At 42.0% G+C, this 114,090-nt stretch overlaps 6 protein-coding genes across 8 annotated transcripts; all 6 read right to left on the bottom strand.

Moving 5' to 3' along the window:
- Positions 1 to 2,536: 2,536 nt before the first annotated feature.
- calhm3 (calcium homeostasis modulator 3) lies at positions 2,537 to 8,038 on the bottom strand (the record flags this gene model as incomplete). The annotated part of the gene is made up of 4 exons (XM_079279949.1): positions 2,537 to 2,986; positions 4,710 to 4,837; positions 5,705 to 5,832; positions 7,752 to 8,038. The coding sequence occupies 4 exons, from the start codon at positions 8,036 to 8,038 to the stop codon at positions 2,537 to 2,539; spliced, it is 993 nt and encodes a 330-aa protein (XP_079136075.1).
- A 2,293-nt stretch (positions 8,039 to 10,331) lies between these two features.
- Positions 10,332 to 36,315, bottom strand: hells (helicase, lymphoid specific). 2 transcript variants are annotated; one of them, XM_079279898.1, is made up of 23 exons: positions 36,021 to 36,315; positions 35,609 to 35,706; positions 34,945 to 35,060; positions 33,500 to 33,622; positions 33,351 to 33,392; positions 33,227 to 33,254; positions 33,049 to 33,107; positions 32,915 to 32,956; positions 31,947 to 32,174; positions 24,818 to 25,000; positions 24,501 to 24,644; positions 24,081 to 24,277; positions 20,469 to 20,562; positions 19,579 to 19,740; positions 16,767 to 16,912; positions 16,327 to 16,471; positions 16,136 to 16,219; positions 15,026 to 15,145; positions 14,820 to 14,936; positions 14,568 to 14,727; positions 12,311 to 12,407; positions 12,110 to 12,186; positions 10,332 to 10,522 (listed from the first exon to the last, which is right to left on the bottom strand). In XM_079279898.1, exons 1-23 carry the CDS (start codon positions 36,026 to 36,028, stop codon positions 10,434 to 10,436), a joined length of 2,559 nt encoding a protein of 852 aa, XP_079136024.1. In that variant the 5' UTR covers positions 36,029 to 36,315; the 3' UTR covers positions 10,332 to 10,433. The 2 variants fall into 2 exon arrangements, with proteins under 2 accessions (XP_079136024.1, XP_079136025.1); XM_079279899.1 differs by having other exon boundaries at positions 36,182 to 36,251.
- A 5,690-nt stretch (positions 36,316 to 42,005) lies between these two features.
- LOC306785834 (ras-related protein ORAB-1-like) lies at positions 42,006 to 54,162 on the bottom strand. Its single transcript, XM_079280352.1, has 6 exons — positions 53,785 to 54,162; positions 45,894 to 45,966; positions 45,436 to 45,531; positions 45,085 to 45,180; positions 43,368 to 43,499; positions 42,006 to 42,374 (listed from the first exon to the last, which is right to left on the bottom strand). The coding sequence occupies exons 1-6, from the start codon at positions 53,796 to 53,798 to the stop codon at positions 42,174 to 42,176; spliced, it is 612 nt and encodes a 203-aa protein (XP_079136478.1). The 5' UTR covers positions 53,799 to 54,162; the 3' UTR covers positions 42,006 to 42,173.
- Positions 54,163 to 58,410: 4,248 nt separating this feature from the next.
- cep68 (centrosomal protein 68) lies at positions 58,411 to 75,732 on the bottom strand. 2 transcript variants are annotated; one of them, XM_079280040.1, is made up of 9 exons: positions 75,681 to 75,732; positions 65,737 to 65,805; positions 65,328 to 65,630; positions 63,337 to 64,287; positions 62,558 to 62,774; positions 61,701 to 61,888; positions 61,483 to 61,605; positions 59,808 to 59,904; positions 58,411 to 59,688 (listed from the first exon to the last, which is right to left on the bottom strand). In XM_079280040.1, exons 3-9 carry the CDS (start codon positions 65,595 to 65,597, stop codon positions 59,513 to 59,515), a joined length of 2,022 nt encoding a protein of 673 aa, XP_079136166.1. In that variant the 5' UTR covers positions 65,598 to 65,630; positions 65,737 to 65,805; positions 75,681 to 75,732; the 3' UTR covers positions 58,411 to 59,512. The 2 variants fall into 2 exon arrangements, with proteins under 2 accessions (XP_079136166.1, XP_079136167.1); XM_079280041.1 differs by having other exon boundaries at positions 61,701 to 61,885.
- A 768-nt stretch (positions 75,733 to 76,500) lies between these two features.
- Positions 76,501 to 82,449, bottom strand: sdhaf4 (succinate dehydrogenase complex assembly factor 4). Its single transcript, XM_079279854.1, has 3 exons — positions 82,299 to 82,449; positions 81,179 to 81,292; positions 76,501 to 77,301 (listed from the first exon to the last, which is right to left on the bottom strand). The coding sequence occupies exons 1-3, from the start codon at positions 82,375 to 82,377 to the stop codon at positions 77,192 to 77,194; spliced, it is 303 nt and encodes a 100-aa protein (XP_079135980.1). The 5' UTR covers positions 82,378 to 82,449; the 3' UTR covers positions 76,501 to 77,191.
- A 6,075-nt stretch (positions 82,450 to 88,524) lies between these two features.
- On the bottom strand, positions 88,525 to 93,354 carry tlx1 (T cell leukemia homeobox 1; the record flags this gene model as incomplete). The annotated part of the gene is made up of 3 exons (XM_079280844.1): positions 88,525 to 88,735; positions 90,786 to 91,023; positions 92,883 to 93,354. The coding sequence occupies 3 exons, from the start codon at positions 93,352 to 93,354 to the stop codon at positions 88,525 to 88,527; spliced, it is 921 nt and encodes a 306-aa protein (XP_079136970.1).
- Positions 93,355 to 114,090: the final 20,736 nt, after the last annotated feature.

The raw sequence follows: 114,090 nt of genomic DNA, 5'->3' as shown, positions 1-114,090 counted from the left end.
AAACTAAAGGCATTCCCGCGAGCCTCAGCTGTATTTTGTGTTTTGTACTAATTAGCAAATGATAGCATGCTAACACTCTAAACTAAGACGGTAAACATGATACCTGACATGCTAACTTTAGCATTTAGCTAAAACAACAATGTGGCCTAAGTACAGCCAATAGAGTGTCAATAAGAAGTGGGTGTGGTCACCATGATGCCATCCACTGGGTTCTGGACTGCCGTATTTGAAGCCTCAAGTTTGGTGTTTTAAAACCCCCTTTTTTATTGTGTTCGCACCAAAAGAAACAATTGTATTTCTTAGAATGCCGTTTTGAGGGACTCTTTTTGTAGATACTCTCCAAGCACAAAAGGAACCATAAGTAATGTTACTGTACAAAGATGTGTTGAACACACGAACCAGAACTGTCAACCGCCATTTAACAAAACCCTGTTAGATGTGAGAACAACAGACAGCTCTCACAAAAAAAGAAAGGAAACAGAGAAATTGACTGCAAGCTAACCCAATAGCACAAAGCACAGACACTTGAAATACTGAAAGAGAAAAAAAGTACTTTTGTGAGCGCTATTTTGCTTGCATTTGTATGATTGTGACTTGTAACTGAGTTGTTTATTCCTTCTTACCTATAAAGATAAGCGAGCTTAAGGAAAGCAAACTACAGCAACTTGGACAGCTTACGTCACTTAAACATTTCGATTGGCGTTGCAGAAAGAATCCCTTGAAGGTAGCTCTCAGGGGGAAACTCCAGAACGGTTTCGTCAAAAAAACGCCAATCCTATTACCTTTTGCAACCGGAGGAGTGGCCCCCTGATGGCCATTAGAAAGAATGCAAATTTAAGGAGGATGCTGCCGGCACAGCCTTACAGAGCCGCTAGCTTAGCTGTAGACTTTTAGTCTTGTTCCTCTGATTTGTCACTCATCGATGCTATGCTTCGACGTGCAACTCTTTCAGCTTTTTAGGAAATAAATGGATATGCTTGCTTTCAGAAGTAAATGAAGAGCTTTGACAATTAGAACATTGATAAGAAGCAGTAGGACGCCAACAACAACATCTAAATATAGCTTACATCATCCAACATTAGCCAACATAAACGACTGGTAATATCAGACAAAGTGAGGTTGCAGCAACAAAACCCCTGAGAGTGTTAAAATAAAGCAACAGTGTCTTTTGTTTCTCTGGATTTCAAATTGAATTTGTCAGACAAAGAATGTTATTTCTTCTTTCAAAATGTATAGTCTCACTTTAAAATGGTGAATATGTTAGCAAACAATTGCCTATTTATATATCCAGCCGTTACGGAGCATCATCATCATTCATTTAACGTCGTGTTTGTCTTTAGCTGATAAAGGTTCCATAGCGCTGAGGGGAACTGCAGAGTTGGTGGAAGTTAACAGTGGTTGTAACTACGTCAACAACACATACACAGATTTGATACATTGTTGATGTCGAAATATTTACAAGTGCTTCTTTAAAGCAATCTAAATACAATGAAGTCGTAAATAGTATCTTTGTGAGAGTCTGTAGACTGGAGTTATTTGGTTCCAAACGTCTATTTGCATGTTTCCATTAATCTGTGTGACTGAGCTGCAGGTCAACAACCTGTATGCAAAACCAGCGAGACGTCACACCCTAGTCAAATTACCCTCGCAGAATGGTGCCGACCCTAAGAGTTAATGTATTTTTTAGAAGTCAAAAACAAGATGCGGTGACTGAGTGAAAAAGAAGGAGCGAAGGCGATGAGAGAGGAAGAGCAGGTATTACCCACTGTGCCCAGGTTAGGATTAATATGTTGTCCCTGTGCTGTTCAACACACACACATCTTAATTTATGCAATCCTAACGATTCATTACCACAGAAATATATGTGATCTTTGGTTTATACAATTGAACCTATGGGCTCAATTAACAACTCAACACCTAACATAATTATCGTGTAATAATATAGTATTATTATTGTACAAACCACACATTTTTCTTACGTTTTGTCCTGTTTAAGATACATTTCTATGACTCAAATCCAAAATGTTTGGATCTAACATAAGGATGAAATAAAAAAGGTGTATACATTTTTACCAAATTATTTTGAATACACTGGCAGGAAAGACAAGTGAGGAGTCACAGAGAAAGAGACAGAGGCAGTTAACACAATGGGTGAGGGAGACGTGTAGCAGCTTTTACTTTAGTCACAATAATTAAGCATAGCCAACATTCATTTGCAGATGTTTTGTGATCATTTGACCCTCTTTTGTATTTACAGATTGTAGTGTGGATCACTCACTGCAACATTTAACTTGACAGATGATTTATGCTCCTGCGACCTGTGTTGGTTTTCAAGCTCCAAACCTCCTAAGATGCACGTATTTAGATCAGGGTAATAAAAAATAAAATAATGCCCCTGAATTCTGACCTCTGCATTTCTAAAACCCTGCATACGGCCATGCTACACAGAGGTAACCTACACCTAACATGACGCGATAGCTTCCTGGTAGTGAAGTCATGACATGATTCACCCTGCAGCGTTACAGCACATTGTGTCCTACACATCAGAGTATAAAGTCTTCCCGTTACGGTCCTCCCAGGTAACGCACGATTTGGGTCTGTGGGCTATCCTTGTGACGTCCAGCTCAGGTTTATTATAGTACCATTTGTTGAGAAGCTGGTCCACCTGTTCCTGCTTTGACACCCCGTGAAGTCTCTCCTCTTCCTCATCCTCCCACTCCACTTTGGGGTTGGTGACGAAGAGCGGGTGGGGAAGACGGAGCACAGCATCCTCCCTCATGTCCTCGAAGAACTGCACCACACACTTGCGGGCGAAGTCGCGGGCATGCAGGACGCAGGTCTCGTCGAAGAGTTTCTGCTCCACGTCGAGGTAGTTGCTCCAGTAGCGCGTCTGCAGGGAGGCGGCGTGGTCGTCGAAATAGGGCTTGACGAGGCGTCCAATTGCTCCCAGTACAATCAGGAAGAGGAGGATGGACCAGCCGACTGCCTAGACAGGGCGAGGAAAGTTAGCAAACACAAAGCCAACAAAAGCTGTCAGTCATGTGCTGAAGTGACTGTGACGAGTGCACAAAGAATCGTCTGTCAGTAGCACCAATTGTTCATAATATTCCCACACGGAGGTTACAAAAGTCTGATCAGGTGACGAGTGTGTCAACAATTCAGCATTGCAGCCTCAAATGCGAAATCAGCATTTCATGTGAAAGTCCGTTTTTCCAGGGATGAGGATAGGCACTGTGTATATCTTGCGATTGTGTGGGTTTTCTCATACTTTGTTTTATCCTATCTATTCTAATCTGTTATGTCAACTCTGTGTTCATCACGTTAAATGATTAGTTTCCCCATTTTTATAGTTTAACTTAAACTTGTGGAGCTAACATTTGCAGAGGACGTTAGCACAACATTAACTAACGTTAGCAAGATTTTCCATAAATTACAAAACATCTATTCCGGGGATGCCGTTAGTGACGCTGTGGGATCCGCGGTAGCTCCTACAGCTTGATGGAGCAGAAGCGGGCCTAGCGAAGGGTCAATTGCAGCATCGCGCCATCTCCAGGAATGTCAACTCTGTTCAATGCTTCAGTGTCATGAGGATCTATGGTAATTAATGATACTATTTTAGAGCTAAAAAACAAAAGATTAAATTCATTTACCAAAGCCTGATCGAATGTGATTCGTCAAAACTACACAGACAAACAAATAAAGAATGCATATGAATGAATCTTTATGGAGATTACTAAAAACCCAAATCACGAGTCTGTAATAGAACATGTGTCAATTTGATCATGAATGTAGTCACAGAGATATTATGGTTGTTTTTTGTGTCTTTCTAGCCAAACATCTAATGTGGTTGTGACGTAGCCGCTAGATCGCTCTCCCGCTGACAAGCTGGTTGAGTGGCTCGGATGCTTTTATGGGCGTGACCTCGATTCCACGGCTCCAGTTCCCCGATCACCTCTGTGCAGACTCTGAATCCAAGTGACATCAAAAGAGCAAGACGGCAGCTCATGCCCCGTGTCCGGGACGTTTTGGTTTCACCTTTGTACCCCTAACCCTTTTAGCTTCTGTAAAATATGCTTTTATCAGTTATATATCAGTTTTGGAGTGAGTCCTGCAGTGATAGAGTCTGTGAATGCATGAATAGACAGGTGACAGAGCTGCGGGGCCACACCCTGCCTCACATCACAGGCTTACAGTCGTTGTTCCTGGTTGGACTGTATTGTAGTCATGACTGGGCCTAAAACTTCAAAGTTGTGGTTGCACCAAAAAGTTTTGAATTTATTCTTGAAAGATAATCCCTAATGTAGTTGGAGAAAGTGGAGACACTTCAAATCTTGAAGATTCCGTGGGCCTCTTCTTTGAACTCTGATCTTCAGTTATTTCCATAGATTTTCTATTGGATTCAAGTCAGCTGATCGTCTGGGCCATTCTAGCAGCTTTAATCACCAAAAAATCACACCTGAGCAATGCATGCGACTAGTTTGGATTACTTGGGTTGTTACCAACATCTGGTGAAAAGTTCATGTCAATAGCACCTTGAGAAATATATTCACTGAGACAAATGGTGACGTGTTCAACACTTATTTTATCCGCTGTATAGGGCAAACTAACCCTTGACCCTGATCTTACGGAGCATACCGCCGATTGATGGTCTTCTTGACATGAAAAGTACAAAGATGTGTGTATGTAGAGACGAGGCTCTAACAGCTTACTTGAGAATAGCAGCGAACGTAACGAGAGACGGCTTTGCGGAAAGAGCTGTTCCTGAAGATAATGTCCTCCTTGCAGGGCACTTTGGCCATGACTTTGATCACATCCAGACCTGTATTGTTGGGCAAACCTGCAAAAACATACCACATAATACATCATACAAACCACTTGTGCAACAACGGTAACATTATAGATTGCATAGAGGTAATGTCCACACTACTCCGTTTCCATTTGAAAAGGCAGATGTTTTGCTACGGTTACACTGAGCGTCCACACTACGCCGGAGCTTTCGACCACCGTAAACGGATACGTTTGAAAACGCTCCCGAGGTTGGATAAGTTGGTTCTTAGCAGTCATGACGTATCCTTCCCTGATTCGTCACCCGGAAGCTGACGAACGACAACATTGAATACCGATCGACTACCAGGTTCATTTAACATGGAGAACTGATTACAGGCGATGCTGACCGTGTTGTCTTTACTAGCAGCTGTTGTGCTGTTAAAGTCTGCATTATTACGGAGGAAGCAGCTGTTAATGGAGCGATCAGTGACCAGCAGCGTTATCAGCCCTACTGAAGTTGCGGTTAGCAGTAAATGCTATTCAGTAGGACAGATAGTTAAGCCACCAGCACAGCTACGAGTGAGAACAGACAACAACACCGAGGAAACGAGTAAGACGGGTGTTGACCACATTTATGGTTGTTGATTTTAAAGTCAATTTGATATGTGTGAGTGAGAGAGAGAGAGAGAGGGAGAGAGAGAGAGAGAGAGAGAGAGAGAGAGAGAGAGAGAGAGAGATTTACATCGACACCCATGCGCATGCCCAGTGTACGTGAAGAGTCACGTGATATTCGTTTTCAGGCGTGTTAGCATGGATGGCGATCATTTCGAAAACGATGCTGAAACGCCGTGTGGACGGAGATCGTTTTTGTTTGAAAGCGTAGTATGGACGTAGAATGTGTTGTTCTTTGAAGCATATTGCATGTGTTTGCCGATACCTGAGAAGAGTGCAGGGTCTACACTAACACTGAAGGCACAGATGAAGATCTTTCCATCCAGCAAAGTGACCAGGATCCACACCATTGGTGCCAGCATGGCCCTCTGAAGCATGGCTGAGAACAGGTACCTGCAGAAGGACATCGGACACGTTTTCATCCTCACAATTTCCACAGCTTGACCCTCAAATATCACCTTTAGCATAGTGTCAGCAATATATGCAGGAAAAGTACAGTTCTTGTCATTTTGCAAAATTTGATATTGGGCAATCGACAGCACGTAATGAATACTGGATTCAAAGGATGAGCTAAATGTTCCAAGTTTTTAAGTTCAGGTCATTTATTGTCATATGCATAACAATTACCGATCTTAGATCGCAGGCTTCGTCCAACGATGCTCATTTAATATGTATCCAAAGAAAATTGGAGTGAATTAAAAAGGGAGAATCTCAGACATAAAATGGTGTTAAAGTTAAAGGGATATAATAAAGAGAAATATTGCTGTTATAAATAAGACCTCCATGGATACCGCTGTCATCAGTTATTACAGACTCTCTACTTACAGATTCTCCAATCTCCCCTTCATTGGGGATATCTTTAAAAACATCAGCGGGTTACAAATGGCCCTGATAATATATTCTAGTCAGGTCACGATCACTTCACTGAAACTGCTCTCATCAAAGTTCTAAAAGGAGCTTCTAATAAACATCGCTGCAGTCAAGACTTCAATCCTTGTTCTTCTGGAGCTCAGCAATAGATTTGGTATGTTGGATACTGTCGTAACTTCAGCCCCCTTAAGTACGAGACATCATATGGGGTCCCACCATTGAAATAGGAGTAGAACTGACATTGAACTGCTTTCCGTGACCATTTCAATCATGCAAACAGGAAATGGCGAGTTAGTTGGGTAGCTTTTATTTCTCCAGAGTGGCAGGGAGTGAGGCAGAGGAGCCATGAGATGCAGCACTGTCGCCGGCACCAGCTCGCCGTGGCATTAAAGCATGGCGCAATTAGCAAGCTAGTTCACCAGCCAGCTGTTTGCTAGTTAGCTAGATAGCTTGCTAATTACATCATGCTTCACTAATACACTGGTTACAGAAAATCAGCCAAACAAAGCTGACCGTCATCTGGAGATAACAATGTGCTGAACCATGACAACCATTGTTACGACTCCACTGCTAGTTTTACTTGTTACACCGAAAGCTCACCTCAGTGAATCCGTGACATGTGGTTGCTTTAGTTTATGTGGAAGTTAGCCCGCTACAGCGGTCGCAATGACACCGGTACACATAACAATGGCCGCCGCTCTGACCATCCTGCTACGTTGCTTTGAATGAGAATGTCCGTTCAACTCCTATTTCTACGGGTCCCACAGAGGTTCATTTGGCATGCTCCCTCCCTCATATTATTCAAAATAACAATATTCCCCATTATAATTATGCAGATGTTACTCAATTCTACATATATCTTTCTTCTGATGACTCCCACCCGTTGAGGAACTGATTCAGTGCATTGACCCAAATAACAATCCCAGAACCCATCGGCTATCGGTCTGATTACAGATCAGCCTGTTGGGGCAAGGGGCTCTATATGTGTGGTTCCGCTGTTGCCCGGGCCAAGACTCTCTCTTCAGTGCGCTGCTCATTTTTCGCAGTGCGATTAGCAACTTGAGAGGTGGTGTCTAAGGTTGGAGGTGAGAGATGACGTGTACAACCAGATTGTTTCACAAGCTGACAGTTTACAAGCTACTTTTAAATCAATTAAAAGCGCAGCCATCACCAGTGGGTTCCAATATTGCTTTTCGGTCAATGCATTCCACCTCTTTCGCTCTCCACTCGAACTGTTTACCTGCATTCAACCAAAAGTCTGCTCGAATGCAGTTGGTTGTTCAAGAAAGGTCTGGCTACAAACATCATCATTCTGGTATACAGGAAAACCATGATCTGGCTTGTTTGTATTTCTTTAAACGAATACCATTGGCCACACTTTTCCATGTGCTTGATATCGTAAATACTATTTTCGAAAATAAAGAAATACATTTTTGACTCACTTAACCACAGCAGGATTTTTGGATCTGTTCCCAACGGGTCTCAACCACTCGTCCATCATGATGCCTGTATGTCGGTTGACCAGGACCCCCAGGAAGAACAGTATGATGGGCGGGACGATCATCACTCCCAGAGAGTACAGTTTGTTGTACTGAGGAAGGCACGGGCAGTTAAAGTCGAAGCTGGTGTAGAGCTTGACACTGACTAAGGCCAGGATGATACAGATTACATTGGAGATGGACTCAGACTTCGACTGAAAGTAATGCAGGACTAACTTCATACGCTCCATATTTTAAATAGACTGTAGCCTGTAGCCAATGTTCAGGGTGGAAGTGAAAACCAGTGATGAAAACAGATAGTTGCAGTTGTAATTAACAATTCTAAGAAATATGCTTTTCAGAAGAAAATCTGTACATGAAGGTAAATTCTCTTTACCTCACAATAACAACTAGTCCTTTGTGAAGAAAGTCTTGAATCCACAATTTAAGCAGTTTCAGTAAACAACCTGAGCTTATGTGGGAATATGCCAGCTACGGAGTGAGTCCTGCAGTGATCCAGGTCGAGTCTGAGAATGCATGAATAGACGTGAGCAGGTGACAGAGCTTTGTGGCCACACCCTGCCTCACAGGCTTTACAGCAGTAGTTCCTTGTTGGGCTTTATTGTAGTCATGACTGGGCCTGAAACTGAACTTCAAAGCAAAAAAACTTCAAAGCAAAAAAACTACAGCAGTGGGGATTGATCTTCTGCACAGACTGTGCAGAAGATCAATCCCCACTGCTGTAGTTTTTTTTTTTTAATTACTAAAGGATAATCCCTTTTGCTCATTTCTTTTGGTTGTGATCCGTTGGGCCAAGATGAGCAGTTAGAGACAAGCAGATATATTGTAAACATGCAAACGCTTAATTTGGAGGACAAACAAAAAGTGAAATGATTCTAGTGCCACGTCTTTTATCTGTTAAATACTCTCTCATTTGTTCTCAACTGTCTTTTTAGATCAGACCACTCCTTCCTGCCCTTCACCTGTCCTCTCTAGCCCCCACTACCCCAATAACCTTACAGTCTATCTCCATTTTCCACCAGATTGTCTAATATGCTTGCTACTTAGCATTCTAGTCTTTATCTCTGTCCACCACTAAGGCCAGGATGACACAGATTACATTGGAGATGACTTATTGCCCCTTCTCTCTCCTTTTACCACATGACACATTTGTTTGTGTGATAGATGGATGGCTAGGTGGATGGATGGGTGGAAGAGTTGGTTGGTGGGTGGATGGAAAGTTCGATGGATGGAAGGATAGATGGATGGGTCGATGGATGGATGTATGGACGAATGACTGGATGGATCTCTGTGGTTTTAAGTGATTGTATTAAATGGTCCTAAATTGTAGTGTATTGTATAGCAGTCAAAGCGCAGACTGCATCAGTATAATAAAGAACCTGCATGTGTGACACCTGTGGATTTAATATGTACTGTATTGTGTCAAAATACGTGAATCTTCTGTAAACTAGTTGGCAACATATTTTGCTCAGACCAATAAAGCAGTTTGAATGAAAAATGCAATGAAAATGTCTTGTACCTTGTAAAGATCAGGGGCCGTATTCTTAAAGCATCCTAGTACAAAGAGTTGCTCAAAGTGACAAAATTCTAAGAAAATCCCAAGTTTTCAAAAAGGATAAGACAAGTTAATGGTATCGATTAAAAAAAAAGATTCCCAAAGCACTTTAACCCTTAAGAGAGCTGCTAAGGTGAACACAACTATTTTGAGGAGGGAGGACTTTATAAGAGTTTCTTAAGCAGAGGAGATGATGCAACGATAGAGGGGTAGGAGAGATATTTTCCAAACGCTGAATGAGTTTGTGGTTAAGCTCACGAGAGACACGCTCACATCTCGCACCCAACGCAATAACAGCAGAAATAGAGGAAATTTGGAAACTGCAAATGTTCGCTGGTTTATAGATTTACATGCCTACCAACGACGCTGCTCATACCGAGTGGCCAGCAATCAGCAAAACTAATGAAAAGCTCAGCTTTGCCCCAATAATAATGAAATAGATTAAGTTCTAAAATGACCAGATCAATTCAACAACGATCAGCATGTGAAATGGCTGCTGTGCAAGTAAGCTTGTGTTTTCACAAATTTTGTACGCTACTTTTAAAAGTCCGCCCATGGTTCGTGATTTATTCAACAGAGATGTTCAATATATAAAACCCCTCATAGCACATATTTTGGTTATGAATGGCCAGCAATAAGCTGTATTGGAGTAGATTGTGCTTGATTTGCTCATTAAGCATTCTCTAAATGTAAATTTCTCCCCCATGTTAAATTAGATTTAATTCATTGAAATGTAATACATTTCATAATAACTTTGTCGAGGATATTTGCATTTATGCTGGGACAACATTCCAAGGAAACCTTTGTTTAATTTGACCATGTGTATTTTGATTTCCTGATTTCAAAAAGTCCCATTTTTAGAACTGGGCTTGTAAGGAAAATAGAGCATTTCTACTCAATACTAGAAATCAGAACCCGACAGGACAGGTGTGTTTAGTGCCACAAAAAACACAACATAAGTCATGAAATCAGTTTATTTATATGAAAAAAAGACATAAAGGACATGCATGCTGAAGACTTGTACTATCGAGACAGTAAAAGAGAAAAAGTCTACAAACGAGTGAGTGTTCTCAGGTTAACGTGATCTCCGATGACTCTTTGGCATCGATCACTTTGAAGACTCCCGCCTTCTCTTGCTTCACGCTCTCCTTTGCTTTGTCTGAAAAATACAAGTGAAACTTTACATCAGCTCACTGGTTTAAAAACAGTGAAAAGCCCACCAACGAAATCATGATCGATTTTGTTGTAAGTAGTTATCAATGTAAATAGAGTGTACTGTGAGAGTCAACTTTCTTCACTTTACAGACACGTTTAAAGGTTCATTTCACCCTAATGAATGAAACTAGTGTTACATTTATCTAAAGTTAAGGCCTTTACACACCGGGGTGTGACAAATAAACAAAATGAATTTGCCTCTGGTAAGCAGTTACGCAGTGTATATGTCTCCGGCTATTATTGTGAAAGGTAAGAACAGAAGGAGTGGATTTGCTCTTGCGCTGCCTTCGTCGAGGTTGAAAAGGAGGAATAAAATTTGCCATCTTGGTTCCGACTATGGAGCAAAGATAAAGTTTTTATGGTCATAAAGTTTGACAAGTGATTGATGCCTTTATTTGTGGTGCGAAAGCTCCAAAAAATCTATTTCTCGTAAAAATATTCACTTTTTCTTCACGTTATATCTGCAAGTCTGTGTGAAAGAACTCTTGACAAAATCAACAGTTAATAATTAATGACTTGCGAAATAGTCTCAGGGAAAAAAAACCAATCAAGGTGTGTATAGAGTTTTAGTGGGACATTGCACTGAAAAAAGCAACACTGGGTGGCAGCAGTAAAGCGTAGTCAGGTTTCCTCCAGGGTTCCCACTCTTTTCTAGAGATCTTTTTCAGTGATGAATAGCTGGTATGACAGAAGGGGATTGCGCCATACACCAATATGTTCCACTCTGTAGGATTTAAGAGTCCACGGCTTTAACTCATCGATCAAATCATATCTTATGTGCTTAGAAATTATGAGACTGATCATAGAATATAAAAATAAACAGTTACCAGCCAATGGTGACTAACTTTTACACTTTATAGATTTTAATATATTTATTATTACTACGACTACTGCTACTACCAATACTACTACAGCTATTAGTAAGACTACTGATACTTCTTCTAATGGTACGAATACTTCTACTACTAATAATAGCTCTTTCAGGAGAGGGGTGATATGACTTTTATTATTTGTAATCTTTAAACTTTTTGAATTAAGCTTTTTGCTATTTGTTTTGGATGGGATAGCGATGGAGAAAATCTCCAAATCCTGTTAAACTTCTTCAACTTTCAAAGCCTTCTTCTTCTCATACTTTCAGCTACAGACACCATAGTTAGACATTTCAACGAGAATAGTTTTCAGCAGTGCAGTTTAAATGCTTTTGGGCTTCAACATTTTTCAGACAGGTAGTCTCCCATTTCTGTATTTTCAGCAATTTTTTTGCAATCAATTTCAGCTTTCAGCATTCAAACGCATTTTCAGCAGGAAATGCATTTTCTAGTTTACATTTGATTGCCTGGTTGCACACGCATCCCAGCTCATCAGCCGTTTTACTGGACTCTTTGCCAAAGGGGAGTTTTTGATGAGTCCGCACCCATTACAACGCATTTGTGTGATCGGCCCCTTACAGAGGTGCTTTTACTATAACACACAACGCATAACCGCTTGTTGATACAAATATACAGATCGTGGAATGTCTGCGACTCCTCACCCAGCAAATCACTGCGATCTAGCAAGAGCTGCAGGTCCTTGTCGCTGATCACTTTCCCCCTCGATGCTTTCACCTCCCTGAGTGGGACAAAGAGACAACCGTTACCCTCCACTTCGGTTGGGAAGTTTGCTCCCATTTAAAAAGAGAGTTTCGGTTCCTCTTTACATTCAAACTTGTTTAGAGCGGAGGAGGATTTCTTACTTCTGTGTGCCTCTGGCTTTGAGCAGCGACATCAGCTCATCCAGATCGATGCAGCTCTTGCTGTGGCTCAGTGCCGCCTTCCCGCCTTTGAACTGATCTGTGGAGGGAAGCGGCAAGACAGAAACTATCATTGCAACTCCATCAGTTAGACAATACTTAAGACCACCCAGTGCTTGCAGGTCAAAATGTGGTGCATGATAAATTACTAATCTACTGCTGTTTTCAGCTGCAACCAATATACAGTAACAATAATAACGTGATTAGTTTTCATTGAACCCTGTTGCTGTATGGCTTCATATTAACTTCCACTGTTACTGTAAAGCCGTTAGAATTTTGGCCTATCTTCTATTTGCAATTAATATGCATTCAATCCCGTTCAATTATTTAAATTAAAATGATAATCTACTCTGGCTAAGGTAGTTTATCAAGAGTAAAATAATAGCTGTGATTTAACTGCAAGCTTCCAATCTATACACACCTCCGCATTAGCAAACCGCTGAAATTAAGGTACAGGCACCTTAACACTCATTACTTCAGGGACCTTGGGAGCAACTGCACGTGGGACTGTTGAGACTGGAAGTACACTGGCTGTGGCCATTACAGTGTACAGCTTTTGCCGGTGCACTTCTGTCTGGCAGTGTGATGAGGGCATGCGAGCCCTTGTTGCTGTAGTTTCTCTCATTGGAGCAGAGGCTGCATTTAGCATACTCTGCCGTATCATTTTTTTTAAACACTGACAGCGGGAAGCTGTACTGCTCTCCCTTCACGTCTGTTTAGACCTCCACCTTTATCCAGGCCCAGCTCCACTCACATCTCAGCCCTGCGTCAAGCTGCGCTACACAAACAGCATCCTCTTCCTGAAGCTCTCTGACCATCTTATCAGTATCTGGGCCTCAGTCGACAGAGTTTCGCATGCAGTGGACGTGAGCCTTAACCCAGCAAGTCTGAACTGTAACGGTACATAACGTAACTTAAACTTTGACGCCAATACACAATCCACCAACGTTCGCTAACGTGATATCAAGCCGACTAGCTTTCCATTATAAACAGGTTGGGAAGCCGGTGTAGACATCTTAACGCTGATTGGCCAAGACTCAACACGCCACATCAAAGATGTTTTATTGCGAAGATCAAAAAATAACCTTTTCTCCTTGTCTCACTCCAATCTGAGAAACGCTAGCTGACCAGTTGACCACCCAGCTGCAGCTACCAGAGCCGTATACGGTGTCTCTACGTTACTCCTCCGCATTACAAATATGGTAACTTCTGTTTATTGATTATAAACGGCCATAATCCAAGATGGCAACAGTGAAATCGCCAAACTCGAGGCTTCAAAACGGCAGTCCACAAGCCAATGGGGGACTTCATGATGACTACGTCCACTTGAAACCCAGCTATAGCAATTGACTTTTGCTATTGGCTGTGATTGTCACGCTACACTGTAAGAAAGAAAATGAGCGAACGAAAGATGCGACATGGACGAAATGTTCTATCCCACTGCAGGTCCTTTCATATCGCGATAACGATACATATCACATTATAGCATGTTTTCTCATCATCCAAAATGTATTGTCTATGAAATAATCACACGGTGAGGCCAATTTTTGAATTCTGCTACTTTGAGTATTTTCTCGTTTTATTAAGTGCAAAATGAACGTTTCAAGTGAAATTATAGGGAACAACTAACTAAATATGAGCCTCACTTATATTTCATCTCAACATAGGGGACAACAAATGTTATATGAATCAAAATCATCTGATGAATGCATTTTACAGAGGATTATAGACCAGGTCTATAATAGCTTCACATCTTTGGTCTGAATCTACTGCATGTAAGGTGTATACACAGCCTTCATTCGTGTGCACAGCTTCTCCATCGGTTATTTCCTTTAACTGTCGTACCACAGACAGACTGTTCCTACATTAACGTCTAGAAACAAAACATTGCGTTCAAGCATTTCTGTGTACCGTAGTAGGTCTGTGTTCCTGGATGTTGTGCTCTCTCGAAGACAAACAGCTGTTCGCAGCCTAGCTATGTTCAGACGACCACGTGCAAGCAACGCAATGTGTTGTCCAAATTACACGAATTATACTGAAACACAGTTCGGCTTCTGTTTTTTCCGAGAAACAATACAAATTCAAATTTGTTGACATTGTTTGATGATAAATATCGTCATGTCGTCCGAGGTATGATGACACTTTTTCGCGTTCTAGAGGCTTTTTTTTTGGTAAGGCATTTTGAAGTGCAGTCACTCACTCTTGTGGATGACCATCTGCTCCAGCTTCCTCTTGGCCGAGGCCTTCTCCAGGATCTTCTGGTCGATGGTGTTGGCCGTGACCAGTCGGTACACCACCACCGGTTTGGTTTGCCCGATTCGGTGGCAGCGGTCCTGAGCCTGCAGGTCGGCCTGGGGGTTCTGAGAAAGACGGAGCGAAGCATCAGCACACACTGACTGACACCGTTTTCAGAAACAGGTTTACCACACTTGATTTGTTGATCTGCACCCACCCAGTCACTGTCGAAGATGATGACGGTGTCGGCGGCCGTCAGGTTGATCCCGAGTCCTCCGGCTCTGGTGCTCAGCAGGAAGAGGAACACCTGAGGATCTTTGGAAAACTTGGTCATCTGGGGGAAGGGAACGATAAACAACCTGATGATTATAGTAATTACAGAGACACTCCGACATCCACTGAGCTCGTTGTTCCAAAACTCACGTTTTCATCTCGGTCGGAGTAGGACATGGTGCCGTCCAGTCGGCTGTACTGGAAGCCCCGCAGATAGCAGTAATCCACCAGGATGTCCAGGATGGACGTCATCTGACTGAAGATCAGAATCTGGACCACAACGACGAGTCAATAACAAACAAGTCAGAAATTCTGAACAGATTTGTATGCTTTGCGTTCCAATTACAATGTGATAGTTGTTTCCCCGACATCTAGATACGTTTTAAATCAGTTTTGATCTTTTTTTATGTTGATTGACAGGTGTGACAATAACGTTCAAGTACATTTAAGCACGTTAGACAAGTACATTTCCTGTTGGACTTAAAAGGTCAACTCTATCTGCATACTTTTCCAGGTTTTTCCAATGCCCACTCAGCACATTAGCAGTGATGTGAAAGCCAGCACTAGCCGAGTCAACATTAGCTGTGCTAAGTTTGGAAATAGTTGAAAGGGTTAGTTAGGATCCTTTGAAGTGAGTTAGTATGTGTACTCCCGTGTTGTGCAAGGTTAAACTACTGTTTTTATGAATGGAGTCTTGTGGCTTTGAGGAGAGAGATTTAACGGCTTCAGTTCCCCGCCACTTAGCCACCGAATAAAGTCAGTGTCAGTAGAAGTGTACACTATATTTAAAATATTTTCCCCGCTCGGCATTGTCAACAGACAACAGGGGAACTGTTGCCATTATAATCTCCTCAAAGCAGACTCCAATGATCTCTAAAATTTATATTTGCTTCCTTTTTCCTTTTGTGCTGATCCGATCTGTGACTCGATCCGAAACATGAGTTGTATGATCCGTTGCACCGCTATAACACAGCAGGAAAAAACAAAACCGAAAGGCCGGTGCAACGACACGTCAAACTGCCTATTTCTTTGCATTTTTCTTGTGTTTAAAATAACCTTCATAATGGCGCTAATTTTGGTGAAAAAGAAAAGTGTATAACTGATTTATCTTACAGTAAATATAACCTAAACCTCCCAGACCCACCAGGGGTTGAATGTAAGTACTTGGGCCACAACTGAGCAAGACTATTCATCAACAGTTAGCTTGAAAGACTTCATTAATTCTCCACTTCGGCTGACATGTACTTGGGTCATGTTCACCTTGTGTCCCCGTTCCTTCAGTGCAGGCAGCAGTCTGTCCAGTATGAGAAACTTTCCGGAGCTCTGCACCAGCTGCTCGTCAATCTGCAGGACGTACGCACAAGTGTGTTTAGAGGGGAACTCGTCACAGAGGGGGAAGATCAAAACTAACATGCCAAAGTTAAAACGGAACCTGTAGCTCCATATGTTACCTTGAACTCCTGTGTGGCGGGGTCGAGGGGGTACTCCACGAGGTAGGGGTGGTTACATGTCTTCCTGAGCAGCATGAGAATATTCTGCAGCTTCAGGTTGATCTGGGCGTCCAGCGGGCTGTGGACATCCGGCACCGGAGACGAGCTGGAGGAGACGAGAGGAGTCACGTTATGCTACATTCATATGGAAATCAGGCAGACGGCAAAACGGATATCATGTTAGTGGCAAGAGCACGAAGGTGAGATTAGGCGAGGCCAGCAGAGAATACCCGGCGATATTTTCAAACAACATACAGTTTATATGGCTGAGAACAAAAACAGACTATTGAGATCAATGAAAATGAATCAAGAAGCACGTGATATTAAGAAGACAGAGAAATGAAACCCAAGTTGAGTAATCTATTCAGGATTTTTCATGTGGAGCTGGGATGCTCACTGACCTCTGCTGATCGTGCTCCTTTTGGACCCTCTCCAGATATTTCTCCAGGTCGTACGGCGTGTCCCCGTCTCGCTCTGTGTAGTCCACCACCTTTCGACAACCGCGCTTCGGCCGCCCACTTGACGTCAACACCACGGGAGCTTCTGACTGAATAAAACCAAGAGAACGGGCGTTTTCAGTCACTCTGCTTTTTACTGGACTGCACTGATGAAGGCTGAGCTCAGACGCCCGTCACTAACTGTTTAAGCTCTTTGTGTTGCAGCTTTCAACTATGACACAACTGGGGTTGCACGGTGTATCGATACTAAAAAGGTACCGCGGTACCTGTATGTTAAAAACGACACTGCATATTTTTAGTATCGATACTTTATTAAAATAGCAGGCGATCAGAGCGCACTGGCTGCTCCGCTCCCTGTCATGCTGCCTGCAGGCATGCAAGGGGGCGGGGCTACCCAGCGCGCTCACAGCAACAGGCAGCGCTCAGTCACAGCAAGTGATCACAGGGGAGACATGGCATGAGCTTTTACAGACTGTCCTCGGGTTGTTGGAAAACAAGATGCCAGAAGTATCATCTGGAAGTGCTTTGGCTGTATTGCAGACAGTGAAGGAAAGCCCACTGACCTACAGAGACCCGTCTGCAAAACGTGTTTCAGAGCCACACAGACCAAGTGAGGAAACACGTCTAACACGGCAAAGCACCTTTCAGACAGACACCCCCAACTTTTCAAAGAGTTCAAAGAACGCCTGGTAAGCAAATGTGATTATAAACAGGAACACCCACAAGCTCACCCATAGACAGCTAACACGAGGAGCCTTAGCCTAGTTTGACAACAAGCCTACATGATCATGAGGTCACAATGCACACAAACGTGCACTAAATGAAACACAATTGATGCAAAATGGCTCCATGCTGGTGGAGCCTGAGGGTGGATCTTGAGCTACCGTACTTTCCGGACTATAAGTCGCACCGGTATATAGGCCCCACCCTCTAATTTTGAGAAGAAAACTGAATATTTACTTATATAAGCCACATCGGACTATAAGCCCAAATGCTACCCGCGATTAGCATTAGCGATTAGCATTAGAGAACATAATATATCTTTGTATCCACCTTTGTACCGTATATCTTTTCATGCTTCATACAGACATACCTACCGGTTCATGATGTGGTGTGTTCAAGGACCCAAGTTAACTAGGAGGCGTCTCCACGCGCTCCGCACAGGTCCAAGCCGGGAAGTGGCTTACGGTACCGGTAATCCCTCTGATCCGAGCCGGAAAGTGGCTGGATCGACACAAGATAGCTATTGATCGCTATCGCCTTCGTCCTCCTGTGCACTAAAACCATTGAAGTCCTCTTCTTCAGTGTCGGCATTAAACAACCTCAGAATTGCTTCGTTCGTGCTTGCAGTCAGTCTTTCGTCTGCACCCTCAGTGTCACTTTGCTCCCGAGGCAAATCCGCCCTTGAGCTTGCGCTGTCCTCCTCATCTCGTAGTAGTCCAGCCTTTCGGAACCCGTTGGTGATGGTGGATTCTTTCACACTGCTCCACGCTGTTAGGATCCACTGGCAGACTTGAGAAAAAGTTGCTCTTCTCATGCAGCGTGTCTACGTTGCTCGTAGCTCTAAATAGCATTTACGGCTAACTGGCTTGGCCAGTTGCTGCTAGCACAACAGCTATTCAGAGCTATGAGCAACAACAGTTATTGCCTCATTGCTTTTCGTTTGGTAGCCTTGAGAGACCTTAGTCTGTAATGAAAGTATGTCTGCATGAAAAGATGTACGAAGATATATTATATATTCGCTAATGCTAATCGCGGTTAGCATTTCCCCATTGGCGTAATGTTAAAATTAGCTTAGAAGCTAGCGAGTCGGACATGTACTGTTAAAAGCATCTTGCCGTTCAACCTTTTTTGTTAACAGTCCTAGTGAGAGGTAGGTCAAAGGTACTTCATCCATATTGTAGCGACCCTGTCAGTAACAGCTGGTAGCAGAGGGGTTGCTGGTAGCAACTGTTCTGTGTCGGGAGCTAGTAAATGTTGTGTTAGACCGGAACCGGAAGTTGTGGTTGTTGTTGTGGCGGAGGAAAGCTACGGAAAAATCCGTATATAAATTGCACCGGACTATAAGCAGAGGCCTCAAAGCGTGGGGTAAAAAGTAGCATCTGAAAAGTATGGTAATTATTTTTATTTTTAGTTATGGAAAAATAATTATTCCATGAATTAAGATAAAATATGAAGTGAAAATATCAAACTCACTGTGCAAGTAAATGAAGCATTGTTTACCCACCCACTCCCACAGACAGTCAGACAGATGCCAGCAGAAATCATGGCACCATGTAGTTGTCATTAATATCTTGCTGTAGGCTAATACTAATATTAATGCCATTTGTTAAGTGTTCAAAACGCTGGGCAGGAACAAGCTGGTAAAAAAGGGAACCGTACAGATGTTTTATTTATTACTAGTATAGATAAATATAGCAGTAACGTATCGTATTTGTGGTATTGTATCGAATTCTGGTATTGTATCGTAAGTATCGGTATCGTGATACTTATGGCAGGTATCGTATCGAAGTCATAATTTTGGTATCGTGACAACCCCAGACACAACACACTGTTTTACATTAGACATAAAATAAACTTTATCTTTAGAAAGGAAGATTCTCCCAACGAAAGTTGCAAAGTGGAACTTTAACTTATCAGCATACCGTATATCTGCAATATCAGCAGAAATGCTGACCAAAAGGTTGAACAGAGTATTTAACACAGAACACATGGAGAATAAACCCACAGAGACAAATGCACAGTCCTCACAAACCTTTTCCTGGCCCAGCATCTTGGCGAGGGTGTTGTTGACCGCGGCGGTGTAAAAGGCCTCCTGTTTGGCTGTCAGAGGAGCGTACACAATGATCTCCTTCTTCGGAGGAATCTCCAGTGTCACGTCTGACTTCAGCCTCCTCAGCAGGAATGGAGTTAGGATCTGAAATGATGAGAAAACGTTTTTTTTAATTTTTTTAAAAAGGAACCAATTTTTTTTTTCTGTAACCACGGAAAAGCCAAACAGTTCTCACTAAAAAGGCAAGGCAAATCTTTTGCACATGGTGACCTTTGACCAAACTTTCGAAATCAGTTTAACATTCGAGTCCAGGTGGACTTTTGTGTGAAACTTAAAAGAAATTCCCTCCAGGCGTTCTTGATCGCAAAAGTGTAATAAACAGATCAAAGGGATCCTGAAATAACGACACAATGATGCAGATTTGAAAAAAGTTTTATTCCTCCATTTTTGATTCGGCAAAGTCAGGGCGTTGCCAAAGACAGGAGGAAATTTCAACGCTGATGGTCTTTTGCGACATGGCACTATTTAAATTTCTTGTATTTACGTCGCATGCCGATGAGTCGACTTTGTTACGACATTGTCCCATGCGAAAACAAAGTTTGCTTTGTGTGACCACATTTAAAAGGGGATCAATTCAAGTAAGATAGTCACCATTTGATCAAAAAAAAAGTCGATATACATGTTTATGATACAGTTTATAATGAGATATGTTACTTATATTCAGAATAAAGCATGTTTGTCTTCAGGACAGAAAAATGATCCATACCCACAAAGCGGTTCAACACCAATGCTATTATATTAAACACACGATAGCATGTCAAGGCAATTGCAATAGTCACCCATGACTGCACTGATGGTTCAGGAGGACTGACCTGATGCAGCATGCTCAGGATGTTCTGCTCGCGCTCAGTAGCCACCAAGGTCTCCGCTTCACCGATGGTGCTGATGTCGAACCACGATTCGAAGCTGCACGGGAGACAGGTCGACAAGGGGTTAAACCTAAGCGATGACTTAAAGCTGAACAGCCAGCGACAAATTAATCATAGATGTCACATCCAACCGAAACGATTTGAGCAGTGTTCAGTTACAATAGAAATCCCTGCAGACCCATCACATCCTGGACACAAGCGGTTCCAACTCCTCCCCTCTGGTAGGCGCTACAGGGCTCTGTACGCCAAAACCACCAGACACAGGAACAGCTTCTTTCCACTGGCCGTCACTCTCATGAACAATAAATAAGTCATACTGCACTACCTCTGTTTGTAGGTTTATAAGTATAAATATATATCCAAAAGAAAAAGTGTACACATACATACATACACTTTCTTTTGGATATATATTTATTTATTTATTTATTTATTAGGGGTGTAACAGTACGCGTATTGAACCGCTCGGTACGAGGCTCACGGTTCGGTACGCATGACGAACCGAATAAGTTTGAATAAAAAAAATATAAAGATTTTTTTTTTTTTTTTAAACCTTTATTTAACCAGGTAGTCCCATTGAGATTAAAAATCTCTTTTGCAAGATGTAAGTAACAATACTACATAACATTAAGGAGCAGTTTTTGTTTTTTATGCTTATGTGTTGCTAAGAAGACACCCCAGAAGATGAGTCACTCAGGTATAGTTCCATCATTGTTCAAAGTCAAAGAATAACTTTATGATGTTAGTTGTAATGAATAAATACATTTTAAAACAAACTACATTTCTCTGGCATTTAGTTTTCTACTGTACCGAAACTTACCGAACCGTGAATTTTGTGAACCGTTGCACCCCTAATTGATACCATAAACTCATGTTTACTGAGAATTAGGGTCACTTTCTTATGGATACCGTACAATCAGACTTGTTTTTATAACATATCACCGTCATATGGTAGGCTAGCATCGCTCCTTTTGCTTTGTATTATCTATTTGGGCTATTCAGTTTTACTGTACCAAGCGGAGGATGTCAGCTCCATACTTTGTCGATTTATAAAGAGATATCAAATTAGGGCTGAAACAACGAATCGATAAGATCGATAATAATCTATTATTAAAATAGTTTTCATTGTCAAATTTCATTGTGTCACGAGTTTATTACGCCACTCAATAAGTCGCGGAGATGTTTCACAAAAAAAAAAAGAAGAAAAAAACGGAACACTTTACTTCCTGAAAACTGCAGTTTAACAACTGTTACAGTGAACAGACCGCGCTCTTGCACCCGACATATACGTTACAGTATAATGACGGATGAGGGTGGTGGACAAAGCGTTACGGTATGTCGGCGTTATTTAAAGAGAGACACAAGACAACGGCAAAACATCGGCATGTCCACACATATGAAGAGCCACCATCCGGTCTGTCAGCGACGGGGACACTCCGGTGTAGAAAACAAAGGATTTCTAAATCTGGTTAAAGTGCTTGAGCCACGCTACGAAATCCACTCACGCACCACTTCAGTGTGAAGCTGTTCCACACCTCTATGAGAAGGAAAAGACTGCAGAGACTGCTTTCACCACGGCGGAGTGATTCTTAGTCCGGTGCTGTAGACACGCCCCCTCTGTGAGAGTCACACACACACACACCTGGGGCAGGTACTGTAGACACGCCCCCTCTGTGAGCGTCACACAGACACACACCTGGTTCAGGTGCTGTAGACACGCCCCCTCTGTGAGCGTCACACAGACACACACCTGGTTCAGGTGCTGTAGACACGCCCCCTCTGTGAGCGTCACACAGACACACACCTGGGGCAGGTGCTGTAGACACGCCCCCTCTGTGAGCATCACACACACACACACACACCTGGTTCAGGTGCTGACAGAAGTATCAGAGTGAAGCTAGACAGGCCCAATAATATTCCAGTCACCACAGAAAGGTCGACCCTCTCCCCAGACAATGGAGATATTCTCATCTTTTTGAAAATAATGTCACAGTAATGGTAAGCATTATTGTGTATTTGAATGACCTGACAGGAAGTAAACAGACCCAAGTTGTTGCTGAGCAGTTCAGTTCAGTGTAAACAGTGGAAGCTAGCTCACTGGCTGTTTCTTTCTTTCAGTATTGATGAAAGGACGAGGATATCAACATACCTCATGTTGCACTTAAACTTAACAGAATTCTTGAATGTATTATTTTTATTTATTCATTTCATTTTGTTTCAAATTGGACATCTTCAATATTTTTGTTTTCATGTAAGACTATAGCCCAAAGTTCTTTGATTTAAGTGTTCTTGAAGTTCTTTAATAAATGGAAAGCAAAGTTATATTTGTCTCCTCCCCTTTTCTTTGTTGATCCGAAAAATGATCCGAACCGTGACTCCTGAACCGTGATCCGAACCGAACCGTGAGGTTTGTGATCCGTGACACCCCTAGTTACACCCCTAATATCAATCGCTAGTGTTATGTCTTCTTTAATACAACATGATGTTCTTTTAGTAAATGATGGTCCATTTACAGTAAAACAGACTATAACATGGAGTTTGCTTTAGGGTGGGCTTACTGTGATTGAGGGCGCTGCTCTGGAGCCAAATCCAGGCCAATAGTTTTGATTATTTGAAGGAAAGAAAAAAGCAATGTATTCAAAATAAAAATAAGTGAATGAAAAGATTTTTGGAGTTGAATATAATTTTGATTCAGTTCTGGAATTGTTTTGAATAAAATATTTATTTTCATTTTCATATATATTTTTCTATTTGAGGTCTTATATTTTTCTGTTCAAAATCTTATTTTTTTACAGTTTCAATTTTTTTCCCCACTTTCACACCGTATTTTTTCACTTTCAGACTTTTGGCCCTGATCTGGCGTGGCATCAACTGAGAGGGGCGTGGAAATCGTGAGTGACAGCAAACCAAAGAGCGTTGAAGACCTTCCACAACCACATTGCCTTCAGGCAACGTAGGCGCCGCGAGAATTATGATTCAACACTTTCTATACACCATCTTCACTTGAATGCAGTGGGAAGGGTTAACCCAAGATGGGAACGGTAAAAACGCCAAACTCCATTCTTCAAAATGGCAGTCCACAAACCAGTGGGTGAAGTCACGATGACTATGTCCACTTCTTATATACAGTCTATGAGTGCTACGCTATGTGGACACAGGCCGTTAAACCTCAGTGACATCATTTTGGAAATGAATACAAAGTTTTTGCACACATACATCCAAACAATCATCTCTTCCTGACCCTCCATATCGCTCTGTCAGCTACTAAGATACACAAACGGTGAAGTGTGGTTTTATGGTTTACGGTGTGTGGCTAGCTAGTCGCCAAAAAGTCTCATTTAATTGAGCGATCATTTTTAGTAAACACCCCCAAGATCAGGATGAGTCATCAAACATTTGAAACTGTGTTAAAGAAGAGTAAACACTCGGATACTGAATTTGTTCTACATTAGCAGAAAACGAGATAAATAAACAATTGACACAGAACTGGGAAAATAATTTTGAGTTTCACTGGTACCAGCACTGTAATCGGCAACAGAAAACGGCGTGGCTGCGTACCTCTTGAGGTCATCGAAGACCTCTGGCAGGAGGAAGTTGAGGAGGGACCAGAGCTCGGCCAGGTTGTTCTGCAGCGGCGTGCCGGTCAGCAGCAGCTTGTTGTCGGTTGGCAGCATCTTCAGTTCACGCACCAGCCGGCAGTTGAGATTTTTAATCCTGTGGCCCTCGTCCACTATCAGGTACTTCCACTGGAAGCGCTGGAGCGGAGCACAGACATGGCCAAACTTCTTACACAACACTCATGACAACAGTGAAATAAATCAATTATTTATAATATCTATGAAATCTATTTTCTGGATTGATAGTTTTGTCTCTAAAATGTCTGAAAACGGTGAAGGGTGCCTGCTAGAATGTCTCTAAAACCGGCATGTTTCACTGAGCCGGTATAACTGTTTGGTAAAGGATGAACAGGGATCCTACCTGTAGGAACTTTCTGTCTATCATGGCGATCTCGAAGGAGGTGAGGATCACAGGGCACATGCTGAGGGCCCCCTGAGGTCTGCGGATCTGCTTCAGCAGCTTGGCCCTCTCAACCTGGGTGCCGTGGTAGAGCAGCACCGACACCTGGGACAAACACACGACACTGTTCAGGGCGCTGAATTACAACAGACGAGGTGCGGGTCTATTTTACTCAACAATACACCTGCAAATCTACAACTTTTATGCGTTTAAAGAACCAGTCAGACGAAGAAAGTAATTTACACTTCCACGAGACGAAGACGAGAGTCACGTCCTACCTCTGGCGTGAAGCGCTTGAATTCGCTGATCCAGTTGGACAGAGTGGAGAGAGGGGCCACCACCAGGAAGGGGCCCATCACTTTCTTCTCTATCATCATAGCGATGTGAGCGATGCACTGGATGGTCTTCCCCAGTCCCATCTCGTCGGCCAGGATGCCATTGATGCCGTTCTCCCACAGCATCTGAGAGCAAAAAAGGGCTAAATGGTCAGCAGCGCACAGTAATTATCACACTTAAAAAACTAGAAAAAGGCAAAAATAAATATTTCCTCTCTTTTTCCACTCTGGTGGAGAAAGATACAGCAAAACGCCGTTAAACAGTCAAGTATCTGTAGCTTTAATTCAATAGGCAACTCGCGCTCTTGCTACGTCACATTACTTTATGCTCAGAGCACCAAAAGGTTCCGTAGGATTCCTGTCGTCTCTCTTATATTAAAGTTACTACAAGGAGCTTTCACGTTGTGTTGATTCTGACGGTCCCTGTGGATGAAAGTGGTAGTGTTTTTCCGAGCACCAGATTCCCTTTAGAAAACCTCTCATTTTATGGCAGCAGGCATCTGACAGTCTGCTCCGTGTGGTCCTGGTTCTCCCGGGCCTCCCTTCCCTGCAGAGGGCCCAGCAATACAGCCTGGGTCTCAAGCAGCGTGGCGTTGGCGCCCAGCGGAGTAGTGATCAAAGCTCTGCTCATGGCCTGAAGAGGAGACGCTGAGCTCTCCTCCTCCTGCAGGTCGAAGGCGGCAGCGAAGCCAGAGCTGGGTCTGTCCCACAATGAGCTGGTCTCTGCTGGTGGCCGCTGAAGGTTTCTGGTGAAACTGCTTGATTTCATCTGATTTCGCTTAGAATCCCGGTGGCACCGATGACAAGTAGTGCTGGGCAGTATGACCAAAAATGTGTATCACGGTATTTTTTAAGATTCTGGCGGTTTCACGGTATTATTTTTGTTCCTTGACTGGGTTTTTAAATAGGTTTATAGTGGCTTACTCTACTGTCAGGAGTACATAGAATATAAAAACATTTTAATGTCATGTGTAAAGGCTTTGCTTACTATAGGGCAGTGATTCTTAACCAGTGGGCCACCTAGAGCAGGGATTCCCAAAGTGGGGTGCGCGAGCTGCCTCTAGGGGGTGCGCGAGAGGAAAAGTGTAATGGCGGTCTGATGGTGTAATAATATTAAAGAGCGCGAGAGCGAGAGCGAGAGCGAGAGAGAGAGAGAGAGGGGAATCGGAGGCGAGGGGAACGGAGAGGTGCGTTGGGAGAGACCGGGAGAAGAAATCGAGCCAGAGTCAGAGGAAGATGAGACGGCGCAGACTGGGAAAAAAAGAGGAAATATGATGAAAAGTATGTGTGTCTGGGCTTCACTTGGATTGGCAACGCAGATTCCCCAAAGCCACAGTGCGTGGTGTGCAGTGAGGTTCTGGCTAACAGTCTGAAGCTCTTATTTACGTCGCCACCTGAACACCAAGCATGCAAGTCAAAAGCCCCTTACATTGTTTATATCGAAATTGGAGGAGTTACAAAACAGCCAAAAACAACTGGAGTCTCATTGATGTGTTGGTCTATAAATGACGCACTACGGGCTTCATATCTGGTTACAGAATAGCGAGAAAGGGGCTACCGCACACAATCACTGAAGACGTGAGCTTGCCAGCTGCCAGAGAGATGGTGGAATGTATGATTGGGGAGAAAGAAGCAAAAAAGTTGGACATGATCCCGGTGTCCAACAACACTGTGTCGCGCCGCATCGATGCTTTGTCCGAAGACATCCTGGCTACATTAGTCGCTCATTAATTGTAAATTAAATGTGATAATCTGCCTCTGAGCCTGTGCGTGTGTGCTCGCATCCGTATTGCTCTTTAAAAGTGACGCCTTGTGTCACTGAAAGTTATTGAAACTTTGTTGCAGTGTTTCAGGGCGTTTTCACACCTTCAGTTCGTTTGCTTTGTTCCGATTCAGGGATTAATATGATACAATGTTGCAGTTGCTCCTTTGTTCGGTTTGTGTTCACACTGCAACATTTAACAGCGGACTAAATATTGTAAACAAATGCCGCGCGCGAGCAAACTGTTCTCTCATTGGTCCGATTCTTATGTGGCTATGAAGGCTTAAAAGGCTCTGTTGCTTCTTTTTTTAAATTTTTTTTATTAAGGGGGGGGTGCGCGAACCCGGTCGGGATGTAGAAGGGGGTGCGCGGCCTAAAAAGTTTGGGAACCGCTGACCTAGAGGGCCGCAAAAAACTTTCAGTTTTGCACCTGTGGGCCGCGAGACCGCATGGTTATCAATTGAAGACACCAGAGATATCACTGTTATCCATGAGACGCTCAGTTACGATATAGCTTCCCACCACCTGGTGGCGGTAATACGGGAATTTTTCAAGAGAAAGGAAAATGGGCTACAAATGCAGAAACGGTCTGTCGTGTCACTGACTGGTAACTCAAAATGTGCTTTGAAAGCCAGCTACCTCGTAGCCAGACGTGTGGCACAAAGTAAGAAAGCGTTCACGTAGCGGAGGAGCTGGTTCTGCCTGCCGCTGTGGATATGTGCCGTGAGATGATTGGAGAGGCTGCTGCAAAGAAGCTGCTGACTATCCCACTCTCAAACGACACTGAGTCACCGTATCGCGGACATGGCCTCAGACATACAGCTTCAGCTTCTGGAAAGAATAAAAAGTAGCCCATTTTACTCTTTGCAACTAGACGAGTCCACTGATGTCACGAATGCCGCACTGCTGCTGCTTTTTGTTCGCTATCGCTGGGACAGTAGTTTGCACGAAGACATACTGTTTTGTGGAGAGCTACCAACACGAGCTACGGCTCAGGAATGTTTCGGCTGCATGGATCACTACTTGACTGAGAACGGCCTGGACTGGCAGAACTGTGTTGGGGTGTGCAGTGATGGTGCAGCGTCAATGACCGGCAGGCGTAACGGCGTCATCAAGCAGATACTTGATCGTGCACCAGAAGCTAAATGGACCCACTGCTTTCTCCACCGTGAAAGCCTTGCAGCTAAAAATATGTCCCCAGAGTTCCATGAGGTGATGGATGAGAGTGAAAACCATCAACTTCATTAAAAGTAGAGCTGTGAACTCCAGATGTTTTGCCAAGCTTTGTGAGGACATGGAAGCAGATCATGTCCAGCTGCTCTATCACAGTGAGGTGAGATGGCTCTCAAGAGGACTGGTCCTCAGTCGTTTGTTTGAGCTGAGGAATGAGGTCTTCTCTTTTCTCAGTGAGAAAAAATCTCCTCTGGCACATTACCATGCTGACACAAAGTTCACAGCTAAACTTGCCTACCTCTGTGACATATTTTCACTGCTGAACCAGCTGAACATCTCACTTCAAGGGAGAAATACCAACATATTTGTTGTTGCTTTCCAAAAAAAACTTGCTTTGTGGACAAAGAGGGCCCAGGAAAAGAGGATGGACATGTTTCCACTTTTGTCTGACATTTTGGAAAACTCTCCTCAGGTGCAGATCAGTGACTCAGTCTCTCACAACTGGCAGAGAAATTCGATGACTACTTTCCTGAGGATCCCAGAGATCGACACATGTGGATTTTGGACCCATTTTCTGTGGATCCCACTGAAGAAGATGTTGCTTTGTCCTCACATCTGGAATCCCAGCTTCTGGAAGTTTCCACCGACAGCACTTTAAAGTTGCAGTGGGGCAAACTGGACCTGGGCTCCTTCTGGATTGCGGTCTCAAAGGAGTACCCATGTCTAGCAGTGAGGGCTGTGAAACATACCTGTGTGAATCAGGATTCTCCAGTGTGGCCACAACTAAGACCAAAGCCCGAAACAGACTCAGAGCAACACTGGAGGCTACTCTGAGAGTGAGCCTTTCCCCCATTCCACCCAGACTGGATCTGCTCGTGTCTGAGAGGCCCAAGTGTCTCATTAAGAGGTGGACACGTATGAGTTCACGTCAGGCTCTATTTTCATTTGCACTTTATTTAAATTGTATTTATAGTTTATTTCATTTGAACCTTATTATTTTGAATGTATTTATTTTATTACCACACATTTATCAAATCTCCATTTTTTGAGAGTCCCTCTTTTTTTTTCCTGTAGTGAAATCAAATCAACAACTGGATGTGCCAGAATTTTCTTCAATTAAACAAAGATAAAACAGAAGTAATTGTTTTTGGTACCAAGGACGAACAATTGAAAATCACCGCTCAGCTTCAGTCACTGATGTTAAAACCCACAAACCAAGCCAGAAATCTAGGTGTAGTTATGGATTCAGACCTCAACCTGAACAGCCATATCAAGACAATTACAAAATCAGCCTACTATCACCTGAAGAATATATCAAGGATTAGAGGACTTATGTCTCAACAGGATTTGGAAAAACTTGTCCACGCATTTATCTTCAGCAGACTGGACTACTGTAACGGTGTGTTTACAGGTCTCTGTAAAAAGTCCGTCAGAAAGCTGCAGCTGATTCAGAACGCTGCAGCTCGAGTCCTCACTAAGACCAGGAGGGTGGATCACATCACTCCAGTTCTGAGGTCTTTGCACTGGCTTCCTGTCCAACAAAGAATTGACTTTAAAATCCTGCTGTTGGTTTACAAAGCACTGAATGGTTTAGCGCCAAAATACATCTCTGATCTGCTGCTACCTTATGAACCATCCCGACCCCTCAGGTCGTCTGGGACCGGTCTACTTTCTGTTCCCAGAGTCAGAACTAAACATGGAGAAGCAGCGTTCAGTTTTTCTGCTCCACATATCTGGAACAAAGTCCCAGAAAGCTGCAGGTCTGCTGAGACCCTCAGCTCATTTAAATCAAGATTGAAGACTTTTCTGTTTGCTGCTGCCTTTAATTGAACCACATTCAATTCATATATTCATCAATTTCCTGCATTTCTGCATTTTACTACTGCATTTTATTTCTTACACTGTTTCTTTAATTGTTTTTAAATCTCCTTTTCTTTTGCCTTATGTTTTGATGCTTTTAATGGTTTTATGTGAAGCACTTTGAATTACCTTGTTGTTGAAATGTGCTGTACAAATAAACTTGCCTTGCCTATTGATTCTTTTTGAGTTAATAAGCCTGACTTGAGCCTTTACATTTGTTCTTGTATTGCTTGATTTGTTCCATGAATTGTTAGCCTGTTGGGCTTCTTGTTGTGTATGCAGGTTTACATACACATGATGAATAAATGTCTTTGTGATCATCACATTGTATCTCATTTATTTGACAAGGGTTTTGCTTGTTAAACTGGAAGTGGATTTAATATAGTCATTGAATACAATCAAACCAAGAGTGAGCTCAATTAGTTAAACTAATACAGTGTTAATATTTGAATGGGCCCCGGGACACTTTGTGCTTGAAAAGTTGGGCCCCGAGGTCAAAAAGGTTAAGAATCCCTGCTATAGGGTGTGCTCGTACCATGTTGGGATAGCAGTTCGGCTGAAGTATTTTCGCCCTGGTCAGACATACCAGTGTTTTAATCATTGCTCTGAGCCCATCTTTCTCGACTGTCTGTAGCGGGACCAGGTCCTTGCATAGCTGGATCGTTATTGCGTTCGTAATGTCGCTCCACCGCTTGCTTTTCTTGTAATATGCAGTGCCTCGAGCAAATGCCTTTTCAAGCGATATCTGACCCTTTGGATTCACTGTTTCACTCCTGCTAACGTTTCTGGTTGACTGCCGTAATCGCATACACTCTTGGTATTCCAACTTGTGTTTTCTGCTGAGGTGATGGAGTAAGTTGCTAGTGTTACCACCAGCAGCAACAACAGTGGCTCGACAGACTTTACAATATGTAGTCGGATTTTTTAAAAACCCAAACACCTCCAAACAGCAGACACAGCTCCTTTCTTGGGCACAGACTGTATCAGTGCATCTCCGGTCTGTCTTTGTTCATCCTGCATCGCTCCTTTCTGTTCTTTAATGTAACGTTACTGTAGCGCCAGAGACTCTCCCAGCTGTTAGCAGACTGTTGTGCTACAGGGCTAGCTAGCGAGCTGTACCCAGCATGCCGTTTGGCGGTGTAATTTTATAAATGTACAATTATTAGTGTTACGAATTGTTTATTTGTCACAAACTGTTGTGTCGCGGTGTTTTTCCCTGTGAAAGAGTGTTAGTTGTGAGTTTGTGTTATACATTTATAACCATGATTAGGGGTCCCTCTCAATTAGGGTTGGGTATCGTTTGGGTTTTTTCCGATACCGGTGCTAAAACGATAATATATTGTTCAATTTAAAGAAAAAAGTAACTGTTTAAAGTATACTATAATATAAATAAATACAAAACACTATGCTTCAAACTGTTTAACTATGAACAATATGTTAACTGTTGACAGTATACTTAAATAAATATAAATAAATACAAAACACACACTCTGTACACACACTACAGCTTCAAAGTTCAGCAATTATTTTGCAGAAATATTTTCACAGCATATTTTCCTTCTCTGGCAAAATACGACACGTCTCATGCCTTATTTTATTTTACCAGTTGGTGGCGGTAATGTGCCAATTCGTCGTTTGCCAACCGCCAGTTGGTCTCGAAGAAGAAGAAGCTTCCGCGTGCCTGTGTTGTTGTGCTTATGAGCGGCAGCGCTACGTACCCCGTTGTAATAATACTATGAGTGAGGAGCGGAGGACCGAGTCCTGCTGCCAGGACGGAGTCATCAGAGTAGTGTAAAAAAAGTATTTCAATCGGCGCAGGCACCGAAAGGAAGCACCGAAATCTGCGTTGCGTTCCGGTCCGGTAGATACCGGACGTACAGGAAGCGGTGCCATATTGGCACAGAGTTTCGGTACCCAACCCTACTCTCAATACACTTAATACAACTAGCTCCGACTGAAGCGCCCTCTGCGGCGAACGATATATTTAGCTGCCTGTTGAAAAGTTGCAGCAGTTGTTTCGGTTATGGCGGTGTGTTAAAGATTAATATCATACGGGAAATTAAAACCGGTATACCGCCCAGCACTAATGATAAGCATTAAGAATAACTACCGGTATATAGAAATAGCCGGTCTTCTCTCCGATGGTCTCATTTACTTGTGTAGGTCTGTTAAAAAAAAGGTTCTGTAATGTCGGATTAAGTAACTGGAATACAAACATCATCTTCGACTCAATAAACAAACAAATTAATCAACTATGACAATTGGTCAACCACTCACCCTCAGCCACTCTGTGCCCTCTATCTGGTACGACCTCATGACCCCTCCGGTGAAGAGCTGCGGCTGCAGGGCGGGGACCGGCTCGCCGTTCACCTTCCTGTCGGGATGCAGGAGATGTTTTGCGTTGTCTCGCACCGCCTCCGACAGGCGGTTCTTGATGTCCTGATTGGAATCGCACATCTTCTCGATGTCCTCGGCTTCTAGTTTCCTCTGGACCGGCGCCTTGTCCTGATCAGAAATGTTTGATATCGACAAACATGGTTGGATGCGTCACATTCAATGATCCTACTTCTCTATATACAGTTTACACCTCCATTCCCTCTTATGGATTATTACATATCTTGAAATTAGGGGTATGCGATATGACGACATTAGATCATGAACGATTACAATTCCTCCAAAATCTGCCTTTACATCTAGAACATACTATTCTGAAGTGCACAGTCTATCAGTTTGCAGTTCTATGGCTACAGTGTCTTCCCTGCATACAGCTGCGCCACGCCACTGCTAAATGATTATAGCTGCTGCTAGATAAAAACATATCCTCAAACACACTGGAAGTGATGTAATGTAGCGCCTGTGGAGTGAGCCCTGCGCCTCACCTGTTTTTTTAGGAAGGAAATAACAAAGTAAACAGCTTTACAAGTGTTCCCTTTCAAATGAGTGGCGAATCTCATTTATGCCGACGCAAAGAGAGGTTCATGTGGTTCGAAAAGTGACTGATATCCATTTAAAGAAACTAACACATTTTAAAGTGTGGAACGGAATTTGGTGTGGTGTTTTGTGACCTTGTTCGGCTACATATTTTATACAGGGAAATAGTAGTAGTTTGGATGTATGGAAAAGAATAGAGATAAGATCGTGATCCTGTCTGAAAATAAATAAATAATTGTGACACGATATATTCGCCAAATCGCCCACCCCGACATCATATCTCCCCAGATGGAAAAAATAAAATGAGCCATTACCGCTTCCTCCACTTTTGCTTTCTTGGCTTGCGACAAGATTTCCTGGAAGACAAAAATCAAGCCGAACCAATGAGAGCAGATCAGTAAATGGCAAATCTGCAAAAACCGGGCTAAAAAGTCGAACGAGGCCTTACTTCTTTTGACATGACGTCTGCTATTTTGTAGTCGTCATCCCTCCTCCTCTTCTTTTTATCTAGTCCAATGGGGAATAGAGTCAAAAACGTCATTCATATACATATCATGATTTGAAATTCCCTTAAAGCAGTTCATGCTATATTTCGCATTGGAGCAAATATCAGAAGATCTACTCACCTTTTTCTGGCTCTGCACGGTTTGTGTTCTGCATTAAAAAAAAAAAAAAAAAAAAAAAAAAAACTTCTATGTATTCTAGTATTTTAATGGCAAGCTTTTTTTCACAAAGTAAAGCTTTCCTCACCTTCTTAGCCTTCTTTTCAGATCTCTCCTTCCTGAGGTTCTCCTGCAGGCAGAAAAAAAAACAAGAAGGCGTGTGATTAAACTTGTAGCCAGCAGGTGTCGATACAAACACAGCACAGGTTTTTACCGTGTGGCGTTCACAAACTGTACCTCGCTCTGTTGCTGCTCCATCTTAGTCAGCAAGAACTTGGAGTAGATGTTGCTCTTCTGCAGTAAATGCTGCAGCCTCTTGAACCGCATGTCATGAGACTCCTTCTCCTGTGTTTGCCGGGCCTAGAGGTGAGCAAAGAAGAAAATCATACATATGTCAAGTTTGATACTTGTGCCAATGCCGTATGAAATATTTGCAGCTATACCAGAATGACTTTCTTTCAATACCTCACTTTTGAGGATTAGGTTCTCCTACAAAATGGGCATGTGTGCCATGTAGGCCTAGTACTACACACCTGTAGTTGAACACTCTTGTGCACCAAATTATATCTCTGATTAGGGTTGTCATGATACCAAAATTATGACTTCGACACGATACCTGCCATAAGTATCACGATACCGATACTTACGATTCAATACCACAAATACGATACTGCTATATTTATCTATACTAGTAATAAATAAAACATCTGTACAGTTCCCTTTTTTACCAGCTTGTTCCTGCCCAGCGTTTGAACACTTAACAAATGGCATTAATATTAGTATTAGCCTACAGCAAGATATTAATGACAACTGGTGCCATGATTGCTGCTGACTCTGCTGGCATCTGTCTGACTGTCTGTGGGAGTGGGTGGGTAAACAATGCTGCATTTACTTGCATAGTGAGTTTGATATTTTCACTTCATATTTTATCTTAATTCATGGAATAATTATTTTTCCTTAACTTAAAAAAAAATAATAATTAGCTCAAGATCCACCCTCAGGCTTCACCAGCATGGAGCCATTTTGCATCAATTGTGTTTCATTTAGTGCACGTTTGTGTGCATTGTGACCTCATGATCATATAGGCTTGTTGTCAAACTAGGCTAAGGCTCCTCGTGTTAGCTGTCTATGGGTGAGCTTGGGGGTGTTCATGTTTATAATCACATTTGCTTACCCGGCGTTCTTTGAACTCTTTAAAAAGTTCGGGGTGTCTGTCTGAGTCCATTTTTGTCAGTTTATTGCCGTTGAATCACAGCCAAATCAGTTTATTTTGTGTTTATACAGCTGTAGTAAACAGCGACCGGTGGCTTGCTAGACACAGTGAATACAGCTCGATAAAATCCACGGAGCTCCTCTGAACAATGTTATGAACCCAGACATGACGGCGTTTAGTTTCCCGGGATATCTGTGACTTCCACAACACGTACTAAGCGGAAATATAGGTTCTTTTTTCCATAGTTAGTGGCGAACAGTTGAACGGTTTTCAGGCCGATAAGCCCCGCCCCCTCTCCTGCGCAATTCGCGCGAATGTACACAAATGGTCCCCGGCGAGACCTGCAGCGCGATTGACACGAATGTGCGGCCGCGTTTGGTGTGAACACTGCATTAGACATGATGCAGCTTAACAAACATTGAAAAAAAGGGGGAGAGCACACATCTTGAGGAATTAATAAGCAACACACCTTTTCCATTGTCTCTTTTTCTTTCCTCTCCCCTTCCTCCATCAGCTTCTTCTCTTCATCCTCCATTTCCTTGGTGATGACCTCAGACGTTGCATTCTCACATTTCACACCGATATCTTAAAAAATAAAAATAAAAAAAACTGATAGTCAAGAGTCAGAAAAAGTTGTCATACTAAATAATTGTCTTAATGTCAGTCATAAACTGAGGCAGTTTCATGGCGATATCTCTTAGTTGCCCCCCCATCATATTCACCTGTAGTGAGTGAGTGAGTTCCTATCTATATTCTCAAGGTATTTGCAGGTTTTTTCATACATCATTCATTGCCTGATTAATACACGATAATCCTAAAACATGGCAAAATAGTATTTGTATTGCTGTTTTATTAGTGACAAAGATATCCAAAATTCCCTCTGTAAAAACGTTTGAATCCAATACAGTATGTCAACAAAATGAAACTATTTTGAATTCTGGTTTTATCAAGATTCTGGAAATGTATGAAAATGAGCACATATTTGGTAAGATAATGTAATTGACATATTAAAAACCTGAAAGTTCTGGAAACTTTTGATACAAAAAAATTGATTGCCTTAATGCCATAGAAAAGAACGTGGAACGTGTTATGGTGAAAAACTCCTGATTCTGCCAGGGTACTTTGTGACCGACCATTGGAAGCTCCAGTCTCCATGGTTGTGCCCAGTGGCTCCTCAGACTCGTCGGGTTTTGGGCAGTGAGGGGACACACTTCGAGATTCTTCCTTCACGCTGTCAGCAGGACGAAACACACAAATCAAAACCAGTGGCTGAATTATTTTTGCTGGTTCACTGCAAATCTGAGACACTTTGCAGAACACGACTGAGACCACACAGTCTGTAACCCGGTGGCTGAGCCACCATGTGTAGAATACAACTCTCCCTGTAATATGGCTGTAATATCTGTAAATACGATATAATCAAATATGACAACGCTCAGCATCGACAAAAGGATCACAGACGCGTTACAATTAAAAGTTGACGTAACATATTTAGATTTGTTGTTATCAGTCAATGAAAATCGGATGCAAAACGATTCAACCTACCGGCTCATCGTTGCCAACAGCGAAGCAGACGACTGGGCTAATGTGTCAACGTTTCGGTGAAAGAAAGAAATGTTTGCCGAACAAAATAGCAACGTGGGTTGACGCTACAAGGAGGAAAATCAGACAGTGAAGTAACGCTAACTTCAAGTTAGCTAGCTAACCGTTTTCAATGTCCTTTCTGGGTGTGCAGGTCCGCAGATATCAAAGTAAACTCAAAAAAGAATACTGTATCTGAAACTATGCAAACGTTTATAATAAAACGAACGTTACTTTGACTTTCGACGTCCACTCTGCTACTCTGCACAGCGTGTGGTTCTGAAGCACGATAAGTGGCTACAAAGGAAGAGCACACGTCCGGTCCATACCTTTCAAAATAAAACTAGTCATGAGGGAGCTGGCTTGAGAAGGTCGCGTCAATATCTTATTTTCCAGGCTTTACTTCCGCTATTTTATACAGGAGTTTGGCGCACTTGATGCAACTAGGGGTTTTATAATGGGCGGGGCTATTCAATTTCGCGCCAGTTAGGACGAAACTACTGCATGTAAAATGGGGTGGTGTATGATTAGAGTGTAGATATTGCAATATTTTAGAAGTTGATATGAACATTATATTAAACAAAACTCGTTAAAAGTTATGAATTGAAGTGTGAAAAAAATAATTACAGACTCCAAAGGATTTAATGTACAAAGAAAAACATTTAACAACACAGCCACCCCTCTGAGCGGAAATATGTGGCACACATCATCTGATATTTCCCGCGAATGCTGATTGATGGTGTATTAATACTTTATTATACGTTAATAATGTCATCATATTCCACCTGTATTTTAAAAAAACATTATTTTTAAAGCAGCAAACAGTAGTTCTATAAATAAATTACAAACTACGCTTTGTATATTTATATCATGCAGCTTCTAGCAGTATGTTTTGCAATGAATAAGCAAACGCATGCATAAAACTATGCATTTCATGCGTGTAAGCTTGCAGTCAACTTCACTCACACTGGCGAAGAGAGAGTTACAGTAGTCAAGAGGGGTGAGATCATAGAGTGTATATAAGAAACCAATATTAATAATTAATCCTCAACTATGGCTTTTATCAGTTCAAATTAAAAATATAACTGTCTGCCGCAACGCTGTTTTATTTATTATTATGCATAAGAAGTTGCAAGTGATTCAAGTTATGTAACTTAACAATGCTTGTTGCACTTTAAATTATTGTTGGTCATCTTTTCTTCTATTGGTTGTATTAATCGATGAATAATTAGCTGCATGCACACTGAACAGTGTGGTCTATTTACTCGATCTGTCCCCACCCGGTGATGTTGTTCACAATAAATTGACATATTAATGCACCTGATTTTGTAGCATAATAAAATGTGCTCTAAAACAAACAACTGCCTTGATTGTACACTTAGCATGCCAGTGCAATATTAAATGGCTGAATTACACATTTTTTAACCTCCATTCCTACTTGCTGTCTGCGTATCTGGAGCTCTATTGGGTCCGTGTATGTTTTGATAGTTTGTTTCATCGTTTAATCGATGGCACATGAAAAGAGAAGTACAAGCAAACAAGAATCACATCAAATGATGATGGTGCTGTTGTAAATGTGCACAGGTACATTGTTCATTTATTTACTTCTGACTCTGATTCCATGCCTCATTGTGCAATAAAGCAACACAGAGAGACTGTTTACTTAATTTTCTTTGCATTGAACAGAGAACATACAATAGAAAACAAGATAGAAACAAGAACGCCTGATATCTGTTACTTTGCTGTGCTTAGCCCTGTAATAAATGAATCAGTGAATAAACTGTGACTCTGCAGACCTGGAAGTGTTCATGGTTGAGCAGGGTCACTGTGGGGTCACTGAACTCAGAGTCCTCCCCCTTCCAGCTGTTCTCCTCCAAGAAGAGAGGTGGGTCTTCCTGGAACTCGTCCATCTCCCTGAATGTGTTGTCCAGAGTGAAGGACAGGTAAATTATGCTTAGGGTTTAATAAAAATGAACCAAACGTCTCTTTATTTTTCAATTGTCATGATGTATTGCTTCATGAACTACACATGCTCACTCTTTCATGACATGCAAATAACAAGTAAATACATGATGTGTACAACTAGGCTGCAAATTAACATAAACATCAAATATCAGATGAAATAACCTGCATTAAATACATCTGTATCAATAACATGGATAATTAACAAAGACACAGATAAATATAACAAAATCGATGGTTTAAATACACTTATACTGCCATCTACTGGTAGAAATGGTAAACACTTTTACTCTGCGTCTCCTTATACAGGCTATGACTTTTTAATGAACAGGATGTTCCTCTAACAATTTTTACTGTAGTTGCAGTTTCTGCACGTACAACCTGTTTCCTATGCGGCCTCTGGCAATTATCAGAGTAAGGTAAACCCCAAATTAATTCATTTACTTATCTTTTCCATTCAGTCAACATAGAAGCATGTGATTACATAATGATAAATTATAGAAAAACACATTAAGGCATATCATCATTAAATTGACACTAAATATAGAGATTACATGTCAAGAATATATCGATATCTGAGATCAAAACCCTCTTAGCTCAATCAATATAAGGAAAGAAATCGTAACTCATCAAAGAGAATGAAACTTAAATGAGGATAAAACATATGAAGAAAAAGTCAATTATACTAAGATAAGATAGCACTTCCTATGTAGCTATAGATTATAAGAGTCCTGTTTCACATTTGTCAGTTGGGCGTGAAAACCAAAATATGCCTAAAAGTATCTAACGTGTCAGTGTCGAGAGATGCCCAAACCACCGTTGCTGTTGTGCTTTTTAAGGTCTCGCATCTCGCTCCTCGGGAAGTAGATGTGTTGGGCAGCATCAACGTTCATCTGCAGTACACAGCAGTACCACCGTTTTACTCTGTTTCAAGTATTTGTTTCATCTTCAATTGAATAGGGCGATTAATCAATTGGTGAACTAGAAGAATAGAGATCTGTTTTGGGTGTGGTGTGTCTCGGACATTTTTGGTGGATACCTCAATAGGCCAAGTCTTTGTGATGTGTGGCAGTTTATTCAAGAAAATGAAATCTACTCGAACTGAGGATGGATTCCGTCCTCTCTCCGACCATGGAAACTTCACTGATGACAATCATTTTTGGACAGAAGAGTGGTGTTTTGGAACAGCTCTTGGAAGCCAACGCTGCGATGATGGAAATCATGTGAGCAGATAAACTGCAGAGAATCAGAAGAATTGAGATACAGCAATACAAGTCAAATACAGGAATGTAATCACAATGCAATGCCACCACTCATTTTGAAGCTTTCTGCATTTAGGGGCATATTTTACTTTTGCTCGACATGTTTTTTCTCTCATATTACTGTCGCAGTTTAACAATTTTCAACAACCCTCCTCCCAAAGCAGTCTTCTGCAGACAGTGTCATTGGATGGGAACTTCATTTTACAAGACAGTGCCATGCTGGTGTGTCCAACATGCTAAAGAGCTGGTAGTCTGTCGCATTGGCTCCCAACCCAATTCCATTCTCTATATTCACTCTGTGTACTGTCTAACTCAGGGGCCAAATTTGATAATGTGAAAATGCCCAAGGGCCAACAGTCCCTGCTGACATTATAAACAATACAAGTAGCCCATACATACATTGTTATTTTATCATTTTATTTTCAATGACAGCAAATAGCAATGTAACCAAATGTAAGCATTCATGTCTGAACACATCTCAACAACTATTCTGCCTTTCTTTCACATCTTGAAAGTCAGATAACAAAGAACAAGCCATCTAAAAGCTAATTACATAGGAACCGATCAATATTCTCACCTCAAGACAATCTTAAATATGACTTAGTGAGGGTGATGAAAAGTTGTCTAACATTTAAATTCAACACACATGAAACAGGCTCACGAAAAAAATCAAGTTGTCTCTTCGTATCTGATGATAGCTCTTCAGTGTTACGAGCCAGGCAAACATTAGCAAACTCTGTCTTCTTCTCGGGGCAAATGTTTTCTGCTATTTTCATAACACAGTCTTTGATAACCTCACATTCCGTAAAAGGTTTGTCATGTTTAGCAATTACCACGGCCACTCCGCAGCTTACTTTGATGATGCTTTCATGTGAAAGGGACCGCTGCTGTGTGGCCAAGTTATCTTGGAGTTGCTTCACTTTTCTAGCTGGCTCGCTCTCTGATAGCTTGTTGTAGCATTAGCACGTTTGGTCTCGTAGTGTCTCTTTACATTATATTCCTTAAACAAGGCAACAGTCTCATGACAGATTAGGGAGACACAGTTGTTTCGGTTTTCGGTGAAAAAGATATTGCGATCTCCACCTCTCCTGGAAGCGGCGGCCCTCATTATCGACTTTCCTTTTTTTACTTGCCGTAGCCATGACAGTTCAAGGGTCAGACCCAATTTCTAACAGCCAGACAGTTACAGAGTGGTGCTGCCACCATGAGGTAAAAATAGGAATTGCATGTTGAATTTTTATGATTTATTCATTCCGTTTTGACTGTGCTGGCGGGCCATAAATAATGCATTTTAAGACAGAAGGCGCGGGCCGTATAAAATCTGACCTCGGGCCGTGATTGGCCCGCGGGCCGGACTTTGGACATGCCTGGTCTAACTGAATCATTCCACAGCCTGATGCTGCAGTTGCAGATTCCGCTAGTTGCCAAGAGGTAAATAAAGATCACTATGCTTTCCTAAAAAATTTATATACATGAAGAGGAACACTTTGTTATTACAAGTTTATTACCCCCCTCCCCATAATTTCCTTCTGACCTTTTTCATTGAACAACTTTCCTTGTCTGCCTTTCCAATGTACAGTCTTCTCTCCTTGACCCCATATTTCCTTTTTTCCACTCTTATTTTTTACTGCTAAGAAAGTACTCTACTTATTTTCAAAGTACTTGTAACACAACTACCATACTAGTTCTGTTTGGCAAGAAGTATCTGCTTCCTGAAAATACACTTCTCAGCAGAAATTGTACTTCCCGTTTGACAAAAAGTACTTTCCAAATGAATAATTGTTGAAACGTGCGAGTCACTCAGTGCTTGCAACAGTTTCTGGGAAGTCTGATCGCATGTGGGTGAGCGTGTTTGGCATCGGTGATGTTTTTAGAGAAGTGCCTCAGAAGTTTCCTCTTTCCTGACGTGGACGGACGCTCCAGTCACTCTGTCACTCAGTCACACACATGGGTTTCCTTTAGAACTGAATTCAGTCACCTTTATTACGAAAACAAGAGAACATTGTATTTTATATATGCAATTCTTTACGGAGATGACACAGCAATTCGCAAACAGACCCTAGAATGGCAGTAGATACGCCAAAACGAATGAATAATAAATAATTCAAACAGGTTTTTTTCCCCCTCGACACATCGCAGACAGGCCCATCCCATTTCATACAATCTGGTAGTACAATATTTATTTTTCAGTTCAAGTGTTACATGTCGAGCAACAAACGTACAGTTGTCTTCAGCCACGAATGTAATGCAGAGATAAAGAGTTAAGACGAGCCCAATGACGCATTGAACACTACAGAAATATCAAATTGTGTGTGTGTATGAATGTGTGTGCACGTGTGCACACACATTCATACACACACGCGTTGCACTTTAGATGCAGTGAGACACTGCTGTGTGGAGGTTGGTGAGCAATAAAAAAAAGAAACCCACCTTCAAATGGGGACAGACTGACAGACAGACACATGCTGACACAAACCGCAACGGAAATCACAGAAAGGAAAAGAGAAAGCAGAAAAAGGTGCATACAGACAGAAACCTTAATGAAACTAATTTACCTGTGGGAATGCAGAGAAACCGACACATTCTCACACACACACTTATCTCACAAAACTGCATTCAGAGGGCCAGATAAAAGAGTAGTCTCAGAGATCTGGGATAAAGGGGTGTGGTCGGGGGCCGGGTTGAATGATGGCCTATCTGTAGAATTAGCCATCGATAAACTGGACAGTATGACAAGAAGGATGCTTTATTTGTTTTTGGTAGTGCGGCTATACTATGTACAGTACAAATGCGGGCAACTTCATCTTGTTCTCACGGGGACGTGTGAGCCACGTCGTCCCCCTGTCCTGTGTACTTTGTGGCAGGTGGCGTTTGGAGGGGGTGGTTTCATCTCTCAGCAGCATCCTCCTGGCGAGGGCTTGACAGTGGTGCCAGGGGTCAGCTTCACGTTGGACTTCTCCCCTCCTCCTGCCGTTGCCCCGGGGCCCATCCTCTTCTTGATCTCAGCGGCCATGGTCATGAAGGCCTGCTCCACGTTGGTGGCATTCTTGGCGCTGGTTTCCAAAAATGGGATGCCCAGAGAGTCTGCAAACTCCTGGACACAATGGAGGACAGGGAAATTGCATTTTAGGCATTTTTTAAAGTTGTGAGGTTCTTTACATATTTTTTTTGTTCTTAAGTTTTGTAGTGAAAAGCAAAATACTATGAAATGGTGGAAAAAATTACATTCTAAAATATGTCAGTCGCATGGGCCACTTTGGCTTCAGTTAACACGATATGGAGACCATAAAATACTGACATAACAGACGCCAGAAAAGTGTTGTTCAGATCTGCCTTTGATAGAAACGACACACTTGAATATAGCATCTTTTTATTTGATTTTTATATTTCATCAAATACATTAAAAGTGTTTGTATTTACTAGTTATGTTAAATATTACCAGATGGTGATTTTCTGTTTATTTCTTGTACAACTAATGCATATCTATATATTCATATGTATTCATCGTTACTGAGGGGGGCTTTTTAAAATCTTATTTGACCAAAAAACTTCTTATGCGCAAAATTATTATTATTTAAAATAAAATACAATCTTAGTTGGATTGTAAAATTGCAAAATCAAAAGAAACATGCCAATTATAAATAATTAACAGATTAAATTAGTTCTTAAAAATAAAATCAATATTTTGAATAGATTATAGATTTATGAAATTAAATAAAACAATCACTTTCAATGCTCCATTTACGTTAAAGATCACTTTGAATGATTTTGAACTAATGATGTAGTAGATAAGCAAAGATTTAAAAATCTGGGTGGTACACATTTGGTTATGGGATGTACCGCAAAAAAAACCTAATCTTTTCTATTCACGTTTGCTATATTATGGAGAGGTAGGACTTGGCTGTGACTCTGGGTCATACCTCGGCATGGGATCAGCCTATTTGAGTCTCTCACTTTAATAAGAAGTTATCTTTTAACTATCTACTTTGTGTCATACTAATGTATTGAGACAAAAACAGTCTGAAGCATGAAAAGGTTTATGTACAAAAGCTTCTTTGTGTGGGAGTGAATACCCAGGAAGCCGTACCTTTGCCGTCGTGTAATCCACCACCTTCTTTGTTGTCAGGTCGCACTTGTTCCCAACCAAAAGCTTGTTGACATTTTCACTGGCATAGCGGTCGATCTCCTGTAGCCACTGTTTGACGTTGTTGAAGGACTCCTGAGACACGGGACAGTTTAACATCAGTGCTGCGCTGAATCTGCTACAGGACAACAGCAGCTTCCACGGAGCCAGAGTTTATATTTTTTTGTTTGCAATGCAATGTGTTTCAGCACTTTTTTTGATGGGAAGTCAGTTTGAAACCCTGCGAGGACAGAACACGATACGAGACAAGAATGATGCAGTTTATGAACATTGAGAGTTACGCAAGCGGGGCCTTATCCTTCCATATCTCAAGCTGAACATGAAGAGGACAGTGGGGCTGCAGCATGGACTGCTTAGAGTTGGCTTACTGATTTGGGTTGTTCTTGCTAAGAATTTCCAAGCTGGAAGCCCTGGGCAATGGTAATATCATTTTGTTTCAACCACATGGTTTCAGGGGGGAAACTCCTCTAGTTCCACCACCAATTATTAAACCATCTTTTGATTGTAAAATAAAAACCAGAACTAGTTCCCGATGTGTCAGGAATTAATGTGGTAAAGTGGAGTTTTGGCAGAGGGGGCCCAGTGGAGGGCCCCCTCTGCCAAAACTCCACTTTACCACATTAATTCCTGACACATCGGGAACTAGTTCTGGTTTTTATTTTACAATCAAAAGATGGTTTAATAATTGGTGGTGGAACTAGAGGAGTTTCCCCCCTGAAACCATGTGGTTGAAACAAAATGATATTACCATTGCCCAGGGCTTCCAGCTTGGAAATTCACAGTGAACATCGTGAGCTAACAAGGCTGCCTTTATAGATCATGTTTAGCAAACACTGGGAGACACCTTGTAGTAAAATCAGACAGGTTTTAGACACTTCACTGCCTTATACCTAAATGCGGTCTGTCTCCATCTGTCTGTACCGTTGTTTTCTCCCCACCTGCATTCTGTGAAGCCCCGCCCCCTACACTCAAGAAAACTAGAAATACTGCCTTGTGGTTGTGTGCCAACCAGCCAAGCTGCATTCTACATCCATGTCTGTCCTCACTTCATCCAATGGGAAATCTGTGTGAAATTGTCGTAATTAGCATATGCATTAATGCGCTACGGCTCAAAACGTGTTTTGTGAAGTCACACTGACCTTTGACCACCACATTCTAATCAGTTCATTCTTGAGTCCAGGTGGACGTTTGTGCCAAATTTGAAGATTTTCATGTTTGCGTCCTCTGACTCAAATAGTTCTTGCGTAAAACCTCCATTTAGAAAGTCATACAGTGAGAAATCCATTGAGGAAGAAGGACCCATTTCCCCTCATCACAGAGCAGAGAGCATTGATTTGAGTAAAGTGAACACACTTCTTTCCCAAATGGAAGAAACTTGCTTGTTCTTTTACACTCATAAATACCATTCTACCTCTGCACATACAAGTAGACTCTTCCTTTGGAAAGTGTTAAAATATCTAACCATGTCATCTGACAGGGTTCCTGGGAGACACCAGCAAAATGAGAAATTGTTCATCTCTCTGCATTTCAGTTCATAAGAAACCAGGCCAATAAGATTATGTCTCGCCACTGTGGCGGGTGATTGGTGGGCAAAATCTCATCTCCCATGGTATTAATAAGTAGTTCTTATAGGTAGAATATGGTGTAATGTTACACTGACCTGGTCTGTGACATCGTACACTACGATGATACCATGAGCACCTCTGTAGTAGCTGGATGTGATTGTACGAAACCTCTCCTGACCCGCCGTATCCCACTGTCAAAGGAAAAAGATGAATACAGTTGATGAAAACTTGACAAAAACAACACTTTTTGAATATCTTTAAATGTGAGCATCAATAGTCAAATACAAATTCAAGTATATAGTGCTAATTAATAGTTTAATTCTTTATTTTTTCAACAAATACACAAGTATATTTTGACTAAACAGATGTCCTCAGAAACTGACTTTCTGAGTGAGCCATGGTTACTGAAGGACACTGATATGAAATTGAAGCAGTAGGTTACTTACAATTTGAAGTTTAATGGTCTTTCCATCTAGTTCTATGGTTCGTATTTTGAAGTCCACACCAATAGTGCTAATGTAACTTTCTGTGTATGTGTCATCCTGCGAAAAGAAACAGTCAGTTAGTTGGCTCACACATCCTGTTCACTTCCTTCCTTCTTCACTGCATACACAGCATCAGTCACTACTAGCGCCTGTGGGAAGTAGCCACGGTTTTGGCACAGGGAATGTTTAAATTGTATACAAACATGGAGCATGTTTCACAGTAAATGAATGAGTTACAGGCAAGTTAACTGCTTGAGTTTGTTTGGTATAAGTTAGTTTCTTGTTGAGTTAATGAGAAACCCAGTAAAGACATATATTCTGAAGACAGCTTTCAACAGTGCCTGAAATCACCACATAGTTCAAAACTTAAAATAGAGTTCATATAAAACATACTGTTTGTATTGTTTGGGGAAACTCACTGCAAATCGGAGAAGAAGGCAAGACTTTCCAACACCAGAGTCACCAATGAGGAGCAGCTTGAATAAATAGTCACTGTCAGGGAAAAGTAAAAAAAGAAGAAAAAAAAAGTAGTTAGGGGACATCCAGAAATAGTAGTGTCACTTATTGAGGTGTATGCTGTACATGCTTTGAAGTATACTTTTTCATCCAGCAAAAGATGCTGGGGAACTACGCCTCCAAAATGTCCTTTTTGTTTTTAGTTCAGGTTCATCTGGTTATTTGTCAGTTGGATCCATTTGTGAAGTTGACGGGTCCGTCGAACTTTCCATCCCACAGTCAAACAACTGAATTTGCTTTTGTCTTTAAGAGAGATGCCAGTGAGTATGCACGTACAGTGTTGTCTGGTTCCGACTGTCACAGAAATATTTAATACCACTAATGCAACAATGATTTAAAAAAATATTTTTTAGGGTGTACATTTTGTTGCCCCTATTTTTTATATGTTAATAAGTGGTTGCCACTGAGGCCAACCAAAGGCCAAGAGTTGGTTGACAATTTCTCGAAATGGTTGCCAATGGTAACCCAAAGATTTGCGAGATAATAAAGTCACAAATTTATGAGACAAAAACTTGGATATTACAGAGAGTGTAATGTAACTCAATGCAACCTCTGTCGGCGTTGTTAGCTGCTAGCCCCTATTTAGCCAAGCAGGACTGTGCTGCCCACTGGCAGATCCTGGCAATTTCAACAAGGTTTTTCTGGTCACAATGTCAACATCTACAAAGCTGATAGCATGCACACACACACACACACACACACGCACACACACACGGCGGGTCAAACGGGGAATCTTTAACGGCAAGCCTAGAGGGATAAATCACAAAGCGAACCCGGAGCGCGCTGAATTCACAATGCACAGGTTGAGCGAACTGCAATGCGGACTTGAAGACAGCCTCCACAGGAGGTCTGAGGATGGTTAGTTTCATCAAGGTCTGTGTTCCTTTGGTGTTGAAGGGCTGAAATGGACCAAGTGGGAAAACTCCCTTGGTTTGCTGATTGTTTCAAGATGGTTACTAAGTAAAACTTTCCAACAATGATCTCAACATCAGGTTCACAAAAGTGACTCGACCAAGCTCAGACCGAGCGGCTGCTTTTTAAGGCGTTACCAGTCTAATAGGCTTAATCTTCACATATTTTAAGATTGGAGTGGAGGTATTTTCAGTCCCTAGAATTGTGTAGTCTACTGTGGGCTGTGGATGACAGATGCTCAGTTTCCATTCTCAAAGAGCATTGTTGAGGAATAGAACAACATGCATACCTAGGGTAGGGCATTCTACTATTTCATTAAGCCTAGTGACCCACCTTAACACTGTCATGCAACAAGGCGGGTCTAGACAGCCTGCAACCAACATACAAGCTAAACTTCTTCCGGCATTTCTTGTCATTACACCCAAATAAAATTAGGCAATATAATGATCATCTTTCACTTCCCAATACACACAGAACAATATCTGAGCTCAGCTATAAAACTCTTTATCAACAACCTGCTCGTGTTCAGCCTCTTTGTTTCTTCCTTTTCCTACTGATCCTCTGCAGCACCACACTCCTAAAGCTGAAAACACACTACCACCGCAGCACATCATATGACACGCAGCAAGTGCCGCCCTTGCACCAATAGGAAGCTCTACGGCTTTCTATTGGCTCTAGCTCTGCAGCGTGTCAACAGAAAAATGCATGACTTTTACATGAAACAGAATATTTGTACATTGTAATCCAACAACTTTTACAAAATTAAAAAAGGTCAGAGTACTTCTTCCACCTCTGTAATCGCTTTGAATCAAGTGTGGACACCCACTAATTCAATTTAATTGATCAATTTAAGAGCTAATCTGTTGAGTTGGCTCGCCAGGCGACACTTTTGTTTGTCGCCATTATCTTTATAATGACGGGATTGTGTGTTGTTAGCTTGAACGCAACAACCAGTCCCTCTCGGTCTCTCCTCGTCCATCCTTTGACACATACAACATCAAGACGTGAGGAAAGGAAGTCGAGCTGCCACGGGAGCAGAGAAGAAGAGCTGGTACAGGAGCCGAGATGTACAAGCAGGAAGCGAGAGGGAAAATAATCATTTCTACTCTTTTCTTTGAATTTCAAGGACTTCTCTTGCATGTTTTTAGCCCTAGGTGTTAAACCTTGAGCAAGGACATGGACTTCTTGAATTGTAGTAATTCTCCTCCACACCAGCCCTCTGTTGCCTCTCAGTCAATGAGCTTGTAGATGGCTTCAATTTTAAAGTTAAAAATATTATTGATGCCATTGCACCCACTAAAGTGAAGGTTGTCTCGGGTAAGCAAAGATATCCTTGGCGAAATGCTACGCTGGTCAAAATAGAGAAACGAGAGTGTCGGAAAGCTGAGCGCAGGTGGCGAAAAATGAATCTCCAGGTTCACTGTGACATCTATAAAGAGAGACTTCGCAATTATAATTTGGAACTTAGAAATGCAAGGCAGTCATTCTTCTCTGACATCATAACCAAAAACAAGAACAACACACGCGCCTTATTTGCTACCGTCGACAGGCTAACAAACCCTCCAGTGTCGGTAGCTGCTGAACTCCAATCCACCTGGGCATGCAATCAATTTGCCTCCTTTTTTACTGACAAAATTCAGAAAATTAGACAAGCAGTCAGTGCATCCACATCAACCACAGGATATGTGTTGTCCCGATCTCTGAATAACATCCATTCAAATATCATGACACAATTTCATTCAATCGACCGTAGAAGCCTAGAAGACATTATACAACAACTGAAGTCATCCTCCTGCTGCTTGGATATTCTACCAACACACTTTTTCAAAAATATTTCAAACTGCATGACCACTGATCTTTTACAAATTGTAAACACATCACTTCTCTCAGGTGTCTTCCCACAAGCCCTAAAAACTGCAGTTATTAAACCGCTCCTATAGAAGGCTAGTTTAGACTCCGCAACGATGAAAAATTATAGGCCAATATCAAACCTCCCATTTTTGAGTAAAATAATTGAAAAAGCGGTTTTCCAACAGCTGACCAACTTCTTGGCCGTAAATAACTGCTTTGATGTTTTCCAGTCAGGCTTTCGACAGCACCACAGCACTGAAACTGCTCTTGTTAAGGTTTTCAACGACATCCACTTAAACATAGACAATGGCAGAAGTTCAGTTTTAGTGTTACTGGATCTCAGTGCTGCATTCGACACAGTCGACCATGCCATACTCCTAGAAAGACTAAAAATCTGGGTGGACTCTCTGGCACAGCACTTACCTGGTTTGAATCCTACTTGAAGGACCGAGAATACTTTGTGTCTGTAGCTGATTACACATCAGAGCTGACTAAAATGACATGTGGTGTTCCCCAAGGTTCAATACTGGGGCCTATTCTGTTCAACATCTACATGCTTCCACTAGCTCAGATTATGGAAAACAATAAAGAGTGTTACCATAATTATGCAGACGACACACAAATCTACATAACTATGTCACCAGGGGACTATAATCCCATACAAGGGCTGGGTAACTGCATTGAACAAATCAACAACTGGATGTGCCAGAATTTTCTTCAATTAAACAAAGACAAAACAGAAGTAATTGTTTTTGGTACCAAGGACGAACAATTGAAAATCACCGCTCAGCTTCAATCACTGATGTTAAAACCCACAAACCAAGCCAGAAATCTAGGTGTAGTTATGGATTCAGACCTCAACCTGAACAGCCATATCAAGACAATTACAAAATCAGCCTACTATCACCTGAATAATATATCAAGGATTAGAGGACTTATGTCTCAACAGGATTTGGAAAAACTTGTCCACGCATTTATCTTCAGCAGACTGGACTACTGTAACGGTGTGTTTACAGGTCTCTGTAAAAAGTCCGTCAGAAAGCTGCAGCTGATTCAGAACGCTGCAGCTCGAGTCCTCACTAAGACCAGGAGGGTGGATCACATCACCCCAGTTCTGATGTCTTTGCACTGGCTTCCTGTCCAACAAAGAATTGACTTTAAAATCCTGCTGTTGGTTTACAAAGCACTGAATGGTTTAGGGCCAAAATACATCTCTGATCTGCTGCTACCTTATGAACCATCCCGACCCCTTAGGTCGTCTGGGACCGGTCTACTATCTGTTCCCAGAGTCAGAACTAAACATGGAGAAGCAGCGTTCAGTTTTTCTGCTCCACATATCTGGAACAAAGTCCCAGAAAGCTGCAGGTCTGCTGAGACCCTCAGCTCATTTAAATCAAGATTGAAGACTTTTCTGTTTGCTGCTGCCTTTAATTAAACCACATTCAATTCATATATTCATCTATTTCCTGCATTTCTGCATTTTACTACTGTATTTTATTTCTTACACTGTTTTTTTTTTATGTTTTAATGCAATGAATGTTCTTAATTGTTTTTAAATCTCCTTTTCTTTTGATGTTTTTAATGGTTTTATGTGAAGCACTTTGAATTACCTTGTTGTTGAAATGTGCTATACAAATAAACTTGCCTTGCCTAAAGAAGAATATGCTACCTCCCAGTTTAAGTAAGACACTGTTGTCCTGGTTACAAATACATTCTAGGATATGAAACTTGCTAGTACATCTCAATCACACAAAACAGCATATGTGATATTTGTAATAACCCAAAACCTCTAACAGTTTTATTAATGAGCATGTAACTGTCACTTAATCTTGCAATTTTGTCTCCGTGTTACTGTTCTTGTCATTTATTTTCTCTTTTTTTATTTAATTATTCATCATATTCTTAATTTAGTTGCCTCATATACCTCTTATTTATTCGACTTTCTAGTCATCTGTAATATTGCTGTATTTTTGCTGCTGTAAAAAGCAAATTTCCCCCCTGGGAATCAATAAAAGTTATTGTTCTAAATCTGATTGTTTATCTTATTGAAGTAAAACTAGCAAAGTAGTAAAAGTAAAGCGGAGAGGGTTGTTGACTTATTCATGAGTGAACAGAACATGTTAACAGTGGGCTTTAAGTTATGAAAATATGCTGAGAGTGACAGAGTCAGGTGTTGGGATGTGTGTGTTTTTTTTTTTATATATATATATATATATCCGTTTATGAGTTTGAGTGATTTGTTACCATAACTGGAGATCAATATAATTTATACAACAATGTTCATCAGACCTGCTTTTCTGCAGTGCTATGTAATTCTTTTTTTTCTGATTATATTTAAAGTTAAATCATGATGACTATACTACACGTTAACAATGCTTGAAGTTACAAGTTATGATATTCTACTGTGATTGAATGTTTTTACAATTTAATAGCTAAATAAAGACATGCTATTCATAGCGAGTCATGCTACAATTCATCTAATTTCATTGTAACACATAGGCCTGGCCTACACGAAAGAGCAGTTTATAAGTTGACTGGATCCAATGTTGTGACAGTGAACGATACAGAAGATAAGGATCTACTCCTAATGCATCCACTTTAACAGAAAAATAAATCTAAAACATCTTCCTTTTAATTTTGACAGTGACGCTTATTGAGTAAGAAGAAGATCATGGACCTTGTTTAGGAGTATCTAGTCTACACCAAGCAGGTGAATCATTAATACAAGATGGGGAATAGAGTGGTCTCGCTGACGTCACGATCTCCTAAGATACGAGGTCTGTCCGCCATGTTGGAGTACATACAGATCCTACATGGCGGCGAGTAAACAAGGAAGTGCGGCGAAAATACCATACTTTGAAACACTGGAAAGTGCATCAAAGGTTCGCTACCTGGCCAAATTGAAGGTTATTGGTAATTTGGATCCCTATACGATGAGTGCAGATGGTTTCAGTGCCGATCCTACTTATCTTCCATCGGTAAACTACGCCAACATCTACACGTATCTCGTGAACACCCCCAGTCCTTACACAAAAGACGAGTTGGAGTGCTACAAAGGGCTCGACGCTTATAATCAGTTTGTCGGTGGATGGGTCCGAGACGTCAAAGCAACGGTCGTCGAGAATTCTCATCTCGTCATTGGAAGGGTAAATATATACAGATCTGGTCAGATATTAAGCAATATTCAATGTTTACTCAGTGCAAACAGACACGTGTGTTTGTGTACATGCATGTCATTGTGTGCGCGTGTGTAAGAATTAACTTTAAACTAACACCTAACTTCATCACACACACACACACACACACACACACACACACACACACACACACACACACACACACACACACACACACACACACACACACACACACACACACACACACACACACACACACACACACACACACGATCTGACGTTAAACTCATATCAAGCAATGCTGAGGCTGCATCTCTGTGTTTCGCCTGTTGTACACGCTCAACATGTCTCTGGTACCGACTGCTGTCACGGGCCGATGAAGCTTCGGTAACCTTCTCATGTCCAAGTTTTAGAGACTGAGACCAGTCTGGATTATCGGCATCTTGGAGCGTAGAGGGTTTACCTGAAACAGTTTGTAATAAACATTGAAATACAATTTCACCGAAGTAGTCTTATCGGATTAATTTATATTTCCTTTATTAAATACTGTCCACAAACGAATTTGTGAATAAAATCACTTACCACTTATAAAGTGATCCGCACATACTCTAGTGTACGCCAAATTCGATTCCTTTATATCGCGAGAGATGCGTGACAGCCATTTCTCGCGACGTCGCTTGGATAGCTCCTTCGTGTCATTTCCTTGATGTGTAATGACCGCTGGCAAACGAAAGAATGATTTCTTGTCTCTATCAGCTCTGCTGCCACAACCAAAGACAGCACAAAAGTTCACCATGATCGATAGGTTATGCGACTCAGTCGTGCATGCCAGTGGCTTTGTGTGTACTCCAACATGGCCTACAGCTAAAACTGTGACGTCACACGAGATCGCTCTATAGGGATCGAATATCACCATTTACAGAAATTACAAGATAATTAGGACTATATAGTTTTGAGATCGAAGAGTAGTAGAGTACCAGCTTGTCAAACAAGGAAAAACTGTACTCTAAAAACAATTTCCAATCCACCGATGTCAACATGTATGAATGCAAAACCAAAGGCCGATGAAATTTCTCAACACTGCTGTGTTGAAATCGAGGGCTTGTCCTACAGCACGTGACCTACACATGACTGAGAGGCTGCTTCAGCACTAGACCATATGACTAAAAACAGAGTCATGCCCAACACCAGGTAATAGCGTATAACCAATGGCTGTACCTGGACTGTAAACAGATAAATGCTGCTGCAGAGTATGTTTCCAGAAAATAAACAAGTAACCCATTACAATGACATACGCAGTCTGAAGTATAACCATCGACAACGGGGCAGGATATTTAAAAAAAATGTAACGTTGAATTAGGGAACCCTTGTTGTCGAGTCTTTTTTCGTAAATATTAAATGAATGATGGATACTTCAAGCGAGCTATTCTAATGTCGCTAATAAATGTGTAACGAAAACCACTATTAAGTGCAAAGATAGAAGTTCGCGTTAAGTAAGCAACTCAACAAGGCGCCTTTGTCCTGTAACGTTTTTTAAGGTTACGTTACACCTCGGCGTGAAACGCAGCGAGCCAAAACCAGCCACTTTGTTGGGCCGCTGGCCCAACAACTGGCTTAAAATGAAAATAAACATAGAGCAAATGAGAAATTTGTTACCAATATCTATCGAATGACAAGTGTTTACCCCAAACAATCCACCGACATCACTGGGAAATAGTTAGTGTCTCAGTCAGGTAGGCACAGGTGGACGTTAGGGTAAATGTCAGCTGATGTTAGCCGCTGAATTAGTTTGACTGCTAATTTCAAGTTATTTGTGCTGACTTACTTGTTAGCACAAAGCGCCCCTTAGCTAGCTGGCCAAAATGTAACAATGCTTCTTGAGTATGATACTTACTATTCGGGATTCATGGTTGACTCGTTGTATATCCTATCGCCTCTCGTCAAACGTCTCCTTTTCCCCTATCTGTAGATAAACAGCGGCGTTCAGATATGTAAACGGAAGCGCTGGCTAGCTTACACTGCTCCCAAAAACCACGACCGGCTAGTTGTTTGTCGGCAAAAATCCAAAATGGCTGCAACTCCAACCAGGAAACACTTAACATTAGCCAAGTCAGGAATAACGCAAAATACGTAGCTTGGTTTAACGGGTCTTTTCAAATCAGACTGTTGACACTGCAAACTTAAAGCAAATAAACAGGTGATATCTAGCTAACCTGGCCCCTTCTCTCTCTCACTCGGACTGTGTGTCGTTACCGCAACAGGGAACTGTCAAGCCCTGGGAAGGATTACGTCATTTAGTGAAACGTGGCAGAGGAGTCAGTGCCCGGTGTCATGTTGCATATTACACACAACTTCCGGTGAAATACGACGTTTATGCTGAAAAACGAAAACACAAGTAATATTTCCGGTCATATCCCAGTTGCATTTGACCAGCTTGACACATCAGCTTTGCATAGTTTACCATACAGTTCAACTGTACGCTTTGGTTGGCAGTTGATTACATACATGATTGACATTTGTATTGCTCTTAGTCGCGCCAACAGTATTTATTCGTGACAATAATCAGAATCATCATCATCAGAAGTGATCAATATAATGTAATTGTATTGCAAACACGCTCCTACTCATGCCAGAAACATCTGTTCTAATTCACCTATAATTAATTTGGACTCTTTCCAGCCTGTCAGCCTTCAAGACCTGATGGACTGAATTAACAAAACAAAGCCAACATATTGCCCTCTGGATATAATACCAACCTCACTATTTAAGAAAGTTCTGCTAACTGTTGGCCCTGCAGTAACATCTATTGTCAATTCCTCATTGTCTACAGGAATTGTCCCTTCCTATTTCAAACATGCCACTATCCAGCCCATATTAAAGAAACCTAACTTAGATCCAGCTTTGCCCATGAACTACAGGCCCATATCAAAACTGCCTTTCCTGTCCAAAATTTTAGTGAAAGTGGTGGCCAAACAACTTACTGCTGCACTGGAGAGGCACAACATGTACGATAAGTTCCAGTCTGGGTTTCGTAAGCAACACTCTACTGAAACCGCTCTCCTGAGGGTTTCAAATGACATTCTCATGTGTGCTGATGCAGGTGACTGCTCTGTGTTAGTTCTTCTGGACCTCAGTTCTGCATTTGACACTGTAGAGTCGACCATGACATCCTGATTAAGAGGCTTCGTGATTGGGTGGGCATATCTGGCATAGCGTTAGACTGGTTCACGTCTTACCTCAATGACAGAAGTTTCAATGTCTCTGTGGGTGATTTTGTGTCTGTTACCTCTCCACTGTCTTGTGGTGTACCGCAGGGCTCGGTTCTGGGGCCTCTGTTATTTTCCCTTTATCTGTTACCTTTGGGGCCGATTATAAAAAGTTATAATGTGTCCTATCACTTATATGCAGACGACATCCAACTTCATCTGTCATTCAAACCCAGCGAGGCATTCACATTAACTCGGCTCTTGGACTGTGTCAATGCCATCAGAGACTGGACGGCAGAAAACTGCTTACAACTCAATGACTCTAAGACGGAGGTCCTAGTTATTGCTCCAGAGGAGTTTGTCCCCATGATCAGGCAGATTATTGGTCCACTCTCCTCTGCTGCCCATTGCAACCTGCGCAATCTTGGGATTTTCTTTGATCGATCCATGTCGTTTGACCAACATGTTAAGCAGCTGTCCAGGTCATGTTTCTTCCATCTAAGAAATATCAGTAAACTGAGATCTGTAGTGTCAACACCTGAATTAGAGATGATCATACACACATTTATCTCCTCTCGCATTGACTACTGTAACTCACTTTTCACATCACTCAGTGTTCTGCTCTTAACCGTCTGCAGGTCATCCAAAACGCTGCCGCCAGATTACTCACCAGGACAAATCGACGGTCTCACATCACCCCCATACTCCGATCTCTCCACTGGCTCCCTGTAGCATCTCGGATACACTTCAAAATTCTCACCATCACTTACAGAGCACTTCACGGTCAGGCTCCGGCTTATGTAGCTGATCTACTTCGCCCCTATTCACCCGCCCGCACTCTCAGGTCAAACGCTCTAGGTCTTCTGTCAGTCCCACGCACACGATTTAAGACCCGTGGTGACCGAGCCTTTGAGGCAGTGGCGCCGAGGCTCTGGAATGCTCTGCCTGCAACTCTGCGCCTCGCAGATACTGTGAATACTTTTAAAAACCAGGTCAAAACCCACCTTTTTAGGCTGGCATTTGAGTAAAAATCCATGTCCTAGACCTGCTCTTAAAATATGTTTTACATTTTTATTTTATTTTTTATAATTTTTTATTTTTTATTTTTTTCTCTGTGTATGTCATTTATTGACCATAGGGTCACATTGTGTTTTTTATGCTTTTAAATTTCTGCTCTGTTAAGCACTTTGTGATGTTATGTCTTTGAAAAGCGCTCTATAAATAAATTTCATTCATTCATTCAATCATAGTTGTGACATCACTGGTTTTGTTGCTTTAGGAAGTAGGCGTGAATAGGAAGACATGTAGCTCATGTCAGTACCTGTACACTGTAGGCTACTATTAATGAGTCAATAAAAAAAGAAGGTATTTTTGCATTTTTTCCTCAATGACACATGTAGGGAGTCATTGTACTGTACAACGTTTTGGGCCTTATGGTATATAGTATATGCTTGACAAACAGTCAGTAACTGTCTGAGACACTGCGAGTCTTCCTCCGCAGTTCAACAGTTATTTTTATTAAATTTTTTAAAGTTCAGTCGCAATTGTTTCAACAAATAAATGTACATATTTTTACGGTTTATGTCAAATCAACGTATTACTCTGTTGTTAAAAGGGCATTACCTTTGGTGATGAGCGCAATATGACTTGTTTAACACTAGAAGTTTATGATTTGACTTCATGGTAATTGTCTTGACTTGGAATTTGAGTGCACAGACTGACTTGGGACTTGCAAAACAAGGACTGGTCCCACCTGTCCCTACACTGCTCCACATCTTCCTGTCTGTGTTGACGTCTAGTTCACCTGGGATCCTGCCATGGATCACAGAGGGTGCACCCTTGATGGCCCCGGCAGCTAGCCCCCGGTTATGTGGTGCGATTTGCTCATATATGAGGGAATGGGTTGTACTGAGTGGGAGACAGGAGCGTTTGCCTTGTCAACCGACCTCTACAGGGGCGCGTCGCTAGAAGACACTGAGCGGCTGCTTCACGGTCCATGATCTCCACCTTAGTGCTGCCATACCTCAGGGCTGTGACGTCAGGTTTAATGTGGGCGTTCCGTACACTTAAGCGGCACGCTTCTTTTTTCCTCTCTGGGTTTAAATGATCTGTTCAGTAAGCTTCGGTATCCCTCTCTTCACATGAACGCCTGTGCACTCTTTCCACACTCCATGAACTGCTCCCATAACATTGATGGCCTTGTCGACGTTCTCCATCCCCAACACCAAGATTCCATCTGGAAACACGAGCAGCTGCTTTCACTCATAATTGGCAATACAAAGATCAGACTGACTGGAGAATATGCAGGCCAGACACAGCTGTTCATGGCCTCAAATATTGATTGTCTGATTTCACAGGAGTGGGCCATCACGATAGTTATCCGTTTTCGAAACCGCTATTCGACAGTGTTGGGATAAATGATACATTAATAAACGTACAATCCAATTTGTCAATTAATAATTCCATGCTCTTATTATGACTTTTTAAAGCTACTACGAGGAACTTCCATTTTGTAATGATTTTGGCGGTCCTGTGGACAGAAACGGTAGTGTTTCCGAGCACCAGAGTCCCTTTAGAAAACCTCTCATTTTACTGCAGCACGGTCTGACAGTCTGTCCCACTCAGTCCTGGTTCTGGTTCTCCCGTGACTCCCTTCCCCCCAGGGGGCCCAGCAATACGGCCCGGGTCTCCAGCAGTGTGGTGTCGGTGTTTGCTCCAAGCGGGGACTGCAGGAGCAGCGAGGTGAAGCTCTGCTGCTGGCCAGAGGAGGAGCCGCTGCTGCCGGGCGCGGTGCTCTACACTTCATGCCGGAGCCAAAGATCTGGGTCCGTTTACGGTGGTGGGCTGGTCGCTGGATGCATTTACAGCCATTGTGCTGCTGATTTTAGTTGATGAAATCAAGTCTAAAGGCTTTCTGCAATGCTATAATATCATCTGTGTGGCCGCTAAAACATCTTTTTTTCTTGTCGTATAATTGATGTGTATCACCCTTCATAATAATAACATTGTGAATGTCTGAATTGAACGAGTCTGCTGACACTTCCTCTCTACTATCACCCATTTGTCCATCTTAACTGACATGAGTGGAGATTTCTTGAATTTCCATCAACATTGGAGCTTATCCCAGCTCGTGCTCTGTGGACTCTAACTTCATTTCAGGTTGAGACGATACACTGCTTACACATCTGTAAAGGAAGGAGAGCCCTCTCTGAAGTGTGACTGTTAGCACAGGAGACAAACTGTGGGGTGGAATATGAAAGACAGATTCAGTTTGTGATTCCATTTGAAAGTGCCATTTATCATTTAAGGGGAAATGGTACAGGTGACGAGTATAAAAGTTTAACGAACAGACATCAAGGATGAGAGAGAGGAGAAGCGCACGCCAGTGTTGGAGAGGTGTTGACCAGTAGTGTAAAAGAGAGTAGTCGCACACTCCTAGCCACAATGCAAGGATTTCATGGTTTGCCAACATTGGTAAAGAAGAAACATTCCTTTATTAGTCCCACAGTGGGGAAATTATTCTCTGCATTTGACCCATCCCTGTATATATAGGGAGCAGTGGGCTGCCAATGACAGGCGCCCGGGGAGCAGTTAGGGGTTCAGCGTCTTGCTCAGGGACACTTCGACACAGGACACGGTGCAGCCGAGGATCGAGCCGGTGACCTTTCGGTTGGCAGACAACCCTCTCTACCCAGTAAGCCACGGTCGCCCCCAAGGATAAAGCCAGTATAAAACGCGTTGATGTGATATCAGTGAAAGGTTTATGCAGAGAGTATTTTTGATGTCTATTTGTATCACTCCGTAACTAAGGAAATATTGTTAAGAGCTTTTTTTAAAATACATTTTCACCTAATTCTGTAAGTTGGGCTACAAATGATTTATAAACCAAAACCTCAGAATATAGATGGGAACGAAACTTTTGGGTGCAAGTGCCAAATAAGTTTTGAGTTTGTAAAATGACATACATTTTGAAGACACTACAGTTGAATAGACTAAGAAAATATACTAATACATATCACCATGAAACTGCCCCAGTTAATTAATTACATTAAGACATTCAGTTTTTGTATTAAAGTTGTAGGACATTTTGTTTAAATATGTAAACAAGGCATTATCTAATGGTATCTTTTGGTGAATTTAGGAGAAATCTTCAGATCAAATAGACAAAGCAGTAAAATCAACACCTAAATGTGTATTTTGGTTTTCTTTTCATTCAGTTGAAAGAAAACATGTTAGAAAATGACCAGTCTTGTCGTGTTTCGCCTTAAACACAGACATTAGAAGTCACAGAACCAGTGACATACCCTGTATGTATGTATGAGAGCCTTGCATTATAAAAAATAATTGTTGGAAGAATGTAAGACAACAACGAAGTAAGTGAAAAAAAACCTATCACAGACAAGTCCTGCAGTCTGTTCACAAAGTGGACCCCTGGACCCCCACAGGGCCTAGGTCCTCCCTTCTGCTCTGCTGGACTGGACCTGGCCGGGTGAGGCTGTCCATGGCGGACAGGATGGAGGAGAAGAAGTGCTCGGTGTGTGTCTCCAGAGCTCCACACCGCCTCTCGATCAACAGCAGGGTGTCTCTTAAAACTGGAAAGACAGAGACAGAGAGAGAGAAAGAGAGAAAGAATGCAAAAAAGAGCATCATGAGAAAAGAAGATGGGGTGACGCGTTTGTTCACAATGACTTCAGCGAGTGAGCAGACTGACGTGGAGATGTGTTGTTGATGCAGCCGAGGAGAAGCCGTCCGGTGTGCAGAACACAGGAGGTCAGGGGCTGGTGGCTGCTCACTTCTCTCTGAAAACTCTGACAACGAGAAGCGTCACATTTCACCGTCATCAGAACAGAATGGGCATGAAGTAAGTGACAACTGTTACGGTTTATCAACTCACTAAGTAGGGTGGGTTTGCTGAGGAAAACACTTTTCTTTTCCGATGGAATGAACACGACACACACATTTATACCCACCGAGATTAGTGCATATTTAAACATGGGAAAACCCACGTGGAAGACTCTTCCCGTTTTTGTTTTGTTTTGTTTGACGTCACAAATTTGACGGAAAACGATGTTAGTAAAAGGTGTTTACATTTTACTTTTTTAATATCTGTTATTTATTTAAACAGATTTTTTTTAACTTTTGAAACCACAGTTGGTGATTGTTGGAATGTTGGAATGAATAACCAAGATGGTTTTGCTCAGTTTTTATTTTGTTTCTGTTTAGTTTGACTGAAGTTTTTTTTTTTTTTTTTTTTTTAATACAACAAACAGTAAAGTTACTGTTTCTGTCAATGGAGTCCGGTAGGTTTGAGGAGTGCATATAAAGGCTGTTTCTAACTTGGTGAATAAAGGGTATAAATTGAACAAACCGGAGTTGGTGATTGAACAGATTGTTTTGATCAGTTTTACTTTGTTTCTATTAAGTATGAATGAAGTGGTTTTTACAATGATCAGCAAGGTAAAATGACTGTTTGATGAGAGTCTTGTGGCTTTGAGGAAAGCATATTTGTGTATGTTTTGTACGTTAATAAACTGTAATGTCCAAATCCATGTTGCTTTTATTGATCATTATCTCCGCCTGGAGATCAAAAAATGTGTCTTGTGCGTGTCTCTGTGTCTGACCATGGCTAATCTCGCACACTGCTGAACAAAACTGCACAATATTTTGGTAAAATGGTATGTGGACTTGTAAAGTGTCTTTCCCAAGGACACATTGACATGGTGGAGCCGGGGATTGAACCGCCGATCCTCTGATTTAAGTATGACCCGCTCTTCCTCTTGAGCCTCTAGTTTCAGAGTCTTCTTCAATACAGCAGGATGTTCAATTTGTAAATTATGGTCTATTTAGATTTAAGAAGACCACAAAGCAGAGTGTGCTTTAGGGCCGGCAAACAGTGATTGACAGGTTGCTGCCGCTACCAAAGACATATATGGCATCTTTACGTCTCTCCTCCACAATCCAAATATGGTGACTTCTGTTCCTCAGTTGCAAAGAACGAACATGAACAAAATCGCCAAACTCAAGTCTTGAAAACGGCAGTCCACAAACCAATGAGTGATGTTGTGATGACTACGTCCTCTTCTTTTATACAGTCTATAAAAACAAACGCATTCTCACACTTGCCACTCAAAGTCGCTGAATTTCATTCAAAGTCAAAAACAACACCTTATTTTGTTTCAGGGTGGACAGGAATACAATACAGACCAAAAAAAAGACAAACCAAGATTTGCTTTTTTTTTGGAGACATCTTCATATTCAGCAAACCCACAGGCGAAATCACGCTCACGAAATGTGTGGCCACCTATGCAGACACCCACTGTGGTAGAAACAGAAGCACATGTGCATCCATTCTGAAGTATAACAGGGCCTTGAGGCTCCGTCCTCACTTGATACTCAGCCAGAGACGACTTCACGCTGTCTATGTCCACCGTGGGTGCAGCCAGCAGCTCCATCTTCTCCGACACCGTGTATAGCTGCTGGATGAGCTGCTCCAGGTGTGAGCAGAAGACCTGGAACACACACACACACACACAGAGCTCACACTGTCATTTGTATGGAGGACTGCAGTCACGCTATTGTCCGGAAGGTCAGATCGTGCCTCTACCTGAATGTGTTGCATCAGGGAGTTACTTTGCTCCCAGTCGTCCCGGCTGCCGGGCAGGGTGAGGCCGCACAGCTGCTCCGCCAAAACCTCCACCTCCCTGAGACTGGATGGACTCAGTCCCCCTCCTACAGGCTCCACCCAGGCTCCAGAACTCCTCCTCACTGTCTCGGAGTCCCTGTGATCAGCTGCTGATGCACAGGAGATAGATCGGGGAATTTATTTTAAGGTGATATTTTTCAGAGCTGTAAAGCACCACAAACTCCATTTGCCTGCATTATGTTGTTGGTGGAGGCAGAAACCTCAGAGACAGATTTCTCCAAACCTGGGCAAACAAAATCAAAACAATCCACAAAAGCTTGACACGTTACAGTCAGATGTCTGAGGGGAGTAGGGTTGGGTATCGTTTGGGTTTTTTCCGATACCGGTGCTAAAACGATACTTTTAAAACGATACCGGTGCATGAACGGTGCCTGAACAAATACTTTTTTCTTCAAATTGAACAATATATGAACTCTTAAAGTATACTATAAATATAAATAAATGCAAAACACTTGGCTTCAAACTACAGCTTCAAACTTTTAACTATGATCAATATGTAAACTGTTAACAGTTTACAGTATACAGAGTTTCGGTACCAAACCCTAGAGGGGATGACTCGATATTTTTGAATTGTCTTTAATGCTTTTAGCTCGTAGAATGTCCTCTTTACGGATTGATGTTGGTTTGTTTTGTACATAGAGAACAAAAAGCTGTACAATGGTTCAACCGGTTGAAAGAGACAAAGTTTTTTTTTATTTATTTCAAGATTCAAATTACACCTGTTCATTACTGAAACTGGAATAAAGTCTCTACCTTACCGGTCTGAGCAGCTCTCCTGTCCTCTCTGCCCATTTCATCTTTTCCTTCATCCGTGTCTTGATTGCCGCTCGCCAGCTCCTCGACTGTAGCCTCCTCATCTCTGTCTTCAGCCTCCCGTTTCTCAGGCAGGGTGATGGAGGACAGGCTGGTGCCTGGCTCCAGAGACTCCCAACTGGTTGCGACAGGCCGGCTCAGCTGGGCCGTCACCTCCCTCACCTGTACACATGGACCAAACACTCTCTGTCTTTGTCTTTAGCATGAGAAAACACAATAACTGCTGAACATTAAAGCTGAAAAACTCTGATCCACTGTGTCCGTCTGTCCCTCCGCCATTGTGTTTCACTGTACATGAAGTGTACTTTTGTTTAAAGAGCTGATAATGTGTCTAAAATTTCCACATTCATACACAGCGGACAGCTCTACACATGCTCCTTCTAATATGAAGTGAAGGACATTTATCCGAGCCATTAAAAACAAACAGGAAATGTGAAAATACAGAACTTTCTTCAATCTAAATATCTTGTTAAAATGCTTTATATATATATATATATATATATACATACATACATACACATTACATACTGTATATAGGTTACTGCTACATAAACCAGTACTTCCGTCTTTGAAGGCGGTTTTTCAGACCACGTGGAAATGAATGCAATCTAAAAACGTACTCTTAAGAAAAAGATCATCAACAATGCAAAGTATGAGTGATTTATAGTGAATGGTTTAAAGCACCAGTGTGGTCCTTCAGTGAAGAGTGTCCTTCAATACTGACCCGTCTGGACAGCAGCTGCAGCTCCTCCATCTGATCCGGAAGTGGCCAGAACTCCTCGTCCACTTCCCTGCACACACACCTGGACAGCGGGTGAAAAGCAGTGGAGGTGGAGGAGCGACCGTCAAACCGACTCATCCCACCTCCATTCTTACTGCAGTCCAAACTGTCCATGGACAGACCCATGGGGTCTGGACCATCTGAGGATTTGTTCAGCCCCTGCGGGTCAGGTGACCCGTGACAAGCGCTGAGAGAAAAGTCCAACCCTGACAAGCTGGTGGAGCTACAAAGGTGGTCCAGTTCGATCCCAGAGTCCTGCAGGTTGGAGTCCATTTGAACGAGTGAGTCTCCCCGGAGCTTGGAGCCGTCCCCCTCAAAGACCACCTGTCCTGGTCTCAGAGGGTAGGTGTAGTCCAGCAGGGCCTGGTACTCCCTGTTTGGGTCCCAGTCTGCAGAGTGTCTGTCTGGAGATGGGGGCAAAACTTTGGGGATGGCACCGGCCCAGTAGTTCGCCTGATGCAAGGACATCGGAAGTTCTTTTATGTCTCCCCTAGAAGAGCACAGTTTGGTCTCTCTCTCCCTACCCCCCAGCCTGACCTGGGTCTGGCCTTGCCTGGAGTGCATTGAGCGAGGGGTGTAGGTCGGATACAGGACAGTGGAGTTCAGCTGCGGTCTGCGAGGAGGGTTCAGTCTCTGGACCTCCAGGAGGGAGTTGGAGAGGCTCCGCTGAGCTGATCTGCTGCCGGCGTAGGGTGATTCAAAAGTGGGTTCTTTGTGGTGCAGCCTGGCCCTGAGATCCGAGACCCCCAAGGGTAAGCCTGTGTCTGTTCTAGAGACGTCACTGTGAGAGAGGCTGAAGCTCTCTGGGATCAGCTCTGATCTTGGTCTCGTCAAGATATTCGCGTCAGCGAGTTGCAGGTCATCTTCTCTTCTGCCAACACACAACTGTTTGTCCTACGAAGCAGGAAACTGACAGAATTAAAACATGACACTGGAACATTGCTGTCTGTTAAAGACTCAGTTATCTAACAGTTCTGTAATGGTTCTACTCAGATGTGACAGTTCGGTTCAGCTCAACAGTAATGACATGAAAGAAGAAGAGCGTTCTCACTGATGGCTGTTTGAACTGACTCTGCTGTTGAAGTCTCATCAGTGAATCCACTGATACATTTCCTCATACATGTAATTTATGATAGAAATCTGCTGTCTGTTTTTGAACAACGCACAGTTCAAAATAAGTACAATGTTTTAAAATAGACTGAACACAGAGTAGAAAATTTAGACTAATACTGTGATTATTACAACATATTTGGACTAACGTGAAAAAAAGGACAGAAAAAATAAATAATTCAAGAATGAGGTTAAAATTTAAGAAAATGTGGACTTGTTCATCAGAAGAATTTGTAAGTTTACGAGAAAAACTACCACGGCATATTAGGGCCATGGTAGGTAGAACATAAATAAATTACAGAGCTATGGGAGGGGGGGTAATATTAAGAGGGAAAAAAACAGAATTTTTTTTTTTTTTCTTGAAGAGTTTATGAGAAAAGACTCAACAATTCAAGAGAAAAAATGATTGGCTATTCTCTGAGATTATACGGTCATTTTTTTGCGAGACAGAATTATCTGAGACTGAATACTTGAGGTGTACAAACAGATATTGCATATGTCTAAACTGATACCGTGGAGGTGCTGGATTGTTTTTGGAGACACGAGTGGCTTGTGAAGTGAAGAATGGAGGTTCCTTGACAAAACGTTTTTTTAAATAAGTTTTATTTTTCTTGTTAATTTCTGACTTTATAAACATTTTTCTGTTAAATTTCTTTCGAAAATGTACAACTTCAATCTCAGAGAATATCCAAGTTTTTTCTCGTAAATCTCTTACTTTATAATCTGAGAGAATAAATAAAAGTGTTTTCACAAATATTACACCCCTCCACTTTTAAAGAAAAGAGAAATCAATCAAACAGAATGAGTAAATAAATCCTCCTCACCTTCTCTGTGTGCATCTGTTGATGTGTCTTCTTTAAGATAGATGCGTGTTGTTCTGCAGAGAACAGAGGCTTTCTCGTTACGTACTGTCTGCCGGTCAGATACACGGACGTGGGAGCCATAGTGACACTTTTGTGCAATTCTCCTCCGTCCCTCCCTCTCTCCGTCTCGCCTCTTCCCCCGTCTTTGATAGTCGGACTTGGCCATCTCCTGCCAGGTTTAAACTCTGTGAGAGGCATCTTCCACCTCGGGCTGTGTGCCTTGGCTTCCATCGGACAAAGTAAAATGTAGAAAGGTCCCGTCAACTAAAGGGAATAGAACAATTCCGTAACTTTCAGAACAAAAAGGCACAAATGTTCTGCTTTGCATCATTGAAACGTTATTTCATTTGTTTTGGTTTCATTCGTGCACCTTGAAGGAACTGCAAGCTTGTGGCGCAGCTTTTTATCCGGCGTCTTCTCAAGAACAACCGTCATGTTGCTGAGTTGAGGCACACACACAGGAGAACTGTCATGGAACGTGGAACAAGCGCAGTACATAAAGACGAGAAACATTCATTTTATGGCCACTTGGGGGCAGCAGAGCAAGCTGAAAACACAACATGACATATTATCGACATATAAAGTTGGAAAACAGTTGCCTATTTACAGACTGAAGTTCTGCACAGGTCTAAAAGCGCACACACACACCCGGCCCATATCTGTGTCTTTAAAGTGACAATCTCAACAATTTAAATAATTGTCTTTGTTCGCTGAAGGAGGTAACATGATGGCAATTGAGCCTATGGCCCACTGATATTGCAATATGTATATATTTGCAGTGTTACGAACTGTGGCAACATTCCGGGGGTAAAAATGCAAATATTTGTTATTTTTCCATGTTATGCACACACATAATGGAACAATGGACAAAATCTTAAATATGATTGATTTATGTATAAGGCTTTGCATAGGATTGCTCCACCGCCTCTAAATGAATTCACAGAGGGTTGACCGTGGCATTGGCACCAAGGCCACCACTAGAGGGGACTGTGAAGCTTTGTTTATTCTCGTGCTTAGAGACGAAGCGCGAGCCTCCAGACGGCGTGCAACCTCGGAGCATGAACGGAGGCGTTTATGCTGTCTGCGCCTTATTATTCTCTAAAATACCAGAGGGCGTACAAACAAAATGAACCGTGAAGAATCAAAAAGACAACGAGTTAAACCCAGAGATATGCCCATGGACTGTAGGTGTAACCGGTAAAAAGCCATAAATCAACCTCTACAATGCCAAGCAGGGAATGTAATTAACTGTAAAGTCATAACTAACATTGATGGACTACTTTATTACCTTTGTATAAACTCTGTAAATACATTTTGTATTAAAAAATATTAAAAGCATTATGAAGAAATAAATAGCCTGTAAACAGTTTGATTTGGCTGCAAAATATAAACTCAAATTAAGATTTTTAAGACCTCCTGTTGCTAAAGCATTTAAAAGAGAATTGGCCTTCTTTGTACAATTCCTAGAAATGTAAATAGTGCCTTTATCAGTGAACTATTTGTGAAGTGCACGACCAAGCACTGCGACGGCTTGGAGCCTACATGCCCCACGCAGCAGCTGTGATCACGTTATTTTCTGGCGCGCGTGCCTTGCCGCCGGCTTCACTACGCTGAGTATAAACTAAGTTTGAACGCAGCACATTTGGACAAACTGTGCTGCGAGAAATAAAATAAAGCTGCTGGAATGGCCCAGACGATCAGCTGACTTGAATCCAATCGAAAATCTATGGAACGAACTAAAGTCCAGAGTTCATAGAAGAGGCCCACGGAACCTTCAAGATTTGAAGTCTGTTTGTGTGGAAGAATTGGCCAAAATCACATGCGACTAGTTTCGCCAAACAGGAAGCTGTCATTATCAGCAAAGGCTTTTGTACGAAGTATTATATCAATTTCAGTATGCGTGTTCAATACTTTTTCCCTGTGTCATTCCATTTTTTTACACATAACTTCATTTCGGAACCAATTTGTTTGGTTTTCTTTGTATGTATGGATTACTTGGGTTGTTACCGACATCAGGTGAAAATTTTATGTCAATAGCACCTTTAGAAATATATTTACTGAGAAAAATGGTGACGTGTTCAATACTTATTTTACCCGCTGTATATGCTCAGTGGTAGAGCAGGGGGGGCCTTCAATCAGAGGATCGGAGGTTCGATCCCCGGCTCCGCTAGTCCATGTCGATGTGTGACACTTATCCCCAAATTGTTCCCGCAAGCTGTGCCTGCGGTGTATCAATGTGTAGAAATGAACCTTGAATGGTAGCCCCTGCCATCAGGGTAGGAACAGGTGTGAATGGTGACTATCGTGTTAAAGCACTGTGAGTAAAAGACTAGAAAAGTGCTATACAAGTACAGTCCATCGACCATATATATTGTATTCTCACCTTGTCTCTGTTTTTGTTACCTGCCTAGCACTTTTTGATAACTTCGGCACATTTACATCTTGCATTTTTTACTGTGCTCTGTCCCTTATCAATTAAAACTAAAATCTGAAAAATAGCATGTTAGTAGGTAATTCAATTTCTCGTTTAATTTTATTTTTTACTCAAATAGAAATTTGAAATCAACCAGGACCAAAATCTTAAGAAGGATTGTCAATTTAAGACCCAGGGAACAAATTATTTGGTTTCAGCTGCTCAAATATCTGGCTCTAAAGCAGCTAAATGCTCCTCTATTGTTACTCATGTAAAATGTGCTGCTTAGTGTGTATCATATCAATAACGCACTCCTTGTAAACATTGCTTACGGATAAACACATATCTGAGGAACGCACGCGCACACACACACACACACACAGAGAGAGTGGAATGTCTCTACCTGTTGCTGTGGGATCACTAAGCAGCCGGGTCCAGGCAGTGAAATGATACGCTCGCTCCTCACCTGATCCATCTCATTAAGACTGCATGCTCAGACATGCCCACACTCACGTCAACAACGAGGAAGAGTGACTGTCCGTCCACAGTGGTGGAGCAGCAAGAGCCGTGGACCATCACAACGAGAACTGAAGAGACTATGGTTCACGCTAGTAATGTTTTGTAGAACAAGGTGCTGGCTCAGCTGTCCAAATTAGTGCTGATATGATACCAAAATGTTTCTGTTTTCCATACATTACTTCAGAACATCAGAAACAGGACTTAATAGAATATTTAGCTAATTATTGAATGAATTCATTAAACCAGAAAAATTACTAAGAATTTAAAATTCGACTCCATCAGCATTCTTTTACAGGTTTGTCAAATGAAACACCCACTCAGGTGTCAGCAAAAAGCTAATCAAGAAGTTTGTGAATAGTGTGAAAGCAAATGCTAGCTGTGCTGAATTCGGAAATAACTTACCGTACTTTTCGGACTATAAGCCGCTACTTTTTACCCCATGCTTTGAGGCCTCTGCTTATAGTCCGGTGCGCTTTATGTACGGATTTTTCCGTAGCTTTTCTCCACCACAACAACCGCGACTTCCGGTTCCGGTCTAACACAACATTTACTAGCTCCCGACACAGAACAGTTGCTACCAGCAACCCCTCTGCTACCAGCTGTTACTGACAGGGTCGCTACAATATGGATGAAGTACCTTTGACCTACCTCTCACTAGGACTGTTAACAAAAAAGGTTGAACGGCAAGATGCTTTTAACAGTACATGTCCGACTCGCTAGCTTCTAAGCTAATTTTAACATTACGGCCAATGGGGAAATGCTAACCGCGATTAGCATTAATAATAATAATAATAACTTTAATTTATATAGCGCCTTTCAGGGGACCCAAGGCCGCTTTACAAGAGTAACAGTTTAGACAAAAACAGTTTAGACAAACAGTCAGAAAAACAGAACAAGTAAACTAGGGGCCGAAAGCCTTGGCGAACAGATGGGACTTGAGGGCCCTTTTGAAGGCGCCCAGAGTGGAGATGTTGCGGATCACCGCAGGGAGAGAGTTCCAGAGGGTGGGGGCTGCCACACTGAAAGCTCTGTCCCCGAAGGTTCGCAGTTTGGTGTGGGTGGTGGCAAGCAGGCCAGAGTCTGAAGACCGCAGGTTCCGGGGAGGGGCATGTGAGCGGAGGAGGTCCGATAGGTACTGAGGGAATGGGCATGGAGGGACTTGTAGGTGAGGAGGAGGATATTAGCGAATATATAATATATCTTTGTACATCTTTTCATGCAGACATACTTGCATTACAGACTAAGGTCTCTCACGGCTACCAAACGAAAAGCAATGAGGCAATAACTGTTGTTGCTCATAGCTCTGAATAGCTGTTGTGCTAGCAGCAACTGGCCAAGCCAGTTAGCCGTAAATGCTATTCAGAGCTATGAGCAACGTCGACACGCTGCATGAGAAGATCAGCTTTTTCACAATTGTGGCAAATCTTCCAGATATGATCTTAGTTCATGTATAATTGTGTTTATAATGGCTGGTATGATGATAGTCTGCTTTATCTCAGCCATTCGTTGTTATTCAGCCATTCAGCCATGAAGGTACCGGTACATGATGTGGTGTGTTCAAGGACCCAAATGCCTCGTTGCTTTTAGATTCTAATGAGAAGACACGCTGCTTCGTTTTACTTCTTCAGTTTGGTAGCCTTGAGAGACCTTAGTCTGTAAGTATGTCTGCATGAAAAGATGTACGAATATATATTATATTCACTATATTCGCTAATGCTAATCGCGGTTAGCATTTCCCCATTGGCCGTAATGTTAAAATTAGCTTAGAAGTTAGCGACATGTTATGATGTTCATAGAAGAAGACAACTTTAGTGCTGTTAAAAGCATTTTGCTGTTCAACGGGGACACTTGCGGCTTATAGACCAGTGCAGCTTATCTATGTACACATTCTTTTTTCTTTTAAAAATCAGCTGGTGCGGCCTATATACCGGTGCGCTCTATAGTCCGAAAAGTACGGTAGCTAAAGGGTTAGTTTGGATTTCTGCGGAGTACGTGTTCTGCAAGGTAAAATGATTGTTTCTGTTGATGGATTCTGGTGGCCTTTAAGAGACTGATACAACAGCTTCCGCTGGAAGGGGCTGTCTGATGGCGAGGTAAAGCCTGTCTGATGGCGAGGTAAAGCAGCTGAAAACGGGAGCAGCACAAAAACGTATATAAGCCACCTAAAATAAATTCTGTCAGTTTAAGCGTACGCTACAATTACAATATTTTCACTGCTTTACCTTGCCGTCAGACAGCCCATATAGACGGGGAATAAGATAAGGCCCTTATCTTGCTCTCTGCAAAGCTGCAGACTGCATTGACAAAAACAGTAGCCTAATGTCCCTTCGTAAAATAGCATTTGGATGTTAAAAATAGTACTTAGACCAAAATTTGAATGTTTGGATATGTTTACATGAGGATCACCAGATGGAAGTTACAAAATTATATAAAAAGCTACAAAAAATAAAGAATATAATTAAAAATATATGAATTGGAAAATAAAATGAACATGATCTCATACACTAATGTGCAACGGAGCGCACTGACACCACGTTGTCATGAGACTTTTGTCGACATCAAAACGAGCATGAACTCAATTTGTATTCTAAAATCATGTCACTGATGCTTTGTATGTGCCTCACAGGGGTTGTGAAAGATGGCATGCTGGGTTGGGTAGTCTGCCATGTTTATCACACAAGTCCCGGCAAGAATTTAGGACCTCATGGTCGCCCTAATCCAACACAGTGACCGATCTCAAAAGACAAAGATACAGTTCATGTGATCGGATTTAAATCAGGAGAGATCTAATCAAAAACAAGAATCGTAATCTGAATCTACTCACAACAGCGCAACAGACACATGTGGGTCGGAGCCAAAAAAACATTGATGTTCAATATAAAACTAGAAAATGCATTTCCTGCTGAAAATGCGTTGGAATGCTGAAAGCTGAAATGAATTGCAAAACCATTACGCAAAATACAGAAATGGGAGACTACCTGTCTGAAAAATGTTGAAGCCCGAAAGCATTTAAACTGCACTGCTGAAAACCCTTCTAGATGAAATGTCTAACTATGGTGTCTGTAGCTGAAAGTATGAGGAAGAAGAAGGCTTTGAAAGTTGAAGAAGTTTAACAGGATTTGAAGATTTTCTCCATAGATATCCCATCCAAAACAAATAGCAAAAAGCTTAATAATTCAAAAAGTTTAAAGATTACAAATATGAAAAGTCATATCACCCCTCTCCTGAAAGAGCTAAACATTTTGATATTCGAACGGTTTCCGTGGCTTAAAAAATTTCAGCAGGAGTGAAATTTGTAGTAGTAGTAGTAGAAGTTGTAGTTCTAGTAGAAGTATTATTAGTAGTAGAAGTATTAGTAGCATTAGAATAAGTACTAGTAGTAGCAGTAGTGATATTTCTATTAGTAGTAGTAGTAGTAGTAGAAGTTGTAGTAGAAGTATTATTAGAAGTAGAAGTATTAGTAATTAGAAGAAGTAGTAGTATCAGTAGTCGTAGTAATAGCTGTAGCAGTGGTTGTAGTATTTAATAAAACAGTAGTAGTAGTAATGGCAGTATTTGAAGTAGCAGTAATAGCAGTACTAGTAGCAGTCGTACTAATAGCTGTAGTAGTATTAGTACTGGTAGTAGCATGAATAGCAGTAGTAGTAGTAGCAGTTGTAGTATAAGTAATAGTAGTAGTGGTAGTAATAGTAGTAGTGGTAGTAATAATATTGATGGTAGCAGTAATAGCAGTAGCAGTAATAATAGTAGCAACAGCAAAAGTTGTAGTAGAAGTAGTAGTAGTAGTAGCAGCAGCAGTAGTAGTAGTAATACTAGAAATATTAGCAGCAGTAGTAGTAGTTGTCACAGTACTAGTAAGAGCATTAATTATTTCAACAAAAAAGCCAAATTTTGAGCTCAATGTTTAAATACAGTTAATCCATGGGGCTTTTATTTTGCTTTCATAATTTCCCATGGCAAAACATCAGTCGTATAAACTCCAAATTCAGGCTGCACTATATGAGCAAAAACATACGATGACATTAAATACCATCATAACGATGTTACTTGCGATAAATAACCAGGTATTTAAGCGTCTGCCTTTCTGTTGCTTTTCGGTACATGCTAATACAAAAAAATGCTTGTTGAATGAAAAGAATTAAAGGAAATTATTTCCAACATTCTTTTGTTGAACAAACTTAACTTAAAACAGCAGGCACCAGTGAAATTAAAGATAATAGGGATTTTTTTAAAAGTAGTTGACGGTGTCATTAGATAACTGCACTTTTTGTTTTGCAATGTAATCGTGCAAGTTGACATCCCAATGGCGTGGATGGTTGTAGGTGTGCGACTGTTGAGAACTTAATAACCTTTGGCCCCCAACGTTTGCATGCATTAGCTGCGCTACCAACCCCGCCCTGAAGCCACACAAAGACACAAGTTGTTGCAGAGATCAGGGAGGCTGTGAGACAGCCTTCGCACCACACCTTCTGAACCAACTGCTGCCTCGTTTGAATATAATTGAAGCAGGCTGCAGTGTGCTTTGTTCTCTTGGTGGCATCGCCTCCCATTTACTGTGCTCTAAAATCTGGATCGGGCCACTTGACAACATGGCAATGAGAGGACACCCCATTTCAATCTCAATAAACAGAGCGATGTCATTGAGCATGTGTTCAGTACTGTTGCAGCTTTATAGTGTGTCAAAACAAACACCCACCATTTATTAAAAAAGGTAGAAACTTGTGCTGGGGGGTATACTGGTTTTAATTTCCCGTATGATATGAATTTTTCACACACCGTCATGACTGTGCATAGCCGAAACAACTGCTGTCACTCTGCGCTCGTCAAATATGATGATGATGACATGTGATGGGATTAAGATTATGTTACTGCAGTGCTTCTTTTCTAGCCTCAAATGTTGTCATAAACATGTTTCAGTGTACTGATTAACTGTCACAAGGATATAGGATATAGCAGTGGTGGGCCATCAGGGCCAGCAAGGCCTTCTCTGCTGGCCTAGACAGAATCACAAAGTTATAGCTATTTTATAATTTAATAATTTTTCATAAATACACGACATGTATTCTCATTTTTTCCCCCATTATCTTATTTTCTCATTGCACAGCTACTGTCTTCCTCAGTTGCTCTGCTTCCAGTGCAGCTTGTTTTAAGTCAAGCTTTTATCCAATCAGATTTCACCTCTGTGTCTCTAGGTAAGAAGACAGGCCGAGGCCTGCAGACTCACAAGTGAATCCCTGTGCAGTTTAAGTGAATGGGGACGATATTGTTGATTGTCATAGTCTTCAAGCAATCAGATCTTTAGTTTGACATGTTGGGCGTATTCTTTGACATGTCAGAGCCTTCTAGCTGGCTTAGCCATACGTGATTGGTCAGTGGGCTAGCCTGGCATGTTGGGCGGTGACAATCCCAATATCTGCTGCCTCTGTGGAGAGGACATTTTCAGCCCTCAAAAGCATTCAAACGTATTCAAGAAATACAACTGGGGAGGCTCGACTGTCTTCACTGGCGTCCATGAATCGAGAAGGACTTCTTACTGGAACTAAAACAGCACGGATGAACTGAACAACCGTGAGATTAAACTCTTTGTTAACAAAGAAAGGAGGATGGACTTTGTCTTTAAATGGTGAACAGCAGCTTTGGTAAGTCAACTGCTTTTGTTTTTTACATCTGCAGTAGCTTTGATATGCTTGTTCATATATTATTATTTGTACAACTTTTGTGAAGATGGATTTTTGTTTGGTTTTATATGTGATAGGAACTATTGTTTCGTCCAATGTTGCGCTGGAGACACATTTAGTCGGTGCCAGTGTTGCCAACTTTCTCGATAAATCTGGCGACTTTCTGAACCCTCTTGGCAACTTTGTTTTGTCAAAAGCTACTAGCGACAAATCTAGCGACTTTTCTGGTGTTTTGACTCTGACGTGAAAGCACGTACCGTTCTGCACTGTCGTGAACGAGCAGCGGGTACTGCTGTGAGCCGCCCCAAAGCACTCACAGGCAGCTACTCTCACAGTAGCCTCGCGCTGCAGTCAGAGAAGAGAGGAGACACACTCTCGGCGTATTCATGTATCTGCACTCTGCAGTTAGTGTATTTATAGGTGTTGAGCTTCATTTTTACACGAAACAAATAATAACCGTAGCTGTGGCGTCATAATGAGGTGTTTCAGCTGCAGGACAGCAGTGAAGGCCCAGGTATAAAATGCACGGCCCCCCCACTGGGATACAGTGAACGTTTGAGCAAATAAGATGAAAAGTTATGTTCATAAAAGTTACCAACTGCAGCTTTAAAATTATGCTGAGGTCACCTTCTTTCAGGGGGATATATACTGTAGCCATTACAGTATTCATACTTCCTATCGTTAGTACCAGATTACAAACTGTCTTACATGGAAACGTATTAATAAAACCCTAATACCCTGTAAGACAGAGCTATTACAGATCTGAAAAATGCAAGTGTTTTATTTCCCCAACATGAAGGTCTAAATAGTGTCCTTTAAATACTATGAATTGCTTTGACCGCAAATTGCCAGAAAAAGATATAAAGTTAGATACATATCGGATATCCTCGCAACAGCAAACGTATCCATTCCAAGAAAATAACAGGCAACCAGAAGCACATTACTCATGATGCCCCAAACACTGCACATCTCATTCGATATTCGTTTATGTTTGAGCCTCACACTTAATATGTCAAATACAGGGGACAGTGGTCGGAGAGACCATGACAACAAAGCAGTGACACCAAAACACAAGTGACAGACACAAAGCGAGGAGCCCTTGTAGTCCTTCAGAGCAGACAGTGTAACGTGGACAAAAACTCGTTTATTTGGAATAGCGGGTGGGCACTCGGAAAGCGCCGATACCAACCCGCTCCTGAATGTAGCGGGTTCCCTCTCGACCCCACGCTACACCCCCTTACACCAAAAGTTTCACGCAAATTTGCCCAGTATTTGTTAAGTAAGTCTGCTGAAAAACGAACCAAACCGAAAACATAACCAGCAGCAACGATAATGTCTGGCTTGGTGGTTTTGCAAAGATGGAAGAAAATGTGCAACACGTATTAAAAACTTACTGACAAAAATCTTGTAATTGGATGGGTGTTTGCTTATCAACAAACACTCATAACCAATGGAATCAAACGTCAGCCCTTTCATTATTCTATGGAATCTTCTCTTAAATTCGGTATCCCTTGATGCACCAAGCCGAGCTTCCTTTTCATAAAATCTCTGTTAACGTTCAGTGTTTGACACTTGAAATTGTCAGACCAATCATGTTAACCTTTGGTACTTGACGAAAACTCATGCAGGCTGACTGACAACCCGCTCAAGCAGCAGCTACAGCCCTGCCTCGGTTTCAGAACAATACAAATTGCGGGTACTTACAACATTTAACACCGTTAGCTTAGCTACGAGCGTCTGGATTGTTGAAGCTTCACAGCCGCTTTGTTGCTGAAGCCTTACCCCGCCCCTTCCTTGTCCGTGCTGCCTTCATGTGCTTTTCCTCCAACTCCGTCTTTTCAGGCGTTTATGTCATGACTTTTGTATTCTTGAGATTTAGTTACACCCGACACGTACTCTACATGTAACATTTGCTACACGTGAACCTTCTTTATTAGAAAGACGAGTGTTAGAACCGAGCGGCAAGCATATTTATCATGTACGACAGGGACCGTACGAAGAGACTCGTACTTTTTCTTCGCATTGAAACCCCGACTGTATGAGCGCGCCATTCATACAACTTGTATTGCTTTGCGGGGTGAAAATACACAGAATTACAATATTGCTGATAGCATTTGAAGGCAACACAAATTCAATTTCAAACAGCAGCAGGCGGATGTGGCTCTATGCTGCTGTTTAGCGGACAAAATAAGAAGTGCATATACATCTTCATATATTGCAGCCCCCCCCCCCCCCCCCCCCAACAATTGTTAAAACACAATTTCTGAAACTAAGGCCTCCTACACAAAAAAAAACAAGAACTTATGTACAAAATACTAAATATCTTACATCTCTTGCGCATCTCAAAACTATATAAATTCATAAATGTGGAATATTTGCATCACAACTCACACACACTAAATAAATAGCTCTCGCCACACGCCACCTGCACACTGATGTGCAAAGTATAAAAAGCTATTATCTCGAGTAATTTTCATTTGTAGCACACTGTAAATATAGACTATGAACACAAATGCAAAAGGAAGAACATAAATATTTGTTTATTGTCAATGCTCATTACAGTATCACACGCTCTGATTTCTAAGCGATCCAATTGGTTACAGGTGATTTCCCAGGTGCATTCTGGGTGAAGTTCATTGGTAATTACGTGAGGGTATTTCATTAGGGGTGTTCAGCGAACAACACACGCAGGCTTTTAGTTTTGAATGTGTCAAATTTAGATAACCACGTGTAGTTATTTGCTCAATAAAAGAGATAATGCGCTTATGGTTTAGCATACCACTGCTAAACATGTACAAGTTGTTTTGTGTCTTGGCAATGGCAAAAACAAACCTGTAACTTATTCATGAAAGGATTTGTGTCTTTGAAAGTATTAGTATTATGGAAAAAACAAACAGATGTTGTCTAATTTGAACTTATTGTTGTATTTGATACATTCCTTTGGTACCCTCACATGGTCAAACACAATCAATGTGCAAAACATGTCTTGGAGCTTCAAATGTTTGTCATTTTTTAAATAATTTAAACATTGCCAGGATCTACTTCGTTAAGATGTCCATTCGTCTGCTGACAGTTCTACGTGTTCCCTGTTAGTATTAATACAATCAGAAACAGTTCAAACCTCATTCTCACCTGATCTTACACTTGAGTGAACAGGCGACGGTTTAAAATATACATCTCCATAACATAGGTATGATTTTTTTACGTGTGCGGAACTAGAAGTCGACGCAGCGGCCCTTCCTCTCCCAGTCTCCGTACCGGGTGGGCTCTGGTCCCCGAGGACCCCCCTTCTCCTTGGTTGCAGGGTTCACGTCATCGGGGAACTCTGGAGAACGACAAGAGAACGGTTCGGCTTGAAAATATGCTGCTCTAGTGAGGATGATTTTCCTCCCACAACTGCTTCAGCAAACTACAGCATCTAAAACAGTTTCAACCAGATCTGAACATTAGAAGTATCACGAGGGGATTTACTGCAGGACTCTTGGATTACACTGCATTTGTTTTAGCTTGGTGTACCTAAATAACTGGCAACTGAGTGTATTAAACAACTGATCATATACCTTTTGCTATGTCGATAAATGTTGAACATCTGCCGGCGCTATCTAGAAATGGAAATAGTGTCAACACAGAAAAACTTGACTGGTCAACTCTCACTGAAGAGGACGTCTTAGTGTATTCTGCTCGTACAGACCAGTCCTTCAGTAATATTCATCTAGCTAGAGATGCAGCTATGTGTACTGACGTTAACTGTAAGGATGTGGTGCATAGGAGAGATCTCTGCTTCATGTACAATGATATAGTAAGTGCTCTGTATAAAGACAGCAAGCCCTACTACAAGCATCATAATAAGACCCATAACATCAAACCTGGCTGGAACGAGTATGTAGCTGAGTATCGTGCTGAAGCCTGTGAAGCCTTCAAATCATGGGCTCGAGCTGGTAGACCCAGACAAGGGCCAGAGCTTGAGTACAAGAAGCTCACCAATGCAAGATATAAGTATGCCATTCGCTTCATTTGCAAGAATGATCAAGCCATGAGGGCTGACTCCATGGCCAAGAAGCTGCTAAGCAACAACCTAGTTGATTTTTGGAAAGAAGTGAGAGCTCTTAACTGTAAAACATCTTTACCATGCACTATAGATGGAATCTCAGGAACAGACAACATTGCTGAGTCATGGCGACAGCATTATAGCACCTTATTGAACTGCATCAAAAGTGATTTGTACAGCGTGGACAGTTCTGAGAGTAATGAGTCAATGGTAATTACATCATATGAGCTGCACCAAGCTATCAACAAACTGTCTGAAGGCAAAGCAAGTGGCTTCGACCATATTACTGCTGAACACCTTAAAGATGCTAGTCCGAGGTTAGCTCCTCTCCTCGCTATTTGTTTTACTGGCTTCATGATTCACGGCTTGTTACCAGACTCAATGCTGTCTGTTCTCTTAGTGCCAGTCATTAAAAACAAAGCTGGTAAAGTATGTAGCCGAGAGAATTACAGGCCCATTGCTTTGGCCAGCGTCATGTCAAAAGTCCTAGAAAGAATTCTGCTGGACAGAATACAGGACTTCATCACCTCCACAGATCACCAGTTGGGCTTCAAAGCCAAACATGGCACTGACTTGTGTATATATGCCTTAAAGGAAACTGTAAACAAATACAGAGGTCAAAACTCATCACTTCTTATGTGTTTTATTGATGCCTCCAAAGCTTTTGATCGTGTTAATCATAGTAAATTATTTTTTTAACTGAGCCAAAGAGGTGTCCCCACATACACAGTGAGAATTCTGGCTTACTGGTATGCGCACCAGAGTATGCAAGTAAAATGGGGTAAAAGTGTGTCAGCCCCATTTGGGGTTAGCAATGGTGTCAGACAAGTTCTGTTTAATCTGTATGTTGATGATCTGTCCAAGCAACTGAAAGCCTGTAATACTGGTGCATGATGGGTAATACTCTGGTTAATCACATCATGTCTGCAGATGATCTGGTGATCTTTAGTCCTTCTAGCGCTGGTCTTCAGCAGCTCCTCACTATATGTACTGTGTACGGTGTGGAACATGACATCAAATACAACGCCAGTAAGAGTGCTATCCTGATCTGTAGAACTAAAGAGGACAAATGTCTAAACTTCCCTGACTTCAAATTGTCTGACAATAATCTTGGTGTCTGTGGTGAAGTAAAATATCTTGGTCATTTTATAACAGAACACATGACCGATGATAACGACATTTCCAGGCAATGTGGTATGATGTATGCACAAGCAAACAGTCTCTCACGCAAGTTTGGTCTGTGTACAGATGGAGTGAAGATGTCTGTTCAGAGCGTATTGTACTCCACTCTACACTGCACACTTGTGGTCAAACTACAGAACAAAGAGTCTACAGAGACTTCAAGTAGCGTACAATGACGCCATGAGAATACTTTTAAAGAGAGCGAGATGGAGTAGTGCTGGTGAAATGTTTGTGGCTGCACGAGTCAACACCTTCCAAACTGTTTTAAGGAATCTCATGTACAAATTCATCTGTCGACTGAATGACTCTGTAAATGGGATCATAGTTGTTTTAACCAACATAAGGTTTAGCACCACATGCTACCAGTCCCAGCTGTGGCGACATTGGTACAGCTGTCTCTTTGTAAGGCATTGCTAGGCCTCCGTACTTTTATTGTTTGTGTCTGTCTTTTTATATATTTGTCTCTATGGACCCCGAGTCTGAAATAAAGTATATCTATCTGTTTATCTATCTATCTATCTATTTACTGTAAAAATGATCAGTTCATGTTTATCTATGGGACAATGCGAACCTTGTGTGTATATAATGAGGCATTATGATCAGATTCTTCATAAACACATGCAGGCAAATACACATTTTATTACATTTACAGCAGTGGTGGGCCGTCAGGGCCAGCAAGGCCTTCTCTACTGGCCTAGACAGAATCACAAAGTTATAGCTATTTTATAATTGAATACATTTTCATAAATGCACTACATGCTTCCAGCGCAGCTTGTTTTAAGTGGAGCTTTTATCCAATCAGATTTCGCCCCTATGCTGTGTAAAACAATCTGCCCAGAGGCCTTCAGAATTACAATTATCCTTCGCAGTTTAAGTAAATGAGGACGATATTGCGTGACTGTTGTGAAGCTAGCTAGCAGAACTGTGTAGTAGTAAGAGTTAAAGTTTAAAGATATGCAAGACGTTTTTACTCGACATTACCTTTTAGCGTTTTGGCATGTTTGGCGGTGACAATCCCAATATCTGCTGCCTCTGTCGAGCGGACATTTTCAGCCCTCAAACGCATGAAAACATATTCAAGAAATACAACTGGGGAGACTCGATTGTCATCAGTCCATCAGTGCCATGAATCGAGAAGGACCTCTTGCTGGAATTGAAATAATGTACTGTACAACCGTGGCAGTAAACTCTTTGTCATCGAAGAAAGGAGGATGGACTTTGTTTTTAAATAGTGAACAGCAAATTTGGTGAGTGAATTAAAAAAAAACATCTGCAGTCGCGTTACTACTGTTAATTGTTTTGTTAATTGTGTCGTTTTTATGATATGGTTAATATTGTTCCGTCTGATGTGAATAATAATTGAATGGCCCGTGCCTTTGAGTGTGTGGATGAATGCATGTTTTAGCGCCGCAGTTTTGCTGGAATGTGCAGAGGCCTGTTGAATCAGGTTATTTGGGTTTTATGTTATTGTACCTGCTTTGTTGTCATATAAATATGTGACTGGTTCTTGTCATTGTGTTAATTACATTGATTTTGACGATATACATTGCCCGTTAATGACGCAGCATCCCGTCATGCTTGTGTCATCATGAGGTTATTCGGAGGTGGTTCAACTTCAATACAACCTTTAACAAGCTGTAATTTGTAAGAAATGCCAGTTTTAGTGACATTCTTCGTGATGTTTTTGTCTATTAAACAGGCAGCAATGACATAAATAGAGGAATTCCATGATTGTGTCCATTCACAGGAAAAGAAGAACTGCAGCGGTTGCTTGTCATTACTTAACACACTTAATCTCCATCATTGGAATTGTTTTTATTTATTCATTGGAAGTAAATACAAATCCCACAGAAATACTGCTTATTTGTTCTCGCCCTTTTGCAATTTGTTTTGTTTCATATTCTCTGTTTTTTGGGTCCGAGTTTGAGCCTTTATTAAAAAGACAGAAAAGTTCCCCCTTCTTGGTTCTCACTTTGCAGAGCAGCTTGGCTCGCCCCCTCGGGGCCGTCAAACCGACCCTGCGGAGTTTTCGCTTTCTTCAGCGGCTCCTTGTCCTTCACCGCTCCGCTGGCTGCACGGGGAAAACCTGCTCGAGACACACGGGAGACCACACGGATGGCAGGGATTTCAGAATAAAAGATGGCTCAGTCGTCGGCAGCCAGCGGCACAACGTAAGAACAGTGCCCCCGGTAAAAGACTCCGGCCAAATCCCAATGTCCCCCCTAAACCCTCAAGGACTTACTGACGTCACCAGCTAAGTGGGTGAGTGTGAGAGACTGTGAGGGCTTGAAATGGTGTGAATATAGGAACGGGACAGCACTTTGCTGCAAGATATCACGTTACCATGAAAACGACAAAAAATATGATGTATAATTGCGTGTATTTATTTTATACTTTGTACTCCTTGATTTGAACGTCTTTCAGGCTCTTTCCTCACAAGATGAGAGGTAACTTCATATCATCTATTTACTCGTTTTTGTCAAAACAGCTTCAATGACAAAATCAAATATTTGATGAATAAAGATTTCATGTTTATTTTTTGTTCCATCTTTAACCCTGAATGTTTCTGAGTAAATGTATTATGACAGGCTGAACACAACTGAGCCTCTTTGTTTACCTTTTTTTTTGACGTCTCCATGCGTCCACTGGTTACCCCGTGTTTAACGTCACATTGCAATGATTTGTGGGTAATTCCCTTAGGCTAAGTCAGCATACCATGCTGACTTACGGAAAGGGTTCATAAAGGGCTAAAAATGTCTGCGAGAGCCTCAAACACTTGATGATTTGACAGTGGGACAGAACTAAACCCTCACAGACTTCGCGGGAGCGCGCCTCAAAGTCCGTAACGGGGGACATTGGGATTTGGCCTATCACTATGGCCCAGCTATGATATGCCCTTTGCTAACGTTACTTTGATGAATATCCATGTTCAGCATTATGGCACAACATTTACCATTAAGTAGTCATTCTGTAACACGCTGTAGGGCGTATAAAACACGAACATGTTAAAATAGCAGGTTTGTAAATGTACTAGCGTTTGACTCACAAGAAAAGAGGCTACATTAGCGAATAGCACGCACACACACACTGACCTGTAAAGACGGACTCGGTAAATAAACTCTTGGACACTCCAAGTTTGCTGGCCGGAGCACATAACCGCAGAAGAGACATGTCTGCAGAGACCTTGCTTTCTGCTGTCCTCCTCGGACGCTTACACAACGAGCGCTATGTTGTTGTCGTTGTGTGTCGCGCTCAATGTCATCATCACGTTGCGACGGAAAATGTCGACAAGGCAGTGGATGTAATGTATATTCGACGCCAGTAGGTGGAGACAAATCCCTAAATACAGTGTAAAAATGTCGGTCCCATTGTTATGTTTTATCTTTTTTAAAGCTTTACTGACTGAACTTCAGTAGACATAGCTTCATATATAGAAACTCTGCATCTACTTATATTATAATACGTGATTTGGAGGAATGAAAAAAGACATTTATGGTTTCACACCAAATCTGATTTATGACTTGGATCAGTTTATCAATATCCAAATGGTAGCCTTATTCAGATATTCAATATATGGCTTCCAGGTCTTGGCAAAGGATTTAGCCCACTTGGGTCTGTATGTGCAAATCTAAGTTTGTTTGATGTGATTTAGTTGATGTGATAAGTGTGTTTCCACTTAAATAAAATGAGTTTACTCGCTAATAAATCCCAGAACACGGTGTGCTGCAGGTGTGCACCCAACTCTGGTTGTAAAAAGAAGTCCGATTGTATAAGTTAATGAGAAAATGACCTTACTTCTCACTGGATTTATTACCTCAGTAAAAATTGTAAAAATAAGTTTATCAACCAATAGCTTCAAGACTTCTTAAATACAGCATGATGTTTAGTAAAGTATGGTCCCATTTAGTGCAAAATAGACCATAAAGCAGAGTGTGCAGGGCGTGCTTACTGTGATTGACAGGGTGTCAATGCTACCAGAGCCGTATATGCCGTCTCTATCACAGCGTCACTCTTCCAGTCAATATATGGTCACTTTCATTCTGTGGTTGCAAAATCCAAGATGGCGATGGCCAAAATGCCTAACTCGAGGCTGCAAAATGGCAGTCCAAAAACCAATGGGTGACGTCACGACGTCCACTTCTTATATACAGTCTAAGGTACACATGTATAAATATACACTACATGCAACAGCTTCCTGGTTGCATGTAGTACAGCTACAGCTTTCTACAGTTTCGTGTTTCTCATAAACAGGATAAGGGCTTATCCTGATTTCTGAAAACGGGATAGTGTTTATGTATAAACATATAAACAGGATAGTCCAAAAAACAATCATGAACAGTTTTTCATGTTCATGTAAACACACTGTGTCAAATACTGAGAGGGAAAGAACTGTAACAAAAAATATGTACCATGCAGAGTGGTATATCTTTTTCTCAACTTGCTTCATCTTTATCAGCTCTGGTGAGTGACCACTTTTTCTCCCCAGGGTGAAACCATGTGTGTGTGTGTGTGTGTGTGTGTGTGTGTGTGTGTGTGTGTGTGTGTGTGTGTGTGTGTGTGTGTGTGTGTGTGTGTGTGTGTGTGTGAGAGAGAGGAATTCCAGGAGGTTTCAGCCTAGCTCAACTCCAGTGGCTTAGTCCAGATATTTCTGAGTGGATGATGAAATTCTCCTTTAAATTCCTCTTCAACCTTTTAGAAAGCAGTCCTGGAGAATGTCACGTCACACATTACACACACACACGCGCACACACACACACACACACACACACACACAAACACACTGCCAAACAGCTGGCTCAGCATGCACTGCCGACTCCAATACACACCTAAAAAGTGTTTGGGCAAAAAACAAGTTTCTATATTTTTTTCATCAGAGAATGTTAGACATGCATCAAAATGTAACGAGTAAGAAAGCAACAAAGGAAAACAATGTTGTGTACAGCATTCATCCTCCTGGAATTTTTTGGAAAGAAAAGGGAAACGGAAACCGTTGTCACATTCAAAAATGAAACATCCCCCCCCACACACACACACTCCTTATATATGTGAGAGCTGACTCTCCTGCAGAATGACCTGTTTCTTGTCATCTTTCCTCACCAGTGCTTTTGCATTTCAAAATGCCACTTTTCCAGCCATCCACAGCCACAGACCAGTTTGTGATGAATGGGATGGTGAGATTACTCGAAACAGTTGGAGTCACGTTCACATTCACATCGTATGGGGATTTCCGAACATATGAGCAGCATTTGTAAAATGAGCCTAAAAATCTGAGTCGGTTCACATCAGCACATCAACGTTCGAGACGCATTGGAGGCATGTCAAAACCCAGGAGAGAATGTGTGTTGTACATTTCTGAAAACGATGGATACATTGAATGTGGACGTTTGTGCATTCGGTGATGTAGTACATCGAGTGGCGGGAAGTTACATGGTATAATAATGAGTATGACAAGCGAGCAACTCTCCTGAGGGTGGGAGTAGTGGTGGTGGTGGGTGGGTCAAACAAACAGGACTTTTTACTCCTCCACTGTTTGTGTGAAACCAAAATAAAATGTTGACTTTCCGCCTCTTACGTAACGTTTCATGAGAAAGTCTGCTAAGGCGGTTGTTATTGATTTACACTTGTTATGTTGTTATGTCACATTTTTGCGTCATGTTGTGTCACGTTACGCTGTTACGTTACCATCATAACACAAACCATGGCAGTAGTTTTGTTGCCGAAACCTACAGCCAATTGTTTCACGTTACCCACGTGCCATTGTGTGTTTTTGTAAGCACAATACGAGGCTGACATGAAACGTATTTATGGTTTAGAAACATCTACATTCAATATATCTCTTGGTTTCCAGAAAATGCCAATTATGATATGATGGTACAATACAGAATTATATTGCGGATCGTAATAAAACGCAGAGTTGATGATGGTGGATTTCAATTAACGGGATAATCGTGAATTTCCTCACAGTTAAATACAGGAATTATCACACAACAAAGAACAGACTCACACAATGTTACTGTTTAATTATCCTTTATTAATGCAGGAGGACCTTTATTAAGTTTGTTCTTAACTAAAGAGCAACATGATCTCATCTCAACTCATATTTTTCTGGTTCGTGCAGTTAACGTTGTGCACGTGGTTAATGTTGTGAAAACGGTGGCGTTGGGTTTAGGCAACAAAACCACTTATAGGGTTAAAAAAACAAACATGATATGGCTTAAAATGATACGATTGCAACGTAAGCTCGGTACGTAACGTAAGCGCGGTATGTAGAATATTGTGCGACTCAGGGGCGTTTCATCACATGAACATAATGTCATGTGACATAATGTGGGCAGTAAAAATCACTCAGCTTTGGGTTTCACATGGGACACGAACAGAGGTCTCTTGAGTGAAAGTCCTGGATGTGGTTGTCACACCCACCCTTAGAGGACTTCTCACTCTTAACACTACGACAGTTCCTCTGAGCATCTACTATGAGGCAGGCGAGTTTACACGAGAGTCAGTTGAAAGCCTGGTATGTATCATACAGACTCTACAGTCTCATATGAGGCTATTAAAACACTGCGGGCCACTGACCAAGCATCGATATTTGACACCCTGGGAGTGAGACCAGGTTATTAACAATGGTTTTCACAAAAAGAAAAGATTTGTCTGTGGTGCAATAAAATGATTTGTTCTTTTAACAAAAGATATACGAAAGTGATTCCGGTATGTTTCAGTGTAGGAGTTTTAAAGGGACTGTGTGTAGGATTTGGCGCCACCAACGGTGAGGTTGTGAGTGGCCGAAAAACGCAAATGGCCCCAACAGCCGGTGTTTGGTGTGTCCGTTCTGTACTGTAGAAACATGGCGGACTCTGTGAAGAGGACCAGCTCTGTATATGTAGACATAAACGGCTCATTCTAAGGTAACGAAAACACCATTCTTATGTGAAATCATGATTATATTCCATTCCTGACAATTCATCCCTAAATGCTACAGCCTGTTTTGATGATTATCGGCATAATAATTTGTTGTTGCAGGTTTTATTTTCAAGCCAGTCATGATTGTACTTTACTGCTGCATACTTCCACGTTTCTAAATGAAGTTGTAAAATGTGGGAACCTGCAGTCAACCGGCCTTGGTGTTGTCTGTTGATATTAGTTTTGCGTCCCAGTGTTTCTCACCAATGGCTGTTTTACTCTGTTGTTTTCTAAATATGAACACAAAGCTGCCTTGTGTTGCAACTTCAAGACTGGACACATCTTGCTTATTGTCACTATTGTAAGATATGTACAATGTGTCATGTTTATAGTTGTGTTTTGTGCCAGATGATCAAAAACATAGGAAAACATCAGTAAGTGAAAAATTAACAGTGAAAACAAGGAACAATTTTTTCGCCTTTAGGTTTACTCAAGAGTGACCAAATCTATGCGGCATGGAAATAAACATTTGATAAAAAATGTATTTTCCAAATGAATCCACGAAATTAATTTCAGCATATATTATTGTCATCAGTATGAATGCAATCGTTTGAAGCATACACGCACACACTCACACGCCACTGGTGTTTGTTTGTGTTTAGTCTCAGCTCACAGGTCTGAGATCTGCTTCCACACAACATAGGAAAATACAGTTTGTAAAAAAATAAGAGTCCATAGGAATGTGAAATGTATTGAACTGTGGTCAAATGTGTCTTTTAATATGATTTGTATTTTAATCTGAAGCTTGTGGCCCATATGTTCCTCAATTATTAAAAAAGAGTAAAATAGACATCCTGGTCCATTGCTGTAAATCAGCGGTTCCCAAACTTTTTAGGCTGCGCGCGCACCCCCTTCTACATCCCGACCGGGTTCGCGCACCCCCCCCCCCCCCTGAATAAAAATAAATAAAAAAAGCAACAGAGCATAGAATTCTGACCAATGAGAGTTTGCTCGCGCGTGGCGTTTGTTTACAATATTTAGTCCGCTGTTAAATGTTGCAGTGTGAACACAAACCGAACAAAGGAGCAACTGCAACATTGTATCATATTAATCCCTGAATCGGAACAAAGCAAACGAACTGAAGGTGTGAAAACGCCCTGAAACACTGCAACAAAGTTTCAATAACTTTCAGTGACACAAGGCGTCACTTTTAAAGAGCAATACGGATGCGAGCACACACGCACAGGCTCAGAGGCAGATTATCACATTTAATTTACAATTAATGAGCGACTAATGTAGCCAGGATGTCTTCGGACAAAGCATCGATGCGGCGACACAGTGTTGTTGGACACCGGGATCATGCACAACTTTTTTGCTTCTTTCCCCCCAATCATACATTCCACCATCTCTCTGGCAGCTGGCAAGCTCACGTCTTCGGCGATTGTGTGCGGTAGCCCCTTTCTCGCTATTCTGTAACCAGATATGAAGCCCGTAGTGCGTCATTTATAGACCCAGTTTAGCATATTTAAATGAATGTTGCTGAATGAATGAAGTTCGCTGTTAGCTGAGGTTAGCTGCACAAGCTAGGCTGGCTAGTGTGTACGACTGGCGGCAGGCGTAAAGACTGCCGGAAGGAGCTCAAGTGCATTTATTAAACTGTACGTTTTTAATTTTAAATCTTACAAAGGGAATTTTTATAATTCATGTTTTTATTTTGTGAAAAATCCCACTTTTTAAATTAAAATTACATTTTTTTTTTATATTTAATATTATTACACCATCAGACGCCATTACACTTTTCCTCTCGCGCACCCCCTAGAGGCAACTCGCGCACCCCCTAGAGGCAGAAGTTTGGGAATCCCTGCTGTAAATCATCTCATGGAGTTCCTTCTTGCATTTCAGATTGTGTTCGAATTCATATACAAAGGTGCTAAAAACAAGTGCTGTTATTTTGCAGTTAAGCAAAAAAAAGGACATAAACATGGCGGATAAACACAGACTGACGCTGATGTACACAAATATTAAAATATGCTGTTTATGAAACATCAAGTCCCTTATAGGTCAACTATGATACAACAACTCACTGATGCCAGTCTGTCCTGGTCCTCTCGGGGCCTTTTTTTGTTGCACTTTTATGGAGTACTGTATATTGTTCATCACGATTACTCCGAAATATTTCCAAAAAATGTCAGTCTGCAGGGATAAAGAGCTCTGAAGGGATCCAGATCAGACTGTGGAGCTCAGATGGGTGGTGTTGATGGACCCCGTCTGAAGCAGTTATAGCTGCAGCATCAGTGTATGTGTGATAAGAGCAGAAAGATAACCCGAAAGCCAAGATCGGGTCTCCACTGCGCGGGGGCTCCTCAGCGGGCCCCGCGGCGCGTGTCTCTGCCGCATACCGGCGCATGACGTGCAGCTCTACTCGCAAGCCGACACGCTGCTGATCTTACCGGTGCTCTCAGACCACGGCTGCAGGTTCTGCAAGGCGAACAGCGAGCTGTTCTGCAGGCACAGCGGGTCCGGGGTCAGCGGCTGGTTGATGGTCTTCTGAAAAGCCTCCTGCTGCAGCTGCATGAGGATCCGGTTGGCCTGCTGCCGCTCCGCCTCGCGCTCCTCCGCAGTCTGCCGCCTGCGAACAGCGACAGGGAAACACCGCGGAGCCGTTCACACACCGGGCCGACACAAGCCGAATACAGATAATGTACATTAATCCGAATATTATAACAACCTCATATCCTATATAGTGGACTCATTGTCATCTCTGTAGGCCTAGTGTTCTCATGTTATGGTTGTTAACCGATGATCCGATGAGTTTATTTCAGTTTGACGGTGCAGATGCACAGAATGAAATGATTTTCATCGTCCGTGAATTCAGTTATTACAATTTCCATAGCATTATCATCGAAAATAAAAAAAGATAAAAAGACATGCGTCGTTTGTTTCGAAATCAAAACATTAAAAATTCGACATTTCATAATGTGCGAAGAGACAAAACTGTGTATGAATGGGTGCCATTTGCGGTATCTTCCCTTAAAAGGCAAACCTGCGTCCATTTCTTTTGTTAAATAGTCAATAGCAATCTACAACTAAATGATAAACTATAAAAACTACGAGTAAAATACGAAGAAAAAGAATCATTTATTAACTTCTTTGATTCTTGTTTGTCATATGCAATGATGATTGCTGGGTAAGTTGATGTTGCCAATTCCAAGTCGCCAACTGACATGACAATACGATGGTGTGTGTGCGTGTAGGGTCCGTCATAATAGCGTGCACTGCAGGGGCGGGACCTTACACACCGCTGCAAGTGGATATCAGTTCAAGAGAACGGAGGATTAATACTGTAATATTTTCAAAATCAGTCACTCAGTTTCTCATAATTCTTAGAAAGTAAATAAATCAAAAAACAAACAAACAGACATCTGTTTGTTAACATTTTCCTAGATTCTTATTGAGTATGTTTATGTGCTTCTGGAAATGTATGATTGAATATGCATATTAGGTATTATCGTATTAAATGTGTGCGGATTTTAGTACGTTCAGTACGACATATGAAGGTACTAGAATATTGATAGGAATGAATAGGGAACGTTTTGGTAGAGTATGAGCAAAAACGTATTTGGAGAAAACAGCCTTTAAAGATATACGTAAAAATGAATACAGGTGAATGGGCTAAAAACGAATAGATATCACTATCAAACTTCCACAGTTGATTACTTACATAAAGGCAATTCTTTTTTTGTATGTTATCAGACATTTTATATTGAAATATGCAAATGAGGCAGTGTTTGGTAACTTGGTGGATTTAGGAGAAATGTACATGCACAAAGTAAAATAAACACCTAAATGTGTATTTTGGATGTTTTCTTTCCACTCGTCTGAAAGAAGACATGCAATGAAAGATAAATAACCCTGAATCTCAAAAGTGACAAGAGCATGAAAAACACATTTTATTTTTTTTACTAATAACCAGCACATTCCTTTTTGACGAATGATTTGCAGGAAATAAGAGTGAAGTGAGCAATTTGTCTTCCTTTTTTAAAAACCAGCACTGTGTTTTCTTTCTGCCTCAGAAACATGTATATTTGAGCCTTTATTGCTCGAACTGACTTGTATTTACTCCATATTATTGTGTCGTGCGTGTGGACCAGTCTCTTCATAACATTCAGCAAATGTCCATTTGAAGAATTCTACCCAGCGGAGTTCAGCTATTGTTGCCCATACAGCTAGCTAAAACTCATGCAGTCTACAACACTCCTGCAATAAATCAGGTGTTTCTAGTATGTTGTCCACCCCATTTATATCAACGATGGACCAAATAACAGAAAGTTCAAAATGAACATAAGAAGCCTCATGAATGAGGAGTAATTGAAGGGATGTTTCATTAGACTGCATTAGCTTCAGCTAATTAAGTGGCAGCTAAGTGAATATTTGTTTATTTACTGTTAAGACTTTGTGTGGAAGTGCATTGAACTGTAAGGGCACAAATCAGAAATCAGAAAACCACATTCATGGGAAGTAAGCCTACGATGAAAACAGTCTGAACAGGGACTAAAGGGACCTCCTGGAGCCCCGTTAAAACCAGAGGGCCCCTTATATGCAGAGCTTCTTTGGGCATCTGCTCAGTGTCGAATGCATTGGTAAAAGCTTTAAAAAAACAAAACAAAACAGGACCTCACCTCCATTTGGTGCGTCTGTTTTGGAACCAGGTTTTGACCTGGGCGTCGGTCATCTTCAGGGCTTTGGCGAGGGCGGCCCTCTCTGCCGAAGCCAGGTACTTCTGCCGGTGGAAGCGCTTCTCCAGCTCGCAGATCTGCAGCCGCGTAAAGGACGTCCGGGGCTTCTTCTTCTTCGGGGGCGTCCTGTTCTGGTAGGGGTGACCTACGCGACGCGTCACAGTGAGGGGTGAGAGGGATACTGGGCGGGATGGGAGGACGGGGACGAGAAAGGAGAGAACGGGACAAGTCAGGACGGGGAGGATGGCGCAGGAGAGGATAGTGCAAGTCGGGTCAAGTCAGGACAATACAAGTCAGGACAGGACAGGACAGGACAGGAAAGGACAATAAGGACAAAACAGGAAAATAAAGGACGATAAAAGTCAGGTCAGGATAGTGAGAGCGCAGGAGGACAGGACAGCACAGGGCAGTACAAGTCAGGACAGGAGGACAGAAACGGACAATACAAGTCAGGACAGTATAAGTCCAGACAGCACAGGACAGGAAAGGACAGTACAATTCAGGACATGAGACAGGGAAGGAAAGGTAAGGTTAGTCGTGTCAGGACAGTACAAGTCAGGAAAGGACAGTAGAGAACAGGACAGAACAGAACAGAACAGTGAAGGAAATGACAGGAGGACAGGACAGGTGAGGGCAGTATAGTCAGAACAGGACAAGACAGGTCAAAGCATGGTATTTAGGTCAACCAGACAGAAAATGAGTGAGAGAGCGCTGACAGACCTCGTGTTAAATCGTGTTTACGGCACAGCCTATATGTCCTGTCATTTAATTTGCAACGGTTTCTGTTTTAAAATTCAATGTAGTCATTTTATATATTTTTTAAATGACCATAAAACCTTTGTGTGTTTTTTTCATTGTATTCTATTATTTCGGCTTAGTTCTTATATTATAACATTCTTTATTAAATCCATAACCGAAAAACTTCTACAGAACTTGTGTTTATACATGTATATATATTTAACCCATGGCATATGGTCTGATCAAAGTGGAGAACCTGTTTTCTGCATACAGGCGAATTTTTAATGAAATAATTGATCGCAATAATGTATTACTTTGATTATTACTACGTCAACACAAGCCAGTCAAGTCAGAAAGGGCATTTGACACTGTATCAGTTTAACCTTTGATATAATGGCTTTCAAAGTAATAAAGAGACAGATTTCACAGCACACTGTCTCCAGAACATTATTTACACACACGAAATACCACATGTCAAATAACACCCTTAAAGAATACTGGCAGTCTATACATTACATTTGTAATAATACTATTCAAGATAGAGTTCAGTCTACAATATCTTACAGTGATACTGTAGTACTGCTTATAGACAAGGAACAAGTGTTCCCTCACTCATTAAATCATATCAAACTCTCATTTATTATCATACATTTTAATGACTTTAAACATAACCGATTTCAGTAAAATTATAAACATAATAGCAGTTTGGTTTATGATGAGTTTCTTAAAATAACGGTTGTTTCTATTTTGTACTGAAAAGCAATACATAAAGCAGCAATAAACAATACAAGTTAACTATGGAAAAAACAACAACTTAGGAAATAACCTTTTCCCGTTTTTTTCCAACTTATTATTTTTAAGTTAAGAAAAACCAAACAATTATGCAACGTGACACGGGCTCCCTTAGATTTCCAATTGATGTAGAACATGTGTGAGTCTTCATCGACCTCAAATAAATGACTGAGTAATTCATATTGAGGAATTAATCACTGATTCACTAACACGCAAGCAAATGGAAACACATCATGTATTATGGGCTATAATTTAATTATAATAGGTCATTAGTAATATCGGCTTTGCGAAAGAAGATTTACAACAAAAGGCTGCAGCAGCAGTTGTATTATCTAAACATATTGATTTGTATTTTAAATAATCCTATAACATTATACAGTCGGTATATTTCTTTAATTTGATTAATTTTTTTTACATCGTATTGTATTTTTTAATTTATTGGACTGACTTAATGGACTGCCATATTATACTATGTTATGTGTAGGCCTATGTATTATATTATATGGCTACCTGTGAACCGGTCTTTGGTGTAACGCCGGTTGCTCTCCATCCAGGGGAACGTGAGCGTGTTCAGGTTGTTGATGTTCCCGCTCACCGGCAGCCCAGAGGAGTTTCCGCAGCTTAGAGGCCGGTGCGCGGGGACCCGGATGACCCCGGCGGAGCTAACGTTAGTCCCGTTTGCATTCACGCCTATGTTCATGTGATAAGCGCCCCCGAGGGAGGCCATCCCGCACGAGCTGCCGGTGCCATTGTATCCGGCGTGGCCGTATGTGTAGCCACCGCCACCGCCGCTTCCGCCGCTGTTCACGCCGTTGCTTGCGCCGCAGTTGTAGGCCCCATGTCCGTAGTCCGGCTCGTGCATCCTCGCGCCCAGCATGCAGCTCTGCTCCACGTTGCTGAGGATCTGGTCAATGCCGAAGCTGATAGGCTCTACGTGCGTGTGCTGCTGCAGATGCGCCCCCAGTATCCCTATGTGGTCCATGGCCTTCCGCGAGCCCCTCCAGCTCCGGCGCGAGGAACAGAGTTCGCTCCACGCGCCGCTCCCCTGGACTCTTTTACGTATACTGGGCTCCTTCCGCTCGAGCTCCGGTCGCTATCTGTAGGCTAGTGAGTGTGGGCGCAAGTGTGTGCGTCCGTCTGTGTGTGTGAAGGCACGAGAACCGAGGCTGGACCGTTTTCCCCCTGCCCCCCCCCCCCTTCTTCTACCGCGCGAGGACATCAATCACAGTGCCAAATAGACAGCGCGAGATTAAGACCCAATTTTAGAGCCGGAAACTCGATTGGCTAAAGACTGTGTGAGCTCTACGGAGGCTTTAAGGCACACTTCATAAAACAGTGTTTAACAGCTGGACAAGATCAACAACACAATGGACAAGCATGCTTCACACTTATGTTTTTATTTTCTATTTCATAACCGCGCTCCTAATGACTGCAGCAACAAGCTGCACAGTGCTTCCATTCATGATTCCCTACAATAATAATAATTAATAAATAGAAAATAAAAGGAAATAAAATAAAATAAAGATAAAAAAGTAAAGATGAAATAAAAATCGGAATTAATAAACAAATAAAAATGAAATAAGATATCGCTCTGATAAGGCAGGAGGGTACACAGAGCTGAAGGGCCCGTTGTCTTCAGTCCATTCATTTAGCTCATTGGAAAGCCTCCAAACGTCCCACAGAACATCATTAACATAATTCAGTTGAAGCAAATAAAGACCGTCTACTTTAGTAAAACACTCTATAGTTTATCATTTCAAGTCAATTTCTAAAATGTTTCTGTTTTTCGATTCATTCTGCAGAATTTCGCGCAACCTAATAAATTGACCCCAATGGGTTCAAATTGTATCGGGTATAAATCACTGAAAGATGATTGATGTGTAATGCGGGCGACTCATTTATTGTTATGGAGCCGGCGTCATTATTAATTCATGTTCAGAGTGATGACATGCCAAGCCAAACATTCAGCCAAACATTCAGCCAAACAACAACAGCCAACAACAGCCAAAATCCCGAAGTTAAAGTGGGATTTTAATAATAAAAAAAAAAGATTGGTCATTGATATTCGGCTGCACTCATTACAACTATTAATGAATCCGAGACGATCACTGACTATATATAGGCTACAGCGGGTTTAAATTAGAGGGGTGTTCATTCCGCAATAATAAATGGCTGCAACTCTGTTTAATCGTAGATCATAAATAACGAGCGGGATTTTGTTTCGTAACAGCGCTTTATTAATGATTATTCCGCCGGTTCCACCAACTCCACAACAATTAAATGAAAAAATGTAACCATGTGGCCCATTTATTTTTCTCCCCTTCCCTCTAAAAGCCACTGGGACATAATTACTTAACGCAAGGGCATTACAGTATTAATATTTGATACGCCTCGAGCCGTTCTCATTGGCCAATTGACCGGTATCAAATTTTAATGCACGCGGGTATAGCCTATCCGCACGTTAAAGCGCGTCATGCCCGTTTGGACGTGGACCAATGATGAACATTAGGGACTTGAAAACGGCGCCTACATTAACGAGCTGAAATGCAATAGTAGACTAATGCAGCGCGTATATATTTTATTTGGGACGTATGCTGTGTTATTTATAATCAGATGGCAATAGAATACAGCCAGAGGTTTGTCTTGAAAAAAAAGAACAATACATTTATATAAATGAAATTATTAGTGGAGTGTGATGTTCTGAATATTCAATATATTTCGTTGAAACTGGACGTATCTGCAGTGGTAAAACAAAATATGTACTTTTGTTGTTACTTGCTAAATTGTTTATATGAATTAATATTATGCAAGTATTCAGATTTCCACGTGAAGGTTTGTGGACAGTATGTGTCAGGCATGGCAGTACCACTGGTGTGACATCTTTTCAAACTCAATTATCGAGCGACCATTTCTATCTGAGTGGCTCCAGTGTCCTTATGGGGTTTGCAGGAGAAAAAAAATAAAAAATAAAATGATCTCTTGCTTCAAAAGGAGACACGTATTGATCTCTTCTCCCTCCAAGCAACACACACCCTCCACAGGCCGAATGACCCCATGGTCGAGGCTGCCACGGCCCATCAGAGGCTCAGCCTAAACTGTGGAGCCCATATTGTTGTATATTCGTCTGATGGCAGCTTAACAAATCAGTATGGGACAGTATGATCGTCCAGGTCAAAAATAACAGCGATTCACGATATTATCCCGATAAAAATAAAAATTGTTAAATTCTAACATGCAGTGGTAATCCCGTATATCTTACATTTCGTTAAGAAACAAATATTATTTATTGCATCACATATCTTTTTATTTATTAAAAAAAAGTCCTCATAAATCATAAGGTCCTCCAGCATAAATAAAGGAGTCTGTTTTCTTACTTGATAATTCCAGATTTTTTATAAAACAGGCTGTTTTTCACTTCTCTACCCGCTTTTTCAAGTCAGTCATCTAAGGATATTCATGGTTACTCAGAGAAATTGAAATTCAACACCCTCAAATTTATTGTATTTTTTTGTAATTTTGTATCACGATCCTTGATAAAATCTTATATGGTTTCATATTGGTCACCTTGAAGTAAAAGTCACCACATCTTTCTCTACAACAGGCTAATGGCTATCACTATATGCTCACAAGTCATACAGGTTCTTCCAGAGGTTCAACATTTGAAAGAATAATTACAGAAAAAGCTAAAACAAATAAATTAAAAGTTTTCAAAAAACCACATGTAGTTCCAGTCCAGTGGATTTTTGTTTTGTTATTTTTAGTGCTGGGCAACGATTAAAATATTTAATCGCATGGATTTTTTGCGATTAATCGCATTGTTATGGAAAAGTTCAATAATGAATTCAAAAGAAGTGTATTGCGCACTTTTATTTTAAAAGTACTATGTGAACAAAAGGGCAATACCATTTGGTTCACGAGATGCAGGCAGGATGTTTTATACTTAATGTGAATATAATTCATACTTTGTTGGCATCTTATTCTGAAAACCGGATGTTCGTCTGAAGAAACCGGATGTTGTCTCACGTTAATCTTTCTGCTAACAAAGTCCTTCCCTTGCTCCCGATCTGTGCCGTTTAAATGCGTTTACCGTGAATTTCAGCAAATAGGTGCACTAAAGTGTAATGCCGTGTTCACACCGGTCGCGTTGATATTTTGACGCGCGTCGAGATTACATACAAAGTCTATGCACAGACGCGATGAGACTGGCGCGCCGCGATTTTGCGATGGCGCGGCGCGTTGGATGCGTTATTGCAGTGCGGTGGACGCGTTGGATGCCGCAAAATCGTCAACGCGCGAGTTGAAATTTTTCAACTTCTGAGAAATAATCGCGTGACGCTGTGGCGCGATAGCCTATCAGCGTTGAGTTGCTCCCCCTGTCATCACTTAACTTGCCCAGCACTAGTTATTTTGTCAAGCGACAATTTCTGGTGCTGAGAAATCAAGACAATGCATAAGGGCCAAAGAAAATGGTAGTTCACTAGCTTAGGGCCCCACCTCGGCGATTTGGCCGGCTGGAGAGTTTTAGGGATGGTTGGTGGAGGGTAGCCTGAGCGAAGCGGTTTGGGGAAAGGCTAGTTTGAGGGTCCACTGCGGCTCCCGGGCCTTGCACACCCCCCCGGTCCATGTGGGACAGTAGTGGCTGTGGAGGCAGGTGGCCTTCCGGGAGTAGTTTTAAAGAGGGGCGGGAGGGTGGGGTGCGAAAGGCGTAGCAGGCTGAGCTATGGTGGCCGTGGGTATTTGTAGGGTGTGGCCGGGAGTGGCCCCGTGGAGGTGTGGCCCTGCTCCTGAAATTCAGCTAAGGTTTATCTCCAATTCACTAGCTTAGGGCCCCACCTCGGCGATTTGGCCGGCTGGAGAGTTTTAGGGATGGTTGGTAGAGGGTAGCCTGAGCGAAGTGGTTTGGGGAAAGGCTAGTTTGAGTGGCGTGTCTGTCGTGCATGTCGGTGGCGCTGTGGCGAGTGGAGAGTTGGTAGGCGGGGGAGGGCCAGCGGCCCAGGCTTTGATGGTGGTCGGGGACTCCTCTGCTCGCTGCGGTGGTGGTGGCTCCTACGCGGGAGGAGTGGCCAGGGAAGGAGCCGGGATTGATCCCGGAGATGGTTAGGATTCCCCTGAAGTGCCAGAGGAACCAGGATCGGTCGGCGATGCGGCCAGTCTCTGTGGTGAACAGTGGTTCGTGGGGGGCGGTTTGCTGTGTTTTCCTGGTTTGTAGTTAGCGCATGAGGGGTTCGTAGGGGCTCAGGTGTGAGTTGAATTTGAAATATAGTACGGGGACCGGCTCTTCTCTTCTCTTTCTTCAAGGCTGGTCTCCGGCAATGTCGTCCGTCGTGAAAACCCCCCAAAAGACGGCAGAGGGAGCGGCATCGTTGTTGGCCAATTGTGTGAGTTCATCGCTGGAAGTGGGCGGGGTGGGGGCACTGCATCCCGGTGCCAGATGTCCCGGTTATGGTCACTTGCTGTGTTTTCTGAAGTAGGCGGCGGGGGCACTGGCGTCCTGCGTGCCGTTGTTGCTTTGCGTTCCGTGCTTGCTGCGTCTCGTTGCCTGCTGCGTTGCGTGGCTGCGTCGTGCGTCATTCCGTTGCTGCGTTCCGTTGTTGCTTGATGTGATCCGTTGTTGCTTGCTGCATTGCTGAGTCGTTACTTGCTGCGTTGTTACGTTGCTGCGTCCGTTGCACTGTGTTGCTGCATCCCGTTATTGCTTGCTGCGTCGTTGTGTTGCTGCGTTACGTTGCTGCGTTATGTTGCTGGGGTACGTTGCTGGGGTACGTTGCTGTGTTCCGTCGTTGCAATGCGTGGCCGCTGCGTTCTGCCGTTGCTGCATTCCGTTCCGGCGTTGCTGCGTTCCGTTCTATTCCGGCGTTGCTGCGTTACGTGGCATGGCTGAGTCGTTCCGTGGCTGCGTCATTGCACTCCGTGGCTGCGTTGCTGCGGTCCGTTGCTGCGTTGTTGCGTTGCTGCGATTCGTTGCTGCGTTCTGTTCCTGTTGCTGCGTCCCGTTGCCTGCTGAGTTCGGTTGCTGCATTGTTGCGTGGCTGCGGTCAGTGGCTGCGATGCGTGGCTGCTGCGTTCTGCCGTTGCTGCATTCCGTTCCGGCGTTGCTGCGTTCCGTTCCATTCCGGCGTTGCGTAGCATGGCTGAGTCGTTGCTTTTCTTTCTGGCCCGGCGGCGAGGCCGTATGGCGGCTGGTTTGGAGGAAAGGGGGTGGGGCAGTGTGGTGCCGAGAGGCAGCGGATGGGGTAGTTGGAGAGTAGGAAGAGAAAAGGTGGGAACGGGCATCCCGGTGCCCGGAAACAGCGTGGTGGGAAAAGGGGGATAGGGGGGGAGGACAGAGGAGAGGGAGCCTGGCAACTCGGTGCCCGGACCCGTCGTGATGGGAAAGGCATGTGTGGTGGGGAGCAGGGGAAGTGTGGTGAGAGGGGAAAGTGAAAGTACAGGCCAAAGGAACGAAGCTGGAAGGAGCAGTAGGATCCTGCGGAAGTAGTGAGGCAGGGAGAGTTGGCATTCCGGAGCGGCCATGAACCGGGGGGTTTGCATGGGATGGTGGAGGGGGACGCTGTGAACCTGGCAACCTGGAACGTCGAGGCCGGCGGGGCGGGGCTTGGTGGTGCTTGCGTCACTGACAGCGCGCCCGTGTGTTGTTGCTGGAAAGTCCGTCGCTGCGTGGCGAGGTGTCATGGCGGCTGCGAGGAGTTGGAGCAGTGTCGCTTTTTGTCGTGGCGCTTGTGGGGGATCCCCCTCTCCTGCAGCTCCGTTAACGGCGCGCTACGGTCCAGGCGCGATCCTGGGCGGGCGGCGTGCTGGGATGCTGGAGTCGCCGGACGCCGGGCTGTCGGAGGTTTGTCCCCGAGCGCTGCGTCCGGAGCGAGCGGAGGAGGAAGGGGGGGACTTCCGCGTCCGTTGCCCGCGTTCGGGGGCAGCGGATCGCCGTCTGCCACGGAGGTGTGCCGGTGTGGGACTTGGTTCGCTGGAAGATGACGGTCGGTCTGGGTCCCCGTACTGGCGGATTGCCCGGAGGGAGGGATTCCGGTCGATGGATGTGGCCGGTCGGCGGGTTCGGCTGCGTTGGGCCACCGGGGCGCTCTCGGAGGCGATCGGTGGCGTCTGACGATCGGTGGCGTCTGACGATCGGTGGCGTCTGGAAGCCCTGCCTCGGTGGAGTGCGGCCCCGGGCTGTGCGGGTGGCGGCTGGGGAGGCAAACGGTTCGTCGTCATCGGGAGGCCCGGTTAGTAGCAGGTCCATGCTGGCGAGGTAAGGGGTTTATTTTCCTTTCCTGTTCATTGTTTTTGCGGTGCTGCGGGCGTTCTTGAGGTTTGGTGCGACCGACGTAGCAGCCTTCTTCTTTTCTGAAGGTGTAGCAGCCTTACGGTTTGGTGCGAAAGGCGTAGCAGGCTGAGCTATGGTGGCCGTGGGTATTTGTAGGGTGTGGCTGGGAGTGGCCCCGTGGAGGTGTGGCCCTGCTCCTGAAATTCAGCTAAGGTTTATCTCCAATTACTCAAAATGGCCACTTGAGGCTGGCTCTCAAAGCGAGTCAATCTCCGTATGTTAAAATACAATACTTTACAGCAGAATTACAGCCTGGTTAAAACACTGCACCGTTCATGGCAACTGTAAAGTGGGACAACTTTTATACAACCCACCCGTTTAAATGATATTATTGGCCGCTTCGTGTGACAGGTGGGTGTCGTCCGAGGTCACTGGGCCAGCCCGCCTCAGCTCCACCGAAGAACCATCTCTTTGCCCCTTCTTAGAGTTAGGCTGAGTCGTCACTGCCAAGATGGAGATGGCTGGACCCTCCCACTGCAGCTTCACAACTGCTACTTCCACACAGACTAGGTTTTTTGTATGCATCTCAAATCTTTTACTTTCGAAATGTGCTTTGCATTGCTCGTCAGACTGGTGTATTTTATCTTATTGCTGTGGACAACAAACATTGTTTGTTTATTAGAGTGACCTAAAGCTGCCAGTCCATAAATCCATCTGTTCAGTTTGTGTTGCCCTACAAAGGTGTTGACCAAACATTATGGTCATTGGTGGCTGTAGCTGTGCTGCTGTTAAACTTTATTGTGTTTTACTCAGAAGCAATATTTCAACTGCCCTTACTATCATCATCATTTCCCTTTATGTCTCTTGGCATGTAGGCCAGCAACAAAAGTCTTCCACTCCTGTCTGTCCTGGGCGAGTCGCTGGATTGTGCCCCATGAGTGATTTAGGCTCTGCAGCTCCTTCTCCACAGTTCTTCTCCATGTGTTTCTTGGTGGGCCTCTTTCTTTTCCCTTCTGGTGTCCAATGTAAGGCTGTTCTTGTAATAGTTCTGTTCTTGTCAGCAGGATCTTTTCTCAACACATGTCCTATCCATCCCCATCTTCTTCTCATTAGGATGGTCTCCATTCATTGTTGTTGGCATTTGTCATACAGTTCTTTATTTGAAATGGTGTTTGGCCAGAAAATGTGCAGTATTCGTCTTAAACTCTTGGTGTGGAAGGTCTGGTGAGGTCTTCTTGTGTCATTCTCCAGCATTCAGAACCGTACAATAGGGTGGATAAAACACAGCTCTGATACAATTTAAGTTTGGTCTTGATGGTGTACTGCTGTGACCTCCATATGTTATTCAGTACTTTAAAAGCGTCCCTTGCCTTATTAAGACGATTCTTGATGTCTTTATCTGTGCCCCCATTGTGTCTGACAGTGCTGCCCAAATATGTGAACTCGTCAGTTTTAGGGAGATCTTCTCCATTAACCTGAATTGGTGAAGGATTGGGAATGTTCAGAGTCATCACTTCTGTTTTCTTTGTGTCAATGAGTATGTGAAAGAAGAGAGAGATCATCTGCATAGTCTAGAGATCTTCAAGTGATGAAAATAGTGTCTATCGAATGCCTCTATTTTGGTCTTCAGTTGTTTGTCTCATTACCCAGTCAATAGTAATATTGAAGAGCAAAGCTGACATCACACATCCTTGTCTCACAGCTGTTTTTACTTGGAATTTTTCCAAGAGACTGTTTCCAACCCTGCATGTGAAGTTGGTATAAAAACTTTGGATCACATGAACTATATCTTCAGGGATCCCGTAATGCCGCAATATTCGGGTCTGCTTTGAAGAGCTCTGCATTGAGGTTATCTGGACCTGGGGTCTTCCTGTTTCTTAAGGCTTTAATCGCGATTATAATTTCATCTTTGGTTGGTGATTCAATGCTGATATCCAAATCTGCTTCTGCATCTTGGATGTTGGCCTGTGTTGTTGGTGGAGGCCTGTTCACCACCTCGCTAAAATGCTCCGCCCATCAAGCTTCTTGGCCTGCTTCCATTGTAAGAAGCTTTCCCTGTTTATCTTCTATTGGTATATCAGATGTCCCCCTGTATTTGCCGCTAATAATCTTGGTTAGCTTGTAGACCTTTCCTTGCTCACCTTTTTTGGCTGCTTCTTCTGCTTGTTTTGCAAGGTCATCCATATATTCCCGTTTGTCAGCTCGCATCTTCCTCTTCACAGCCTTGTTTGCATCTCGATATTGAGTTTTATATCTTTCTTTTAGTCGATCTGATTTTGCTTCCGTGACTTTCTTCTTTGCTCTCGTGCGTATATCAATGGCTTGCCATGTATCATCGGATACCTGAATAGAGTGTAGGATAAAACTATAAATACAAAGTTAGGATATTGGAATCATTTGTGCATCAAATTAATAAAAAAAGATCTGGAATTTCACAGTACGTATATGGGAAACTTTGGCACAAATATGTTGATGTGTAAATGAATAGCTGTTTATCATCCCATTAAAAACTACAACAGTAAACTGAAATGGTTAAGCATGACGTGTTAAAAAGTCATAAGTCCATATTTTAGGTATCACAAAAAGAACACCACATCAACTCACAGACTGACTGACAAAAGGACTGACTGGTGTACAAGAGCAGAACATAAGCTGGTTGAAACACTGAGATTTTAAGTAAGAACCAGTCTGATGAATGCATATATGAAGTGGATGTAGGTACCATGATGTCACCATTTGGTCAGGTCAGGTCAGCATTTGGTCAGGTCAGGTCAGCATTTTGGCGTCGCCATCTTATATTTTGGCCTTCTCCTTCATGGATTTTGACCATCTCCATTTTGGTTTTTGGCCGTCACCATCTTGGCTTTTTGCTGTCACCATCTTGGTTTCTGGCCACTGCCATATTGTTTTTTGGCCACTGCCATATAGGTTTTTGGCCTTCGCCACCATGGTGTTTGGCTGTCACCATTTGTTTTTTGGTTGTCACCATCTTGGTTTTTGGACACAACAATCTTGCTTTTCGACAGGAGAGGGTGGAGCTAAGTACAACCAAACAGACATTTTTTGGAGACCAAAAGGTGATGATCCAAACTGATGTGTACCTTTCCTGGTTGAATAGAAAGGGAACCTGGAGGTGCTGTATTTGAGACTGACAGAAGTTAATAAAGTCTCTCTCCGTCAGGTCTGAAATAACAGTTTGAGTTACGGAGACACAGAGATAAGTGAGTGTTCATCCTGTTTGTTTAGTAACACAGGAAAACGGGAGCCACCGAAGGGAACCTGCGTTGTATGGACTCCACAGAGCCCCTTAGCTCGACTAACACACACAGACGTACACGTTGTCAGTTGAACAGGCTGTTTTGGTTGTCTGCTGCAGGCCATCAGTGTGCAGTCGTCAGACTTCACCCTCCTTTGGTGTCACATCAGTTTGTCTCAAGCACTTTTAAATGCTTTGAACAAGTGGGAAAAGGTGTTCTTGAGCGCTTTGCCATTGACTTCCTGTGCACCAAAGAGTGAAACACTCCTTGACAGAGCAAGTAGTAACCTCTAAAACGTGAAACTACTTTATATTCCTACTACATCTACTTTACAAATTACTTCATAATTTGCTGTTTGTATCCCAAAAAGACATTCTCACTCTCAAAACGTCAGGTGCTGACGCTTGGTCAGTTGACTGGCTTCAAACTAACAACGGTCTAGGTTCCTTTCTGGCGTCAGTTTTGGACGTGTCAGGGACAGTTATAGTTCTTAACATGCCTTGTGTCTTTTCACAATATACCCCCAACGTAGGTTTACTTTGTTTTGGGGTTTACTTGGTTAGGTTTATGCAACAAAAGTGCTTGGTTAGGCTTAGGAAAAGATTGTGGTTTGGGATGTTCGTTATGGAAAGCAATTACTCTTTTTACATCACAACCTAGACTTTGTGGAAAACACTGGCAGTGTGACAGTCTCCTTCTTCTTGCAGGCAAAGGGCTGCTGTTTTCCTTCCTGCTGCATGATTGACAGCTCCCTATCAGAGCACTTATCATCCGAATGTCAGGGACTTCCAGAAAATCCCATTTTTGGGTGATTGATGGAAGCCAGTCAGCGAATGAAGAGACAGAGAGAGTGAAAGAGAAAGAGTGGGTCAAAGAGAAAGCAAGAGCAGACAAACCTCCCCAATGCATATGGAACCAGAGAAGCTCTCATGGGGAAAGTGGTTTAAAACCTGGGCTAAAACCTGCTTTTTAAATGTTTAAATTGAACATATTATTACAGCTTTATTCAAATGTAAAGCAGCTCCCATCTACTCCTAAATATGAAATGCTCTCTAAGTAGATCAACCAACTTTAGTCCTTGTATAAAACTACAAAGATGTCAAATCAGGAACAAGGAAAATAAAAGATTCACATTTGACAATCCATTTTGTCACTGACAGTCACACAGTAAAAATACTACTACCAAAAGATGCTTAACATCGAAAACATGAAGTAGTATTAATTGCTCACATATTTCTTAAAAGTAACTTATCAGATATTTTTTAAGACACTAACATTACTGTATATAATTTTACCACCCAATGCTAAAAAATACTTGACAAACAAATCTAGATTTGTTCAAGTATTACATTTGCAAAAAAAGAAGACATAAATGACATGAATAAAAGACACGAGTCTCTAAGCATAATTACAACAGGTCAGCTACAGCAATGTTAAAATAAGCGACATGATCTTGAGATATGGTATGTTAGATGTTGAAACATGGAAATTAGATGTTATCCTATTAAATATGTGATAATTTGCAGACATTTCCAGTAAATAAATCTGAACATTGGATAAAGCCTCGTTCTAAATTCTAGTTTATTTTTGTTGTCACATTAGAGTAAATTTTTAGAGAGGAAATGTTATATATAATGTATATTTGTTTCACTCCATAAATCAGAAAATATTGTCAACATAGATAGAATTGAAACTGGAAAGTTTGCTGTATGTAATGCTACTGAAGAGGAGATTTCTGGCTCAGAGTCTGAAAAAACAGTTACGTACTTTTTAAAGACACTACATTTGAAGGTAAAAAAACAACTAATATATATCACCATGAAACTTCCCCAGCTGATTAGTTACATTAAGACAAATGAGGCATTATTACCAGTGGTGTATAGTAACGAAGTAGAAATACTTCGTTACTGTACTTAAGTCGTTTTTTTGGGTATCTGTACTTTACTTTACTACTTATATTTCTGTTTACTTTTACTTTTACTTCACTACATTTTGCAAAGAAAACTGATACTTTTACTCCGATACATTTCCCCTGAAACCTTCGTTACTCGCTACAAAATCAAATCTATCTTCAGAAAAAAATTAATCACAAGAGCAGCGTCGGGGACTGTGTTGGAACACAGACTGCAAGCAAGCAGGTTTGGTGAATCAGTGGTCCGAGCTTGCGAGTTAAATCATTGGTTAATCACGTTAATGCGCAATTGCAAACAAGTGCTCTCAAAGCCACGGCGGTTTGATTCCCAGTGATGCCCAGGATGCTACATGCTATAAGCTAGCGGGCGACTCCCTGAGTAGCATTCCACTCTACGATGACTGATTTCATGATGGAAGCAGAAATGGAAGCACCTGCTACTCCCGCAACAAACGACGGTGGTGACGAAGACCAACACCAGTGGATCACTAGCGAGTGAGTGAGCTGAGGAAGTGTTGACAGTTGTGCAGCACTAGTTGGCTAACATTAGCTGTAGCTATATACACGGATTGACAGGAGCCGCGAGAGCGCAGCATTAGTGAAATCCTTTGCAGCAGTGCGCAAGCTGTCTGTGACGCTGAACACACCTCTACCTGCCTCAGCGGCCTGTGAAAGACTATTTAGCATCGCAGGACTAGTCTTCAGCCCAAGAAGAGCAAGGCGTTGGAGTTTACAAGGCAGGTGTCCTTTCTCTAAACACTGACCTGATGCATCAAGTGGATATGTTTTGCTGAACATAATATTATGCATTGGCCCTCTACGTCCTCTAGTCTAATGAGCATACTTATAAACGCACTGTTACAACTCCTTCATAGTGTCATATTGCTTTTCGGAGAATTATGATGATAAGTTCATAGTAGATGCAAAAGTATAGTTATGTACAATATATTATGTTGAACATTGTTGCTCCTGAATGGATCACAGCCAACCCAATTATGTTCAACACAGCTCCATGTCCTTGGTCATGGTGCCACAGCACTTAAAAGAATAAACTTCATAATTCTCACAATGCTGACCCTTTGCTTTTTTATTAACAGCATTTACTTGTACTTTTACTTTCAATGAACAGGTTATGATGTTCATTTAATGTTCAGGTTATGAGGTACATTTCAGAAAATTACTTTTGATACTTAAGTACTTTTGTACTTAAGTACAATAAATATCAGATACTTTAAGACTTTTACTCAAGTAGTATTCTAAGAGGTGACTTTTTACTTTTACTTGAGTAGTTTTCCAGTAAGGTATCTTTACTTTTACTCAAGTATGGCTTTTGAGTACTTTATACACCACTGATTATTACCTCATGGTAAATGTAGGTGAATTTAAGATAAATCTAAAGACAAAGTAGTAAAATAAACACCTGAATGTGTTTTGGATGTTGTTTTTCCACTAGTCTGAAAGAAGAAATGTTATGGAAGTAAAATAGTCCAAAATCTCATAATTGACCAGTTCACAAAAAACAATGTTGTTGCCTGTAACTAGGACTTACAGTAACAGACCCTCTGACCCACAACTTGCTATACTTTTCCCATATAAGGCCTTCAGTCAGTCAGGTTCAGCGGCGTTGACCTCTTGAGGAGAACAGATTGAGAGGCTGATGGGAGGAATGGGGAGGAAACTGAGAATGCTTGATGCTTGGCTCGAGCTTTGAGAGTGGAAGATGGAACCTTTTAATGAAGCGATGTCTTTTCACTGTGATCTCGCTCAAGTGGGATTATAGATGGTTGCTGTGTGAATTTCCACTGAGGAAGTTCCATGTTGGCTTTCATCAAACTGAATACTAAATGCGGGCCTTGAAGGGCAGCATGGTGCTTCTCTGGTGTGTCCCCACGCAGAGAGAACTTTGTTTGACAAAGGTTCATAAAAAAGACAGACCATTATTCCTAATTCCTAAAAGGACTTTATAGAATTTCTTTTGTCTCTATTAAACAGAATCGGTTTGAAAGTAGATTTTCCACACTGCAATTAAAAAATATTTTAATGCAAGTAAAATAATTGTGTAATAATGCAAATGCAGTTTTATTTGTGAATCCCAGTTTTATTTGTGAATCCCAGTTTTATTTGTGAATCCCAGTTTTATTTGTGAATCCAAGTTTTATTTGTGAATCCAAATGTTTTGCTTGCAAATCCAGAAATTTTGTTTGCAAATCCAGAAATTTAGTTTGCAAATCCAGAAGTGTTTTCTGCGAATCCAGAAGTTTTGTTTGCGAATGCAGAAGTTTTGTTTGTGAATTCAGAACTTTTGTTTGCAATTCCAGAAGTTTTATTTGCGAATCTAGAAGTTTTGTTTGCGATTCCAGAAGTTTTGTTTGCGAATCTACTAGTTTTGTTTACAATTCCAGAAGTTTTGTTTCTATATCTCTATGCTCTATTGTGGACATTTGGTTGCAATGACAGCAACCTGAGCACAAACATGATAATTGTAATTAGCTTAATTTTGTGTCAAAGGAAAACTAGAACATTGAGACTTCTCAGTCCTCCAGTCTCTGGAAATCTGAATCATTTTCTTTTGTTTCCCTGCATGCAACGTATAAACACATTTGTGTATTGTATACTTTTGAGTATCTGAGAGTATTTTGTAATTGTACAAAGGTAATCCGAGGTGTGTAATGCTTTAGCTACATGTTTCATCTTTTGTACGGAGCAGCATATCTCAAACAGACTTCACTGATTCAGACGGATGGATACCGGCCTTGGAATACAAATACTTTCATCCACCTTAAAAAAATTGGATGAAAGTTTCTGGCATTATTAGACATTAGATGGAAAAAATCGGAAGGAAATACACCTGTTTTATTGATGCGCATAGTGTGATTCTACGTCTCCAAAATTTAAATAAAAAGTTGGATGGGTCACAGTGGAGATTCAAAGTGAGTAAATGTATTAGAAATGGTTAAATATTCCCAAATTGGCAGTTTGAATCGTAAAATATCATTATCGGCTATCAATCTGTCAACCCTTCACAGTGGGCTCCGATGGTAACAAATTAGAGCAACATGTGTCATTAGAGCTGAAATCATAGACACAACAACAGAGCTGTGATACTGCAGTCCATCGCTGGAGTCGATGTGAAACATTCATTTTTAGACCAAACACAATCTATCATGCGGCCATCAGTCTGATGTGACTGTGTGCAAATGCCACCATGATGATTACAATAACCTTTACGCAGGATGAACTGAAAGCCAACTTCTTTTTGGTTTTTTAATCGCATGGAGGATAAAATGTTCTCTCGAATGTATGTTTTTGATTGCGTTGTCACCATTTTCCCAAAGTGGAACGCTGTCATTGGTTCCAACTAAAGAAAAATAAACAACGAAAAACATGAATACAGTTTTTAAAAAATTGCTCAGCAATTTCCAAGACAGCTGGTCACTGTAGTTGTTAACAAAGTTATTAAAACAAAGCCGAAACAGCACATTTGTTCAGGACTACTTTCGGTGGCGGATTAATCCACATTTGGTGCTCTAGTCTCGTGAGTATTTGAGGCAGCAAATCCCATATACAGACGGTTCATGTGGGATTGACTCAAAATATACAACAGAATGTGTGTTCATGGTAATGTATAAACATGTCAACCAGTGCAATAGTGCAATCATATCATTAAGAATCCAGAAGTTTTGTTGCGAATCCAGAAGTTTTGTTTAAAACAAGGGGAAACAGCACATTTGTTGGGGACTACTTTCATGAATCTACATTTGGTGCTCATATAACGAACAATCATAACAATCATATAATTGTTTGTATAATATCTTATGAAAAGCTATTTCTCCTGCTTTTTCCATCAAATGTCCACCAACACGAGCAATCAGTGCGCCTATGCAAGACCTTTCAGTGTTTAGGCAACAAAAATACTTGGGCTAGGTTTAGGAGAAGATCGTGGTTTGGATTAATAAATAAATACGTGAATTACGTTAAATATATCATTTGAGTATTATATTTATTCATGATTATAGTTTTGAAAATCAGCCTACTTATCTTTTGGATATTTTTGTTGTCCTGTATTGATCAAAATGAGTGTCATTGGGCACATTGTAACCTTATGCTAGTTTTTCACAAGACAGCACAAAGTGGTTTCACTCAGGGCTTATGAGGCGACTGTGCTTCAGAAACAGAAATCACTCTGGAAAACTAGCTTTTGGATTTATATCCCGATGCCTACCACCCGCCTCACACACACACACGCACACAACAGGTGGACTGCGTCCGAGTGGAACGGTAGCCCCTGTCAGCACCCAGAGGTCCCAACGACCCCCACTACCCTCCCAGTGCATTGTGGGTGCCTCCATCCTGTTCTCGAGGCCCTGGCGGGTCGAGTGCACGCTTCCTACAAGCTGCGTCAAAATTTGAATGGGATGAGTGGTTAACTGTTCTGGTTTCCAGCTCTTATTCATCCATCCAGTACGGGCAGCTGGGAGATGTTAGCCTCCTCCGTGGGACAGATGGGATCATCCTGCTGGACTCAAAAAACCCCTCTGACTCCCGCAGCCTCTGCTGCACTTACATACATCTGCTTCAGTCTTGAGCTCGCTTTTAGAGGTTTCTGGAAAGAGTTCATTCTGAAATCAGTCCGTAAACAGGAAGTGTACTTCCGATGGAAGGTTGATATATGTTCTGCTGAGTTTATAAAACACAGTACAGATATTACAGATAGTAAGAGAGACTGTGTTTGATTTATTCCAGAAGTGTTGCCCGGATCCAGGAAAGTACGTTGGGTTACGGCGAATGAAGATGTATTGGACGTGTTGACTGTGCCTGCGTGCCAGCACACACACACACACACACACACACACACACACACACACACACACACACACACACACACACACACACACACACACACACACACGCACACACTACAAAGATACTAGATGTGCAGGGTTCGGTACACACACACTTAGGTCTGTCATCACAGGGAATTGGACAGGGGTACGAGCAGACATGATGTACTTGGCTTCGCTCCCAATTACACAGCAAAATACACCCAAACAAAGCTGTAGCCTAAACACCCCCCCCCCCCCCCCCCCCCCCACACACACACACACACACTAGGGCTAGAAACTACGTTTCTGTTTAAGGGTACAGTGACAAACCAAATCATTTTTGAACTGCAACACATTCAACAGGCATTGGAAATCAGCAGCTAAAAATGCTGTGATACACTGCATTGGATCATTGTTGTGTAATTTGCGATGTATGTACATGTATATTCGTCCTCACCAAATAAACATGACATGAATTCAATGAAATACTCAAACGAATGTGTCAAATACAGCAGCTTGGTCAGTGCTCCCCTTTTCACACAGCCTGTCCGAGGCGAGACGTCTGCCGCTGTTATTCCACCTTGTTGTTTAGTATTAAAGGTATTGTCTAATAAACCTCATTGCCTCATTTATTTATCTCAGGATTTATTCCATACTCATATTTATTTACAGATTCAACATTGAATTAAATGGCATCCCAATGTTTGTAATTTACAGTCCATTTACAAGAAGACTTTAACGTAGTATATATATTTATATATTTTACAGAAAAAAAATTAAAATGCACAATCATCGAAAGATCAAACCATTATCAAATGATTACAAAACGAAAATCTGTAAGAAAAAAAAAAAAGAAGTGGGGTTCAAATGACAATAATAATGTCACACACTCACTCACACACACACACACACACACACACGCACACATACAACAGACTGGCTGGTGCCTGTGTAGCCCCAGGGGTGTGTGGAGCTGCCTTAATGATGTGCTCACATCCAGGTCGCACTGTGGCGTCTCCTTATCCTCACTCAGGGTGGAGGGATGAGCTGCAGCTACTGATTTGGGACCTCCTCCTCCTTCTATTGTTGCAACTACTCCTTTTTTGCTTTTCCCATTTTCCCCTTCCCCTGTACCTCCATTGCGCTACCGTGCAAATCCTCTCTTTCGTTCTCTGTCCCTCCTCCCCCTTCCTTCTCTTCTCACCCCGTCTCCTCTCCTCTCTAAACTGTTTTAACAGATCTGTCTGACTCCAGCCAAGACCCACTCTGTCACTTCATTAAGTTACAATCACACTGACAAACTCGAGTGCAGCAGTCACCGATGTTTTTCCATTGTCTTGTGCGTGGAAGGTTGTGGTGTGTATGGTTTTCAGTTAAACAGTTCAAGCACGGGCGATGCATTAGTGATCTACAATATTTAACAGTTCTACTTTTTTTGCAAACTGGCAAATATTGCATCCAAAGTATTTGTGTGTGTGTGTGTGTGTCAGTGATTTAAACAGAATTGATATCACAACAAGTGAAGTGGTGAATGTCTAAAAGGCGAAGACAGACTGAAGAAACACACTGATTAGAAGGTGAGAGTTGAAAGAATGTGTGTGTGTGGTGAGTGAACGGGCGAATATACTTTTCCCTTTGTCCCACTCCCTGGTTTTCCAGACGTCAAAGGTCAGCTCTAATTGGCTTAATGGACTGTCCCGACCCAAAACAAAGCATATCTCAGGTCAGCTCGGATCAGAGGCCGAGGGGACCTGAGAGGAGCAACAAACCAGTAAACAGGTTGGTGTTAGACACAACACTGCCATCCAGATGCAGCCAGATAGAGTTACTGAGCAGCTCTCTCTGTGGACTCAGAGAGAGGTCTTTATCCAACCCGTTCGCACTCTCAACTCGTCAAAAAATAATGCTTGGTCAGTGGCCTACGTTGTTTTATACCAAGGCATCGAGGCACCCAACACCAGGCTTTCAACTAACTCCAATATAAACCCACCCACGGTTCGATGGGTTAAACAAACACAGGACTTTGACCCAGGAGACCGCTGTTTGTTTCCCTTGTAAACAACGTTGACTTATTTTACTGTGACTTGCGTTGTTATTTTACATCACAGTTATTTTGTGTAACAAACCTATTTTTATAACAAACATCTATTTTGCGTAACAAACTTAGTTATTTTACGTAACAAATGTTTGTTATGTCGATAGCATTAAAGTTACATAACAAAAAGTAAGGTCAAATAAGTTATGATTGACTTTCAGTTTCACACAGGACATGAATATTATCTCTATATGCACTGTTTAGTGGAATCAAATTCTGGACTTTTTGTGAAATTTAGTTCACCACTAGCTACCCTTTAACTATATTTTACAAAGTAAATATTTAAATAACTTAAGTACCGTGGATACACTTGAATAAAATAAGAAATTTTACAGAAAGTGTGCAATTAGGATATCTAAAAAATATATAAAAGGCTTTGTGATAATAGTCATTAAGTAGTTTTGCAGCATAACATGTAAATAAGCCTGATAATAAGAACAGGGCAATAAAACAGCTTCAATGCTGCAAACAATAAAGAGAATAAAAGCATTTTTTCCAAGTAAAACCATCTGAATACAGTATTCTATGCCAAACTTGTGTTCAGCCTGTTATCTGGTATCTGCTCGTTTTGGTGTCCAGAGCTTCACCTATTCTCTTCAGTAAAAGCTAAACACAAACACATTGAATGACAGCGATCAAAAGGATTGATAGAGAATGGGATCTTTGAAAAATACTGGCACAAACAATACCAAACCAGATATAGAGGCTGTCAGTTTTCTATTTATCCTTCTCTCACAGACTTAGTCCAGTTGAATGCTACAACTTGGGCCCTAAGCCACAGAGTTGGGGGGCCACACCACATTTTGCCCTATTATGTATTTACGGACCAGCATCAGTTTGGCTAACAGAGTGTGTGAACTCTGTGCTTTCCAGCTCATAAATATCTGTGAGCCTGACAGGCCTGAGAGGCATGCAGTCAAGAGCTTTCGACCGGCCCCAGGAAGCTGGAGAAACACACTCACTGAGGAGTTATGATAGCTTCTAACCCTCGACCTTGTCCTGGAAAGTACGTTTCGAAACCATGTATGCCTTTTTGTCTCGGAGACAGACACGTCCATAGTGATGACCAGAAACTGCCAGGGCTCCTTGACAGGACTTCCAGAGGGTTCTCAGGGAATAAAGATCAATTTAAAACCATTCAGATTTAGTTCAATACACAAGTGTAGAGTTAAAATAAAAGGCCTGAGCTTAATGGGCCAATTTTAGAAAGTCTAGCACAAAACAAGTGTTTACATATGAAAAGTTGTTGTGTGATTCGGCAATGAGAATATCGCTTGAATATGTCAAGTCCGTCTGCATTGTTGCGTCTCCTTTTATCACAACTTGCATTACCCGTATATTTAACACTGGTGAGATACCAGCAGAGGGAAGGGAGCTCAGATCATCCCACTGCACACAAGTGGATCCATTGAAGACATGAACAATTATAGTCCAATGTCTAAATTCTTGTAAAGATCCTCGAAACTCTGGTTGACTGGCAACTAGGTGCTTTTCTAGAACGTAAGTGAAAAACCTGTTCTCATGTTAAACTCGTCAAGTACCAATGCTCGATCAGGATCCCTCTGCGTTTGATACCGACGCACCGAGGCACCCTTTAGCATCTGTATGAAACACAGCAGGCTTTCAACAGACTTCAATGTAAATCCACGCCATTATTAGACATTTAGAGCAACTGCCACAGAATAAAGAGGTTGCTCAGGCTGGACAAACAGACTTTCACCGAGAGGACTGACTATCATTTGTTTTATAAAGATCAGCCCAGATCCCAGAACTTTAGTTACCTCTCATATACCCTATTTAGTGCATTATAACTGGAATGAACTATAGAGGATGTCTGTAATTTCTCATCCCCCTGGCCGATTTGAAACTTTGAACTCTTAATTAGTCACAGCATGTGATTACCATTTGCATACTGATTTAACCATTCGGTGAGCTCCTGTGTCCTCAATGGAAGACTCTGCGTCCATTATGTTTTTTGGACTCATTTATTCATAATTTGTACCACCAAGTCAAATTCCATGCCACTGACTTGAGTTGAATTGAAATGTGTGGGAATGGGGAAAACATTTAAGGCAAATTGCTCCCAGATAAGGGGTCAGACTAGAAGCGATGCAATAAGGGCAACTTTGGTAAAAAAAAAAACATGACATGCTCTCACAAGCTAGAGAGACCAGAGCCTCCTTCTGTAGCTCTAAAATGTTGCATTTCTATGTAAAAACCTGTGGAGCTAACATTAGCCGAGTATGTTAGAACATCATTAACTAGCTTTAGCACGTCTATGTTACGCTATAGCTACTAAAGGTATACTGAATGTAAACACATTCGGCTTTTGTTTTTTAACTATTGTAAAAGTGAATAAGGACCTACAGG

The sequence above is a fragment of the Melanostigma gelatinosum genome, assembly GCF_949748355.1.
Source record: "Melanostigma gelatinosum genome assembly, chromosome: 12".
Classification (NCBI taxonomy): domain Eukaryota; kingdom Metazoa; phylum Chordata; class Actinopteri; order Perciformes; family Zoarcidae; genus Melanostigma; species Melanostigma gelatinosum.
This window is presented reverse-complemented; position numbering and strand designations above follow the sequence as displayed.

Coding starts and splice junctions, on each gene's coding strand:
- cep68 (XM_079280040.1), bottom strand. CDS start 65,597: ATGGAAGCCAAGGCACACAGCCCGAGGTGGAAGATGCCTCTCACAGAG. Junction 61,889..62,557: donor CAGGAGAGCTGCTCAGACCG/GTAAGGTAGAGA, acceptor CCTGTGCATCAG/CAGCTGATCACAGGGACTCC. Junction 59,905..61,482: donor CGTCTCTGGCTGAGTATCAA/GTGAGGACGGAG, acceptor TCTCGTTGTCAG/AGTTTTCAGAGAGAAGTGAG.
- LOC306785834 (XM_079280352.1), bottom strand. Junction 45,181..45,435: donor AGACCATTAAACTTCAAATT/GTAAGTAACCTA, acceptor TTCCTTTGACAG/TGGGATACGGCGGGTCAGGA. Junction 43,500..45,084: donor TGTACGATGTCACAGACCAG/GTCAGTGTAACA, acceptor CCCGTGTCTCAG/GAGTCCTTCAACAACGTCAA.
- hells (XM_079279898.1), bottom strand. Junction 32,175..32,914: donor AAGCAAAAGTGGAGGAAGCG/GTAATGGCTCAT, acceptor ATTTCTGATCAG/GACAAGGCGCCGGTCCAGAG. Junction 16,472..16,766: donor AAGGAGCACGATCAGCAGAG/GTCAGTGAGCAT, acceptor CGTCTCCTCCAG/CTCGTCTCCGGTGCCGGATG.
- sdhaf4 (XM_079279854.1), bottom strand. CDS start 82,377: ATGTCTCTTCTGCGGTTATGTGCTCCGGCCAGCAAACTTGGAGTGTCC. Junction 81,293..82,298: donor TACCGAGTCCGTCTTTACAG/GTCAGTGTGTGT, acceptor TGTCTCGAGCAG/GTTTTCCCCGTGCAGCCAGC. Junction 77,302..81,178: donor GAGCCAAGCTGCTCTGCAAA/GTGAGAACCAAG, acceptor GTCGTTCTCCAG/AGTTCCCCGATGACGTGAAC.